Below are 128,954 nucleotides of genomic sequence, written 5' to 3' on the forward strand. Positions count from 1 at the left end.
ACCTTTCAGCCATCGTTCAGCTTCAAGGATTTTCATCATGTAGCCCGGCTGCACCCCTCCGCCGGTGGTCACCCAAGACGGTGACCTCCAGTTCGATGGCGGGGGAAAGCAAGTCGGGCTGCGGCCGCTGCCCCTCCCTCAGCCTCAAGGATTTTCATCATTAGTGCTGGGGAGGGGAGTGTGCCGAGTTGGGGTCGGCCCCTGCGTGGGCGGTGGCCCACTCCTTCCCTCAGTGATAAGGGGGAAGGGTGTTCGCCGTTCGTGGCGCTGGCAGCTGCCGCGTGCCTGGCTCTCGGACCCGAGTGGCTTCGGAGCCGCTCCCGGCGCCGCCTTCCGCCACGGCAGCTGGGAGAGGTTCTTCCGCCGACGAGATAGCCGGGGCCGCCCACGGACCGACCTCCAACTCTACAGCCTTCTGCCCGTCCTTGCCTCACGAGTTTGGGCACGGGCGAGGGCCTCATGGCAGCAGCATCCGCCCTGAGGTCATCGCTGCTGCTGTTCGCCCCCCCGGAGCAGAAGTCGTCATCGTCGTCGCTGCTGGAGCGGGCGACGGCGAGCCGTTCGTCGGTCTTCCATTGCTCCACAAGCCCCCCAATCGTGTGGGGTTGTTCGTACCTGCGGAGGTGGAACCGAAGTTCCGTTTGTAATGGCACCTTGAGTGCCAGTGTTTTTGTTCATTGTGGCTGTCGAGGCCTGAACATGTATGTATTTTTGGCACGGAGCCGTGTTTTTTCCTCATTTTCGAGCACTAAGACTCGCCTTTTGGTTGTCTGAACTGCTTCACCAAGCGTGAGTCGCCCCGTGCAAAGGTGACAAGTGAGGTATCCGTATCCTGGAGGCGTAGGAGTCCCTCGGCTCGGTCGGCCTTGCTATCCGAGGCTTCTCTTGCTTAGTTAAAGGAACCCCTCGGCCGCTCTTCGATGAGCCGAAGCCAGGGGTAGCGGTGTCAGCACGGACAGAGGCAGAGTTGGCTCGAAAAGAAGACTTGGTCGGCCGGAGCCTGGCCGGGTCGTCTGTTAGCGGGACCAACACCGGAGTTGATCTGCCGAGGCCTCGAGCCGGGATGATGTCTTTGGGGGACAGCTGGCCGAGGCCTCGGGGTGACCGGCCGAGCCGCCTGCTCGAGCCGGATTCTTGGAGAAGACCCTGGCGGCGATGGCCCGGGCGTGATGATGACGTCGTCCTTCATAGTGGAGATCCTCGGACCGCGTCGCCGTCCGAGGCTAGGTCGGACCTCGCCGAAGGTGTAGTTGACGCCGAGGGTGCTGCTGCTCCCTTCAACCGTCAAGATCCGAGCCTGCAGGATCAGATTATCTTGTAGCGTGTGTTTTCTGCGGCCGCTGAGGCCCAAACACACCCTCGCCGTGCTGTAAAGCTGCGCTTCTTTTCCTCTTGTTTCGAGTATCTGGACTTTTTCGTCGGTAACAGAACTGTCTGTGCGGGCGAGAGTTGCTTTTCACGGAAGGTGATGAGTGAGGTATCCGTATCCCAGAGGCGTAGGAATCCCTCGGCTCGGTCGGCCTTGCCGCTTACGCGCACCCTTGCCCGTCCATAGGGTTCTGCCACCGACGCAGTCGAGAAGGCCCGAAGAATCGCTTCGGCAGAGGAGCTTTCGAGCGTGAAGACTTGTTCGGTCCGCGGAATCACCTATCCGAACGCGAGTTACTTATCGCAGAAGGTGATGAGTGAGGTATCTGTATCCCGGAGGCGTAGGAGTCCCTCGACTCGGTCAGCCTTGGCTTCTTACATGTACTCCGTCGTTTTCAGGATCCACTTTCAAAGTAGTCGAAAAGCACGAAAGACATTCTGACAGAAAGGATCTTTTTTCGAGGAAAATTTTGACGCAGAGGGGGTTCTCCCCTTTTAGCCCCCGAGGGAGGGTCGGGCTTTGCCGAGGCAAGGCTGACCCTTCCTTGATGACTAAACTTTGTGTGGGAGCGAGGTATATGAACAACTTGAAAGCATCTTAAGGGTAGAAGCGACGTAGCTGTTGGATGTTCCAAGCGTTGCTGTAGACCTCGCCTTGACTGTTGGCCAGCTTGTACGTTTCGGGCTTCAGAACTTTGGCGATGATGAACGGCCCTTCCCAGGGAGGCGTGAGCTTGTGCCGCCCTCGGGCGTCCTGTCGCAGCCGAAGCACCAGGTCGCCCACCTGGAGGTCTCGGGACCGGACCCCTCGGGCATGGTAGCGTCGCAGGGACTGCTGGTACCGCGCCGAGTGTAGTAAGGCCATGTCTCGAGCCTCTTTCAGCTGGTCCAGCGAGTCTTCTCGACTAGCTTGGTTGCTTTGGTCGGCGTAGGCCCTCGTCCTCGGGGAACCGTATTCTAAGTCTGTGGGCAAGATGGCCTCGGCCCCATAGACTAGAAAGAATGGCGTGAAGCCCGTGGCTCGACTCGGCGTTGTCCTCAGACTCCAGACCACCGAGGGGAGTTCCTTCATCCATCGCTTGCCGAACTTGTTGAGGTCGTTGTAGATCCGAGGCTTGAGTCCTTGTAGGATCATGTCGTTGGCACGCTCCACTTGCCCATTCGTCATGGGGTGAGCCACGGCGGCCCAGTCCACCCGGATGTAGTGATCCTTTAGAAGTCCAGGAACTTTCTGCCGGTGAACTGGGTGCCGTTGTCGGTGATGATGGAGTTCGGGACCCCAAAGCGATGGATGATGTTGGTGAAGAACGCCACCGCCTGTTCGGACCTGATGTTGTTTAGGGGTCGGACCTCGATCCACTTGGAGAATTTGTCGATGGCGACCAACAGGTGCGTGTAGCCCCCGGGTGCCTTCTGCAAGGGGCCGACGAGGTCCAGACCCCACACAACAAAAGGCCAGGTGAGAGGTATCGTCTGTAGAGCCTGAGCGGGCAGGTGGGTCTGCCTCACGTAGAACTGACACCCTTCACAGGTGCGGACAATTCTAGTGGCGTCGGCCACCGCCGTTGGCCAGTAGAAACCTTGTCGAAAGGCGTTTCCGACAAGGGCTCGAGGTGCTGCGTGATGGCCGCAAGCCCCCGAGTGTATCTCTCGTAGGAGTTCCTGACCTTCGGCGATGGAAATGCATCGCTGGAGGATGCCTGAGGGGCTGCGGTGGTAGAGCTCCTTCCCATCTCCCAGCAAGACGAATGACTTGGCGCGCCGCGCCAATCGCCGAGCTTCGGCTCGGTCGAGGGGTAGCTCTCCTCGGTGGAGATATTGCAGGTACGGGGTCTGCCAGTTTCGATTAGGCGTGACCCCGCTTCGCTCCTCCTCGACGCGCAGTGCCTCACCCTCGGGAGCCGAGGGTACCTCGGACTGAACCGAGGGTGCCTCGGGCCGAGCTGAGGGTGCCTCGGACTGAGCCGAGGGTACCTCGGACTGGGCCGAGGGTGCCTCGGGCTCGGCCGAGGGTGCCTTGGGCTCGGGCGTGTCGTCGATCTTGACGGAGGGTTGATGCAGGTCTCGGGAGAAGACGTCCGGGGGAACCGTTGTTTGCCCCGAGGCTATTTTAGCCAGCTCGTCCGCAGTTTCGTTGTAGCGTCGGGCGATGTGGTTGAGCTCGAGCCCGTAGAACTTGTCTTCCAGGCGCCGAACCTCGTCGCAGTAGGCCTCCATCTTCGGGTCGCGGCAGTGAGAGTTCTTCATGACTTGGTCGATGACGAGCTGCGAGTCACCGCGAGCGTCGAGGCGTCGGACCCCTAGCTCAATGGTGATGCGCAACCCATTGACCAGAGCCTCGTACTCAGCCACATTGTTGGACGCCTGGAAGTGGAGGCGTAGCACATAGCGTAGGTGCTTTCCGAGGGGCAAGATGAAGAGCAGGCCTGCGCCCGCTCCTGTCTTCATCAGCGACCCGTCGAAGAACATGGTCCAGAGTTCCGACTGGATCGGAACTGTTGGGAGCTGGGTGTCGACCCATTCAGCCACGAAGTCCGCCAAGACCTGGGACTTAATGGCCTTTCGAGGGGCGAACGAGATTGTTTCGCCCATGATTTCCACTGTCCACTTCGTGATTCTACCCGAGGCCTCTCGGCACTGGATGATCTCCCCCAGGGGGAAGGATGACACCACAGTTACCGGATGAGACTCGAAGTAGTGTCGCAGCTTCCGCCGCGTCAGGATCACCGCGTACAACAACTTCTGAACTTGTGGGTAGCGGATTTTGGTCTCGGACAGTACCTCGCTGATGAAGTAGACTGGCCTCTGGACGGGCAATGTATGCCCCTCTTCTCGCCTCTCAACCACAATCGCGACGCTAACCACCCGAGTGGTCGCGGCGACGTAGATCAAGAGGGCTTCTCCGGCAGCGGGGGGCACCAAGATGGGCGCATTCGTGAGGAGCGCCTTTAGGTTCCCAAGGGCTTCCTCGGCCTCGGGGGTCCAAGTGAAGCACTCGGCTTTCCTTAAGAGGCGGTACAGAGGCAAGCCTCTTTCGCCGAGGCGCGAGATGAAGCGGCTCAGAGCCGCAAGACATCCCATGACTCTCTGTATGCCTTTCAGGTCCTTGATGGGCCCCATGCTGGTGATGGCTGCGAGCTTCTCCGGGTTGGCTTCGATGCCCCACTCGAAGACGATGAACCCCAAGAGCATGCCTCGGGGAACCCCAAAGACACACTTCTCGGGATTAAGCTTCACTCCTTTCGCCTTGAGACATCGGAATGTCACTTCAAGGTCGAAAAGGAGGTCAGAGGCTTTCCTCGTCTTGACTACGATGTCATCGACATAGGCCTCGACCGTCCGGCCAATGTGTTCGCCGAACACATGGTTCATGCACCGCTGGTACGTCGCACCCGCATTCCTCAAGCCGAACGACATGGTGACATAGCAGTACATGCCGAAGGGCGTGATGAAAGAAGTCGCGAGCTGGTCGGACTCCTTCATCCTGATTTGGTGATACCCTGAGTAGGCATCGAGGAAAGACAGAGTTTCGCACCCAGCAGTGGAATCCACGATTTGATCGATGCGAGGCAGAGGGTAGGGAACCTTCGGACATGCTTTGTTTAGACCAGTGTAGTCTACACACATCCGCCATTTCCCTCCTTTCTTTCTCACAAGCATAGGGTTGGCAAGCCATTCGGGATGGAATACCTCTTTGATGAACCCTGCCGCCATTAGCTTGTGGATCTCCTCGCCTATGGCTCTGCGCTTTTCCTCGTCGAATCGGCGCAGAGGCTGCTTCACGGGTCGGGCTCCAGCTCGGATATCCAGCGAGTGCTCGACGACATCCCTCGGTATGTCGGGCATGTCCGAGGGACTCCACGCGAAAACGTCGGCGTTTGCGCGGAGAAAGTCGACGAGCACTGCTTCCTATTTGGGACCGAGCTTGGAGCCGATCCGGATCTGCTTGGAGGCGTCGCCGCTAGGGTCGAGGGGGACGGACTTGACCGTCTCCGCTGGCTCGAAGTTGCCGGCGTGTCGCTTCGCGTCTGGCACCTCCTTCGAGAGGTTCTCCAGGTCGGCGATGAGGGCCTCGAATTTGGCGAGGGCCTCGGCGTACTCCACGCACTCGACGTCGCATTCGAACGCGTGTCGGTACGTGGGGCCGACGGTGATGACCCCGTTGGGGCCCGGCATCTTGAGCTTGAGGTAGGTGTAGTTGGGGACGACCATGAACTTCGCGTAGCATGGCCTCCCCAACACTGCGTGGTAGGTTCCTCGGAACCCGACCACCTCGAATGTGAGGGTCTCCCTTCGGAAGTTGGAGGGTGCCCCGAAGCAGACGGGAAGGTCGAGTTGTCCGAGGGGCTGGATGCGCTTCCCAGGGATGATCCCGTGGAAAGGCGCAGCGCCTGCCCGGACCGAGGACAGATCAACACGCAGGAGCCCGAGGGTCTCGACGTAGATGATGTTGAGGCTGCTGCCTCCGTCCATGAGGACCTTGGTGAGCCTGACGTTGTCGATGACGGGGTCGACAACAAGCGGGTATTTCCCCGGGCTCGGCACGTGGTCGGGGTGGTCGGCTTGGTCGAAGGTGATGGGCTTGTCGGACCAGTCTAGGTAGACTGGCGCCGCCACCTTCACCGAACAGACCTCCCGACGCTCTTGCTTGCGGTGCCGAGCCGAGGCGTTTGCCGCTTGCCCACCGTAGATCATGAAGCAGTCGCGGACCTCGGGGAACTCTCCTGCCTGGTGATCCTCCTTCTTGTCGTCGTCGCGAGCCTTGCCACCCTCCGCGGGTGGCCCGGCCCTGTGGAAGTGGCGTCGAAGCATAGCGCACTCCTCAAGGGTGTGCTTGACGGGCCCCTGATGATAGGGGCACGACTCCTTGAGCATCTTGTCGAAGAGGTTGGCACCTCCGGGGGGTTTCCGAGGGTTCTTGTACTCGGCGGCGGCGTCACGTTTCGCTTGCGCCTTCTTCTTGCCCTTTTTCCTGGCGTCGCGCTGAGTTGACGCCTCGGGGGCATCCTCCGGTGGGCGGCCCTGGGGCTGCTTGTCCTTCTAGAAGATAGCCTCAACCGCCTCCTGGCCAGAGGCGAACTTGGTGGCATTGTCCATCAGCTCGCTCGCCCTGGTGGGGGTCTTGCGACCCAGCTTGCTCACCAGGTCGCGGCAGGTGGTGCCAGCGAGGAACGCGCCGATGACATCCGAATCGGTGATGTTGGGCAGCTCGGTGCGCTGCTTCGAGAATCGCCGGATGAAGTCCCGGAGAGACTCTCCCGGCTGTTGTCGGCAGCTTCAGAGGTCCCAGGAATTTCCAGGGCGCACGTATGTGCCCTGGAAATTGCCGGCGAAGGCTTGGACCAGGTCGTCCCAGTTGGAGATCTACCCCGGAGGCAGGTGCTCCAACCAGGCGCGAGCGGTGTCGGAGAGGAACAGGGGAAGGTTGCAGATGATGAGGTTGTCATCGTCCGTTCCACTCAGTTGGCAGGCCAGCCGGTAGTCCGCAAGCCACAGTTCCGGTCTCGTCTCCCCCGAGTACTTTGTGATAGTAGTCGGGGGTCGGAACCGGGTCAGGAACGGCGCCCGTCGTATGGCGCGGCTGAAAGCCTGCGGACCGGGTGGTTCGGGCGAGGGACTCCGATCCTCCCCGCTGTCGTAGCGTCCCCCACGCCTGGGGTGGTAACCTCGGCGCACCCTCTCGTCGAGGTGGGCCTGACGGTCGCGATGATGGTGCTCGTTGCCGAGGCGACCCGGGGCCGCAGGCGCTGTGTTGCGCGTGCGCCCGGTGTGGACCGAGGCTTCCCGCATGAATCGGGAAGTCGTGGCGCGATGTTCTAAGGGGTACCCCTGCCTTCGGGAGGCGGAGCTTTCGGCCCGTCGGACCGCGGCGCCCTCCAGGAGATTCTTGAGCTCTCCCTGGATTCGCCGCCCCTCGGTGGTTGATGGCTCTGGCATCGCACGGAGAAGCATTGCTGCTGCTGCCAGGTTCTGGCCGACTCCACTGGAAGCGGGTGGCGGCCTCACCCTGACATCGTCGGCGATGCGGTGCTGGATACCCTCGGGTAGATGGCGCACTTCTCCGGCCGGAGGTTGGCTCGCCCATTCCTGCCCGACGTCCCGGCGGATCGGCTCAAGTGCTCCTGCTCTCTCGTCGAGCCTGGCCGGCACCCCGCGGATTTGCTCGAGCTGTGGGTCATGACCCCCCGCCGGAACGGGGACCACAACTAGCTCCCGTAGGATGTCAACGCGAGGCACAGGCCTAGGGAGATCACCGTTCTCCGGCATACCGAGATGGTTGCCTTCGGAGGGACCCCCTAGATCAACGTGGAAACATTCACAACTTGGGCCGCAGTCCTCGTCGCCGAGGCTGCGGCTACCGTCGGAACAGTCGGAAAGGCAGTAGTCGCACGCGGTCATGAAGTTCCGCATGGCACTGGGGTTACCAAGTCCGGAGAAGTCCCAACAGAGGTCGGGCTCGTCATCTTCCTCGGACCCCGAGGGCCCGTAGGTCGAGACGTCCGTCAGCCGGTCCCAGGGTGACCGCATACGATACCCCAGAGGGTTCGGACTCGCCTCTATGAGAGCGTCCGCCAAAGCGAAGCCGCTTGGCGGGTCGAGGCTAAATCTAAGGGGCGTGAGATGGGAATCGGTGGGTACCTCTTGGTCGACGGGCGGTGACAAAGTCACGTCAGGGACTGACTGCACCGTCGTCTCAGGTATGAGGGTGACGCCCAGCAAGCCTTTCGCGAGCGTGCTGGCGTCGTCCGTTTGCTTGGAATTGGCGTGTTGCGGGGAGACAGCGCTCGTCTTCGTCTCAAACGCGAGGTCGATGCCCGACGCGCCCCCCGTTGGGGCGCCGGCGCCGTCGACTCGCTCGACAGCCGATGAGGTACCGCCTCCTGCTTGGCCTTGGTTGCCCCGCCTCCTCCTCCGTCGGCGGGGGAGAGGGCGGGGTGAGCTCGAATGTTGTTCTTCCACCACGCGGGGAAGACGTCGCCGATTCCGCCGCCGGCGGGCGGGCTGTCGGCCGCCATTGTCGCTGTCGCACGGCGGGGGAAGGAGTACCATGTCGTAGCTGCCGTCGAGGGACATGAACTCAAGACTCCCGAAACGGAGCACCGTCCCGGGCTGGAAAGGTTGCTGGAGACTGCCCATTTGGAGCTTGACGGGAAGCTGTTCGTCAACACGCAGCAGGCCCCTACCTGGCGCGCCAACTGTCGGCGTTTCGAGACCGCGGGGTCCCTGGGCCGACGAGTGAAATGTCACCGCGTGCCCCAGCCCAGATGGGTCGGCGCGAGACGGAGCGCGAAGGGGGGAAGAAAGGCAGCCGGAGCGAGAGAGAGAGAGAGAGGTGGAAATCCCGCGACCTTCGTGTTTGTCCCGCACCCAGGTCGGGTGCGCTTGCAGTAGGGGGTTACAAGCGTCCACGCGGGAGGGGGAGCGAGCGGCCTCACGCGAGCGCCTGTCCCGTCCTCTTCCCTGTGTGGCCAACCCTCTCTAAGAGGGCCCTGGTCCTTCCTTTTATAGGCGTAAGGAGAGGATCCAGGTGTACAATGGGGGTGTAGCAGAGTGCTAATGTGTCTAGCGGAGGAGAGCTTGCGCCCTATGTACATGCCATCGTGGCAGCCGGAGAGGTTTTGGCACCCGGTTCGTGTGGTGTCGTGGCCGTCGGAGGAGCGCTGGAGCTTGGCGGAAGGACAGCTGTCAGAGCTGTCGAGTCCTTGTTGACGTCCTCTTGCTTCCGTAAGGGGGCTGAGAGCCGCCGTCGTCATAGAGCGCGCGGGGCTCCATCATTGCTTGTCTGGCGGAGCGAGCCAGATGGGACGCCGGTCTTGTTTCCTGTAGCCTGAGTCAGCTTGGGGTAGGGTAATGATGGTGCCTCCTGTTGACGTGGTCGGTCCGTGCCCTAGGTTGGGCGATGTGGAGGCTCCTCCGAGGTCGAGGTCGAGTCTGTCTTCCGAGGCCGAGGTCGAGTCCGAGCCCCTGGGTCGGGCGAGGCGGAGTCCGTCGTCTTCCGGGGCTGAGCCCGAGTCCGAGCCCTGGGGTCGGGCGGATCGGAGTTCGCCGTCTTTCGGGGCTGAGCCCAAGTCCGAGCCCTGGGTCGGGCGGAGCGGAGTTCGTCGTCTTCTGGGGCTGAGCCCAAGTCCGAGCCCTGGGTCGGGCGGAGCGGAGTTCGCCGTCTTCCGGGGCTGAGCCCGAGTCCGAGCCCTGGGTCGGGCGGAGCGGAGTTCGCCGTCTTCCGGGCTGAGCCCGAGTCCGAGCCCTGGGTCGGGCGGAGCGGAGTTTCCTATGTTGCCTGAGGCCGGGCCTGACTGCCTGTCAGTCTCACTCTGTCGAACGACACAGCAGTCGGAGCGGCGCAGGCGGCGCTGTCCTTCTGTCAGGCCGGTCAGTGGAGCGGCGAAGTGATTGCGGTCACTTCGACTCTGTCGACTGGGGGACGCGCGTCAGGATAAAGGTGTCAGGCCACCTTTGCATTAAATGCCCCTGCGATTTGGTCGGTTGGCGTGGCGATTTGGCCAGGGTTGCTTCTTGGCGAAGGCTGGGCCTCGGGCGAGCCGGAAGTATGTTCGTCGCTGGAGGGGGGCCTCGGGCGAGACGGAGATCCTCCGGGGTCGGCTGCCCTTGCCCGAGGCTAGGCTCGGGCGAGGCGTGATCGAGTCCCTCGAATGGACCGATCCCTGACTTAGTCGCACCCATCAGGCCTTTGCAGCTTTGTGCTGATGGGGGTTACGAGCTGAGAATTAGGAGTCTTGAGGGTACCCCTAATTATGGTCCCCGACACTATCGATGATCCAACTTGAGCCCCCGGATGCATAAACCTACAAAACAAGTTTAGGCCTTGTTCTTAGGTACCCAAACGGTCTTGGGTCCTTTCACATTAGAAACAAGCACCTTGGGTACCCAAACAAAAGTCTTTGACCCCTTGTGTTTGCCCCCAACATATTTGGCAACTACTTTGCCTGATTTGTTAGTGAGCACATAAGAAGCATCAAAAGTTTTAAATGAAATATTAGGTTCATTTGATGTTATAGGAGATTTCTTTTTAGGCAATTTAGCATGGGTGGATTGCCTAGAACTAGATGCCTCACTCTTATACATAAAAGCATGATGAGAGCCAGAGTGAGACTTCCTAGAATGAATTCTCCTAATTCTGTGCTCGAGATAACCGGCAGGGTATAAAATGTAACCCTCGTTATCCTGAGTCATGGGAGCCTTGCCCTTAACAAAGTTAGACAATCTTTTAGGGGCATTAAGCTTGACATTGTCTCCCTGTTGGAAGCCAATGCCATCCTTAATGCCTGGGCGTCTCCCACTATAGAGCATGCTTCTAGCAAATTTAAATTTTTCATTTTCTAAGTCATGCTCATTAATTTTGGCACTAAGTTGAGTTATGTGATCATTTTGTTGTTTAATTAAGGCTAGGTGATCATGAATAGCATCAACATTAATATCTCTATATCTAGTACAAATAGTAACATGCTCAACGGTAGATGTAGAGGGTTTGCATGCATTTAATTCATCAATCTTAACATGTAAAATAGCATTTTCATTCTTAAGATTGGAAATAGAAACATTGCAAACATTTAGATCTTTAGGCTTAGCAATTAATTTTTCATTTTCAATTTTAAGGCTAGAGAGTGATGCATTCAACTTGTCAATCTTAGCAATCAAATTAGCATTATCATTTCTAAGATTAACAATTGAATCATCACAACTATCTAACTTCTCAACCTTAGCATAAATTTAGCGTTCTCATTTCTAAGGTTGGAAATGATATCATGGCAAGTGCTTAGCTCACTAGTTAATTTTTCACACTTTTCTACTTCCTGAGCATAAGCATTTTCAACCTTAACATGTTTTTTATTTTCTTTAATTAGGAAGTCCTCTTGTTTATCCAAGAGTTCATCCTTTTCATGAATGGCTCCAATTAATTCATTTAATTTCTTCTTTTGTTGCATGTTGAGGTTGGCAAAAAGAGCTAGCAAATTATCCTCATTATCACTAGATGACACATATTTAGTGGAGGCTCTAAATTTTACCTTCTTTTTGCCGTCCCTTGCCATGAGGCACTTGTGGCCGACGTTGGGGAAGAGGAGACCCTTGTTGACAGTGATGTTTGCGGCGTCCTCGTCGGAGGAGGAGTCGGTGGAGGTCTCATCGGAGTCCCACTTCTGGCAAACATGGGCATCGCCGCCCTTCTTGTAATACTTCTTCTTCTCCTTCTTCTTCCCCCTCTTGTCGTCGCCCCTGTCACTAGAAATAGGACATTTTGCTATAAAGTGACCGGGCTTACCACACTTGTAGCAAACCTTCTTGGAACGGGGCTTGTAATCCTTCCCCTTCCGTTGCTTGAGGATTTGGCGAAAACTTTTGATGATTAAAGCTATCTCCTCATTGTCAAGCTTGGAGGCGTCGATAGGGAGCCTACTTGATGTAGACTCTTCTTTCTTCTCCTCAGTTGCTTTGAAGGCAACGGATTGCACCTTGGGTGTGGAGGTGGCGCCTCGCTCGATGATTTGTTTGGAGCCTTTGATCATTAACTCAAAGCTCACAAACTTCCCTATAACTTCCTCGGGAGACATTAGCGTGTATCTAGGATCACCACGAATTAATTGAACTTGCGTAGGGTTAAGAAAAACGAGTGATCTAAGAATAACCTTGACCATTTCATGGTCATCCCATTTGGTGCTCCCGAGGTTGCGCACTTGGTTCACCAAGGTTTTGAGCCGGTTGTAAATGGTTTGTGGCTCCTCCCCTTGGTGAAGCATGAATCGACCGAGCTCCCCCTCGATCGTCTTTCTCTTGGTGATTCTTGTCACCTCATCTCCTTCGTGCGCAGTCTTGAGCACGTCCCAAATATCTTTGGCGGACTCTAACCCATGCACTTTGTTATACTCCTCTCGGCTTAAAGAGGCGAGGAGTATAGTTGTTGCTTGGGAGTTAAAGTGCCATATTTGGTCGGCCTCATCCGAGTCATAGTCTTTATCCCCCACTTGTGGTACCTGCGCTCCATACTCAACAACATCCCATATGCTTTTGTGGAGTGAGGTTAGATGACCTTTCATTCTAGCACTCCACATAGAATAATCTTCACCCTCAAAGACGGGTGGTTTGCCTAATGGAACGGAGAGTAAAGGAGTATGTTTAGGAATGCTAGGATAGTGTAGGGGAATCTTACTAAACTTCTTGCGCTCATGGCGCTTAGAAGTGACGGATGGCGCGTCGGAGACGGATGTAGAAGGTGATGAAGAATCGATCTCGTAGTAGACCACCTTCTTCATTTTCTTTTTCTTCTCGCCGCTTCGATGCGACTTGGTGTGTGAAGGGGATCCCTTCACCTTGTTGCCGGACTCTCGATGGAGCCTTTCTGTGGCTTGTGGCGGGCTTCTTGCCGGTCACCATCTGCTTCTTAGCGTGATCTCCCGACATTACTTCGAGCGGTTAGGCTCTAATGAAGTAACCGACTCTGATACCAATTGATAGTCGCCTAGAGGGGGGTGAATTGGCAAATCTGAAATTTATAAACTTTAAGCACAACTACAAGTCAGGGTTAGCGTTAAAAATAAAGTCGAGTCCAAAAGAGAGGGCGAAAACAAATCACAAGCAAATTAAGAGTGTGACACGGTGATTTGTTTTACCGAGGTTCGGTTCTTGCAAACCTACTCCCCATTGAGGTGGTCACAAAGACCAGGTCTCTTTCAACCCTTTCCCTCTCTCAAACGGTCACTTAGACCGAGTGAGCTTTCTCCTTAATCAACGGGTCACTTAGACCCCTCACAAGGACCACCACACACTTGGTGTCTCTTGCTTTGATTACAAGTCACTTGAGAATAAGAATGGGAAAAGAAGAAAGCACGATTGCAAACACCAAGCGACAAGAGCGACAAATAACACATGGATCACTCTCTCTCTCTCTCAAGTCACTAATCACTAATGATCACTTGTCTTAATTGTGGAACTTGGAGAGATTTGAAGCTTTGATTGTGTCTTTGAATGGATGGCTAGCTCTTGTATTGAATGTAGAGGATTGGAATGCTTAGGTGAAATGAATGGAGGTGGTTGGGGTTGTATTTATAGCCACCAACCACTTCCTAGCCGTTGCTTCAATTCTGGCGACCGCGGACGGTCCGCGCCCCTGGTCCGGACGGTCCGCCCTTGTACATCAACGGCTGAAATCACAACGGTCAGCAGTAACGGCTATATCAATGACTATAATGCATTAAATGCGTCATCAGATGTCAGATAAAGACAGTCGCGGACGGTCCGGTCGTGCACCCCGGACGGTCCGCGAGGACGCTATAATTCATTTTACCGAACCCGTCACCTTCGAGTTTTTTTGGTTGTTCACCTACCGGACGGTCCGCGCCAGAGGACGGACGGTCCGCACGTGGTCTCAGACGGTCCTTGCTTTCCCTCCGGACGGTCTGTAGTGTAGACATGGGTTTTTGCATTGGTTCTGTCCGAGGGTCATCCTGGTGTCGCGGACGGTCCGTCGCAAGGGCCCGGACGGTCCGTGCTTAGTCTGTTTTTCCAAAAAGCTTCTCCTGTCAGGAATAATCTACGGTATTTCGGACAGTCGATTTAGAATAGTTGTAGATGAAACTTTGGCACCTGTAGAACATATAATCTAGAGCAAACTAGTTAGTCCAATTATTTGTGGTGGGCAATTCAACCACCAAAATCATTTAGGAAAAGGTGTGAGCTTATTTCCCTTTCACCATGTTTGATGAGTACAAGACTTCGGACCGGTTTTGGGCGGAAGCAATCAACACTACTTGCTATGCCATCAACCGTCTCTACCTTCACCGAATCCTCAAGAAGACATCATATGAACTCCTAACCGGTAAAAAGCCCAATGTTTTATATTTTAGAGTCTTTGGTAGCAAATGTTTTATTCTTGTTAAAAGAGGTAGAAAATCTAAATTTGCTCCTAAGGTTGTAGAAGGCTTTTTACTAGGATATGACTCAAACACAAGGGCATATAGAGTCTTCAACAAATCCACTGGATTAGTTGAGGTTTCTTGTGATATTGTGTTTGATGAGACTAATGGCTCTCAAGTAGAGCAAATTGATATTGATGAGCTAGATGATGAAGAGGCTCCATGCGTCGCGCTAAGAAACATGTCCATTGGGGATGTGTGTCCCAAGGAATCTGAAGAGCCTCCACATGAACAAGATCAACCTTCATCTTCCATGCAAGCATCTCCACCAACTCAAGATGAGGATCAAGCTCAAGATGATGAGAATGAGGATCAAGAAGACGAGCAACCTCAAGAGGAGGGCAATGATCAAGGGGGAGATGACAATAATCAAGACAAAGAAGATGAACAGGGTCCAAGACCGCCTCACCCAAGAGTCCACCAAGCGATACAACGGGATCACCCCGTGAACACCATCCTCGGCGATATTCATAAGGGGGTAACCACTTGATCTCGAGTCGCTCATTTTTGTGAACATTACTCTTTTGTCTCCTCTATTGAGCCATACAGGGTAGAGGATGCACTAAAAGATTCGGATTGGGTGCTGGCAATGCAAGAGGAACTCAACAACTTCACGAGGAATGAGGTATGGCATTTAGTTCCACGTCCTAACCAAAATGTTGTAGGAACCAAGTGGGTTTTCCGCAACAAGCAAAATGAGCATGGTGTGGTGACAAGGAACAAAGCCCGACTTGTGGCCAAGGGATATTCACAAGTCAAAGGTTTGGATTTCAGTGAAACCTATGCACCCGTAGCTAGACTTGAGTCAATTCACATATTACTTGCCTATGCTACTTACCATGGCTTTAAGCTTTACCAAATGGATGTGAAAAGTGCCTTCCTCAATGGACCAATCAAGGAGGAGGTCTATGTTGAGCAACCTCTTGGCTTTGAAGATAGTGAGTACCCTAACCATGTGTATAAACTCTCTAAGGCGCTTTATGGGCTCAAGCAAGCCCCAAGAGCATGGTATGAATGCCTAAGAGATTTTCTTATCACTAATGGCTTCAAAGTTGGCAAAGCCGATCCTACTCTCTTTACTAAAACTATTGCAAATGATCTGTTTGTGTGCCAAATTTATGTTGATGATATCATATTTGGGTCTACTAACAAATCTACTTGTGAAGAGTTTAGTAGGATTATGATTCAAAAATTCGAGATGTCAATGATGGGGGAGTTGAAGTATTTCTTAGGATTTCAAGTGAAGCAACTCCAAGAGGGCACCTTCATCAGCCAAACCAAGTACACTCAAGATATACTTACCAAGTTTGGAATGAAGGATGCCAAGCCCATCAAGACACCCATGGGAATCAATGGGCATCTCGACCTCGACATGGGAGGTAAATCCGTAGATCAAAAGGTATACCAGTCGATGATAGGATCTTTACTCTATTTATGTGCATATCGACCGGATATTATGCTTTTTGTATGCATGTGTGCAAGATTCCAAGCCGATCCTAAGGAAGTTCACCTTAGGGCCGTGAAAAGGATCTTGAGATATTTAGTTCATACACCTAAGTTTGGTCTTTGGTACCCCAAGGGATCCACTTTTGATTTAATATGTTATTTAGATGTTGATTGGGTAGGGTGTAAAATTGATAGAAAGAGCACATCAGGGACTTGTTAGTTCTTAGGAAGATCCCTGGTGTCTTGGGCTTCAAAGAAACAAAATTCAGTGGCTCTTTCTACCACCGAAGCCGAGTACATTGCCGCATGCCATTGTTGCGTGCAATTGCTTTGGATGAGGCAAACCCTTAGAGACTATGGCTACAAAATAACCAAAGTCCCTCTCCTATGTGATAATGAGAGTGCAATCCGCATGGCGGATAATCCCGTTGAGCACAGCCGCACTAAGCACATAGCCATTCAGTATCACTTTTTGAGGGATCACCAACAAAGGGGGGATATCGAGATTGCTTATGTTAGCACCAAAGAACAATTAGCCGATATCTTTACCAAACCACTAGATGAGAAAACTTTTACCAAACTTAGGAATGAGCTAAACATTCTTGATTCTCGGAATTTTGATTGACACTTTGCACACTTAGCTCATTTATGTACCTTTGATCATATCTCTTTCATGTGCTATGACTAATGTGTTTTCAAGTCATCTCTTATGCTAAGTCATATATTGAAAGGGAAATGGAGTCTTCGGCGAAGACAAGGCTTCCACTCCACTCTATCGGTATTATTTACCCTTCGCCGTCACTCCGCACCGCTCTCCACTTTGGTATAATCTTCACTCATATTCATTTGTACCATTGGGGAGAAAGTAAAGAAAAATGGCTCTAAAGACTCCGTTTTTGGTGATTAATGCCAAAGGGGGAGAGAGTATTAGCCCAAAGCAAAAGGACCGCACCACCACACCAATTTCAAAAATTTTTGAAACAAAGTTGTTTAAGTTGTTTTCAATTTGTATCTTTGAAATTAGTATTCCTTTAAGAAGTTCTATCTCAATTGGTATTTATATTTTAAGGAGGAGTTTTTCAAAAATTAGTATCTAAAATATTCGATTTTCTTTCAATTTGTAAAACCCTCTTGAACACTAAGAGGAGAATTTCACTAAGGGGGAGTTTTGTTTAGTCAAAGGAAAAGCACTTGAAACAGGGGGAGAAAACTTCAAGTCTTAAAAATGCTTCTCGAAATCTTATTCATATACCTTTGAATATTTGCAAAAAGACTTTGAAAAGAATTTCCAAAAGAACTTGCAAAAACAAAACAAGTGGTGCAAATGTGGTCCAAAATGTTAAAATTATCGTATCAAACTTATCTGCTTAGAGATGTTTTCACTTCAAAATAACTTATGCACATCTGTCAAAATGCAAACTAGTTACATTTCTACACTTTGTATTTGCTTTGGTTTGTGTTGGCATCAATCACCAAAAAGGGGGAGATTGAAAGGGAAATAGTCTCAACATTTCCTATAATAGATTTTGGTGTTTGACGACCATCACAAACCTTGTGGACTAACTAGTTTGCCTAGTTGATCATTTCACAGGTGCATAAGTTCATCTACAACTACTCTAAGTCAATTGTCCGGAATACCGTAGATTTTTCCAGACAGGAGAAGCTTTTTGGAAAAATAGACTAAGCGCGGACCGTCCAGGCCTTTGCGGCGGACCGTCCGCGACACCAGAATGACCCTCGGACAGAACCGATGCAAAAATCCAAGTCTACACTACGGACCGTCCAGAGGAGAAGCAAGCACCGTCCGAGACCACGCGCGGACCGTCCGGCCTCAAGCGCGGACCGTCCGGTTGGTGAAAAACCGAAAAACTCGAAGGTAACGGGTTCGGTAAAATGAATTATAGGCTTATAGCGTCCTCGCGGACCGTTCGGGGTGCACGACCGGCGTCCGTGACTACCTTTATCTGACATCTGACGACACATTAAATGCAAAATAGCTGTTGATATAGCCGTTACTGCTGACCGTTGCGTTTTCAGTCGTTGATGTGCAGGGGCAGACCGACCGGACCAGGGACGCGGACCGTCCGCGGTTGGCAGAATTGGAGCAACGACTAGGAAGTGGTTGGTGGCTATAAATACAACCCCAACCAGCTCAATTCATCTCACCCAAGCATTCCAACCTTTCACATTCAATACAAGAGCTAGCAATTTATTTCAAGGCACAATCAAAGCTTCCAATCTCTCCAAGTTCCTCAATTGAGACAAGTGATCATTAGTGATTAGCGACTTGAGAGAGAGTGATCCGTGTGTTATTTGTCGCTCTTGTTGCTTGGCTTTTGCAATTGTGCTTTCTTCTATTCCCATTCTTATTCCTAAGTGACTTGTAATCAAAGCAAGATACACCAAGTTGTGGTGGTCCTTGTGAGGGGTCTAAGTGCCCCGTTTGATTAAGGAGAAAGCTCACTCGGTCTAGGTGACCGTTTAAGAGAGGGAAATGGTTGAAAGAGACCCGGTCTTTGTGACCACCTCAACGAGGAGTAGGTTTGCAAGAACCGAACCTCGGTAAAACAAATCACCGTGTCATCCGCTCTATTTCTTTGGTTGATTTGTTTTCACCCTCTCTTTTGGACTCAACTTTATTTCTAACGCTAACCTCGGCTTGTAGTCGTGCTTAAAGTTTATAAATTTCAGATTTGCCTATTCACCCCCTCTAGGCGACTTTCAATTGTAACCCGAGTAGCTCGGATGATGAACCACAAGAGGTGTATGCCGCTGAGTTGATGTGGCCAAAACAGGCTAAATCCTCAGCTTGTTTCTCTTTGCACCCGATTCAAAAGAAACATCGAGAAGAGGATAAATTTACATTTAATGTTGGCAAGTGTGATAAACTATTCGATGAATTACTAAAAAAAACGACAACATTAAAATAATCATAATATTCATATGCCAATGAACTTAAACAACATTCTTATTGTAAATGGCATAATTTCTTTCTCTCATGCCATTAATGATTGTAATGTGTTTCGACGACAGATCCAATCAGCCATTAGCGAGGGACGATTGAAATTTCAGGAAATGTAGGTGGACATAGAACCCTTCCCAATAAATAAAAAAGTCCTAGTTCGACCTAACGTGACTGATAAGGGCAAGGGTAAGGAGGTCATCATCGGCAATACACGAGAGGTCAATTAAAACGTAAAAGTTTCCTACAGGAAAGTGAAAGGGAAATGACCTCAACATTTCCTATAATCGATTTTGGTGTTTGACGACCATCACAAACCTTATGCACTAACTAGTTTGCCCAGTTGATCATTTATCAGGTGGATAAGTTCATCTACAACTATTCTAAGACGATTGTCCGGAATACCGTAGATTATTCCGGGCAGGAGAAGATTTTTGGAAAAACACCTATGCACGGACCGTCCGGGCCCTTGCGGCGGACCGTCCACGACACCAGGGTGTGCCTCGGACAGGAACACTGCAAAAACACAAGTTAACACTATGGACCGTCCGATGGAAAAGCGAGCACCGTCCGAGACCAAGTGTGAACCGTCCGAGACCAAGGCGCGAATCGTCTGGTCGGTGAAAAACCAGAAAAACCCGAAGGTGACGGGTTCGGTAAAATACATTTTTTAGCGTCCTCGCGGGTCGTCCGGGGTGCACGGCCGGAACGTCCACGACTGCTTTATCTGACATCTGACGACACATTAAATGCTCTATAGCTGTTACTTGACCGTTGCGATTTCAGTCGTTGATGTGCAGGGGCGGACCGTCCGGACCAGCAGCGCGGATCGTCTGTGGTCAGCATAATTGGAGCAATGGCTAGGAAGTGGTTGGAGGCTATAAATACAACCCAACCACCTGCATTCAGATCATCCAAGCATTCTACTCATACACATTCAATACAAGAGCTAGCAATCCATTCCAAGACACATTCAAAGTTTCCAATCTCTCCAAGTTCCACAATTGAGACAAGTGATCATTAGTGATTAGTGACTTGAGAGAGTGTGATTCGTGTTTCATTTGTTGCTCTTGCTGCTTGGCTTTCTTAATCGTGCTTTCCTCATCTCTCTCTAAACTCTCTAAGTGTTTTGTAAAGCTTGCAAGAGACACCTAATTGTGTGGTGATCCTTGCGGTGTCTTAGTGACCCGTGAGATTGAGAAAAAAGCACTCGATCGGTCTGAGTGACCGATTAAGAGAGGGAAAGGGTTGGAATAGACCCGGCCTTTGTGGCCTCCTCAACGGGGACTATGTTCTTTGAAACCGAACCTCAGTAAACAAATTACCGTGTTCACTTGTTGAACTTCACTTTATTTGTTCTCCCTCTTTCCTCTCTCTCTAAAAGTTCCCTTGCTCATATAGATTTGAGTTTGCTCCCAGACGTTATCCGCATTGATTGAGCAACTCATAGCAAGGAGAACTATCTTTCATACTCTGATTTAATTCCAACACCAACCTCGGCCTTAGTGCGTGTTTAAAGTTTATAAATTTTAGGTTTCGCCTATTCACCCCCCTCTAGGCGACTTTCAAAAAGTGATGGTGGAAAAGATCCCAGATGCAGGGGAAACACTAAAGATCACCATCACGACCTCCAATGCTAGGGGGCAGGCACGAGAAGGCGACCAGGCATGGGCCCCTTTTCTGCGCACCATGGACGGTCCGACGTGCAAACGCGGACAGATCGGGACACCGCCGGACAGTCCGGATGGATCAGACGGATAGTCCAACAGCGCCCAGGGACAACGACGACCACGTACCTTCAAACCTCGACGACCAGAAATAGGTACGTGGAAGAGGAATAATTTTTAAATGTTCGGTCGCCTGGTCAAAGCTGGCCCGACATTTGATCAGTTATTATCTAAACATGTGAAAAATATGGTTGGTCTAAGAATCAACCAACAGAGAAACTTCACTCACCTGCCCGTGAGCGAAGACAGGTCAGGCCGATTAGGTCTTCTCACCAATCGGAAGAGGTAGCTTGTAATGATATTCATCTAAGACCCAATGTACATACACAGACACCGCCACCGCCACCCTATACCCACCTGTGCCATATCAGTATGCATACCTTCCAACACTTTATGTACCCAATCAAACGTGGGGCGAGTCACCGTACCCCATATGGGATGCCACAATACCCCTCTTAGGGGCACCCCAAACTTCTGTATTTGACAAGTTGGCACTACAAGTGCAAGACCGAATGGGTTCACAGAAGAACCCAACAAAGTAGTTAACCAGGAATACTCCATGCCCCAGTGATGTCCATCGGGCCTAACACGGTCTCAAAAGCGTAAATTGCAACGCTCGAGAATGAAGGAGAGCAGAGAAAAAGTGACAAAGAAAATGTTGAATAATACACATCCCAGTACCTACCACCGCAAAAGAGGTGGAGACCAAAAGTCGTCGTAGCAACTCAAGCGGACACGAAGATAGAAGACGAAACAAAAGCTAGAAAGCTCTCTGCATATAAGGTGGACCGTCTGAGCACAGAGCGGACCACCCGACCGCTGAGACAGGACCATCTGCACCTCACTAGAAAACCTCCAAGACATGCCAACACCTATGGGCGAAGGTAACATCAAGGAGGACGACCTACTGGGAGAAGTTCTGGTCAACTACGGAGCCTCGCCCGAGCATGCAGAAAATTAGGTAAGCAGGATGACAAGCTTGTTGGGGTCTCCTTCTCTGTTGAAGGTCCTCTAGATGAACGAGGCCGTTTTGATTCATCTTAACGGATATGTCGAAGGACCAAATGTCGAAGCTAGAGCAGCGGAGCAAGGGATGCAAGTAATATAACAAAGCTTCGGCAAGAGTTAGAGCTTCGACTTGAGGTGGTCCCGAAGGTCACACAAGAAACCAAATCAACAGTGAAAAGACCCATTTTCCTTAGTATCTGTAATAGGACAAATGTATAGGTATCAGGGTCATAATTATACTTTTGTTTGGGCTACGTCCCATGCCTATAAATATATGAATAGTACCATCGTACTGTTCACACTTTTATTGGAAGTCATTCTCACATTCTCTCCTTCTAGCAAGCCGAATGTATAAATGCTTGTAATGCTTTATTGGTGTATAATTCAGATTATAACATTATTTAAACATGCTAATGAAATAAATGAAGACTTAATATTATATTACATTGTAATATTGTCTTTATAAGAGATGAAGACCCGTTCTTCATCACCTTGGTCTTCGAACCATTATCTTTGAAAGAGGATAATGCTTCGAAAGACGAAGATCCTTAATGTCTAATATTTGTGTTGCCTTGTTTTTGATTCACATCGATTGAAAACAAGTAACCAACATAGCTAACCAGGACTAATATGACGCTTAGCGACATCAGGGGCTATAGTCCGATCAAGGCTCTTAGAGGATCACACAGTGATATCATCCTAGTATGTAGCAAAACACATAGGAAAGCCGATATTGTCACATCGAGTTAATTTCAGCATGGACCAGTGCTTTTGGTTCACTCAGCTTCCGCAAAAGACAGAGGCATGTGTTGAGCACCATTTGTGGCACTGGTCATGGCCAGCCGATCTGTCATTGAGGTCCGGACAGTCCGGCTATAGGCACAGACGGTACGCGATAGGATTAGATCAGACCATCAAACTTCTATCTCCTCGCGTGTTTGTCCCTCTAATCTCGCGGGAGCTGTTGGAGGATGTCCAGGAACGGGTATAGCCCCCCGGTGATATTTAAAGGGGTACGACCGATTGAAGAACCAACAATCGATCATTCAGTTTATCTTCCGTCCTTTACTTTTCGCATTAGGAGTAGACAATAATATATTCTTTTTTTTTCTAATCTTCACTTCTCTCCGGCTGTACGTCATTTAAAGGCGTATTGGGTGTTCTGCCGATCCCAAGAAAAATCCTAGGATCTCTCCTCCCCGACGGCTCTGGCTCATAACCCAAATAGCAACAGATATCTCACTTCTCACTATACGAATTCGTCGTCTGATGCTATATAAGCATATTTACTTCTATATTTATTAGTGGATCGTCACTTTTTTTGGTTTCTTTTAAGTACCAGCTGGCTGCTTGAAAAACAGCTGTGCTAGTTGGCTATTCGTGACTGCCCGCCAACACCTCGCCTAACCCTAGACTAACCTGATTCCGCCTAGCAACAAATCCGTATCCCGACTCCGGCGAAGGCACTACCCGAGTTCACTTCACACTCGTGCACCCATCCGGGTCACTGGCTCACTGACACCGCGCCCCAATCACGCGCGCGCCACCCGCGATGATGGCGGCGGCGGCGATCTCCGGCTCCAGCGGCCACCTCGTCGTCTCCTCCCCCCGCTTCAGGCAGCCGCTCACGCTCCCTTCTCGCAGCGGTCGCCCAATCGCCGCCGCCGCCTCGGCCGTGGCCCGCGGCGGGGTCGCGGTCGCCGCCGTGTCCAGCCCCGCTGTGTCGGCCGTCGCGGGGAAGGATGGTTAGTTATTCTAACGCCGCATTGAAGCACTCTGTTTCGTTGCTGGGTTGGGGCTTGCTGGTATCGAGGGTTCTGCTGAAAAGTATGGGTATGGCTGTTGGTCTGTGCTCTCGGGGTTTGGTTTGGGGATTCAATTATGACTTAGAAGTAACAATGCTGTGAGATGCGACAAACTATAAGCTGTGCTGCGATGGTTGGTTGATTTCGTTGATTGGGGACAGTCAAATGTGGTCAAGTCCTTTTGTTTGTAGCAAATTTTGGGTACTCATCAGGGTGTATTTTTCTCTTTGAACTAGAAAAGTTGCCTATGCCAAGTTTCGGCCTTGTTTCTGTAGTTCTGTTATGGTGTAGCCACTAGACCAACTCGGAACGCTTATTTTGAGTGGAGATATACATATATCATATTTCATATGTGAATTACTAAACCTTTTGTTTTTCTTGAATCTCAAATTTATCAGCACTTATAAATTCTACATTGTATAATATGATTTTTTTAGCATCACCATTGAGCTAGTCCTGCTGTTTGATGTGTTGAACATCAAATGCACTCAATTCTGACTTTTAAATCTGAACGTGATTGTCTCTGCTTCTCGTACCAATATATGCGCTCAAATGTTTTAGGCATCGATGTGAGCTTTCATTCTATAGGAAGTATTATGTCATGCTTAGCAAACTTTGTTTCTGATTGTAGCAATTTCTTGCAGCCAAACAGGCTCCTAAGGATTTCCTTCATATCAATGATTTTGACAAGGATACAATAATGAATATCCTTAATCGAGCGATCGAGGTTAAGGCAGCGATAAAGTCTGGAGACAGGAGCTTCCAACCATTCAATGGGAAATCAATGGCGATGATTTTTGCCAAGCCATCAATGAGGACCCGTGTTTCATTTGAGGCGGGATTCTTCTTACTTGGTGGGCATGCTATTTATTTGGGTCCAGATGATATCCAGATGGGCAAGCGTGAGGAGACTCGTGATGTTGCTCGAGTACTTTCTGGCTATAATGATATCATTATGGCCAGGGTCTTTGCTCATCAGGTTTGGTCATGAGTTGTATGATTAAGATTTCTTTTTTGTGTTTTTTTACCAACATAACCAACAAGGACATATAATCTGGATCGTTTCTTTTTACATATTTGATCTGTCTTCTCCATGCTGCTTAAGCACAACAATTTGATATCTACCTCAAAACAACAAGCACTATAGTCATCAGTTAAAAGTAAGATTTTGCCAATCAGAATTATATTAATATGAAATACCAACTTCGATTTAGTATAGATTTAACTAAAACAGTAAGTTTGTTTAATTCTGAAATATAAGAGCCAACATGGGTCCTGGTATGTATATGGATGCATGCGGTTTCAGAACCGACCTCGCTGTTTTTTTTTCTTCTGTGGTATCATTATCTTGGCAGTTTTTTTTTCTGTGGTTTCTTTGTCTGTTTGTGTCCTTCGATACTATATCAAACTTGTTCTGTCTGGATGTAAGCAAATAATTGATGTTTTGGATTGATCTCTTGCTTCGAGTTCATCTTTGTTTAGTTGTCTTTGTTACTGAGATACTTTGTCTTCATAATCTATCATTATCGTTTGTCCTTGTTTTGATCTTGCGTAGTTCCGCTCGGTGTTGATCCTTTTTTGTTTCCATCCAAGCACTATCTCCTAACTTCTCATATGGTTTTGACAGGATATTCTGGACTTGGCAAAATATGCAGCTGTACCTGTCATAAATGGTCTCACCGACTATAACCATCCATGCCAGATAATGGCTGATGCACTTACTATGCTTGAGCACGTTGGTCGCATTGAGAACACTAAGGTAGATCATCGTATCACTGAAGTAACTGCATGTGCTCTATGCGTCTAATTTCGAGATGGGTTCTGACCAACTGCCTTCTTCAATTGTGTAGGTTGTCTATGTTGGAGATGGGAACAACATTGTGCACTCGTGGCTTCTATTGGCTGCTGTACTTCCTTTTCACTTTGTATGTGCTTGTCCCAAGGGATTTGAGCCCGATGCAAAGACAGTGGAGATCGCCAGGAGTGCTGGAATCAGTAAGATTGAAATAACAAACGATCCCAGGGAAGCAGTTAAGGGAGCAGATGTTGTGTATACAGATGTTTGGGCCAGCATGGGCCAAAAGGAAGAAGCTGATTATAGAAAACAGAAGTTCCAGGGATTCACGGTTTGTCTGTTTTCACACTTTCTAGAATTTCCGTGTCTTGCTGGACACCAACTACATATACTTTGATTAAGCCCGTGAGGCGACTGAGTTAAAACTAGAGAAATAATCATTTGTGTTCCGACCTTCATATGGTTCAAGATATTAGGGTCTTTATCTCAATCATAATTCTGGTGTTCAAGTGAGAGTGAAACTGTACAAGCAACTGTGCTGCAATGTCTTGTTTCAGTGTTTCTCAGTTATTGGCCTCCATAGCAACTGTTGCAATGTCTTGTTTTGACCTTCATAGCTTACGTTGTTGGCCTTCAGCTAACACTTCTGTTTTTTACCCTATACTATATTGCAGGTGGATGAAGCCCTGATGGAGATTGCTGGCCCACAGGCCTACCTTATGCACTGTTTGCCCGCAGAGAGAGGAGTGGAGGTGACCGACGGTGCCATCGAGGCTCCAAATTCAATCGTGTTCCCCCAGGCTGAGAACAGAATGCACGCTCAGAACGCCATCATGCTTCACGTTCTCGGTGCTTAACCCTCCTATTGCACACCAGTGTTTAACTTTTCTTGAATTTGCTTAGGGATTGAGGCAGTTTTGGCTTTAGGGCATATGTGAGAGCTTAATTCAGCGAACTGTTCAGTAACGTGGTAACTGTTCTTCAGGGTGGGAGTTTGTTGTACTGGAAAAGTTTGGCAACCTGAATAAAAAATAATCTTTTGTGCTGGTTTTACTGAGCAGCAGGGATTACATTTTCGTTTTGTATTTTTGAATACTGTTTTGTTGACCAAAGGTCAACTCTTATATTTTAAAATTCTAAACCCAAATACACTACAAACCGGACCGGTTTTCGTTTCCCGGTCAGAGAGAGAGAGAGAGAGAGAGAGAGAGAGAGAGAGAGAGAGAGAGAGAGAGAGAGAGAGAGAGAGAGAGAGAGAGAGAGAGAGAGAGGGGAGAGGGGGGGGAGGGGGGGAGGGGGGGGGAGGGGGGAGGGGGAGCGGGAGCGGGAGCGAGAGAGAGATTTAATGGTACATAGCCATAGCCATTTTTTTTCCTTCAAAAAACTATACTACATGATACTTCAAGGTGACCACATCTAGTTACGCAGGCGAACAAACAACACCCCTGTCTAGTATGGCTCTGCAGAGAAATTGAAACTAACACATCTGTGGTTAGTAGGCAGAAGCCACGACTGAACTGAATCAGTTTCTCGCAAACTAGTCAACTAGTACTAGTTATAGTTATGCATCGGATGAGAACTGGGCATCTCACCAAAAGATAAGAGCAAGAAATGAAGTTCAGTAATGGTCATTTATGTAACAGTAATCCAGGCATCCAGCAATCCTTGTTCTGTCAAAGTGCTGGTTTAACTTGACCACAAAGATTTCAGGGCCAAGTTGCCTTGATTCGACATGGCATATAATGGAAAGAAAGGCACTGCTGATTGTTTCAACATGAGCAGAAGGTAATAGCATCCCTTGGTCACGATTACAGTTCGTTCGTGTTAAGTCTGTACTACGGTACTCTGGATGAGCTGTTGAGAAAATGGTGTAGCATCCACAACCACAATCAAGCAGCTGGAGATCACTTCCTCAGGCTTTCGATGACGTATGAGCCATACAGGTCCCTGCAGTACAACATCCAAACTGGTTTAGTGAGCTCTGTTCTGATAACACAAATTATTGCCCTGTATAGAATAGCATCAAAGCAACGCTAGTATAGAGTAGTAGTAACATATATGCCAGAGTCTGTGGAAGAAAACTCACATCGAGTACTTGATTGCGTTGATGGCATCTTTCGCTGGCAGGAACTCATTCACTGCGACCTCTTTGTTTTCATTCTTTTTATCTGTCAACACGGCAGAAACATAACGATTGGACTCTAGTTACTGCATTTTATGATCTGGATTGTAACACTGGGGACAAGCTGTGGATACAGTTTAAGAACATACAATCTTCAAAAAAGCGGCGGATCTCTTGAAGGCGATGCGGTGGGAGGTCCGTGATGTCCGTGTAGTGACGGAATTCAGGGTCATCAGCACAGACTGCTATAATCTTATCATCTTTCTCGCCCTAGTGATGTTGAACAACGATTAAATAAGATGCAAGAATTCAGCCTTGGGACAGAACTAGTTTACAAGAACTATATTATATTATATTCTATAGAAAGGTCTTATGGTGGCTTGGTCAGAAGTCAAAACTAACATGTCAAGTGGTCTCAAAATTACACGGAAAAAAAATATGGTCTAAGGTAAACATAGCAAACACTATGCGATCAGGTGACGGAGACACTAGACCTGATCGATCATAGGCATGAGCCCAATAGCACGAGCTCGCAGGAAACACCCAGGGACAACTTGTTCCTTCCAGAAAAAGAGCACACAATGTTAGAATAAAGCTGATAATAAAAGGCTACCGAAACGCTGCATACATTAAAATACCTGCATCAGTATGAGGACATCCAGGGGGTCGTTATCCTCACAGAGTGTGCGTGGAATGAAGCCATAGTTATGTGGGTAAACAACAGAGGAATAAAGAACACGGTCCACCTGTAACAAGTAATATCCGATTACCTACTGTCAAAGTGAAAAGACAAGATGTAGCAAGCAAGCCCACCTTAACCCTAGGTGTTAGTGTTACTAACATTCACAGAAAATATTGTTAATAACACATTATTAAGACATGTTACATGTCATTTTTATTCCTGTGAAATAAAAATTGCATTTTGCATGGAGCTTTGTCAATTGCCTCTTGGCTTGGGTAAACACATCGACTAGATGTCGGCAATGCTGTTCCCTATCCAATAGGGAGTATACGGTGCATATAATTACTAAGTGACTCCAAATCAAGAAACACCGAAGCAAAATTAATGTGCTGAGCATGAAATTGGATCTCACCTTGATCAGACCAGATGCCTTGTCCAACTCGTACTTAACCTTGCTGCCTCTAGGAATCTCAACCACCTGACAATTGAAACAAAATGTGCATGATAGGTTTGAGATATGCTTTATTTCAGCAGCACAGCTAAAGACAGGTAAATACAGGAGTCCAGGCTGCAAGAAATAATATCAAGTATCTACTAGCCGACTAGTATGTGTATAGCTGGTTTAATACAAAAGCATTTATTGGTGAGTACTATACCTCAATAACGCACCTTGAAACATCATGTTACAGCATGTTTGTACCACTAGATCAAATATTCATACCACAGCCAAAATGATGTGCAAATTCAAAAATCATGAGAATATTGTCCCACAAGTTTCAATATACCTAATACATGTAGGGACGTTATAAAATGTGGAGGCCACAACTGCTAACCAGGCCAAGCTTAATGTAAGTATGAAGCTAAAAGCTTTTAATTGATATCCATCGGTAATATCAGAATTCAGAACACCAACCATATTTGTAAATTTACTAGTAAATGGTAAACTTACACAATTGAAGAATTCAGGAGCCCCTGGTCCTGCATTTGAAAGTGTACACGGTAAGGGAAATACAAAACAGCAAATCGCTTATAGAGCAGAGCACTAGTGCAATTTGATATTCTTACGCCATGAGGGAATCAGGGAATGCAAAGGTGACAATATCATAGTCTATGAAACAAAGGATAGCAAAATGAGGGGAGCATGTCCTTGATGAGGGAAGAAGTGTTTAGTACCTATCTCCAAATCATGCCATGGGTGAGCAGCAACATGTTTCTGGGACATGGAAGAAAGGATACGCTCATTGAGAACAGCAGGTCCAGCCATGGCTACGATTTAAAACAGTTCCGTTAATTCAACAATTCTATAATTCAAGGACCATAAGAGGCAAGTTAAATAGTTTACGCCACTTTGTAGAGTATGTTCTCAAACAATAGGTAATCAAATCAAATGAAATGAAATATTAAAGTGAACTGGAACCGTCAAAGCTGCAACAGCAGCCGAAAGTAGCAGTTCTGATCACGCCAAACCCATTTGAACAATTCGGTCTAGCTCACTGTCCCTGATCTCACCATACCTGTACCCACTACCCACGATGACACAATTCCCTTATTTCCAGAACAAGGATCGCTTTTGATCTGTATTGCCTGCTTAAGATCAACATGCGATGCCTAAGTAGACTTTTGCAACCAACTTACACAATTCTACACTAAAAAAAAATACTAGCCGCATATTCATGGCCTCACGGCCAAGTGGCTAATAACTGAACAAAGAAGTTCTTGGTTTCTCGCTCTGTCGAGGGAGGAAACGATTCTAATCAGAAACTGGATAACTTTTGCAGCCATAGACAGTCAACAAATTGGGAACGCGGAAAAGTTCTTTCTCCTGAGTAACTTCAAAGCCATATACCGAAGCAGATAAAGGCAACCGGAAAGTGGCCTTCTACGCTACTGCAAACAGAAGAAAGAAAGAGGCCAATAAACAATGCCAAGTGGAATAAATGTATGTATGGGTTGGGATTGCCCAAGGGCGCGGTTGGATTAGTATTTAGTACATGCAGCGTTTCTGTATGCAAGCTACCAGCAGCCGTCAGAAGAATCGAAACTAGCATGGTCTTAGTCAAGACATATAGGAAGAGATGGCATCAGTATTCTAAACAACTCCGCACGAGACAAGATGAACAACCTAGCCCTGAACAGTTCCAGCACCACATTTTACAAAGAAAGAAACCATACACGATTGTAGTGCAGTAGTGGTAGTACAAAGAAACAAATATATGTTCGCAAGTACTGAATAATCGCAGCAGCACCTTTTACAAACATGGAGTAGAACCAGGTGGGGAAAGCAAAGCAACTGTTGCCACGAACAGAGGATGGAGAGAGAGCCAACGACAACGAGGCTGCGGTGCTGCTACATGTTTATAGCAAACTCGGCATGCACAACAAGAAAGGGACGCTCGAAAAGGGAATGGAAGGAACGCCACACAACGGGGAAATGATGATCCTATCCAGTCCATATCGAAGCAGATCCAGAATAACATAACTCGATCGGCAGACGTTTCCCCCCCTAGTGCGGGTAAAGTGGGGGGAAGAAAACGATGATGCCGTCCTTGTAATAGAGTAGCACTTAAGAACACCAAAGCGTAGCCAGAAGAGAATTGGTAGAAAAAGAACACCTCCGGGAAAAGGAGGAGAACACAAACGAAACCAAACCACCAGCATCTGATCACTGAATGCATGGCCAACAGATGAAGCACAGGAAAGCGCACCAAAGAAGCGCCAGCACCAAGCAAAGATGCAACGGGCGCGTGCGCATCGGCAGGACCCAAATAAAAAGCACACAAACGCGCTCAGGCCTCAGGGCAGGCAGGAGGCGAAGAAAATGCTATCGTACAGCACGACGCCCGCAAGAAAGCAACGTCACCGGAAGGTCAGAAGCACGAGCAAAGCAAGCGACGGACACGGACCAGAGGGAAGCGGGAGCCGGGAGGGGCCCTTCGCCACTCACCGGAGCGCTGCCCCGGTGGCGAAAGCGAGAAGAGGCGACAGGCGAGTGCGGGGTGGCGGAGCGGCCTCGAGCTCGATGCTGCTGCTGCTGTCCAGCGCTCCAGGCCGGATCAGTGTGATATTTCCGAATTCCGAGCACAGCAAGCATAGGCCTTCGCTTTTTGGTGACGGCCTGACGGGTGGGGCGCCGGGCGTCCCCTCGACTCCCTGTTCCTTAAGCCGTCCGATGGCCGCGCGACGGGTACGTGGGCGGTGCCGATCGCGCGCCACGCGAGGGATAACGCGCGAGTGGAAGCTGAGGTGGGGAGGGGAGGCGCGCGCACAGGCACCCGCATCTGATCCCCGTCCAACGCAAGTACTCCACGCTGGGCAAGGAGAAGGAAATGTACATTGGGAATCGGGCCCCGCCGTGGGTACACCTCGTCCACCGCGGGCGTGGACCCGTCCGTACAGTCCCGGTGTTCGGGTTCACTCCGGGTACTCGAGCCTTCAAGCGGGGCGCTGCCTCCAAATGGTCCCACCCTACATAGACTGGCACGCCATAGGCCATGTCATTTTAGGCTCCGTTTGGTATACCAGCTTCAGTTCTAGCTCTTGTAAGGAAACAACTACTCCCTCCGTTTCTTTTTATTAGTCGCTGGATAGTGCAAAATTACACTATCTAGCGACTAATAAAAAGAAACGGAGGGAGTATCTACTTATTTCTATGAAGAGCTCTAAAAAACACTCTGTTTATTAACAATATAGCTCCTGCTACAACTTTTTCTACGATGTAGTGTAGAGGAAGAGGAAAACATGGGAGAGAAGCCGATAGATGTTCTTTTTTCTAACTCACGACTCCTGCTGGTTTCTTGAATGAATTTCTCCTTTTCTAGGAAGAGCTATCAAAGAGTCTCTCTTTAGTACATTTTTTTCCAAAAATCTATTGAAGAAGCCCTAACAAAAGAGGACTTAGTGGCCGCCTCACCACTCGGATAAACCCATAATCAGCTTGCTATCAAGAAGCATCCCATCAAAAAGCGTGGCGTGCAGTGCGGGAGTTGTCGATTGGCCCGTAGAAGTGACAAAAAAATTAAGAATAGGGTTCGGTTAGAGTCGAGCTATATTTCTATTTATTTTTGACCTAAAATTTATATAAAGCTCTATGAATTTGTGAAAAAATATTTAAATCGTGATCCATTAACACCCCTAGCGGCCCATTCATGTACTTCTGCTACTTGTTGATGCCCAGATTTCAGTCAAACGTCTGCTTCCATACTTTTGCAATATGGTATTTGTTGAATAATTAGACAAATTCCAGATTAACGAAATCAGCAGGGTCGACGAGGCAGAAGACCACAAAGGCGGCTCAGCTATGAAGAGAGGCGAAAGCGAAACTGGAATAATGTGGAGGCTGACTGCCGGGCTCCTTATATAGGGTCGAGTCCGCGACCCCCGATCTTTTCCGCCCAAAAAATCAGTAGCCGCGCCCCCGCAAGGCGAGGGGCCGGATCTCGGCGGACCATTCACGCGCATGTCGTGCGCCCGCGCCCTTCGTCCCGCCCGGGCGAGGCGAGCGAGCGCGCGTGTGGCTCTCTACACTCTCTCCTCTCATCCATGACTTGATGAGTGAGTGTGGCTTCCATATTTAAGCTAGCTCTACTCCACTAGAACTAGCAATATGGTGCTATTGGTTCCACCTATTCCCTAGCCATCCACTTATACGGGCTTTTATGATTTTTCTGGAATTTATTTGAATTTCTCAATTGGACCTAGCCCATAAATCCTAACAGTATTGCCAACACGTAAGGTATAGCCGTATAGGCATTTTATTCGGCTGGACATATCGTACCCAGTAGCAGCATAGTATGTACCATATAGAACGAGGGAAAAAAAATGAGCCATGACAGTTGGCACAAGTTGAATACGGAGTATAACTGAGTAAACCACCACCATGAACAGGATTTCGACACGGACGAACCCGCACTAGGACATGCTCTTCCAATTCTCACGGCGTCATCTCAGGAATCTTGGGCTAATGTGACAGGCTTTTCCGGTGGATGCTCATGAACCTGGCAACAAGGGAAAAAGATACTTGATGAAATTCCAGTGAATGACAAAACCAATGGAAGACGGCACATAAATGCACTGACAATATGCCTTTTCTGATAGCAACTCAAATGAAAGATTGACTCAAAAAGCGAGTCTAATCACTTGCCCCCCCCCCCCCCCCCCCCCCCCCCCAACCGATACCCCGTGAGTCCGTGACAGGGTGACCAAAATACAAAAGCAACTTTCTAGTATCAGTGCACTACGAGCATTAGTTATTGGAACGCAGGAAAAGAAATTATCTTCCAGTTTAAGCAGAGCACTTGTCCCAACATGCAACCTCTTTTCCTGAAATTCATTGTTCTTTTATACTACCCTTCGTCCATCTCAAAATAGTATTTTTTTTCAATTAAACATATATTCATTAGTAAATTTTAAATATGATTGATATGTACATTTGAATATGGAGAAAAAAGGACAGCTAAAAAATATATTTTAGGACCGAGAAAGTATTTCTATATATTAAGCGAGGACGCAAAGGCAGCTCCACGTGCAGCCACGTCAGGAACAATAAGCTGAGTCGTCAGATCTTGCTTCAACGGCCATCGGCCATCGCCATCTCCCAACCAAGCGACTGTTCCCGTGCCTCAAATATATCCGGACTCCGGTAGCTTCTAGATTCCGCTCGACAAACCGCGTGTCGCTGCTGCCTCAAACGTTGGCTATTTGGGCCGGCCGACCGGGTGCTCCCGGTTCGCTACGATGCACGGCGGCCGGGAGGAGCTTCCTTCTCCTCTCCCCCTCCTCAGAGTCTCAGACGCAGCTGCGGTGGTAATGGGTCGGGTCATCGCGGCGTCCCTGCACGCCGCCATCTTGTCGCGCGGGCGGCCTCGTTGTGTGTTCGCAGTCCGGTTGTGGGCATTATCAACACTAACCCGGTGGTGCACGAGCGGCCGGAGTGTGCCACGCGTCCCCATGCCGCCAACGCGCTCGACCCGCTCTGTCTTTGGTAGAGTACTTCAGATCTCTCCTTGCGATTCCATCTTACTCGGTTCTTTCTCTTCTGCTTTTTCTTAGCTGGTGGATGGATGCACTTTCGTGGTGCGGTGGGTCATATACGGTGCAAGACATCAAGGACCTGGAGCACCCATACTCCCTGGAGCGGAGCAGCTCAGCGTACTGTCAGAGGAGTCCGTCTCCGCTGACGAGACGCGCTCGAACGCATCCCGTGTGTATGATGTATACTATCTTCAAATCCTCCACTTCATTATTTCATTTATTCTTGCTAGGTAATGAGCACGGGTGTGACTAGGGTATGGGGTCACATTAGTCTTTAGGGGGTTATATCCTGTGTGCTGATTGGGGGTCGAGCACAATAAGGTTATGTCATATATTCACAATTTACTTTAGATTTCTATGAATTTTCAGAATCCTTCTGAATCTCTGGTTGGATTGTGGAAAACGTGCACAATCTTAGCTTGATGGAACTGGAGAATGGTTGTGTTAAACCCCCAAAAGGACAAGAAATATGTGATTTATAATATTCACATATTATGTTCATAAATCTACTTCCCATCAGGACCCCAAATCTGTTCTTTTGAGCTTCAATGTTTTGGAAAATTGTTTACTTAACAACAAACACTATTCATTTTGATTTAATTTAGGATAACGATATGCAAGAATTTTCATGGTTACTTTTCTTAAGTACTTTGTTAGGGTTTAGGATTTAGCAAAACTATTGTGGCCTCAAGACTCTCCATCCACGGCTATAGAAAATTTATTCGCTAAAACTCCTACCTTTTTTATAATAACTCTCATTCAAAAACAATACCATGATCTATTACATGTACATCACGTTACTAATTGGAATTTGGAGCTGGTATAATATGTATGCTATTTTTGCAGGTCTCAATAAAGTTTATGTATCCACCACTTACACAAAAGTCGGTACTAACAAATACAATAACAATCATTTATCTTACCGGTTCTATGTTCGTAGATCAAACAAACATGATACTACCAGCCTAGAAAAGGATGATACCGACGAACACATATACATGCATGAATTTTTTGGGCCTGATGGTAGACTGCTTGGTGATTGCATAAAATCTAAACAGAATGTGTTTCCACTATTATCATCACTAGACATTTATTTAGAAGGCATAGTCCATTTCTAACTCATTCATGTATATATTTCCTGTCATGTAACAATTATCATCCATAAGGCATACTTACTTTCTGTCGGCGTTTCGAGACCGGGGGGTCCCTGGACCGACGAGTGAGTGTCGCCGCGTGCCCCAGCCCAGATGGGTCGAGCGCGAGGGCGAGCGCGAAGGGGGGAGAGCGAGGCGGCCGGAGACCGGCGTGAGAGAGGTGGGAATCCCGCGGCCTTCGTGTTCGTCCCGCGCCCAGGTCGGGTGCGCTTGCAGTAGGGGGTTACAAGCGTCCACGCGGGAGAGGGAAGCGAGCGGCTCCAAGCGAGCGCCTGTCTCGTCCTCGTCCCCGCGCGGCCAACCCTCTCTAAGAGGGCCCTGGTCCTTCCTTTAATAGGCGTAAGGAGAGGATCCAGGTGTACAATGGGGGGTGTAGCAGAGTGCTACGTGTCTAGCGGAGGGGAGCTAGTGCCCTAAGTACATGCCGTTGTGGCAACCAGAGAGATTTTGGCACCCAGCTGGTGTGATGTCGTGGCCGTCGGAGGAGCGATGGAGCCTGGCAGAGGGACAGCTGTTGGAGCGGTTGGGTCCTTGCTGACGTCCTCTTGCTTCCGTAAGGGGGCTGAGAGCCGCCGTCGTCACAGAGTATGCGGGGCGCTATCATTGCCTATCTGGCGGAGCTAGCCAGATGGGACGCCGGTCTTGTTCCCTGCGGCCCGAGTCAGCTCGGGGTAGGGTGATGATGGCGCCTCCTGTTGACGTGGCTGGCTTGCGCCCTAGGTTGGGCGATGTGGAGGCTCCTCCGAAGCCGAGGTCGAGTCTGTCTCCCGTGGCCGAGGCCGAGTCCAAGCCCCTGGGTCGGGCGAGGCGGAGGTCGTCGGCTGAAGCCAGGGCGGAGTCCGAGCCCTGGGGTCGGGCGGAGCGGAGTTCGTCGTCTTCTGGGACTTAGCCCGAGTCCGAGCCCTGGGTCGGGCGGAGCGGAGTTCGCCGTCTTCCGGGACTTGGCCCGAGTCCGAGCCCTGGGTCGGGCGGAGCGGAGTTCGTCGTCTTCTGGGACTTAGCCCGAGTCCGAGCCCTGGGTCGGGCGGAGCGGAGTTCGCCGTCTTCCGGGACTTGGCCCGAGTCTGAGCCCTGGGTCGGGCGGAGCGGAGTTCGCCGTCTTCCGGGACTTAGCCCGAGTTCGAGCCCTAGGTCGGGCGGAGCGGAGTTCGCCGTCTTCCGGGACTTAGCCCGAGTCCGAGCCCTGGGTCGGGCGAAGCGGAGCTTCCTATGGTGCCTTCAGCAGGGCCTGACTGTCTGTCAGCCTCACTCTGTCAAGTGGCACCGCAGTCGGTGTGGCGCAGGCGGCGCTGTCCTTCTGTCAGGCCGGTCAGTGGAGCGTCGAAGTGACGGCGGTCACTTCGGCTCTGCCGGGGGCGCGCGTCAGGATAAAGGTGTCAGGCCACCTTTGCATTAAATGCTCCTGCGATTTGGTCGGTCGGTGCGGCGATTTAGTCAGGGTTGCTTCTTAGCGAAGGCAGGGCCTCGGGCGAGCCGGAGATATGTTCGCCGTCGGAGGGGGGCCTCGGGCGAGACGGAAATCCTCCGGGGTCGGCTGCCCTTGTCCGAGGCTAGGCTCGGGCGAGGCGTGATCGAGTCGCTCGAACGGACTGATCCCTGACTTAATCGCACCCATCAGGCCTTAGCAGCTTTATGCTGATGGGGGTTACCAGCTGAGAATTAGGAGTCTTGAGGGTACCCCTAATTATGGTCCCCGACAGTAGCCCCCGAGCCTTGAAGGGAGTGTTAGCACTCGCTTGGAGGCTTTCGTCGCACTTTTTTGCAAGGGGACCAGCCTTTCTCGGTTGCATTTTGTTCCGGTGGGTGCGCGCGAGCGCACCCGCCGGGTGTAGCCCCCGAGGCCTCGGAGGAGTGGTTTCACTCCTTCGAGGTCTTAATGCCTCGCGTAATGCTTCAGCTGGTCTGGTTGTTCCCTCATGCGAGCTGGCCGTAGCCCGGGTGTACGGTCGGGTCTCAAGTTCTCGGGCTGGTATGTTGACGCTGTCAACGGTTCGGCTAGAGCCGGGTTTGCGAGAGCAGCCCCCGAGCCTCTGCACAGGGCGAGAGGGTGATCAGGGACAGACTCGGCTTTTTTACATATGCCCCTGCGTCGCCTTTCCGCAAGGAGGAGGGGGGAAAGCGCCATGTTGCCCTCGATGGGCGCCGAACATGGTGTCTCCGGTGAGCTGCAAGCGGGTAATCCGAGTGGATGTCCATGCCCCGTTCGTTAGGGGTCGGCTAGGGGCCCAGAGGCACGCCCAAAAGTACCTGCGGGTGATCTGCCGGACCCGGTCCCCTGGCGACGGGGTCCGAGGGCTCGATGCCTCCCTCTAATGGGATTCCGTTACAAGATCGTTCCCGCTGGTCTCGGAAATGTCCTAGGGTACCTCGGGAGCGCAGCCCGAGCCTTGGTTATGTATCGAACGTACCCATGGTCATCCCTCGCTCGGCGTCTGAGGCGGCTGTGAACCCTTCGGGGGCCAGCCTTCGAACCCCTGATCAGTAATGGGCGCGGAGCCCGAGTAGCCTGAGGCGGCCGTGGAACCCTTCCGAGGGGCCGACCTTCGAACCTCTGACCAGTAGTGGGTGTAGGGCCCACGCGATCTGAGGCGCCTGTCGAACCCTTCAGGGGGGCCAGCCTTCGAACCTCTGATCAGTAGGGAGGCTCGGAGCCTGGTTCCTTCACGGGGAAGGATCCTTTTCGGGGTATCCCCCTTTCCCGGTCCCTGTTGCAAGAGAGAGAAAGAGGAAAAAAGGAAAAGGATACGAAATCGAACGACACGGCGTACCTTTACTGACGCGGTCATTATGGCGAAGGCGAAGCGTCGCCCACTTCTCCTGCCAGAGGCGCCGCCTGTCCCGCCGCGGAGTTAATGCGACGGGGCGAGTGGTTGGCGGGGCGGCCGTTGCGCGTGCGCGAGCCGTTCGAGGAACGGATCACGGGCGCGTTGTTTTTCACGCCGTGAGAGGGGGTTCTCGCGCTGCCCCCGGATGGGACGTGAGCTTGGCTGACGACGTGACCGCTGCTCCCGCCCGCCTGCCACCGTCATTACTGCCGGCCCATTTTTGGCCGCACTGACCGCCGCGCCAGGCTGGCGCTGCTGGGTCGTGCGCTGGGTCGCCTCGAGTCGCGGTATTGGTTCCGCAATCGAGGAGGCGCGGTGGTGGCGCGAGTGGCGGTGCAGTTGTATGCACGAAGCATTCGGCGCGCCGGTTGCCTGACGCGTGGGCCTGGGCCTCCAGGCTGGGCGTGTTGGGAATCGGAGAAGGGCGTCCACTTGGCGCGGTTGCATGCCGCCTGCATGGCTGCCCGCCCCTTTCGCCCGCTGGTCTGGGCAAAAGTGGAGGGTCACTTGTAACCGCTGGGCGGTCGTGCGCACCACGCGCGGCGGTTTGGCTTCTTCTGCTCTGAGCCGGTTTGCATGACGTGTGGGACCCAGCCCCCGCGCCGCAGGGGGGGACCTTGGAGTGTGTTGGAGAAGACTCAGCCCGCGACGGTTGGGGACGCAACTAGGGAGAGTCGCCTTTAAAAGGAGGGTGACCCCCTTCGGAAGGCGACCATGTCTTCGCGCTCCCTTATGCATCGCGTCTTTCCATCTTCCAAGCCCCCGGATGGGGGATACCTGCCGTCTTTCTGCCTCATCGTCGGAGGAACGCAACTCCGTTGGAGTTGGTACCTTTCAGCCATCGTTCGGCTTCAAGGATTTTCATCAGCCAGCTCGGCTGCACCCCTTCGCCCGCGGTCACCCGAGACGACGACCACCAGCCCCTGGGTGGGGAGAAGCAAGCCGGGCTGCGATCTTGGTCCCACCCTCAGCTTCAAGGATGTTCATCATCCTCGCTGGGGTGGAGGCCGGGCTGAGCCGGAGCTCTACCTCCCGCGCGGGTTCGCGGGTCACCCTCCCCTGCGGCGTTCGAGGGAGAGGGCGCTCGCTGGCCCTGCAGGCGGGTCGGACTTCGACAACGCGGGGCTGGTCGACGGCGGGCGTCGTCAGCCCCAGCGCGTCGAGCTCGTCGGCTTGGCTCCCGGTGGCCCCTCCTGCCGGAAGGCGGCTGCCGCGCCGTGTGCACGGGAGGACCGCCCAAGATGTCGCGCGCTGCTAGGGCGGCGTTCGTGTTCTGGGGTGGTCCTGCCTTTGCACCGGTATGGCGCCTCCGCGCGGAGGTCGGTGCCCCACTCGTCCGGGAGGATTTGAGTGGGGATCTGCCGGAGGGCTGATGGCCCCTGTCGTCGGTGCCGAGGCGGAGGCGGCTCAAGAAGTCCCCGTCGCCGACAGGATCACCGCCACCATCCGCGCTTCGGGCCTCCGGCTCTTTGTACTTGTCATCGCCCCTCGAGCGTCGGCGTGGGCGAGGGCAAGATTGCAGCAGCGCCCACCCTGAGGCCTGCGCTGCTGCAGTTCGGCCACCCGGAGCGGGGGTCGTTGTTGTCGCTGTCAGAGCGGGCGGCGGCGAGCCGCCCGTCAGCCTTCTGTTGCTCCGCAGGCCTTCCACCATCGAGTGGGGTTGTTCGTACCTGCAGAGGTGGAACCGGAGTTCCGTTTGTAATGGCACTTTGAATGCCAGTGTTTTTGTTCATTGTGGCTGTCGGGGCCTGAACATGTATGTAATTTTGGCACGGAGCCGTGTTTTTTTTCCTCATTTTTGAGCACTAAGACTCGCCTGTTGGTTGTCTGAACCGCTTCACCGAGCGTGAGTCGCCCCGTGTTAAGGTGACGAGTGAGGTATCCGTATCCCGGAGGCGTAGGAGTCCCTCAGCTCGGTCGGCCTTGTTGTCCGAGGCTCCTCTAGCTTAGTTAAAGGGACCCCTCGGCCGCTCTTGGATGAGCCGAGGCCAGGGGTAGCGATATCAGCATGAACAGGGGCAGAGTCGGCTCAAAAATGAAACCTGGTTGGCCGGAGCCTAGCCGGGTCGTCCGTTGGCGGGACCGACGCTGGAGTTGACCAGCCGACGCCTCGGGTCGGGCTGGTGCCCTTGGTAGAATGCTGGCCGAGGCCCTGGGGCGACCGGCCGAGCCGCCCACTCGGGCCGGGTTCCCGGAGGGGACCCTGGCAGCGATTGCCCGGGCGTGGCGATGACGTCGTCCTTCAGAGTGGAGATCCTCGGACCGCGTCGCCGTCCGAGGCTAGGTCGGACCTCACCGAAGGTGTCGTCGATGCCGAGGGTGCTGCTGCCCCCTTCCAGCGTCGAGACCCGAGCCTGCAGGATCAGATTGTCTTGTAGCGTGTGTCTCCTGCGGCCGCTAAGGCCAGAACACACCCTCGCTGTGTTGTAAAGCTGCGTCTCTTTTCCTCTTGTTTCGAGTAACTGGCCTTTTTTGTCGGTAACAGGGATGTTTGTGCGAGCGAGAGTTGCTTCTCGCGGAAGGTGACGAGTGAGGTATCCGTATCCCGGAGGCGTAGGAGTCCCTCGCCTCGGTCGGCCTTACCGCTTACGCGCACTTTTACCCGTCCATGAGGCTCTGTCACCGACTCAGTCGAGAAGGCTCGAAGGACCGCTTCGGCAGAAGAGCTTCCGAACGTGAAGACTTGTTCGGTCCGCAGAATCACATATCCGAGCGTGAGTTACTTATCGCAGAAGGTGATGAGTGAGGTATCCGTATCCCGGAGGCGTAGGAGTCCCTCGGCTCGGTCAGCCTTGGCTGCTTACGTGTACTCCGTCGTTTTCAGGATCCACTTTTCGAAGTAGTCAAAAAGCACGAAAGACATTCTGGCAGAAGAGATCTTTTTTCGAGGAAAATTTCAACGCAGAGGGGGTCCCCCCCCTTTTAGCCCCCGAGGGAGGGTCGGGCTTTGCCGAGGCGAGGCCGACCCTTCCTTGATGACTAAACTTTGCGTGGGTGCGAGGTATATGAACAACTTGAAAACATCTTAAGGGTAGAAGCGACGTAGTTGTTGGATGTTCCAAGCGTTGTCGTAGACCTCGCCTTGGCTGTTGGCCAGCTTGTACGTTCCGGGCTTCAGAACCTTGGCGATGACGAACGGTCCCTCCCAGGGGGGCATGAGCTTGTGCCTCCCTCGGGGGTCTTGTCGCAGCCGAAGCACCAGGTCGCCCACCTTGAGGTCTCGGGACCGGACCCCTCGGGCGTGGTAGCGTCGCAGGGACTGCTGGTACCGCGCCGAGTGTAGTAAGGCCTTGTCCCGAGCCTCTTCCAACTGGTCCAGCGAGTCTTCTCGGCTAGCTTGGTTGCTTGGATCGCTGTAGGCCCTCGTCCTCGGGGAGCCGTATTCCAGGTCTGTGGGCAAGATGGCCTCGGCCCCGTAGACTAGGAAGAACGGCGTGAAACCCGTGGCTCGGCTCGGCGTTGTCCTCAGACTCCAGACCACCGAGGGGAGTTCCTTCATCCATCGCTTGCCGAACTTGTTGAGGTCGTTGTAGATCCGAGGCTTGAGCCCTTGTAGAATGATGCCGTTGGCACGCTCTACTTGCCCATTTGACATGGGATGAGCCACGGCGGCCCAGTCCACCCGGATGTGGTGATCCTCGCAGAAGTCCAAGAACTTTCTGCCGGTGAACTGGGTGCCGTTGTCGGTGATGATGGAGTTTGGGACCCCGAAGCGATGGATGATGTTGGTGAAGAACGCCACCGCCTGCTCGGACCTGATGCTGTTCAGAGGTCGGACCTCGATCCACTTGGAGAATTTGTCGATGGCGACCAGCAGGTGCGTGTAGCCCCCGGGTGCCTTCTGCAAGGGGCCGACGAGGTCCAGACCCCACACAGCAAAGGGCCAGGTGATGGGTATCGTCTGTAGAGCCTGAGCGGGCAGGTGGGTCTACTTCGCATAGAAATGACACCCTTCGCAGGTGCGGAAAATTCTAGTGGCGTCGGCCACCGCCGTCGGCCAGTAGAAGCCCTGTCGGAAGGCGTTCCCGACAAGGGCTCGGTCGAGGGGTAGCTCTCCTTGGTGGAGAAATTGCAGGTACGGGGTCTGCCAGTCTCGATCAGGCGTGGCCCCGCTTCGCTCCTCCTCGACGCGCAGTGCCTCACCTTCGGGGGCCGAGGGTACCTCGGGCTGGACCGAGGGTACCTCGGACTGGGCCGAGGGCGCCTCAGGCTCCAGCGTGTCGTCGATCTTGACGGAGGGTTGATGCAGATCCCGGGAGAAGACGTCCGGGGAACCGTTGTTCGCCCCGAGGCTATTTTAGCCAGCTCGTCCACAGTCTCGTTGTAGCGCCGAGCGACGTGGTTGAGCTCGAGCCCGTAGAACTTGTCTTCCAGGCGCCGAACCTCATCGCAGTAGGCCTCCATCTTCGGGTCGCGACAGTGGGAGTTCTTCATGACTTGGTCGATGACGAGCTGCGAGTCACCGCGGGCGTCGAGGCGCCGGACCCCTAGCTCGATGGCGATCCGCAACTCGTTGACCAGAGCCTCATACTCAGCCACATTGTTGGACGCCGGGAAATGGAGGCGTAGCACATAGCGTAGGTGTTTCCCGAGGGGCGAGATGAAGAGTAGGCCCGCGCCGGCTCCCGTCTTCATCAGTGACCCGTCGAAAAACATGGTCCAGAGCTCCGGTTGGATCGGAGCCGTCGGTAGCTGGGTGTCGACCCATTCGGCCACGAAGTCCGCCAAAACCTGGGACTTGATGGCCTTCCGAGGGGCGAACGAGATTGTCTCGCCCATGATTTCCACCGCCCACTTTGCAATCCTACCCGAGGCCTCTCGGCACTGGATGATCTCCCCCAGGGGGAAGGATGACACCACAATTTCCGGATGAGACTCGAAGTAGTGTCGCAACTTCCGCCGCGTCAGGATCACTGCATACAGCAGCTTCTGAACTTGTGGGTAGCGGATCTTGGTTTCGGACAGTACCTCGCTGACGAAGTAAACTGGTCTCTGAACGGGCAATGCATGCCCCTCTTCTTGCCTCTCGACCACAATCGTGGCGCTAACCACCTGAGTGGTCGTGGCGACGTAGACCAAGAGGGCTTCTCCGTCAGCTGGAGGCACCAAGATAGGCGCCTTTGTGAGGAGCGCCTTCAAGTTCCCGAGAGCTTCCTCGGCCTCAGGGGTCCAAGTGAAGCACTCGGCCTTCCTTAAAAGGCGGTACAGAGGCAGACCTCTTTCGCCGAGGCGTGAGATGAAGCGGCTCAGAGCCGCGAGACATCCCATGACCCTCTGTACGCCTTTCAAGTCCTTGATGGGCCCCATGCTGGTGATGGCTGCGATCTTCTCCGGGTTGGCTTTGATGCCCCGCTCGGAGACGATGAACCCCAAGAGCATGCCTCGGGGCACCCCGAAGACACACTTCTCGGGATTGAGCTTGACGCCTTTCGCCTTGAGACATCGGAATGTCACTTCAAGGTCGGAAAGGAGGTCGGAAGCTTTCCTCGTCTTGACTACGATGTCATCGACGTAGGCCTCGACCGTGCGGCCAATGTGTTCGCCAAACACATGGTTCATGCACCGCTGGTACGTCGCGCCCGCATTCCTCAAGCCGAACGGCATGGTGACATAGCAGTACATGCCGAAGGGCGTGATGAAAGAAGTCGCGAGCTGGTCGGACTCTTTCATCCTGATTTGATGATACCCTGAGTAGGCATCGAGGAAAGACAGGGTTTCGCACCCAGCAGTGGAATCCACGATTTGATCGATGCGAGGCAGAGGGTAGGGAACCTTCGGACATGCTTTGTTGAGACCAGTGTAGTCTATACACATCCGCCATTCCCCCCTTTCTTTCTCACAAGCACGGGGTTGGCAAGCCATTCGAGATGGAATACCTTTTTGATGAACCCTGCTGCCATTAGCTTGTGGATCTCCTCGCCTATCGCTCTGCGCTTCTCCTCGTCGAATCGGCGCAGAGGCTGCTTGACGGGTCGAGCTCCGGCTCGAATGTCCAGCGAGTGCTCGGCGACATCCCTCGGTATGCCGGGCATGTCCGAGGGACTCCACGCGAAGACGTTGGCGTTCGTGCAGAGGAAGTCGACGAGCACTGTTTCCTATTTGGGGTCGAGCTCGTAGCCGATCCGGATCTGCTTGGAGGTGTCGCCGCTGGGGTCGAGGGGGACGGCCTTAACCGTCCCCACTGGTTCGAAGTTGCCGGCGTGACGCTTCACGTCTGGCACCTCCTTAGAGAGGCTTTCCAGGTCGGCGATGAGGGCCTCGGACTCGGCGAGGGCCTCAGCGTACTCCACGCACTCCACGTCGCATTCGAACGCGTGTTTGTACGTGGGGCCGATGGTGATGACCCCATTGGGGCCCGGCATCTTGAGCTTCAGGTAGGTGTAGTTGGGGACGACCATGAACTTCACGTAGCATGGCCTTCCCAGTACCGCGTGGTAGGTTCCTCGGAACCCGACCACCTCGAACGTCAGTGTCTCCCTTCGGAAGTTGGAGGGCGTCCCGAAGCAGACGGGAAGGTCGAGTTGTCCGAGGGGCTGGACGCGCTTCCCGGGAATGATCCCATGGAAGGGCGCAGCGCCTGCTCGGACGGAGGACAGATCAACACACAGGAGCCTGAGAGTCTCGGCGTAGATGATGTTGAGGCTGCTGCCTCCGTCCATAAGGACCTTGGTGAGCCTGACGTCGCCGATGACGGGGTCGACGATGAGCGGGTATTTCCCCGGGCTCGGCACGTGGTCGGGGTGGTCGGCTTGGTCGAAGGTGATGGGCTTGTCGGACCAGTCTAGGTAGACTGGCGCCGCCACCTTCACCGAGCAGACCTCCTGGCGCTCTTGCTTGCGGTGCCGAGCCGAGGCATTCGCCGCTTGCCCACCGTAGATCATGAAGCAGTCGCGGACCTCGGGGAACTCTCCTGCTTGGTGATCTTCCTTCTTGTCGTCGTCGCGGGCCCTGCCACCCTCCGCGGGTGGCCCGGCCCTGTGGAAGTGGCGCCGAAGCATGACGCACTCCTCAAGGGTGTGCTTGACGGGCCCCTGATGATAGGGGCACGGCTCCTTGAGCATCTTGTCGAAGAGGTTGGCACCTCCGGGGGGTTTCTGAGGGTTCTTGTACTCGGCGGCGGCGACAAGGTCCGCGTCGGCGGCGTCGCGTTTTGCTTGCGACTTCTTCTTGCCTTTCTTCTTGGCGCCGCGCTGAGTCGACGCCTCGGGAGCATCTTCCGACGGGCGGCCCTGGGGCTGCTTGTCCTTTCGGAAGATAGCCTCGACCGCCTCCTGGCCGGAGGCGAACTTGGTGGCGATGTCCATCAACTCGCTCGCTCTGGTGGGGGTCTTGCGACCCAACTTGCTCACCAGGTCGCGGCAGGTGGTGCCGGCGAGGAACGCGCCGATGACATCCGAGTCGGTGATGTTGGGCAGCTCGGTGCGCTGCTTCAAGAATCGCCGGATGTAGTCCCGGAGAGACTCTCCCGGCTGCTGCCGGCAGCTCCGGAGGTCCCAGGAATTCCCGGGGCGCACGTACGTGCCCTGGAAATTGCCGGCGAAAGCTTGGACTAGGTCGTCCCAGTTGGAGATCTGCCCTGGAGGCAGGTGCTCCAACCAGGCGCGAGCGGTGTCGGAGAGGAACAGGGGGAGGTTGCGGATGATGAGGTTGTCATCGTCCGTTCCACCCAGTTGGCAGGCCAGGCGGTAGTCCACAAGCCACAGTTCCGGTCTCGTCTCCCCCGAGTACTTTGTGATAGTAGTCGGGGGTCGGAACCGGGTCGGGAACGGTGCCCGTCGGATGGCCCGGCTGAAGGCCTGCGGACCGGGCGGTTCGGGCGAGGGACTCCGATCCTCCCCACTGTCGTAGCGTCCCCCACGCCTGGGGTGGTAGCCTCGGCGCACCCTCTCATCGAGGTGGGCCCGACGGTCGCGGTGATGGTGCTCGTTGCCGAGGCGGCCCGGGGCCGCAGGCGCGGTGTTGCGCGTGCGCCCGGTGTAGACCGAGGCTTCCTGCATGAATCGGGAAGTCGCGGCATGAGGTTCCGAGGGGTACCCCTGCCTTCGGGAGGCAGAGCTCTCGGCCCGTCGGACCGCGGCGCCTTCCAGGAGATTCTTGAGCTCCCCCTGGATTCGCCGACCCTCGGTGGTTGATGGCTCCGGCATCGCGCGGAGAAGCATCGCTGCTGCAGCCAGGTTCTGGCCGACCCCACTAGATGCGGGTGGTGGCCTGACCCTGACGTCGTCTGCGACGCGGTGCTGGAAACCCTGGGGCAGATGACGTATTTCTCCGGCCGGGGGTTGGCCCGCCCATGCCTGCCCGACGTCCCGACGGATCGGCTCAAGCGCTCCTGCTCCCTCGTCGAGCCTGGCCTGCACCCCGCGGATTTGCTCGAGCTGTGGGTCATGGCCCCCCGCCTGAACGGGGACCACAGCTAGCTCCCGTGGGATGTCAATGCGGGGCACCGGCCTAGGGAGATCACCGTCCTCCGGCATGCCAAGATGATTGCCTTCGGAGGGACCCCCTAGATCGACGTGGAAACATTCGCGGCATGGGCCGCAGTCCTCGTCGTCGAGGCTGCGGCTACCGTCGGAACAGTCAGAGAGGCAGTAGTCACATGCGGTTATGAAGTCCCGCAAGGCACTAGGGTTGCCAAGTCCAGAGAAATCCCAACAGATGTTGGGGTCGTCGTCTTCCTCGGACCCAGAGGGCCCGTAGGTCGAGACGTCCGTCAACCGGTCCCAAGGTGACAGCATGCAAAACCCTAGAGGGTTTGGACTCGCCTCTACGAGAGCGCCCGCCAAAGCGAGGTCGCTAGGCGGGTTGAGGCTGAATCCAAATGATGTGGGATGGGAATCGATCGGTACCTCTTGGTCGACGAGCGGCGATAAAGTCACATCGGGGACTGACTGCACCGTCGTCTCAGGTACGAGGGCGACGCCCAGCAAGCTTTTCGCGAGCACGCTGGCGTCGTCCGCTTGCTCGGGATTGGCGTGTCGCGGGGAGACAGCGCTCGTCTTCGTCTCAAGCGCGAAGTCGATACCCGGTGCGCCCCCCGTTGGGGTGCCGGCGTCGTCGACTTGCTCGACAGCCGACGAGGCGCTGCCTCCTGCTTGGCCTTGGTTGCCCTGCCTTCCCCTCCGTCGGTGGGGAAGAAGGCGGGACGAGGTCGAAGGTTGTTCTTCCACCACGCGGGGAAGACGTCGTCGATTCCACCGCCGGCGGGCGGGCTATCGGTCGCCATTGTCGTCGTCGTGCGGCAGGGGAAGGAGTATCATGCCGTAGCTGCCGTCGAAGGACACGAACTCAAGACTCCCGAAACGGAGCACCGTCCCGGGTTGGAGAGGTTGCTGGAGACTGCCCATCTGGAGCTTGACGGGAAGCTGTTCGTCAACACGCAGCAGGCCCCTACCTGGCGCGCCAACTGTCGGCGTTTCGAGACCGGGGGGTCCCTGGGCCGACGAGTGAGTGTCGTCGCGTGCCCCAGCCCAGATGGGTCGAGCGCGAGGGCAAGCGCGAAGGGGGGAGAGCGAGGCGGCCGGAGACCGGCGTGAGAGAGGTGGGAATCCCGCGGCCTTCGTGTTCGTCCCGCGCCCAGGTCGGGTGCGCTTGCAGTAGGGGGTTACAAGCGTCCACGCGGGAGAGGGAAGCGAGCGGCTCCAAGCGAGCGCCTGTCTCGTCCTCGTCCCCGCGCGGCCAACCCTCTCTAAGAGGGCCCTGGTCCTTCCTTTTATAGGCGTAAGGAGAGGATCCAGGTGTACAATGGGGGGTGTAGCAGAGTGCTACGTGTCTAGCGGAGGGGAGCTAGTGCCCTAAGTACATGCCGTTGTGGCAGCCGGAGAGATTTTGGCACCCAGCTGGTGTGATGTCGTGGCCGTCGGAGGAGCGATGGAGCCTGGCGGAGGGACAGCTGTTGGAGCGGTTGGGTCCTTGCTGACATCCTCTTGCTTTCGTAAGGGGGCTGAGAGTCGCCGTCGTCACAGAGTATGCGGGGCGCCATCATTGCCTATCTGGCGGAGCTAGCCAGATGGGACGCCGGTCTTGTTCCCTGCGGCCCGAGTCAGCTCGGGGTAGGGTGATGATGGCGCCTGAAAGGGAATTAGGCTTACACCTAGTCCCTAATTAATTTTGGTGGTTGAGTTGCCCAACACAAATAATTGGACTAACTAGTTTGCCCAAGTGTATAGATTATACAGGTGTAAAATGTTCACACTCAGCCAATAAAAAGATCAAGTTTTGGATTCAACAAAGGAGCAAAGAGGCAACCGAAGGCACCTCTGGTCTGGAGGCACCGGACTGTCCGGTGTACACCGGACAGTGTCCGGTGCGCCACCGGACAGTGTCCGGTGCACCAGAGGACTCCAACTCGAACTCGCCACCTTCGGGAATTTCTCAGGCCGGCGCGCTATAATTCACCGGACTGTCCGGTGTACACCGGACAGTGTTCGGTGCTCCAAGGAAGCGTGGCCTCCGGAACTCGCCAGCCTCGGGATTTCACTTCAGCCGCTCCTCTAAAATTCACCGGACTGTCCGGTGTGCACCTGACTGTCCGGTGTACCAGCCGAGCAATGGCTATTCCGGCGCCAACGGCTACCTGCGGCGCATTTAATGCGCGCTCTGCGCGCGCAGAAGGCAGGCGTGCCCATACTGGCGCACCGGACAATGAACAGGAGTTGTCCGGTGTGCACCGGACACCCGGGCGGGCCCAGAAGTCAGAAGCTCCAACGGTCAGAATCCAACGGCATTGATGACGTGGCGGGGGCACCGGACATGTCCGGTGTGCACCGGACTGTCCGGTGCGCCATCGAACAGACAGCCTCCACCAACCGTCAAGTTTGGTGGTTGGGGCTATAAATACCCCAACCACCCCCACATTCATGACATCCAAGTTTCCCACTTCTCAACCACTTACAAGAGCTAGGCATTCAATTCTAGACACACCAAAAGAGATCAAATCCTCTCCAATTCCACTCAAGCCTTTAGTGACTAGCGAGAGAGATTTGCCGTGTTCTTCTGAGCTCTTGCGCTTGGATCGCTTTCTTTCTTTCTCACTCGTTCTTGTGATCAAAACTCAATTGTAACCAAGGCAAGAGGCACCAATTGTGTGGTGGCCCTTGCGGGGAAGTTTTGTTCCCGTTTGATTGAGAAGAAGAAAAGCTCACTCGGTCCGAGGGACCGTTTGAGAGAGGGAAGGGTTGAAAGAGACCCGGCCTTTGTGGCCTCCTCAACGGGGAGTAGGTTTGCAAGAACCGAACCTCGGTAAAACAAATCCACGTGTCACACTCTTTATTTGCTTGCGATTTGTTTTGCGCCCTCTCTCGCGGACTCGTTTCTTTATTTCTAACGCTAACCCGGCTTGTAGTTGTGTTTATATTTGTAGATTTCAGTTTCGCCCTATTCACCCCCCCTCTAGGCGACTATCAATTGGTATCAGAGCCCGGTTCTTCATTAGAGCCTAACCGCTCGAAGTGATGTCGGGAGATCACGCCAAGAGGGAAATGGAGACCGGCGACAAGCCCACTACAAGCCAAGGGAGCACTTCTTCGGAAGAGTCCCACACCAAGAGGAAGGAGAAGAAGAAGGACTCCTCCAAACGAAAGGAGAAAAGATCTTCTTCCTCACACCACAAAGAGAAGAAGGAAAAATCTTCTTCCCACAAGTCGCATCGGAAAGGCGACAAGCACAAGAGGATGAGGAAGGTGGTCTACTACGAGACCGACACTTCATCAACATCGACCTCCGACTCCGATGCGCCCTCCGTAACTTCTAAACGCCAAGAGCGTAAGAAGTTTAGTAAGATCCCCTTACACTATCCTCATACATCTAGACATACTCCATTACTTTCCGTTCCATTAGGCAAACCGCCAACTTTTGATGGTGAAGATTACGCTAGGTGGAGTGATTTAATGCGATTTCATCTAACCTCGCTCCACAAAAGTATATGGGATGTTGTTGAGTTTGGTGCACAGGTACCGTCCGTAGGGGATGAAGACTATGATGAGGATGAGGTGGCCCAAATCGAGCACTTCAACTCTCAAGCAACAACAATACTCCTCGCCTCTTTAAGTAGAGAGGAGTATAACAAAGTTCAAGGGTTGAAGAGCGCCAAGGAGGTTTGGGATGTGCTCAAAACCGCGCAAGAGGGAGATGAGCTCACAAAGATCACCAAGCAGGAAACGATCGAGGGGGAGCTCGGTCGGTTCCGGCTTCGCAAAGGGGAGGAGCCACAAAACATGTACAACCGGCTCAAGACTTTGGTGAATCAAGTGCGCAACCTCGGGAGCAAAAAGTGGGATGACCACGAGGTGGTTAAGGTTATTCTAAGATCTCTTATTTTCCTTAACCCTACTCAAGTTCAATTAATCCGTGGCAACCCAAGATATACACAAATGACCCCCGAGGAAGTAATCGGGAATTTTGTAAGTTTTGAGTGCATGATCGAAGGCTCGAGGAAGATCAACGAGCTTGATGATCCCTCCACATCCGAAGCTCAACCCGTTGCATTCAAGGCGACGGAGGAAAAGAAGGAGGAGTCTACACCAAGTCGACAACCAATAGACGCCTCCAAGCTTGACAATGAGGAAATGGCACTCGTCATCAAGAGCTTCCGCCAAATCCTTAAGCAAAGGAGGGGGAAAGACTACAAGTCCCGCTCCAAGAAAGTTTGCTACAAGTGTGGTAAGCCCGGTCACTTTATAGCTAAATGTCCATTATCAAGTGACAGTGACAGGGGCGACGACAAGAAAGGGAGAAGAAAGGAGAAGAAGAGATACTACAAGAAGAAGGGCAGCGATGCACATGTTTGTCGGGAGTGGGACTCCGATGAAAGCTCTAGCGACTCCTCCGACGACGAGGACGCCGCCAACATCGCCGTCACCAAGGGACTCCTCTTCCCCAACGTCGGCCACAAGTGCCTCATGGCAAAGGACGGCAAAAAGAAGGTTAAATCTAAATCCTCCACTAAATATGAATCCTCTAGTGATGATAATGCTAGTGATGAGGAAGACAATTTGCGTACCCTTTTTGCCAACCTTAACATGGAACAAAAAGAAAAATTAAATGAATTGATTAGTACTATTCATGAAAAGGATGACCTTTTGGATTCTCAAGAGGACTTCCTAATTAAGGAAAATAAGAAACATGTTAAGGTTAAAAATGCTTATGCTCTAGAAGTAGAAAAATGTCAAAAATTATCTAGTGAGCTAAGCACTTGCCATGACACTATTGCCAACCTTAGAAATGAAAATGCTAGTTTAAATGCTAAGGTTGATTCTCATGTTTGTGATATTTCAATCCCCAATCTTAGAAACAATAATGATGATTTACTTGCTAAGATTGAAGAATTGAATGTATCTCTTGCTAGCCTTAGATTAGAAAATGAAAACTTGCTTGCTAAGGCTAAAGATTTTGATGTTTGCAATGCTACCATTTCCGACCTTAGAACTAAGAATGATATATTGCATGCTAAGGTTGTGGAATTAAAATCTTGCAAACCCTCTACATCTATTGTTGAGCATGTATCTATTTGTACTAGATGTAGAGATGTTGATATCAATGCTATTCATGATCATATTACTTTAATTAAACAACAAAATGATCATATAGCAAAATTAGATGCTAAAATTGCCGAGCATAACTTAGAAAATGAAAAAATTAAATTTGCTCGTAGCATGCTTTATAATGGGAGACGCCCTAGCATCAAGGATGGCATTGGCTTCCAAAGGGGAGACAATGTTAAACTTAATGCCCCTCCTAAAAAATTGTCTAACTTTGTTAAGGGCAAGGCTCCCATGCCTCAGGATAACGAGGGTTACATTTTATACCCTGCCGGTTATCCCGAGGACAAAATTAGGAGAATTCATTCTAGGAAGTCTCACTCTGGCCCTAACCATGCTTTTATGTATAAGGGTGAGACATCTAGCTCTAGGCAACCAACCCGTGCTAAGTTGCCTAAGAAGAAAACTCCTAGTGCATCAAATGAACATAGCATTTCATTTAAGACTTTTGATGCATCTTATGTGTTGACTAACAAATCCGGCAAAGTAGTTGCCAAATTTGCTGGGGGCAAACACAAGGGCTCCAAGACTTGTGTTTGGGTACCCAAAGTTCTTGTTTCTAATGCCAAAGGACCCAAAACCGTTTGGGTACCTAAAGTCAAGAACTAAACTTGTTTTGTAGGTTTATGCATCCAGGGGCTCAAGTTGGATACTCGACAGCGGGTGCACAAACCACATGACAGGGAAGAAAAGGATGTTCTCCTCCTACGAGAAAAACCAAGATCCCCAACGAGCTATCACATTCGGGGATGGAAACCAAGGTTTGGTCAAAGGATTGGGTAAAATAGCTATATCTCCTGACCATTCTATTTCCAATGTTTTTCTTGTAGATTCCTTAGATTACAATTTGCTTTCCGTTTCACAATTATGTCAAATGGGCTACAACTGTCTATTTACTGATGTAGGTGTCACTGTCTTTAGAAGAAGTGATGATTCAATAGCATTTAAGGGTGTGTTAGAGGGTCAGCTATACTTAGTAGATTTTGATAGAGCTGAACTCGACACATGCTTAATTGCTAAGACTAACATGGGTTGGCTCTGGCACCGCCGACTAGCCCATGTTGGGATGAAGAATCTTCACAAGCTTCTAAAGGGAGAACACATTTTAGGATTAATAAATGTTCATTTTGAGAAAGACAGGATTTGTAGCGCATGTCAGGCAGGGAAGCAAGTTGGCACTCATCATCCGCATAAAAACATAATGACGACCGACAGGCCACTAGAGCTCCTACACATGGATCTATTCGGCCCGATTGCTTACATAAGCATCGGCGGGAGTAAGTACTGTCTAGTTATTGTGGATGATTATTCTCGCTTCACTTGGGTATTCTTTTTACAGGAAAAATCTCAAACCCAAGAGACCTTAAAGGGATTCTTAAGACGGGCTCAAAATGAGTTCGGCTTAAGGATCAAGAAAATTAGAAGCGACAACGGGACGGAGTTCAAAAACTCTCAAATCGAAGGCTTTCTTAAGGAGGAGGGCATCAAGCATGAGTTCTCTTCTCCCTACACCCCACAACAAAATGGTGTAGTGGAGAGGAAGAATCGAACTCTATTGGACGTGGCAAGGACCATGCTTGATGAGTACAAGACTTCGGATCGGTTTTGGGCGGAGGCAGTCAACACCGCTTGCTACGCCATCAACCGGTTGTATCTACACCGAATCCTCAAGAAGACATCATACGAACTCCTAACCGGTAAAAAGCCCAATATTTCATATTTTAGAGTCTTTGGTAGCAAATGTTTTATTCTTGTTAAGAGAGGTAGAAAATCTAAATTTGCTCCTAAGACTGTAGAAGGCTTTTTACTTGGTTATGACTCAAACACAAGGGCATATAGGGTCTTTAACAAGTCTACTGGACTAGTTGAAGTCTCATGTGACGTTGTGTTTGATGAAACTAACGGCTCTCAAGTAGAGCAAGTTGATCTTGATGAGATAGGTAATGAAGAGGCTCCATGCATCGCGCTAAGAAACATGTCCATTGGGGATGTGTGTCCTAAGGAATCCGAAGAGCCTCCAAATACACAAGATCAACCATCCTCCTCCACGCAAGCATCTCCACCAACTCAAAATGAGGATGAGGCTCAAGTTGATAAAGGGCAAGATCAAGAAAATGAGCCACCTCAAGATGATGGCAATGATCAAGGGGGAGATGCAAATAATCAAGAAGAGGAGGATGAGCAAGAACCAAGGCCGCCACACCCAAGAGTCCACCAAGCAATCCAACGAGATCACCCCGTCGACACCATCCTCGGCGACATTCATAAGGGGGTAACTACTAGATCTCGTGTTGCACATTTTTGTGAGCATTACTCGTTTGTTTCCTCTATTGAGCCACACAAGGTAGAGGAAGCACTTCAAGATTCGGATTGGGTGGTGGCGATGCAAGAGGAGCTCAACAACTTCACTAGGAATGAGGTATGGCATTTAGTTCCACGTCCTAATCAAAATGTTGTAGGAACCAAATGGGTCTTCTGCAACAAGCAAGATGAGCATGGTGTGGTGACAAGGAACAAAGCTCGACTTGTGGCCAAGGGATACTCCCAAGTCGAAGGTTTGGATTTCGGTGAAACCTATGCACCCGTAGCTAGGCTTGAGTCAATTCGTATATTATTAGCCTATGCTACTTACCATGGCTTTAAGCTTTATCAAATGGACGTGAAAAGTGCCTTCCTCAATGGACCAATCAAGGAAGAGGTCTATGTTGAGCAACCTCTCGGCTTTGAAGACAGTGAGTACCCTAATCATGTCTATAAGCTCTCTAAGGCGCTTTATGGGCTCAAGCAAGCCCCAAGAGCATGGTATGAATGTCTTAGAGATTTCCTTATTACTAATGGCTTCAAAGTCGGAAAGGCCGATCCTACTCTATTCACTAAAACTCTTGAAAATGACTTGTTTGTATGCCAAATTTATGTTGATGATATTATATTTGGGTCTACTAACGAGTCTACATGTGAAGAATTTAGTAGGATCATGACACAAAAGTTCGAGATGTCTATGATGGGGGAGTTGAAGTATTTTCTAGGATTCCAAGTCAAGCAACTCCAAGAGGGCACCTTCCTAAGCCAAACGAAGTACACTCAAGATATTCTAAACAAGTTTGGGATGAAGGATGCCAAACCCATCAAGACACCCATGGGAACTAATGGGCATCTCGACCTCGACACGGGAGGTAAGTCCGTGGATCAAAAGGTATACCGGTCGATGATTGGTTCATTACTCTATCTATGTGCATCTCGACCGGATATTATGCTTTCCGTATGCATGTGTGCAAGATTCCAAGCCGACCCTAAGGAAGCTCACCTTACGGCCGTAAAACGAATCTTGAGATATTTGGCTTATACTCCTAAGTTTGGGCTTTGGTATCCTAGGGGATCCACTTTTGATTTGATTGGTTATTCGGATGCCGATTGGGCGGGGTGCAAAATCAATAGGAAGAGCACATCGGGGACTTGCCAGTTCTTGGGAAGATCCTTGGTGTCTTGGGCTTCAAAGAAGCAAAATTCGGTCGCTCTTTCTACCGCCGAAGCCGAGTACATTGCCGCAGGCCATTGTTGCGCGCAATTGCTTTGGATGAGGCAAACCCTGCGGGACTACGGTTACAAATTGACCAAAGTCCCTTTGCTATGTGATAATGAGAGTGCAATCAAGATGGCGGATAATCCCGTCGAGCATAGCCGCACTAAACACATAGCCATTCGGTATCATTTTCTTAGGGTTCACCAACAAAAGGGAGATATCGAGATTTCATACATTAATACTAAAGATCAATTAGCCGATATCTTTACCAAGCCTCTTGATGAACAATCTTTTAACAAACTTAGGCATGAGCTCAATATTCTTGATTCGCGCAATTTCTTTTGCTAGATTGCACACATAGCTCATTTATATACCTTTGATCATGTCTACTTCATATGCTATGACTAATGTGTTTTCAAGTGAATTTCAAACAAGTCATAGGAATATTGAAAGGGAATTGGAGTCTTCGACGAAGACAAAAGGCTTCCACTTCGTAACTCATTCTTCGCCGTCACTCCGAGCCGCTCTCTACCCTTGGGGGAGAGAGCAAAACAAAAGGACTCCTACTTTGGTATAATCTTCACTCTTTTAGTTATGACCAAAGGAGGAGAAAGTAATTTAAAGGGCTCTAATGATTCCGTTTTTGGCGATTCATGCCAAAGGGGGAGAAAATATGAGCCCAAAGCAAAAGGACCGCACCACCACCAATTTCAAAAATTTTGTGTTTCCAAGAATATTATAAATTGGTATCCTATTGTGTTCAAAATGGGGAGAAAGTAGTATTTCAAAAATAATATATCGAAACCCTCTTGAACACTAAGAGGAGGATCTCATTTAGGGGGAGTTTTGTCTAGTCAAAGGAAAAGCATTTGAAACAGGGGGAGAAAATTTCAAATCTTAAGAATGCTTTGCAAAATCTTATTCATTTACTTTTGACTATTTGCAAAAGAACTTTGAAAAGGATTTACAAAAGAATTTGCAAAAATAAAACATGTGGTGCAAGCGTGGTCCAAAATGTTATAAGTAAGAAACAATCCATGCATATCTTGTGAGTAGTTATATTGGCCCAATTCCAAGCAATCTTTGCACTTACATTATGCAAACTAGTTCAATTATGCACTTCTATATTTGCTTTGGTTTGTGTTGGCATCAATCACCAAAAAGGGGGAGATTGAAAGGGAATTAGGCTTACACCTAGTCCCTAATTAATTTTGGTGGTTGAGTTGCCCAACACAAATAATTGGACTAACTAGTTTGCCCAAGTGTATAGATTATACAGGTGTAAAAGGTTCACACTCAGCCAATAAAAAGATCAAGTTTTGGATTCAACAAAGGAGCAAAGAGGCAACCGAAGGCACCTCTGGTCTGGAGGCACCGGACAGTGTCCGGTGCACCAGAGGACTCCAACTCGAACTCGCCACCTTCGGGAATTTCTCAGGCTGGCGCGCTATAATTCACCGGACTGTCCGGTGTACACCGGACAGTGTCCGGTGCTCCAAGGAAGCGCGGCCTCCGGAACTCGCCAGCCTCGGGATTTCACTTCAGCCGCTCCGCTATAATTCACCGGACTATCCGGTGTGCACCGGACTGTCCGGTGTACCAGCGGAGCAACGGCTATTCCGGCGCCAACGGCTACCTGCGGCGCATTTAATGCGCGCTCTGCGCGCGCAGAAGGCAGGCGTGCCCATACTGGCGCACCGGACACCCGGGCGGGCCCAGAAGTCAGAAGCTCCAACGGTCAGAATCCAACGGCATTGATGACGTGGCGGGGGCACCGGACATGTCCGGTGCGCCATCGAACAGACAACCTCCACCAACCGTCAAGTTTGGTGGTTGGGGCTATAAATACCCCAACCACCCCCACATTCATGACATCCAAGTTTCCCACTTCTCAACCACTTACAAGAGCTAGGCATTCAATTCTAGACACACCAAAAGAGATCAAATCCTCTCCAATTCCACTCAAGCCTTTAGTGACTAGCGAGAGAGATTTGCCGTGTTCTTCTGAGCTCTTGCGCTTGGATCGCTTTCTTTCTTTCTCACTCGTTCTTGTGATCAAAACTCAATTGTAACCAAGGCAAGAGGCACCAATTGTGTGGTGGCCCTTGCGGGGAAGTTTTGTTCCCGTTTGATTGAGAAGAAGAAAAGCTCACTCGGTCCGAGGGACCGTTTGAGAGAGGGAAGGGTTGAAAGAGACCCGGCCTTTGTGGCCTCCTCAACGGGGAGTAGGTTTGCAAGAACCGAACCTCGGTAAAACAAATCCACGTGTCACACTCTTTATTTGCTTGCGATTTGTTTTGCGCCCTCTCTCGCGGACTCGTTTCTTTATTTCTAACGCTAACCCGGCTTGTAGTTGTGTTTATATTTGTAGATTTCAGTTTCGCCCTATTCACCCCCCCTTTAGGCGACTATCAGCGCCTCCTGTTGACGTGGCTGGCCTGCGCCCTAGGTTGGGCGATGTGGAGGCTCCTCCGAAGTCGAGGTCGAGTCTGTCTCCCGTGGCCGAGGCCGAGTCCAAGCCCCTGGGTCGGGCGAGGCGGAGGTCGTCGGCTGAAGCCAGGGCGGAGTCCGAGCCCTGGGGTCGGGCGAAGCGGAGTTCGTCGTCTTCTGGGACTTAGCCCGAGTCCGAGCCCTGGGTCGGGCGGAGCGGAGTTCGCCGTCTTCCGGGACTTGGCCCGAGTCCGAGCCCTGGGTCGGGCGGAGCGGAGTTCGTCGTCTTCTGGGACTTAGCCCGAGTCCGAGCCCTGGGTCGGGCGGAGCGGAGTTCGCCGTCTTCCAGGACTTGGTCCGAGTCCGAGCCCTGGGTCGGGCGGAGCGGAGTTCGCCGTCTTTCGGGACTTAGCCCGAGTCCGAGCCCTGGGTCGGGCGGAGCGGAGTTCGCCGTCTTCCGGGACTTAGCCCGAGTCCGAGCCCTGGGTCGGGCGAAGCGGAGCTTCCTATGGTGCCTTCGGCAGGGCCTGACTGCCTGTCAGCCTCACTCTGTCAAGTGGCACCGCAGTCGGTGTGGCGCAGGCGGCGCTGTCCTTCTGTCAGGCCGGTCAGTGGAGCGGCGAAGTGACGGCGGTCACTTCGGCTCTGCCGGGGCGCGCGCGTCAGGATAAAGGTGTCAGGCCACCTTTGCATTAAATGCTCCTGCGATTTGGTCGGTCGGTGCGGCGATTTAGTCAGGGTTGCTTCTTAGCGAAGGCAGGGCCTCGGGCGAGCCGGAGATATGTTCGCCGTCGGAGGGGGGCCTCGGGCGAGACGGAAATCCTCCGGGGTCGGCTGCCCTTGTCCGAGGCTAGGCTCGGGCGAGGCGTGATCGAGTCGCTCGAACGGACTGATCCCTGACTTAATCGCACCCATCAGGCCTTAGCAGCTTTATGCTGATGGGGGTTACCAGCTGAGAATTAGGAGTCTTGAGGGTACCCCTAATTATGGTCCCCGACACTTTCGTTGTTGCCTTTCATGTTATATGAAGTGATATTCTAATTTTCTGTTTGTGGCTGTAGCACTTCATGACTTAGGGTATGTCAAATGTCCTTTGGCGCTTATTATCTGTGTGTTTGACCACATCTATCCGATATGAGCTTACCTTCACATGAAAAGACAGGGTGTACTTAAAAAAATCAAATTAATGAGAACACAAATAAAGCTAATGTTATTAAAAAGATGTTTCCTGTCTTATTCTTACATGCATTTGAGTTTCATGGTTTTTCGGTCTTCTTATTTCTTTCTCACTTTTTAATTGTTTTTAGTGAAGTATTATGTTCAAAATTGATAAAAGGAATAGATCATACACACTTGATAGGACGGTATCTTCTTTTTTATCAGTATATATTTTTTAATTCATTCTAGCGTTGTCACTTTCCAAATCCTATTGCTGCTTAAATTATAAAACCTATTATTGCTTAAATTATAAAACTTGCACGTCAACATAGCTACTAGTTTGATAAGAAAGCTCACCAGGGAAGTGCGAGCTAAACAGGGTGTACGAAAACGAAACTGGCAAACTCACATAGTGCCTGTTTGGTCAGGCTAGCCACAGCCTAGCTGGAGCCCTGGAGGGAGCCCCGAAGGTTTTTTTGGTTAATTGGTTGTACCAGTACCAGGCAGGCTAGAGGCGGTGCACGGTTCTAGCTGCTGTTTAGTTTACCTGGCTACGAGGTTGGCTTAAATGACATGAGAATTCACTAGTGTATTATACGCGCGACGAGCCACGATATAAAAACTTTTTATGAGCATGTCTGTTGGAGACTTGTTCTCAAATGCTATGAGTTAAGAACAAGGCAACATAGAAAATGTTAATCGTTAGAGTCCTTCGTCCTTCGAAGCATTATTTTCCTTAGGATATAATGGTTTCCGGACGAAGGTTATGAAGGACGTACTTCCATAAATTCATTATACAGTGACGAAGGATGAAATGTAAGGAATATAAAAGACAACATAAACAATTATTTATTATTATCAGGCATAAACAGAAATGTCGTTGAATTACAAGTGTACCTTCAACTGAAAGGAGATGATAGTACAAGCGTGACGCAAAAAGCGAATGCCAAGTCCGCGTGAACAGTACGGGGGTACTGTTCACCTATTTATAGGCACGGGACACAATCCATACAAAATTACATTCATGCCCTTTACACTTGATAATAATTCTATAGTAATCTGTCGAGGTCTAAATAGTCTTTTCATCTTTAAGTCGGTTTCACTTTTCGCTGTCACGCTGAAGCTTTCTTGCTCACACCTTCGGCGCTGTACCAACCTTCGTATTATTCTGGTCTACTGTGATGCCGACTTGAGTCCGAAGATACCTGCTCACACATCATACTCCAGAAATATTGTTAAATTCTGTTTTTGAGGACCTTCGGAAGCCGAAGGTCCCCAACAGTAGCCCCTCGCAATATTAATTTGTTTAAAATAATAAATTTAGATTGCGACATGGACGAAGGCTTTACGCCGAAGGTCCGAAAAAACACCTTCCCTTTGCTAGAATAGCAACATTCACTGACAAGCGGGGTCTTTCAATTTTCAACGCATTTGGCGTATAAATACGGTCATACCGCAAACTCATTTGACACGCTCTCTGGCCAACTGCTCCCGCTCACTCAATTTTTAGCTCTTGTGCACTAAGATTTGCTAAGCTTTTAGTTTTGAAGCTTCGGCTTTTGAAAATAGTTTTTTAGTGTCTCCGAAGATGTCTGAAGATAAGAAGACTGCTGCTGAGATGAAGCTGAGCCTCGACGAAGAGAAAAACTTGGGGTTTCTTATAGCGATGTCAAAGACCAATACAGAAAAAATCACCAAGGAGATTCTGGAAGGTTTGTCTGAAGATACTGGTGACAGTGACAGCTATGATGTGGACAGTGGTGGTGAAGACTCCGAAGATCGTCCCTGGCGACCAAGCCATTCAGTTTATGGTAAATCAACTATCAAAGAGAATCATCTTGTCAACATGAGAGGAAGGTATTTCCGGGATTTATCCATTGTGAGGGCCGACGAAGGGGAAAAAACTTGCCCACACCCTGAAGAGAATGAAGTCGTAGTGTACCGAAGCTTTTTGAAAGCTGGACTGCGATTTCCCTTGAGCAGCTTCGTCGTGGAGGTGTTGAAAATCTTAGAAGTCTATCTTCACCAACTTACCCCCGAAGCAATCATAAGACTGAATATCTTCGTGTGGGCTGTGAGAAGCCAAGGTCTGAAACCTGATGCAAAAAGCTTCTGCAATATACACGAATTATCATACGAAACAAAACCTTGGGGTAAGGAACAGTATCACAATAATTTTGGCTGCTACAGTTTCGTTTCTCGGTCCGGGTCAAGCTGCCCCGTGCCAACCTTTCGGAAGAGATGGCCCGGCGACTGGATGACAGAATGGTTTTATGTGAAGAATGATCTGACAGTACGAGAAGATATCAAAGGTATAATTATGCGCCCTATTTGGCAAAGCTTCGGCCTTCGGAGGCCGAAGGTTGAAATGAATGAAGCTGCCGAAGAATGCCAGAGGGCCTTCGGCGTTATCTGTTCTTTTATTGGAACGAGAGACTTAGTACAAGAGCATATTGCCTTCAGGGTATGGCCGCTCGCGGAGAAATGGGAAATGCCACAAGAAACCATAAAAGAGGCCGACGAAGGTGGACTTATCAGGTTAAAGTACACTTTTAAATTTGGGGATAAATTCGTTGAGCCAGATGATGACTGGTTAAAAAGCATTGAAAATTTAAGTGATGAACTGTTTGGGGCTTATTCGAAGGCCGAAGACACTGCAATGTCAGCAGCCTTCGGAGGCCGAAAAAAGAAGAGGCTGAATCGGGTATTTGATGCAATCGGGTTTGTCTACCCTGACTATTGCTATCCCATTCGAAGGCAGAAGAGAAAAAACACAACCTCTGCAAAAGAAGAAGCTGCAACTGCTCCTAGCGAGCCAGAACCGAAAAGAAAGAAGATAAAGGTCCTTACACATCGGCCGCGCTATATTGAACCAGCTTCGGTGCCTGAGTTTACCGGAGAAACCTCTTCGGCCACCGAAGCTGAAAAACCAACCGAGCCAACCTTGCTACCAGAAGTCGCAGAAACGGCCGAAGTGCCAACAAAGATAGAATTGGAACCATCAAAGGTTTTGTTATCAGAAACGAAAGAGAAGGCCGAAGCGCCGTCCACAGAAAAAATGGAAGAAGTAAAAGAAGCAACTGAGGGATCAAAAACATCAGAAGTTTTGAGTCCTGCAGCAAATATTGAGACAGTAAAAAACCAAAAAGTGCCAGCAGTGACTCCGAAAAGGAAGAGAATGGTCAATGTGCTAGATGTTCTGGAGACAATTAAATCTTCAAGCACACCTCCGAAGGAGACTGTTGTCATCTCCGAAGAAAAAACTGAAGTTTCTGATACTAAAGCTCCAGAGCAAGAAACTGAAGCCGAAGCTGGATCCTCAGAACCCACGAAAACAAAATCCCTAGAATTCGAGGAAGAAAAAATTACAGAGCCAACTTTTGTTGAAGAAATCAGTGCTGCTGCCCCCGAAGCATCCCCCAAAGTCCTTGATTATATTATTCGCCATGCTTCGGGGAAACAACTATCAGAAAAAGAAAAACAAGAGGCCCAACTTTACGCCCAAAAACTGAAGTATTCAAAGGGGGCATTAATATTCAATGGCAGTGGAGAAGAAGACTTTTTGTATTGTCTCCCTGACAGCAAAGAGATTTCTGTCTGTCGGGAGATGAGCAAGAGCTTCGGATTCCCAACACTGGAAGACGGGCTCTCAGTGCTATCGAAAAATGATTTGGCCGACAGCCTGGCATATAATAGCTTGAAGGTGCAACAAATGGAATCTTTGCATTTTTTGTTGAGACCAAAAATTTTCGTTTGTTTAAACCTATTGACACACACATATTTCTCTTTGCAGGGCCTAATACTTAGCAATGCCCTCAGGGCACAGAAAGATGCTGAAGACGAAGGGTGTACTATAGCCCTAAGCAACCTTGGTTCCGAAGTAATTGAACTGAGGAACGAAGGTCTCGAGAAAGATAAAATATTACACTTATTGATAAATAAAATGAAGGAAGACGAAGCTGCTTTTAAAGGTCAAGCTGAAGCTCATAAACGCGAACTTGAAGATCTTCGGAAACAACTGGCCAGAGCCAAGGAAGTACGTATACTTGAAGAAACAAAGCGAGAACTCAGCGATCAGTGGGCAGATCACTTAGAAGGAACTGTTGAAGAGCTTCGGTCGTCCAAGAAGAGATGCTATAACAAATCTATAGAGTGTGTTAAGAAGTTAAAGGCTAGCTTCGCCAGAGTCGGCGCATTCTCAAGCGAGGAAAACTTTACGAGAGGCAATCCCGAAGGTCCCATCGAATGGATCGACCACGAAGCTGAAGCCTTCGAAGAAATTTTAAATAGTCGTGGAGACATATGTGCTTTCTCGGGTGCCAGAGGAATTGCCACTATTCTAGAGAAAAAAGGCTGCGAACATGTAAAAATTTTAGCGCAATCCGAAGGTGCTTTGTCCTTTGAAGATGCAAGGGATCCATCGACCGAAGCTAGCATGGTTGGTGGAAAATTTTTCACCGATATCTGGGATAATGGTGGCCGAGAAATGGCCCGAGAGATTATTCAAAGAAGCGAAAAGGGCATTCACGATGCTAGAAAAGTAGCTGAGGCTGCTGAGAAGAGCGCAGAGCCCGAAGGTCAATTAGGTATTATCTAATAGTTTTTATTGTGTTGTAATTTTAGGTTTTAAGATTCGTTTGCAATTTGTCATAGCAATGTGGCCGTATCCTGTTCTACTTCAGATTCTGCTAAAGCCCCTTCGGACCCTCAGCCGAAAGGAGACGACGAAATAAAAAAGATGGCTGAAGCTATTATGGACGAAGTCGTCAATCGGCTCCTAAACGAGGCTGCAGAAGTCGTTTTGAGAGAGGATTAAGTATTATTGTAAAAACTTCTGAAATGTAATATATTGTAACATTTTGTAACCGTGAATGTAATATACCTGTTTTTTCTTGCTTAATTCTTTACGATGCATGAAACTTTACACGTACCGCTTTTGAGTCTTTGACGAAAAAACACCTTCCCTTCTTTTCATGCTTCGTGAAGAAAAATTTTTCAACAATATCCAGTGTTCTGATGAATAATATCCAGGCTTCGTGAAAATATTTTCCGAAGCTACACCTCCGAAGATCAATAATGTATCTCCTTGTGACATTATGATTTTTCCCTTTTTTTCAAAACGTTCTTCTGTAGATTAATATTGTGTCCACCTCTTGTGCCATATGCAACATGATGTATGATGCTTATGCTATGCGAAATGATGCGATGATGTTATGTTATGTGAGGCGATGCTTATTCCGAAGATGCACACGCATCCCTGCAATAAAACACATAATCTTTTACAAGCCTCCCTTAGGAGCTTCTTCGCCTTTTACTTCAGCGGAATCAGCGTTTATTTTTCGCTGTAAGCCTCCCTTAGGAGCTTCTTCGCCTTTTACTTTCGGCGGTATTCGCGTTGACTTTTCGCGCTTCGCCTTTTACTTAGGCGGTATCAGCGTTGACTTTTTGCTGTATGCTCTGCATTCCCTTTGGAACGACTTTGGAGCAGAAAACTTACACTGCGCTCCCTCTGGAGCGGCTTTTTGTGACTTCGGGAAACTTACTCTGTGTTCCTTAGAACGACTTTTTGTTACTTCGAAGAATTTTCGATAGTTCGAAGGTCCTCTTTGTTGTCACACATCTTTCAACAATTTAAGCCTGTGAAGAAAATATATTTTCCTTGTGGGAATCAACGAAACTATTTACATGAAACCTGAACAATGTCCTTTATTACAGAAAATAAAACTGAATGAAAAAGATTGCTATTAAGGTAGGATATTTGTCAATAGATATGCTTTGACTCTGGCACAGTGCTGTTGACTGTGCGAGCTTCGGACTGCTCTCTGAAGTCCCTTTGATGTGGAGCATATTGGCTCCCTTCTGGCTGCTGGCCTTGTTGTAGCGGTGGTGGAGGCGGAGGTTGTTGCCAGGAAGCCTGAGGTTGACTCGCCGAAGCAACAGAAACTGCAGGGTGATTGCCTACATACTCTGGGATGTAAGGCGAATGATACGAAGCAGTGTGCATGACCTGCTTCGGCTGAGCCTGTTGTGCTGCCGCTTCGGCTATTTCTTTTTGCTTCTGGATGGTGACATGGCACATCCTGGTGGTATGACCTTTGTTCTCACCACAGAATAAGCAGAAGATTCTTCTCGGTTGATCGCCAAATCTTCCTCCGAAGCCCCTAGCGCCTCTGCCTCTTGGAGCTGGTGGTCGGAAGGAGCCTTGCTGTTGTCCCGAAGCCTGTGAGGAACATTGTGGCCTTTGCTGTTGGCTCCCTCTATCATCATTTTGTGTAGAGTTATGAATTGATCTAACATGCCTCGGGTAGAACCTCCCTCCGAAGCCCCTGGTCATTTCAGAAAACCTGAAATCCTCCTCCCTTCTTTGGCGAAAATCATTATCGGCCCGAATGTACTCGTCCATCTTCTGGAGCAGCTTCTCCAAAGTTTGAGGGGGCTTCCTAGCGAAGTACTGAGCTGACGGTCCTAGCCGAAGCCCCTTGATCATGGCCTCAATGACAATTTCGTTGGGCACCGTTGGTGCTTGTGCCCTTAAACGCAAGAACCTTCGGACATACGCCTGAAGGTATTCTTCGTGATCCTGGGTGCACTGGAACAGAGCTTGAGCAGTGACCGGCTTCGTCTGAAACCCTTGGAAGCTAGTTAACAACAAGTCCTTCAGCTTCTGCCATGAAGTGATCGTTCCTGGTCGAAGAGAGGAATACCAGGTTTGAGCAACACTCCTGACAGCCATAACGAAAGATTTGGCCATGACTGCAGCATTGCCACCATACGAAGATACTGTTGCTTCGTAGCTCATCAAAAACTGTTTCGGGTCTGAGTGGCCATCAAATACGGGAAGCTGAGGCGGCTTGTAGGACGGAGGCCAAGGTGTAGCCTGCAGCTCAGCGGACAGAGGAGAAGCATCATCAAAAACAAAATTCCCATGATGGAAATTGTCATACCAGTCATCTTCGTTGGGAAAACCCTCCTGATGAAGGTCTTGGTGCTGAGGCCTTCGGTGTTGCTCATCCTGAGCAAAATGACGAACTTCTTCAGAGGCTTCGTCTATCTGCCTCTGCAGTTCAACTAGTCTGGCCATCTTTTCTTTCTTCCTCTGTACTTGTTGATGAAGCATTTCCATATCCCTGATTTCTTGATCTATCTCGTCCTCTGGTGGTGTCGGGCTGACAGCCTTCCTTTTCTGGCTTCGGGCCTCCCGAAGGGAGACTGTCTCCTGATTGTGGTCCAGTGGTTGCAGAGCTGCAGCCCCAATCGCTGAAGCTTTCTTCGGCGCCATAACGAAGGTTTATGATCGCCGAAGATGTTCAAAAAACTCGAAGAGTGGAAGTGAGTTCACCGGAGGTGGGCGCCAATGTTGGAGACTTGTTCTCAAATGCTATGAGTTAAGAACAAGGTAACATAGAAAATGTTAATTGTTAGAGTCCTTCGTCCTTCGAAGCATTATTTCCCTTAGGATATAATGGTTTCCGGACGAAGGTTATGAAGGACGTACTTCCATAAATTCATTATACAATGACGAAGGATGAAATGTAAGGAATATAAAAGACAACATAAACAATTATTTATTATTACCAGGCATAAACAGAAATGTCGTTGAATTACAAGTGTACCTTCAACTGAAAGGAGATGATAGTACAAGTGTGACGCAAAAAGCGAATGCCAAGTCCGCGTGAACAGTACGGGGGTACTGTTCACCTATTTATAGGCACGGGACACAATCCATACAAAATTACATTCATGCCCTTTACACTTGATAATAATTCTATAGTAATCTGTCGAGGTCTAAATAGCCTTTTCATCTTTAAGTCGGTTTCACTTTTCGCTGCCACGCCGAAGCTTTCTTGCTCACACCTTCGGCGCTGTACCAACCTTCGTATTATTCTGGTCTACTGTGATGCCGACTTGAGTCCGAAGATACCTGTTCACACATCATACTCCAGAAATATTGTTAAATTCTGTTTTTGAGGACCTTCGGAAGCCGAAGGTCCCCAACAATGTCTAATTAGATATTGTGTCGCGATCATATATACATTGGAAGTGATCATATATACATTAAGAGCAGTTATTATGGAGCACATAAATACATAAGTGCAAGACCCAACTTACTGTATTTCAGCAGCTATCGACTAAATTGAGACGATAATTCAAGCGCTTACACCAGTTGTAAACTGAGATTACAATGCATATTAAGTAGCATTAAAGTAGCGTATGTCAAGAGTTAATTAGAGGGGTCGCATGAACATATACAGAGGTAGAAAGGCATCAGCAGTTGGGTTATATGTATACAAAAGCATTCTTGATTCAAAAGTGACGATGTCCTTCATAGGTATGCAAAAACAGCTACCTGTACACAAATAAAAAGAGAAGATCCGTTGCACTTAAAGTGTGTGTCAGTTATTTTATTGTTGTGTAATGGGTACAATGGAGGGCGAAGGACAATGTGCAAACTATATTGTAAATAAGCTCTGTGCGATTAAGGAGCATAGATGGTGTCATACCTTCATGCAATTCATGACGATCTAACCGTTGTTCTTTTTGGGATATGCGGGTAGGAGTTTGTGAAGTTGGCTAGGTTTGATCATGTATATATCATGTATGTGCTTTGTTGCATCATTATGAAGTATAAGTTATAGCTATAAAATATCAAGCTATTTGCTATTTGTATTTTTCCCAAATAATCTCCTATGTAATATGTACTTCGTCCTGTTTAAGCTGACTTGTATATTGCTCATCACCCTGTGATTAAGTGGATAAGAGCTGTCAAATCATTTTTGCTGGTTTAAAGTAGAAGTTTAGTAGTTCTCTCATTTTTCCTTTACAAAAAGATGTATATGGGGGAATAGATTATAATATATGCTATTATTACAAAAGTTAAATACACTATTATACCAAATTTACCTTTGTACTCTGATGCGCACCGGAATCAGGCTCTACACATGTAGTTTCAGACGCTACTAAAAAGGAATTTCTTACAACATTTTTTAATTGGTAGAAGTGGATAGTCTAGCAAACGATGTCGGTGGAGAGTCCTGTGTGGTTGTAAGGCCAAATATGTCGTCTTGGGTCAGCAATTCTAGTTGGGGATAATTAAGCATGGTAGATGGTACTGATCTTTGTCTTCCATGATTTGTTAACACAGAGAGAACTTAAAAGACTATTTGTGACAGAGAATTCTGACATGTTAATGATAAATGCAAAGGTAAACTTAAGCAATACAATGGCGGCCAGGTCGACTAGAGGACCCTGAGAGGCTTTCGTTATTCTAACAAGGGTTTCATAAGGCTTTCATAGTATTCGTTTGTCTATATTATCGAAACAAAAGAATTATGCTTTGGATGTTCCATCATTACCAATGAAGTCAAGTTTGTATCTGTGAATTGGAAATGTTAGTGCTTTATAGCAGTGATTAGGTATGTAGGAAATAAAAAAATATTTTTTCTCCAAACGAAGCATGATAAACCAAGTGTTTGTGTGGAGAGCTACCTAAATTTAATGTCTGCCCAGTCGCATGGTGTGTAGCGGTATCCAGTGGAGGTCTGAGCTAAAGACTTGTTGCACTTGGTGCAAGATGGAAACCACCATCCACTATCTTGTACGAGGAGTGAGATAGTGATAGTGCATATGTAACCTTGTGGCTGTATAGTGGAAGAAAAAAAGGATATTGCAAATAGAATAAACTTATTGTTGATGTATGAAATTAGTCGAACACAAGAGAATTTCATAGTGGTTATAGGGAATATGTCTGGATCTATATCAAGTAGTTCTTCAACAGTCTTGTCTTTGAAGCTAGGCGATTGACAAACTTGAATTTCCTCATCAACTGTTGTGGGTTGCATCAGCCGGAGTTTGATGTTTTGTAACCTATAGATAACGTGACAACTATAATGAGATGGTACCAAGTCTCAGTGCAATTATGTAAGCCTTTTGGAAATCACAACTGTTTTTCCTCTGCAATAGTTGTGAAAAAATGATGTTCATGTAATGTTATTAGTTGGAGCAGTAGTGGTTGCTTAATTGTCCATGGAAAAGAGAACTGTGAACTTTTAATATTTTATGGGAGGTCTGCAAGAAGTAATGGTGATGAAATTCTATAATTCTAGCTTTATTTGAAAAATGATATTATTGGAGTATTAGATGAGCTAGGTAACTATCAACACAATATCAGAGAAGAGCAGGTCTTGGGAGCAAAAAAAAGGAACGCAAGGAAAAATACATGCCACAGGTAACATGACTCAAGGACCTTACATACGGCTTAGTGATTACCTTAAAATATTTACACATTGTTAAGCAAGATAATATACGTATAATGATGAAAAGTCTCATTAAATGAGTAACTAGGTTGGTTCAGATTCCTTTTCAGTCTCTATGTCAAAATTCTAAGAGTACATATCGAGTATAACTGAAATATGCAGCATCAAAGCAAATTAAGAAGAATAATGTGGTTACTGTACCTGCATAAGATTGTTCATTGTTATTGTTCCAGCTGTAAAATTGAATTGAATAAGACTGACAAATACTGTGTGATTCGTACGTAGAAGCTGGCATAATGATTTTGTTCGAATTGTGAATAATTGGGTCATATAGCAAAGAAAACCATAATTCTCCAACAACAACATCTCCTACTCTAGCCATTCCAGCCATCTGCAGTACCAGCACATTATGTTAAAAGGAAAATTCCATCAATAAATCCACTGCTACTTGAACACTATAAGACTTGCATGTTCTCCATATGAATATTATGTTGCAATTAAACCAGTGAAGAAAAAGAAGGGGGAGAAATCTTGCATGACCTGTCACACTCGTCGATGCAAAACATCATGAAGAGGCACTTGGAGACACCGATACTGAGATAATGAATCATAGCCGAAATCGGAACCGGAAGGGACACGGTGCCAGATCGCGAGGATGTGGTGGAGACGGTGGAGCGAGCGGAGGAGCCTACAACCGTCGGCAAGGCAGGGCGTTGGCGAGCAGCGAGCGAGACGACAATGGTGGCAGGCTAAGGCGGAGCGTGAGAAGGAGCACCAGAGAAGACGCAACGACGACAAGACGGCTGGGGACACGTGGAGCGCGAGGATGCACTGCAGCATTTCATCGGGTCGAGCATCTGTGCATGTGGATTGGCGAGGACGAAGGCGCTGGAAGTTTGCTTCGTGGAGCTCATCGAAGTCTCCAGAAGTCCAACGATTCTAGTGGTTAGCCTTTGCCGTCGATGTGTCGATGTAGCATCCAATGGACAACAAATTAAAAGCTAACGTGGATACAGTCTGGGAAGCCGTTTCTAACCGCGTTTAATATATAAAAAAATAAATTCGTCCAAATAGCAGTACAATTCATTCATCAAAATATCAGTACACCTTAATTCTAATTTATCATTTCTGAGATCACGCTAAACACAGAGCTTGTTCATAAAGAGCATAGATGTACACTAGATATGGACCCATTACTGATTTGTATGCGACCTAAGATCACATTGCGTATGCACAGGATAAAAAAATTTGTCAGATCATCACCACATTCGCTTGTCAGAACAAACATGGATAGGTGTCCATCAGTCCCCTTCTTTTAATGCTCCATTCGAAACAAAAAAAAAACATTATTTTTGACTTATTACAAGGAAGATATAAACCGAACAAATATCCTAAACTAGAGTATCCAAGTACTCGTTCACTGTTGTATAATTTACATGGGGATACAGTTGAGTTCCTTCCATTGACAAGTCAATTTCAAAATACGTGTGGTCACCCTTAACAAACGCTGAATATATAAAGATTAAATCCATCTTCAAGGGAAATGGAGCATCTGCAATGAGGAGAAAGGAAGAATGAGAGTAGATGATTTATGCATGAAACAGAAGTCTTTCAGAAAATGACTTGCAGTTTGCAACTAGGAAAGAGAGGTTTCACACTTTCTTCATGTTTTTTCAACTCTTTTTCGTAGACATAACAACAAACTTCTGCTCCATGATCAAATATACTTGCAGCTATTTAGGTGAACGTATGAAAAACTGAAATGGGTTGACTAAATTATGAAGTATCAGTAAATCGCAAATCAGAAAACTGCATCGGTAACTTCATCAATCTTGAACTACATTATATCTGACGACAGTAGCTTAAAGCTTAAATTGAAAAAGGAACTGATTGAACTTCAAGAAAATGCAATGGACACCAGAGCTATAACAAAAGCAACCCAAATATAACTACCACTTAACCTTTAGCAGTTTCAATTTACCATGGATTTCTTTAAGAAGTTGCTCTTCTGTTACATATAACCTTTTCAGGGATTTCTTGAGTTTTGACTCCCAGAGGTCAGCCAATTCATTCATTGAGAAGACATTTCCTGGAGGTCTCAGATACAACGTCTTGTTCAATGTTCTGGGATCCTCTATGGTGCATATTGTAAATTTAGCAACATCATTCTCTTTAACAAAAACACCTGCAAAGAAATGTTCTTCCTTGAGGTAAGAAAATATACATGTAGAATTTTATTTTATACTTTCGAATAAATTCATATATAATACTAAAAGAATGGAGAAGTATTACTATCAACCTTTAGTATTTCCTTCACCAAATATTTTGATTTCATCTCTAGGAGGAGCATCTAGCCCAGGTTGCACCAGTGAAGGAAGCAAATAGCGCATAAAGAAGTTGCAGCATATGTAAGTATGAGGAATGCCTTCACTCTCTATTGAATGACGGATTTCAATTTTCTTCTCATAGAAGCCATAATCCATGCCACAAATTTGAACCTTTGTTGGATCTGCTCCAAATTCTGCCGGAATAAATCTCTGCATGAAATCATTGTAAAGTCAGAGGCAATGCCTCATGTTGCCTAAGACAGCAATGGGCATCATAAAGTTTCCTGGTGGATAAAGTCAGAAAAGGTTATGAAAATCCAAAATGGCCGCCCTCAAACATATCATCAGAACATACTTCCTCCTTTTCAAAACACACTCCCTTCATTTCAAAATGTAGGGTATAGTAAGATTCAAAATAACAAAGGCTGTAAAGTTGGACCATGAATTACTCAAAACATATGCATTCTTAGTGCACAAAAGATACATCAATGTATTCTTATTTCATTTCTCCTTATTAAGACATTGGTTTTGTAGTAACCAATAACATATTATAAGAAAAACTAATGGTCAAAGTATATCCTAAAAGACTTCTTCAAATCTTAACACACATTATAACAAGAAACAGGGGAGTAGGTTGTTGAGTTTTGTTCTAAGTCAAACTTCTCTAATTTTGACCAGGTTTACAAAAAAATGTATTATACAAAAAAAAGGTTTGTAGAGAAACACATCAACACTTACAGCATCAAATTAATTTCATTAAATTCGCCATGAAATCTGAAATATGTCTTAATAGTGCATTTGTTTGATATTGCAGACATTAATATATTTTTCTATAAAACTAAAGTTAGAGAAGTTCGGCTTAGAACAAAATTAAAATGACCTACATTTTAAAACAGAGAGACAACGGAGTAACAAAACAAGCAATATGACCATTGACCACATAGACCCATAAATCAACAACACTTTGAGAGAATGAGAGTGTAAGTATTGTAGGTAACATGCCTAGAGGCTAGAGCTAGCCATGGATAAGGTGAATTGATGAGGCAAGCAAACGAGGGGCAACCTTTTTCCCCATTTTAACTCTTTATCTTAGATTCTCTGTACAATGCAAGAGTAAGGCTTGTGTCGGTTATTTTTTTTTCCTAGACTCCAGTTTGTTCCTTTTTTTTATCCTAGTTTCTCTTCCACCTCACGATAACCCATATGTTCCGGATTATTTGTCTACATCATTTGATCAGACGGCCATAGAGCCAAAATCAACTTCTTGCTTTCATTAAAACTCGTGCCATCTACTTGGTTGAATGTTCATTTCGAAATCATTTGCTTTCAACTCTGAACCTTCTGATATGTCATGAAGGTAGACTCATAGAAAAAGTAGTAAGTTAACCAAGCTAAGTGGAATTGTGGGAATGTATTGTGGGCTCACCTTCACGCATCCAGCTTCCTTTATAGCCCGAATCAGAGGCTTCTGCTCGAGCACCTGCTTCGTGGACACCGCGCAGATGACAACGTCCACCTGACACACCGCCTCGAGCAGGCTCGAGTAATCTTCCAGTGACCCCTAAGCCACAGCGAACCGAAGCCCTTTAGGCCTTGGCTAATCGAACCACGCTCTAGTGGAGCTGGAGATTAGGATTAGGGGTGCCGCGTACTTACCTGGAGCAGAGTGGCGCCGGCGGCTACGAGCGGCCCAAGCACGGGGGAATCGGGGCGTGCGAAGTGGTGGGGCCGAACGAGCGCGAAGGTGGGGTGACCCGCGGCGAGGCTGGCCCGAGCGATGCTTCCACCGAGGCGGCCGGTGGCGCCAACCACCAGGACCCGGCTCCTCGTCCTCGCCGCCTCCCTTGACATCGCCGTCGTCGCCTCGATGAGATCCCACGGCGCGATCGCCGGCTGGCAACGGGGGTTCCGAAGAATTTAGCTGACAGCCTTTTCGGATGACTAGAAATAAAACCTTTTTCAAGAAATAAATTCAAAGAAATAAATTATATAGAATTCAATCGACTAGAATTATTTTTATTTGGTTGTACAATCAATTGAATTCTAGATATTGTTTGGATACTTTGCACACGGAATTAGAATACAAACAAGGATCTCTTGACTTTGCATATGTTTAAAAATGAGCATGAACAATTTATAACTATCAGAAACTATTAAATTAACAAATAACAGTTTCACAAAGTCACCAAGTTCACACATAAAAGTTCCACAAAGACATCAAATTCGCACATAACGGTTTCACATAGCCATCAAGTTCTAACGGTGGATGAGGGCGACGGTCCTGGGTGGAGATGGTGTGGGCATCGAAGCCTTTCTAGCCTTTTTCTGATGGTGGAGGATCTGAATTGAGAGGAGGCCACATTTGCAGGGATTGGAATTAGGTTGAAATGGATGAGGGCGACCGTCCTGAGTGGAGATGGTGTGGGCAGCGAAGCCTTTCTAGCCTTTTCTGACGGTGGAGAATCTGAATTGAGAGGAGACCACATTTGCAGGGATTGAAATTAGGTTGAAACGATCAATTTAATTCCACGGACAGCCAAACAGACCAATTCTTAGAAAATGATTCAATTCAGACCAATTTTTAGAAAATGATTTAATTCAGACCAATTTTTGGGAGCCAAACAGCCTGTGATTGAATTTCCTGTTCTCGTACGCATGGACGGAGGATACTACCTGCGCATTGGCTGGGCAGATTCTAGATTCTACGTGCAGTCATGTGGTCCCGATGCAAGTATGCAACGCGTGCCAGGTGCCAGCGTGCATGGTGTGGTGCATCCCGCTATCTGACCCTGACATTAACGAGTGAACTGATAGTAGAGTACTCCGTCTGTTATAATTTATAATTGGTTCTCTTAACTCAGCTTATCTTATTTAAAAAAATCATAATTATTACTCTCCCTCTCTGTCCCAAAAATATATTCCATTTTAGACTAATCATGTATTTATTAAATAATATATGAACCATCTGAATAAATATGGACAAAAAATGCGCTAGCAAAAAATATACTCTCTCTGTTTCAATTTAAATGTTGTTTTAACATTTTATTAGATTCAAACAATAATTAATATTTTATTAGATTCAAACAATAATTAATGTATGTGTTTTATATATGTGTCTAGGTTTATCATTATCTATTTTAATATAAATATAAAATCTAAGTGCTAAAACAAATTGTATTGTGGAACAGGGTAGTATTTTAGAACGGAGAGAGTATTAAAGTTATGGGGCTGTCTTTATTGTGTATGCTGATGCAAGATACAACTTCATTTTACTCTATGCGGTTCCTGTGATATAGTTTAGCATAGTGTGACTTTAATTTTTAAATTTTTTAATAAGATAACCCGATCAAACTTGATAACAAAATCCAAATAGATTGTAAATTGAGAGTTTGTTTTAAATTTGACATTTCATCACTTTATAAAGTTCAAATATAAGCCTATACGGGAGAATTGATTTTATATACCTCTATGTTATATTTCTACTTTCGAGTAAAATGTTCTTCCTCTCGCTTCTTGTCGGTAACTAGGAACTGGGTGTTCGAAGAAAGCCCAAAAGGCCTCTCAAAAGACGATCCACTAAATAACCAACACGCCCGCTGAGCAACCCGGCGAGGCGTGACTGTCGACCAACTCGTCCGTTAAGAAACCCGGTGAGACGGGATTGTCGACCAACCCGCTCGTCGAGCAACACTGCCGAGCAACTCAGCAAGGCAGGGCTGCCGATCAACCTGACTGCCGAGCAACACAGTAAGACGACAACCGACCTTCTCGCGAGCACATCTATAGGAGGGAAGAGCCAACCTAGTATTATTAAGCCACGTCGACACGATGAGACAAATCATTACCAAGCCATGTCTAAAATATGGGAGCAATACCGAAGGACCTTTGTCAAGCACGACGTCGAATACGTTATGGGGAGTATCTCCGCTGACCGGTGAGACCAGTTAAACCCAGTCGCGGGGACCTCAGTATCGAGGTCTCTACGGTGACCCACACACCAGAAGGGTTGGGGCAATACGTCGTACCATGCGTATATCTACGCATGCTGGAAAGTGACGCAGAGGGGATGACGAAAGATGAAGTTGTACTAAAGACGTCCCTAAACCTCACCGTAGGTCGACTCTGCGGGACCCACCAGGCACCACTACGTTTGCAACAGAATAGCTACATGAACTCGTATGGCGAACGAACAAGACGCATCGCCATACTAGGTGTACGACGGCGCATGACCCAGCAGATGACATCGTAGGAGCAACACCGCCCATAAGCAGGAGGTCGACCCTAATTGTAAAATCTACCCTTGAGCTATAAAAGGGCAAGACAACCCCATCTTCTACACACAAGCACTCAACTGTAAGATGCATCAAGCAATACTACGATCATTCGATCAATACTATACTGGACTAGGGCGTAAGTCTGAACCAGTATAACCCCTATCTCAGATCCACCTTCGAGCCCCCCGTGGCTCACCATTCAGAGTGAGTCCGCGTTAGCACCCCTGTCGAACACAAATCTTATTGTCCCCCGGTTTTCGAAACCACGACACTTCACTATTGTAAAAATGTAGCACTTATATATCTCCCACATATAGCCATATAGGTAACAACAATATGCAAATATATCACACACTATCATATTAGCTTATTTTTTTGATAGGGTACAACGACGCCACGGACACTCGCCACACCACAACCATACATATTAGCGAGGGTCCAATACACACATTAGAAAGAGATTGGGAGGCCTAAACTCCTAGTGCATGGAAAACATGTAGAACCACTAAACGTGCACGTGTGTGTAAACACTATCGGGAAAAAAACCCAAAGTAAGGCATGGGGTGTCGATCATGGGATCAAATCTGGTCGCTCGCACACCTGGTGAACTAACCAATTAGACTGCGGTCCAGTCCTAATGGGGCTCCAATAGTCCACTGACCCTCCCTTTGTCGGCTCCGGGGTGGAGCTGTGCTCCCCGGCCGACCGGCTTCAACGACGCCCCCTCGGGAGCCCTCCGCGGGTGGAGAGAGAAGATCTTCCCTTTGTTGATGGGGAGCTCTAATCTCCACATCCGTTAATTATTATGTTTAGTTACAAAATGAACCAGTTTACATATTAACAATTTGATAATAATATATATTACGGTACTACAAATATGGTAATATTTTTAAAACTTTGAAAATTAATATATAAAAGACAAATATTTCAGTTAAAGAGTAAAGATGAAACTGAATAGGGGAAATGGTTGCAGAGAAGGAGAAATAAGTAGAAAAATAGTTGAGGATGTATTTAAATATGAATAGAAATTACGAATAGTTGGAGTTGGGAGGAAAATGGTTGGAAATAGCTTTATATTAGTTTAATGGAGTTGGGAGGAAAATGGTTGGAAATAGCTTTATATTAAATTTAATTGATATGTACTAAAATTACAATTAATCGATTGGAATTCAATTCAATAGGTGGGAATCAGACATCTGTATCCAGGCGCACCGAGCAGTGTACGTCGTTTCTGAGCCTACAGCCTATGAAACAATTTTGCGAAGACTATTTTTATTTTTTGTAATGGCAAAAATTAAAATCTCTCGTACCAAAAAAAAAAAAAATCGTGCTCGGCACACGCAGGCGGCTCTCAGCGACGGAGGGGCAGACGCCAGACGGGCAGTCCCAGGTTCGGCGTCGTCGTCAGCGGCTCCCCCTCCTGCCAGTCGCCTCGCGCCTTCGCCTCCGGTCCTCCGCACACCTGCTGGCTGCCGGCGACTCTGCGTGCGCGCCTCCCGCTTCCCTTCCGCCTCCGCTGGACCGTCGACTGCGCCCTGCGCCAGCGGCCGCTGCTCCACCAAGGCGGTCGCGCCGCTTTGGGAACGCTTATGCCCCAAACTGAAGCGTTACCCGCTTAGCGCTGAAGCGTGCGCTTAGTGCAGCCTTTTGGAACCCTGGATCTGCCAGTACCTGTACTGGGTCCGCTCTTGCGCGAACCCTACTGTTTGGCTATTCGTATCCAGAATTCCAGATCTGATATAATTACTACGGTAATGTATACATTTGTATTTTTGGCAAATGTATACATGTGTTTTTACTACGGGACTGATTTGGTGGACAGGGTGATCCATGGGGAGTAATCCCCTTGCTATTTGCTATACACCAAATCAGCCCTAACTTCGTTTTTTTTTCTTCCAAACTTTATTGGCTATACATTTGTACACCCATGAACTAACTTTACTTAATCCGCCTGTGAACACGCAATGCTCCTCGTCAAGCTCGCTACATCAACATGAGGCTCAATAAGGTGGAAGTGAACCTTATAAGGCTGTTGGAGGCTGCTCCACGGCAGCAAAATCAGGCTAAACTTGTCTATGTATGTAAGAGTAGCTAATATTAATATCTTAGATAGTTTGGTTTTCATCCTGTGTAATTGATTTGAAGGAAAAGGAGGAAGTAGTGCAGCCTCATTCTGTTTCTTATTAGAGATTGAGAACAATCTCAGACTGTTCTGTTTTAGTATTAACATATGATGTCTATTCAAGTGCAGTATGTAACCACAGCGCGGGAGCTGTTGGAGCAGCTAGGAGCTGAGACAACACCAGAAGGGATATCAAGGTGCATCCTCAGCAATGGCATAGCATCCGAGTTTTTTTGGGGGATACTGATATACAGATTAGTCATGTGGTGGTTATTTGTGCTCCACCAAATGTTTCTTAAGGTTCCCTTGTTTGAACGAAAAAGGAAAATAATCTTCTATACGGCAGCGGCAAACAAAAACAGGAAACTATTATACATAAATCTTGAAACTGATCTTGATCATGAATCAGTATCACTATCCAATTTTTGGCAAACAAAAACAGGACACTATTAATACATAATCCACTTTTATGCATTTTGCATCAATGTAAAATCCTGAAACCTGTGCAGGGAGTATTAGTTGCCAGTTAAGAGTACATTCTGATAAGCCTTTTGCATTTTGCTGCTATTTCGATTTGTCTGATACTGGCATTGGGTTTTAATATTTTGTTAGGTCTTTATGACTTAACATTCTGAAGAGTGACAAAATGCTCCCAAAATGATAAGAATGAGGATCTAGGGCTTTAAGTGCTCCACGAACCTATCCTCCAGAAAAATCATTCTTCTGCCATGAAAGGTGCCATGGCCCATGGGTCTACACTTGATAAATGCGTGATTTCTCTTTCAGGTTCACTAAAATTCTGTTCCTGAAGTCAGGGTACTCTTTCTGTACTGCATCTCAAACCCTTATATAAAAAAATTGTACTTATAAGTTCCTGCAATCTTTTCTTTGATGGCCTCCATTCTGATAATATTTGTTTCTGGGCTATTGTTTGGCCGCTTGGCCTTGTTTTATGAACAATCCTATACCTAGTCCAGTGGTCTTAGTAATTGGTGTAGCAAAGCAATCATTTATCTCAGTTAAAGTTTCGAACTGCTGCTTATTACATTTTTTTGCATGATCAGAAGAGCATGCTTCTGATGAATTTGTTACCTTTTCAGCATTTCAAAAGCTAAGCTTTCTGAGTATTCAGAAAAGATTGAAGCACTTGCTTCCAGGCTTGCTGCTTCAGTGGTATGTTTCTATTGTATCGACTCATTTGCTTGAATTATTTCCATTATCATGCTTAGTTCATGTGCTTACTCTTCATATAATTTAAAGCAATCACATAATATGGTGTTACTTTTTTTTAATCTGAACCTTTACCTCTTATACCTTTTAGATTGGATAGACTATCAGTTAATACTATATTCTTGTTGCAGCCTGAAAATGAAAAGCCGATTATTGAAAGCAAAGATGAAATCTCTTATGAAGAAGCAAAGCCAGAAAGTCCAATATCTTTATCATCAGGACTGCGAAGGAGATCAACGTAAGTTAAATCTGGTCCATTTTGCCTGTTTTCCTTTCTTATGGTTACATCTACGGAACTAACAGATGAAATTAAATAGAGCCCATGCTGTGGTTGGAACAAGCCATCAGGAAAATAAAGAAGATATCGGAGCACCGATAAAATTGGATGCAGAAGCTCAGGCTCACATTGAGAAGCATAGGTATGCCATTTTTGTCTTAATCTGTGAGTGGATACTTCAGTCTCCAGTTGAATGCCCACGTCATTCTTATCCACAGTTTCTTCGTTGCACACGAGCAACCTATTTACTGGGTCCATTTGTTGTTCGGTGTCATTACTCACCAACATTTGTTGTGTTGGAAACTATAATTTGTAAACTGTTGTGTTGGAAGCTATAATTTGTGCATTGCCTATTAGCTTCCGTTTTTTTTCTTATGGTTTGAAGATACGTGCATCAATTTTTTTTTTGTGCCATCAAATGAAGCTTGTTCTCTTTCTGTCACTTGATGTTCTTACCACACAGGAAGCTCCAAGAAGATTTGACTGATGAAATGGTCGAGTTAGCACGTCAACTGAAGGAAAGTAGCCTAATGATGAACCAATCCGTGCAGGAGACAGAGAAGGTATTTTTATTCCATTTAGTGCTCAGGTTTCTGTTCTGTTGACACAGCCGTTTATGTGGATAAAGTTGTATTGATATTGCAATGATGCACTCCTTCAGTTGTGTGCTTGTTGAGAATGTTCCCTTATCTGCCGATGCAGATCCTTGATTCTACCGAGAGGGCCGTGGAGCACAGCCTGGCAAGCACAGGCCACGCAACCTCGCGAGCTGCGGAGGTCTACTCGCTGGCTTCCAAGACTACGTGCTTCCAGTGGCTGCTAATGTTTGTGATGACCTGCATGTTTGTAATGGTGGTTCTGCTGATAAGGATCACTTGAATGATGAGGCTGTAGCAGGCACTCAAATCGTAGTCACCCTTGTCTTTGTTTCATGGGAATTCTTTGTGGTCAGGTCATGGTATTTTTCCGAGCAAGTGTCCCCAACCAAACAAGCCTGCTGTATGAGAGAGAAACTGGAACAGCTGCCTGTACAGAGGCTTGGTGGTCGCTGTTTTATTGGTCAGGCCTGAGAGACTCCCGTCGGAGACAGAAACCGGCGGTCGGCGTTGCCTCAGCGTGGTTTTCACGCAGGGTGATTACACTGTGGGCCGAAACCAAACACCCCGTAGGCCGTAGTGCTGCCGTGCAGGCTCTGCCACGCACTGTACAGGTGGGGCCGTTGAGGAGCTTACATTGTGGGCCGAAATTTATCCCGTTCGTCGCCGCAGCCCACGGGATTCTTACGCCACAGGACCTCGCCGATTTTTTTAACAGGGCGGGTTGATTCTGAATATACTAGGAAGCATGGCGTGCCGTTGGCACGCGCTCTTAGGTCGTTCGCTAGCTACGGGCCAGAGCCAATTAAGGCATAGCTCTCAATTTATATGGATTGAGTGGGATTAGATGTGTTTAAATCCCAAACAAATCAAACTTATTCTTAATTTTTCTCAATCTCATCCAATCCATATGTATTGAAAATAACCGAACATGTATTGCGAATAACCGAACAAGATCTAAGTTTTTGTTACATGCCAATTAAGTTTTTGTTATGTCTGTACTTTATCATCGTGGATTGGATAAGGCACATGTTAGCAGAGTGATCAAGTGGATGGTAGTGCTTGATGCAGGAGCAACTAGGACTGATAATGATTGGCAAATGCTAATGTATCGAGCATTAATGAACAATTGAAACTCTTGAAACAATGTGTAGCTACGCAGAAGATTTTAACAAATATTATGTAGCGCTTTATGGCTTGTGAACTAACAAAAAGAAAGAATACAAGATACATGAACATGTACATGTACATGTACAATGCACGTCTTGGTAGCTACAAAATATTTTCGAAAAGTTGGACCGTAACAGCATAAGTTCTGCATGAGGTGTCACCCAAGGATAATAGCTGACCCAATTCAGCATAGGCTCTAAGGTTCAAATTAATTGATTGACACAAAAATTAAGTGAAGAATCGAGTAAGGGCTGTTCCAAAAAAAAAGAGTTCACTCACCTCCTCAAGCCACTAGTTTAGGTCGTCTTATCTGCTATGGCAATGCGATACAAGTGGTCATTATTTGCGACAAATCATCTGCATACAGGGACAACATACCAAGCAAGTACACCCCCAAATGCTCGCCGGCATAGGTTGATGTCACCTTTCTCAAGGTCGGCTTTCCCTCATATGTCTGCTCCACCGCCCTCGATCTATCCACAAGTGTCCTCTCCTGCCTAGAGATGTGTCGGTGTTTTGGGTCCGACCGCACACCCGGGGTTGCCCCTCAAGGTGTTTCTAGGAGTAGGACAGTGTCGACGACTGTAGCAAAATGGTTTGTGCCGATCGCACGAGGGACAGTGGACAAGATTTTCAGGTTCGGGCCGCTTAGAGATGCGTAACACCCTACGTCCTGGTGAGTATGCTTGGTGAGCGTGGTTACAAGAGGGCTCTCTGGATTGAAGACACAGAGAGTTGATGTGGGTGGCTAAGTAAGATAGGGTCGATCGATCTGAAGGGGTGCCCCCTAGGCCTTATATACTCGACCGTGGGGCAGTACACGTGGATATGATAACAACAAGTAGCTAAAAAGTAGTGAACCTCTTGAGTTTATCCCTACGTAACCCTCGCCGACTTATCCTCGCATGGCTTCGTTGCATGGGGGCTTCAGCGCGGGAAAGTCGGGTCTCTGTTGCGATTTACTCGCTCGACGTTGTGGGCCGTCCGGGTTTGCACCAATCCGGTCTCACGTCGCTCTGCTTTGTTAGTTGTTTCTCCCCAGACCCACGAAAGAATGACCTTACGATTTATTGGGCCCTTGGGCCTTTCGTGAGGTCTTTTACTCCTTTAGTGGACCCGGGGGATATCTATCCCCCACAAGCCCCCGATCTTTGGGTTAATTTAGAGGTAATCAGCCCAAAGATCCCAGGTCCAACTTGCGGGTGTTTTGAAGAAAAATGACTTCCTGCTGTCTTCTCTTGCTCCGATCACTCATTTGACCGAAGCTTAATTTCATGCTTGTGCCTTAGAGGTCGGCATTTCAATTTGTAGGATTCTGAACTTCATTGGGTGCACCGGAGGTGCACCCAATGGGTGTAGCCCCCGAGCTTTGAGTAGATTTTAGAAAATAATCTACTCGAAGGTCTTCCCCAGAAATTATCTCCATTTGTGCTCCTGCATCTTGGTTGAGGGTTGGTATTTTAATCTTGTCCCACGCCTTAGAAGTCGGCACTATCTCGGCTTGGAATGATAATCCATGGGGTGCACCGGAGGTGCACCCAATGGATGTAGCCCCCGACCTTCAAATGGATTTTTTAAGGATAATCCATTCGAAGGTCTTCCTTTCGTGCCTCTTTGCTGAAAATTATCCCTTTCGTTTGTAAAAATTGGCATGAAGCTATTTGCATTATGCTTTGGAGGTCAGCATTATGTCATCAATATTTTGCTGCAGAGGTCAGCATATATTTTGTCTTTAGCAGCCGAGTTTGCAATCCATCCATATCTTGCTAGGTAGTGCAATTTATTTGCTTCTGCGACTGATTGGACGTTTGATGGACGTTCTCTGTCTAGTCTTCACGTCGCTTCTGTCGGCCATATCTTGTACTTCGCTGGCTATATTTGGCTTTCCTCTGATCCTTACCGATATCTCATTTTTGTTTTGAGGTATTCACTGCGTGCCCTGCACAGATGTGACCGTTTTGAAAAATATATTGATAATTCCTGGGCGTCCCCCCCCCAATGGGTGTGGGCAAGGGACGGCTTGGTACGCTGAGTGTTTTAGCCGGCTGCTTCTGAGTAGTAATGTGATGGGACGGCGAGTGTAATCATATCCTTTGCGTTGTTGACTGAAGTCCCAATGGGTGTAGTGTTGCATGAAACGGCGTCAGCCGCCTGACGTGTCTCCAGACGGGTGGAAGTGCTTATTGAATGCTTTGCGACTGTTCAGTGACCATGGTTGGAGGTGAGCGGTTGCCTTTCCCTTCTATAAATAACGTCGTTGCCCCTCTGGTTTTTTCGCATCTCTTCGCTGTTCTTTACTGCATCCTTCTCTTCTCTCCCGTCTGCTTCCGCCATGGGCAATAGTAACAAACGCAAGCGCGAGCCGACTCCTCCGTTGGAGGATTTCGGTGACTCGGAATACTCGGAGAAGGAGTTCTCCTCCGAGTCCGAGGGGTCTCCGGCTCCCGTCTCTCCCCCGGCGTCGTCTGATGATTCAGACGACTCCCAGGGGATTGCCGCGGAAGTCTGGACGTACATCCGGGTCGTCGAGCATTCCGGGCTCGAGGGCTCGGATGAGTCGGAGTACTCCTCGGATGAGGAGGACTCGGACGGCGGCGAGGACGAGGACGACGACGACGACGATGGCGACGACGACGACGGTGGCGACGGCGACGGTGACGGCAGCGGCTGCGGCAGTGGCAGCGGCGGCGGCGACGAGAGCAAGGGCAGCACCAGAGGCGGCAGCAGCAAGGGCAGCACCAGGGTCGGCGGCGGTGGCAGCAGCAGCAAGGGCAGCACCAGGGTCGGCGGCGGTGGCAGCAGCAGCAAGGCCAGTGGCTAAACGCCACTGGTCTTTAGATATTAGTATAGTGTAGTTAGAATAATGTAGTAGTAATGTAGAGTAGTATAGCGTAGTATAGTAGTAGTAGTAATGTAATGTAATAATAGTAGGGAAGCATTAACTCGCAAAGAGTTGATTTGTAAGCTTATTGTCTTCCCTTAATGAAAGAATGACGTTGGCTTCTTCTTGATGACTCGCTTTGCTTGATTATAAAACTGATTCTTTTGAGACAGTAGATGAATAACTTGGACATCACACTGACGCTTCCAGAAGTAGCTGCCGAGTAATCTTGTAGTCTGTGTCGACGTTTTAGAAGTAATGTCGAGCGACTGAACGCTATATCAGCGTCTTAGAGGCAATGCCGAGTGATTGAAGGTCGGCGTCGGTATTTTAGAAGTAGTGTCGAGCGATTGAAGGTCGACGTCGGCATTTTAGAAGTAATGCCGAGCGATTGAACACGAGATCAGCGTTTTAGAGGCAACGCCGAGTGATTGAAGGTCGCCGTCGGCATTTTAGAAGTAATGCCGAGCGATTGAACACGAGATCAGCGTTTTAGAGGCAACGCCGAGTGACTGGAGGGTGATGTCGGCATTTTAGAGGTGATGCCGAGCGACCGAATACGAAAACAACGTTTTAGAGGCAACGCCGAGTGACTGGAGGTCGGCATCGGCTTTTTAGAGGTAATGCCGAGCGACTGAATATGAAATCAGCATTTTAGAGTCAACGTCGAGTGACTAGATGGTGACGTCGGCATTTTAGAGGTAATGCCGAGCGACTGAATATGAAATCAGCGTTTTAGAGTCAACGCCGAGTGATAGCAGACCGCATGAGCTATTTTGAGGATGATAACCGAGTGATGAGGTGGCGCATCGGCTTTTTAGAAATAACTTCCGGATGACCACGTGGCATGCTGGGGTTTTGGAAATAACCGTCGGGTGATGACTGGGCACTTTTTGAAACGGTATCTAGCTCGAGAATATCCCATAAGAGCTGCGCTTTTAGCCGCCTTTGCTTTCTGTGCCCTAGTTCTTGCATTCCCGCTTCCGAATCCTCTCTGCCATTCGCCTCCTACTCTGTTCGCTGGTGAAATCGAGATGGCGCCCAAGAGGAAGACTGCGAGCTCGTCTGCTGCGGTGATCCCTCCAATCGACCCCAACAGCCAGTTGCCTTTCGCAGGTAACCATATGTCCATCATTTCCGAAGCTGAACTTCTCCACCTCGTATCCATCGGGGTTCTTCCTCCGCGGGAACTCTGTTCTTGGCGGATTTGCCACGGGACTACTGTCCCGACAGAGGATACCCACGAGTCTGTAGTTTACGCTCCTTTTCTTCTCCGCGACCTCGGCCTTCCCATCTCTCCCTTTTTCCGTGGCCTCCTTGATTTCTACCACATTAACTTGACCCATTTGAACCCTTATTCCATTCTGCAAATCTCCATTTTCGTTCACCTATGCGAAGCCTTTCTTGGCGTGCTGCCGCATTTCGGTTTATGGAAGTATTTGTATCATTGTCGCCCTGGGATGGCCGGGGGACAACATCAGTTGGTCGGAGGTGCCAGTTTGGAGATGCGTCGCGGGCGGAAAACTGAGTATCTTGAGATTCCCCTCAAGGATAGTATTAAGGGGTGGCGTCTAGAGTGGTTCATAGTTGATAATTATGGAAATTCTCTCCCCTCCCGGTCGGGAAGACAGCCAGACGTTCGCACTCCGAGCTGGACCGAGTCTCCCACAGATCACGAAGTGGCTGAGGCAGGTGTGTTGCTAACTGAAGTTGGACTACTGAAAGAGAGAGGTCTAACTGCTGAAGCTGTGGTTGCTGACTTTGTTTTCAAGAACATTCAGCCACTGAAAGACAGGGCCTATCCAGCATATCTGTATCGAGGGCTAGCCGACTCAACTCGGGTTACCAATAGGAGAATTCCTTCTGTAGACTTGGTAAGCCGACTTGAAATGATCCTCAGGGGTAAGGTGTCAAATGTTGGTGCTCCAGTGTCATACTCAGCCTGGAACCTGCCTCCTCCCAAAGCCTTCACCCTTTTTGTGTCAAATCCGCCTGTGACTGATGGCAATTTGGGCCTTAGAGTGCGACCCTCTGCTAAAGAAGTCAGTACTTTGGTTGCTTCGCTTGGGGAGATTCCTGATGACGAACGGCAGGTCCATTTTGAGGTGCCCCTGAACCCTAGTGATGCGGATATAAATGCCATGCTTGATCTGCTAGCTGAGGATTCCTCCGACGCTGCTCCTACTGGTACGTTGGCAGTGGTGCCCCTTCCAGAGGTTGATACAACTTTGGATGTCCAGAAACCTGTCAGTACTCGCCCGAGGCGCCCTAGCCGAACCAGTCAGCCTGAGCCTTCTGCTGATGAGCAAAAGAAGAAAAGAAGACGCCTCCGGCGAGTATCCAGTTTTGATGAGGACGTTGGTACCTCAGTTCCTGCTACTGAAGAAGTGCCTGCGACTGGACTTACTGACGCTGACCCCAATGGGTGTACCCAAACTGCTACTGATCCCAATGTGGGTGCTCCATCTGTTGCTGATCCCAATGGGGGTGCTGCTTGTGTTGTCACTGTGGAAGATGAGGAGGAAGAAAATGAGGCTCCTTTAACTCGGAAAAACAGTCGGCAGTTCATCGCCAGCGGTGAAAGTAGTGGAGTTCCTTCTCCTGCTTTGTCTGCCCTCATTGGTCTGCAAGAACTGTCCCTGGCCAACTTTGATCAAACTCTTGAGGATATGGTCCCAGAGGACTTGTTATCAGAGCCAGTGGATGATGATGCAACGGAGGCTTGCGCTGCCGTGCCTGATGCTGGGTTGAGGTCATCCCGTGCCTCGTCGACCTTAGAGCGCAATCTCGAGGGTCGGGATGCTGACTTGGATTGTCCTGGTCCCATGGAAGTGGCTGAAGGCCCGTCAACCTTAGAGGTGGTTACTGCGGAGAGTCTGGACCTCAAGAATGGTGCTGACACATGCCCAGCCCCCGAGGATGTCGCCGGAGATGACTTAGCTCGGGTGAAGAGTGTAAGCCACTGCCCAGCCCCTGAGGGTGCTGCCGGGGATGATCCGGCTCAAGTGGGCAGTGCCAACTATGACCCAGCCCCCGAGGGTGCCCAAGCAGGGTCTCCTTCCTGCACTTCCATGGACGTTCACGCGGGATCACCTCCACACTCTGGCTGCATGGTGGTAGCCCAAACTTTGGACCAGGGAGTCGCTTTAGAGGGCAGCGTCCCCGCTGATCGGGCGTTTGGCTTTGTTGAAGGCACTGAGCTGATTCCTACTGGTCCGTTGCAAGCTGCTTCGGGTGGTGGCCTTGCGCCTGGTTATCAGCTGATTTCTCCTGATTTGGGGATCCCTTCGTTCTTTTCCAACCTCCAGGTACTGTGCTGTATTTTAGCTTGATCTTTACATTGCATGAACTTTTGTCATTATGTTCATCTGTTCTTCTCATCAGGTTTTGGTGGATGGGATGGCCAGCCAGCTGAGATTGCAGGGTGCTTCCGTCCCAGAAGTGGCTTCGTCTCTTGCGTGTTGGAATCCAGTGTCACTTCATCGTCGTGTATCCGAGTTGGAGGCAACTAACGCTGGTTAGTGCCCTTTTTCTTCTCTTCGCCTTTGTTGTGGACTATTTTACCTTCTGACCTCGTTTTGTTTGATTACCTCTTGCTAGGAATGACTCGGCAGATTGCAATTCTTGAGGAAAAACATTCCCGAGATCAGGCTGAAATGGTTCAACGGTGCGCTGACTTCGAGGAGAAGTACTCTCAGAGCCAAACTGAACTAAATCAGGTCTCCGCTGCCTTGGATGACGCCAATGCCCTGAGTTCTTCTCTTCATGCTCGGCTTGACTCTGAAAAGGTAACTTACAAAACTGTGCCTTGCCTTGCTATGTTCCTATTACTTGCTTGGTTTCTGAAGGAGTTGATTTTTGTTTCCAGGAAGAAAAGTGTATCCTTGCTGCTTCTCGTGACAATCTTGACAGATTGTATCGTGATTCTAGCAACTCGCTGTCAATCTTGGAGAGGAGTCACCGTTTTACAATGGAGGAACTGGACAATCAACGTTGTAAGCTGCAGGAATCTGCGAGCGAAGTGACCCGCCTTAAGCAATTGATATCAGCAAAGGATGCCACCATCAAAGAACTCCGAGCTTCCAAGAAATCCATTGCCCATGAGTTAGAGGCTGCTCGGCTGGCTGCTAAAGTTGCCGAAGAAACTGCTGCTACTCTCAAAGCCCAGCGCGATAAAGCCATGGACAAGGCTATTCGGGCGGGACGAATCTTAATGAGGAGACCCGGCGTGGTTGTTCCTGAAGACATAAAGGCTGACGTGAATGCTGCCCCTGATTCCTCGAGTCGCCCTTCTTCGTCGGTCGCTCCTGAGAAAGACATTGCGAAATATAAACATTTTGCGTGCTCTAAGCGCGCGGTTAGCATGATCGAGTATTTGTTAGAGGACATCAGTTTATCATTCGAATGACATAATTACTCTCTTATTGTATCAGAATTTATTGGTTCGTAAATTTGCGGTAATGAAATGACGCATGATGATTATGAAATTTGTTTGCGGGATATGGAAGTCATCCTCTGAATTACATAGGCGCGAGTATGTTGCACCGGCTTAAGTCGCCACTGACTTTAGCCGGTTGCTCCGTTAGTAGGGTATAGTGGTCACCCCGAGTTAAGTAAGCGTGAGCATGTTGCACCGCCTTAAGTCGTTGCCGACTTAAGTCGATTGCTCCGTTTGTAGGGCATAGTGGTCACCCCGAGTTAAGTAAGCGTGAGCATGTTGCACCGCCTTAAGTCGTTGCCGACTTAAGTCGATTGCTCCGTTTGTAGGGCATAGTGGTCACCCCGAGTTAAGTAAGCGTGAGCATGTTGCACCGCCTTAAGTCGTTGCCGACTTAAGTCGATTGCTCCGTTTGTAGGGCATAGTGGTCACCCCGAGTTAAGTAAGCGTGAGCATGTTGCACCGCCTTAAGTCGTTGCCGACTTAAGTCGATTGCTCCGTTTGTAGGGCATAGTGGTCACCCCGAGTTAAGTAAGCGTGAGCATGTTGCACCGCCTTAAGTCGTTGCCGACTTAAGTCGATTGCTCCGTTTGTAGGGCATAGTGGTCACCCCGAGTTAAGTAAGCGTGAGCATGTTGCACCGCCTTAAGTCGTTGCCGACTTAAGTCGATTGCTCCGTTTGTAGGGCATAGTGGTCACCCCGAGTTAAGTAAGCGTGAGCATGTTGCACCGCCTTAAGTCGTTGCCGACTTAAGTCGATTGCTCTGTTTGTAGGGCATAGTGGTCACCCCGAGTTAAGTAAGAATGCAAGTCAATCGTAAACGAGCTGAGTATCTTTGAAATCTCTCTTTATTGATGACATATTTCCACTTTACAGAATACATTGTCGCCCCAGCAGTTTTGAAATACAGCTAGGGATAAAACTTTCTGAGGTGCTCTATGTTCCAGGAGTTCCCAACTTCTGTGCCATCCATCTGAGTGAGGCGATACGATCCGGGCCGAGTGACTTCTGCTACTATGAAGGGTCCTTCCCATAAGGGTGATAACTTGTGCCGTCCCTCCCCCGTTAGAATTCGGCGGAGGACGAGGTCTCCTACTGAAAAGAACCGTTGCCGCACAGCCTTGTCGTGATAGCGCCTTAGAGTCTGCTGGTACCGTGCTGATTGGATTACCGCATTCAGCCGTTCTTCCTCAAGTACATCAATGTCCTCCAGCCTGGTGGCCTCAGCTTCTGCTATGCTTTCGAAGATCAACCTTGGCGCCCCAAACTTGAGATCAGCAGGTAGCACTGCCTCCGACCCATAGACCATGAAGAAAGGAGTGTTTCCATGTAGGGCTCGGCTAGGTTGGGTTCTTAGGCTCCAAACAACATAAGGCAATTCTCTTATCCACTTTCCTGCGAATTTTTCATTCTTATCGAAGACCTTTTTCCTGAGTGCCTCCAATATCATTCCGTTGGCTCGCTCAACCTGCCCGTTGGCTCTTGGATGTGCTACAGATGCGTACTTGATCTGAATGCTCTTTTGCTCGCAGAAGTCGAAGAATTATGAACTGGTGAAGTTGGATCCTAAGTCAGTGATGATGCTGTTTGGTATCTCGAATCTGAATATTATGTCTTGTATGAATTCCACGGCCTTAGCAGAGGTTAAAGAAGCAATGGGCTTGAACTCTATCCATTTAGTTAATTTGTCAATCGCCACCAATACATGAGTATATCCCACTTGAGCTTTCTTGAAAGGTCCAATCATATCCAGTCCCCAGCATGCGAAAGGCCAGGTTACTGGTATGGTCTGTAGTTGCTGTGCTGGCATGTGCTGTTGCTTTGACAAGTATTGGCAGGCTTCGCACCTCTGAACTAACTCGGCTGCATCGTTCTTCGCTGTCGGCCAATAGAATCCTGACCTGAAAACCTTCCCGACTAGAGTTCTGGATGCTGCATGTATTCCACATTTCCCTGCATGGACCTCCTCCAGAAGTTGCTTCCCAGTGGACGGGAGAACGCACTTCATGAGGATGCCTGATGCGCCCCTTCTGTACAATATCTCCCCAATGAGTGTATAGTGAGTCGACTGCCTGGCAATGCGCTCTGCCGAGTTCTTGTCGTCTGGTTCTTCTTCATTCTTTATATACTTAATAATCAGCCTTCTCCAGTCATCAGAGTCTGACTCGGGTTGATCTATGATGTTGCACTCTTCTGTTTGATCCATTGAGATACTCGGCTGCAGAATTTCTTGCACGAAGACTCCGGGTGGGACTTGAGTTCGACTGGATCCGAGCTTGGACAGTACATCGGCTGCTGTGTTCTGATCTCTTTCTATATGATGAAATTCCAGACCCTCGAATTTATCTTCCAGCTTTTGGACGGCAGCGCAGTTTTTTCCCATTGAATCGCTTGAACAATCCCATTCCTTGTTTATCTGGCTGATGACTACCAGAGAATCTCCGTATACCATCAATCTCTTGACGCCCAGTGATATGGCGATGTTCAATCCGTGTATTAAAGCTTCATACTCGGCTGCATTGTTAGAGGCCGGGAATAGCAACTGGAGGGCGTACTTGAGGTGTTCGCCTCCAGGTGCGGTGAAGAGAATCCCTGCTCCTGCTCCCTGCAGCTTCAGCGAGCCATCAAAATACATTCGCCATACTTCTGCAGTTTCTGGATTATCCGGTACTTGCTGTTCTGTCCACTCTGATACGAAATCAACCAGTGCTTGAGTTTTGATGGCAGTGCGAGGTCGGAACTCGATGTCGTGGGATCCCAGCTCGCAAGCCCACTTGGCTATTCGGCCAATGGCTTCCTTGTTGTAAAGAATATCCCCTATTGGAAAACCAGTGACTACTATGACTTTGTGGTCGTCAAAGTAGTGACGCAGCTTGCGGGCAGTTAGAAGTACTGCGTATAATAGCTTCTAAACCTGAGGATACTTTTTCTTCGAGGGGCCTAGAACTTCACTGATGAAGTAAACAGGATGTTGTACTGGATAGACATGTCCTTCTTCTACTCGCTCGACTACCAACGCGGTGCTTACCACGTGAGTCGTGCAAGAGATATACAGTAGCAAATCTTCAGCCGGTTGAGTCGACGTAGCTCGCCGGGGTGGTTTCAGTACTGGTGGTGTTGTCAAGAATTTCTTCAGTGCATCTAGAGCTTCTTGTGCTTCTAAAGTCCATTGAAACTTATCCACCTTCTTGAGCAGCTTGTAAAATGGCAAACCTTTTTCTCCCAGCCTGGATATAAATCTGCTCAGAGCTGCCATACATCCAGTAAGTCGCTGAACCTTCTTTTGTGACCGAGGAGCTTCCATCTTCATGATAGCTTCAATCTTATCTGGATTAGCCTCAATTCCCCGGTGGCTGACGATAAACCTGAGCAACTTTCCTGCTGGTACCCCGAAAACACATTTTTTCGGGATTGAGCTTCCATCTATATCTTCTCAGGCTGTTGAAAACCAGCTGTAAGTCTTCGATGAAGTTTTCCGAATCCTCTGTTTTGATTACCACATCATCTACGTAAGCCTCCACACGCTTGCCCCAGTGATCGGCTAGGCATGTTTGAATGGCTCTCTGATTAGTCGCTCCAGCGTTTTTGAGGCCGAACGACATGGAGGTATAACAGAAAGCACCAAACGGAGTGATGAACGTCGTTTTTTCCTCGTCTTCTTTTGCCAAACTAATCTGATGATACCCGGAATAGCAATCTAAGAAAGACAGCACAGAACATCCGGCGGTAGAGTCCACCACCTGATCTATCCTCGGGAGCCCGAAAGGATCCTTCGGACAGTGTTTGTTGAGATCAGTATAGTCGACGCACATGCGCCAATCCACTTTATTCTTTTTGAGTACAAGAACAGGGTTGGCTAACCACTCGGGGTGTAATACTTCTCTAATAAATCCAGCCGCAACCAAGCGAGCTAACTCGGCGCGAATGGCCTCTCTCTTGTCGGGCGTGAAACGACGTAGCTTTTGCCGGATCGGCCTCGCCTGGGGATAAACCTTCAACTTGTGCTCGACCAGTTCTCTTGGGACTCCCGGCATATCCGCAGGTTGCCATGCGAATACATCTCGGTTATCTTGCAGGAACTGGACGAGCACGCTTTCCTATTTGTCGTCCAAGCTGGAGCTGATGATGGCTGTCTTGCGCTCATCAGCGAACCCTAGGTTGATTCGCTTGGTTTCTTCAGTCGGCCGCATAGAGGTCGCGGCCTGAGCTTCATTTGCCGGTACGGCGAGGTCCTCCTCAGGCTTAGAGTTCGCTAGTGTAGAAGGGACCGTTGACGGCTTGGTGGTGAGGGCTGCTTGGATGGCCACTCGGAAACATTCTGCGGCGCCTTGGAAGTCGGCGCGCACAGTTATGATCCCTTGCGGTCCTGGCATCTTCAGTATCATGTATGTATAGTGCGGAATGACCATGAATTTGGCCAATCCCGGCCTTCCGATGATGGCGTTGTACCCGCAGTCGAAGTTCGCCACTTCAAACCTCAGGAACTCGGTTCTGTAGTTCTCTGGAGTTCCGAAGGTGACCGACATGTAGATGTGGCCTAGCGGGTATTCCCCCTCCGTCGGCACGATGCCGAAGAAAGGAGTGTCCGACTTGTGGAGCTCTTTGAGGTGAGCCCCCAAACCTTGGAGTGTACGGGGGAAGGTGACGTTGATGTTGCTCCCCCCGTCCACTAGCACCTTCTTCACCCGGCTCTCTCGGATCACCGGATCGACGAGGAGCGGGTATTTGCCCGGATGGTCGAAGTTGAGCCATTGATCCTCCCGAGTGAAGGTGATCGGGTGTTCTGACCACCGGTATGGGGCGGGAGGACCGGTGGTCGCCACCAGTATCTGGCGGTCGTTGAGCTTTTGTTGTCTCTTGTTCTCCTGCGACCCATGTCCGCCGAAGATGACGTTGACCTCCCTGTCGACGCGTGGGAAAGCTCCTCCTCCTCCCTCCTCCGGCTGATGAGGTTGTCGTGGTTCATCCAGTCCTCCCCTCGGCGGAGGAGGAGGTAGAGGTTGGAAGGGTCGGCCATGCCCAACGGAGTGCTTGAAGTCCCGGCAGTTGCGAAGAGTGTGGCGCATGTCCTTGTGGTATGGGCACTGGGCGTCGAGGATGTCGTCCAGCGTGCGCTCGCCTCCGCGAGGTCCTCCTCGGGCGCGAGAGGCAGGTGGTCCGGCGGCGTGTACTTCTTCGCGAGGCCTCTTCTACCAGCGTTTGTCGGGTGGCTGGTTCGCGTCGCGTCGTGGTGCTTCCGGTGCAGGCTTTGCTCCTCCGATGAGGTCCTGAGCTCGCTCGTCGGCGGTGATGTAGAGGTCGGCTTCCCGGAACAGCTCCTCGGAAGTAGTCGGCGCCTTCTGTAGTATGGCTCGGACAAAAGCCGAGTCGTTGGATCCTCTGTAGAAGTCCTCGATCACGGCCGCCTCCGTGACCTCGGGGATGCGATTTCTCATGGTCTGGAACCTTTTGAGGTACGACCGGAGAGTCTCATCCCCCCGGCGCTTGATGGATTTGAGGTCACACGGTTGCGCTGGCTTGTCGGAGAGGGACTGGAAGTTGGCGGTGAAACGTCGACTGAAGTCTCCCCAGTCGTCGATGCAGTGTCAGGGTAGATGTCGTAGCCACTGTAGCGCATCTTTCCCAAGGACGATGGGCAAATACGCGGTCATAACGTCCTCAGATGCCCCGACAGCTCGAGCAGCGGTGGTGTAGACGGCTAGCCAACCCCCTGGATCCTGCTTAGGTTCATATTTGTCGACATTGGATACCTTGAAGTTGGGAGGCCATTGGATGGCCCTAAGGCGCGGAGTAAGAGCGGACACTCCGCACGTGTCCTCCTGTCGTCGGGGACGATGTCTGTCCCGGGGAGGGGAGTTGTGATTGTGGTTCCTCGACCGTCCCCGGGTGGTACCGCCAGTTGAGGCCGTTGCCGACTCAGTCCTGGTGGCCTGGCTCTGAGTCGGGATGCCATGATCCCGGTCGTATTCCTCCCGACGGCGAATCTCGTTCTCATGCCGCCGTTCGCGCGAAGCATTGATGGAGCTTCGCGCGTCTCGGCGACTGTTGATGGCGTGTCGTAGATCGTTCGGCGGGTGAGCGGTAGATCGTTCGGCGGGTGAGCGAGCGGTAGAAGATGGTTGGCTGCCTGGGTGAACAAGCGTCGGTATCCCTCGGCGTCGGGAGTCCGAGGAAGTCCATCAGCTATCCGAGCTAGTACCCCTCCGACTTCGCTTGGCGTGTTCATAGCTCGGGCGAAGTCGGGATTCAGGTTGCGCCCGAAGAGCGGATTCTCCCGGCGTTGTCTTGCGTCTTGCTCAGCTTGTTCCTGAGCCCGTCGGCGATCACGTCGTCGGGAGTTCCTTCGTTCTCTGAAGACGCGTTCTTCCAGAGTTTCTCCTATCTCTGAGACCTCGTCTCGCGAGACAGGCTGCTCCGGATCCCGTTCTCCGGCCGCGTGATGTCGTCGAACGTTCCTGCGCCGATTCCTCCGTCGGCGGGATTCTCGTTGAGGCGGTTCTTCTTCGGGTGCGGTCAGCTCGTCGTCGGAGACGGTAGGCGATTCCACTCTCCCGATGAAGAGGACGTCGGGGTAGAATGGTGCTGCTGTCGTGGCGACTTTCTTTCCGTTCTCCTTTGAGGCCGGAGGAACGGAAAGAACGACTTGCTTTTCCCTGGTCTCCTTCCTCGCGATCCGTGTCCATTCTTTTGTCGGGGAAGTAGACAGCGGAGTCTTCCGGGTCAGCGAGCCCTTGGCCCCCGACTTTCCGGAGACGATCTTTTTCCGAAGAGCTGGAGGTTGCGCCTCTCCGGCATTTTCGGAGTTCGTTGGAGGAGATTTCTTTTCCGGCGGATCCGCGATACGGTGTAGAATTCCCTCTTCATCCGCTACAGATGAGATTGTCCCGAAGCAGAATACGGATCCGGGACGCATGGTGATCTTGCTGTAGAAGGTGACGACCATTGAGCTAGCTTGGATCGTCGACACCCCCCCTACCTGGCGCGCCAGCTGTCGGTGTTTTGGGTCCGACCGCACACCCGGGGTTGCCCCTCAAGGTGTTTCTAGGAGTAGGACGATGTCGACGACTGTAGCAAAATGGTTCGTGCCGATCGCACGAGGGACATTGGACAAGATTTTCAGGTTCGGGCCGCTTAGAGATGCGTAACACCCTACATCCTGGTGAGTATGCTTGGTGAGCGTGGTTACAAGAGGGCTCTCTGGATTGAAGACACAGAGAGTTGATGTGGGTCGCTAAGTAAGATAGGGTCGATCGATTTGAAGGGGTGCCCCCTAGGCCTTATATACTCGACCGTGGGGCAGTACACGTGGATATGATAACAACAAGTAGCTAAAAAGTAGTGAACCTCTTGAGTTTATCCCTACGTAACCCTCGCCGACTTATCCTCGCATGGCTCCGTTGCATGGGGGCTTCTGCGCGGGAAAGTCGGGTCTCTGTTGCGATTTACTCGCTCGACGTTGTGGGCCGTCCGGGTTTGCACCAATCCGGTCTCACGTCGCTCTGCTTTGTTGGTTGTTTCTCCCCAGGCCCACGAAAGAATGACCTTACGATTTATTGGGCCCTTGGGCCTTTCGTGAGGTCTTTTACTCCTTTAGTGGATCCGGGGGATATCTATCCCCCACAAGATGGTAATGGATTGTGATCTAAATGTTTCTTCACAAATTGCTAGAACCCTAAAAAAATTTTAGTTTAAAAATAATAGAAATAAGGTTCGATCATAAACCGATCCAATCCTTGCATGTGTAAAATTTAGAGCCATTGTCACCTCTAGTCCGGCCTCATCTCAAATTGTTTTGCTATATTCGATTAGATGAGGCTTTCTTCTTTCTATTATACTTATAAGGCCTTTTCTGCTGAAATTATTTTAATAGGTTCTAATACTTTTGTTTCATGTATCTGTAAATACTTGTTGAGTGTAACTAAATTTTAGGTAGCAATTAGGGTGTTCGAAACTTATTTATAAGATAATTACAAATTTTAACATTTATACTTTCATAGGTAAGAAGCTTATAATACTAAACTAACCCTAGTGATAACAAAATTGATGAACAATTGTAGTGACAAAAAACAAGTACTCCCTCCATTTTTTATTTGTCGTGTTTTAGTTAAAATGAAATAGCGGACGACAAATATTCGAGAATAGAACAAATATTCAAGAATATAGTAGTATTGTTTTCTAATATAATATACTCGGTAGCTGTATAATATAAAAAATAATGTAAGGGTTGTTTCTAATATAAAAATTAGGTCAAATTTAATATTTAATTATAGATTTTTACAAAAAAATATATATTCTAGATGATATAACTAAAATATACAAAACTGGTGTCACTTAAATCAATGTAAAGTCGACAAAATCGCCATAAAAGTGGTAAGAGGTTATTTATCTTGTTTTGTAAAGCAGAGAGGTTAAACAACCAATTTTGAAAGTGAGGGTTTAAAGTAGACTATTTTTAGGGATTATGTATACTTTTTCCTTTTAGAAAATGTGAACACCTACTTTTTGCGGACTGTTGCACTAAAAAAAGAACTAATTAGATAAAGACAAGCTACTCTATTAACAACAACTTTTTATTATGCTTAAGTTGTGACCTTTAACTAAATACATATAGAGTATTATATTATTAGACGATACCATATGTATCCAAACCTAAATGATGTCGTGTCAAGTGATTTGGTCGTACTATTCACACATTAGAGTTACAGGCAATACTTAATAGAGGTGGAGAATGAGTGTTATTGAAGAGCTAAAATTGTATGTCTACTTTTGTTACCTAACTCCTGTAACTACCGAGCATTGTACTGTTCTTTTGTTTTGTTTGTTTTTAGTTTTCAAAACACTTACAAGGAAGTGAATCGACTGTGCCCTTTGAGACATGCCTGGCCGACAGCCAAGGCGTCTAGAATTGTGGTGAATCTTGGCGGTCCGTGTTATAGTTTTTTATCCTTTTTCCGATTTCACAAATTAAACCGAAAACGTATTTAAAGTCGCTAGTTACCATGCCCACCGGAGACCAAGTTACTCCTGCATGATTAGCGCTACGAAGACACGAGGTGGCGAGCCCTGCATCATTGCACCTCTGGGTCCACCACGTGTCGCATGGGACTGGCTCGGCTGTTGTTTGCGTCTCTATTTCTTGCCTGCCGTAGAAATCCGATCCCATGTATCCTCAGAGATGTTCTTACTGCTTGGCCAAATCCTACGGATGACATTGTATTGGAGTGCAAATCGACGGTACCCAGAGGTCATGGTGACGTGGATGGCTTTCCTAGACGCAAATGTGCGCTGATTTCGTTTTAACAGATTTCTTTTCACCTACTCTATAATTAAGGACCGAGAGCGAGGCGCTTGAAACATAGAGATACGACATCCCATTTGAAACAATAAAATCGGGTGCTACTGCTCACCTTTTCAAAACATATAATATTTTTCAGGGGCGGTAGAAAAATGGTAGCTTAGTTAGAGTATGCTGACAACACAACTTTACTACAATCTCAGCCTCCAGCGATGTTGAGAAAAAATCCGAGAAAACTCATTCGAATTTATTGCCATTAGGGCTGGAAAGAGTCGAGCAAGTTTGGCTTGGCTTGGGCTCGTCCAGCCTCGTGAGCCGGCTCAAGTTCGGCTCGGCTCGGTCGCATTACGAGCTCGAAAATATGTCTCGGTTCGAGCTCGTTAAGGCTTGCAAGCTGTCACACTAAGTCTCATTTAGGGTATAAATTATATATAATAAAAAAATATATAAAAAAAACTAGCGACATATTTTAAACTATATCTATCATGAGTCTATAAAATATAAGAAAATAAATCAATAACATAATGATGTAATAGGGAACGACATAACACCATGTCATTAGCCGGCTCACGGGCTTGCTTAGGCTCGGCTCGCAACGTGAGCGAGCCACAAAAGTAGACTCAGCTCGGGATCGTTCAGGCTTACGAGCCTCTCTGAGCCGAGCCCGAACCGGCTCGCAAGCCTCGAGCTTTTTTCCAGCCCTTATTGCCACCCATGAGCAAAGGTATGATTCAGCGGTGTGTTAATTTAGGCCCCCTTCGGTAGAGCTCCTTCATGGGTTCCTCCAACACCTCCTTAAAAAAATCTACCAAAGAGGAAACTCTCTAAAATGTACTTTTTCTAGAAAAGAGGGAGGAGCTCCTCCAAAAATCAACAAGTGCCAGGAGACAGAAAAAATGAGCTTTTACTAGCTGCTCTTCCATGTTTTTCTGTCATCGGTGCTAAAACCAAACAAGATGATGTTTCTAAATTCTTCCTTAAAATAAGGAGAGAGTTGTTTTATTAGAGGAGCCAGAACTAGAGCCGAAGGTGGCAGAGGAAGAGTCCTCTCAAATGGGTCGTAAACAGAGACTACAATTGAAAGGTGTGTTGGAGCGTTGAAAATAGTAAGATGAAAAGGTGTACTTGAAGCGAAAGAAAACAATAATAATCTACGCAAGACGCGCCGCCGCATAAAAGCAGCTACGGCTGCACCGGGCAAGAGCCGACCAGAACACGCGGGCCCAAATCTGCAGCCCGCCAAAACGCTCACTACGAACCGCCGATCAAAGCCCACCACTCCACATGCTGACGGCATCCGAATTTTGAACGAAGGCATGCGCCGAAATAACAAATGGTCAATTTACTCTAGTAGAATATCATTTTTCTAGCCACAGTACAATCCTAGATTTAAGTTGAAACTGTTCTGAAATGAATCCGATGCTGCAGCAGAACTATTCGGTACTGCACCACTCCTGCACATGTGGGGGCTTTCACTGCAAACACGCACGATTCAGCTCTGAGAACAGTAACTACGGCACCGCCGCTACTGTTCCTCCTCTCATGGCCGTTGAGACGCCGACCGAGCTCGTGAACGGCACCAGCCGAGACTCGCTTCAAAAGAGGGGACTCGGCGCGAACCGCGACGCACTAGTTTAGTGCATCACTGAAAATTACAGTTCCAACTGCTCTCTCTCTCTCACTCTCTCTCTCTCGTTTAAAACTACACAATATCTTAATATCTGTAGATACATAGTATATCTAGTATGATTTATATCTAAGTACGTAATTATAGTTATAAAATGGTGTAAAACTATAATTTCCCTTCGAGAAAAGAAAACGTCGACGCATAAATAGATAAAGTATACAAAATACTCTGAGACCACTTTGTGACTCTAAATTCCACCGTACCAAGAAAAAACAATCTGCTTTTCTTAAAAAACTGCCATACAAAAAAATTTAAAATAAGTTTAAAAAAACTGCTTCAACGGATCCTATGTCTCAATACTTTTCATGTACCTTTTTTGCCCCTCAATTGCTTGAAAACTCTCCTCGGCCGCCAAAAGACACGGGAGCAGGAGACTTTTTTTTAAATTTTTAGGGCTAGTTTGAGAACACCGTCTTCCGCAGGATTTCAATTTTCCAAGGTGTTGACATCTTTTTGGAGGTGTCAATCACTTCAAAAGAACCGGCGGCGGTGCTCTCTGGTCAGGCGCGGACGGTCTGCGGCACAGGGCCGGACGGTCCGCGACCTGACATGAGGCGAAGGTGCTCTCTGGTCAGGCGCGAACGGTCCGCGGCACAGGGCCGGACGGTCCACGACCTGGTACAAGAGCCCGGGTTCCCTGCCTGACAGTCGGACGGTCCGCGCCCTGGGGCCGGACGGTCCGCGCCCTGGGGCCGGACGGTCCGCGCGTGTGCAGGGGCGGCGGAGGATCGCCGGCGGCGCCTGGATCTCGCTCCCGGGAGGGACCCCGTCGGGGAGGAGAGATCGTATGAGTTGTCTAGGCTCGGGCAGGCCGACCTAGACTCCTCTAATCGACGTAGAGTCGAGGAGAGGCGGAGAATTTGGGGATTGAAATACTAAACTAGGGCTAAACTAGAACTAGACTAGAACTACTCCTAATGCATAAGGTAAAAACGAGTAATAAATTGGATTTGATCGATTGTTGGGGGTTCAATCGGCCGTAGCCCTTCATCTATATAAATTGGATCCGTTTCCAACTGTTTTCCGAGTTAATCCCGCGGTTTTAGGTAACAAATCCCGCGAGAAACTAGGAACCCTAACTGACTCTGCGCACGCGCGGACCGTCCGCGCCGCCACCGCGGACAGTCCGGACCGCGGACTGTCCGGCCTCGGGGCCGGACCGTCCGCACTGCTCTTTTTAGAGCTCAACATATGCCCCCTGCCTTTTGGTGAAGGTTGACGAACCAAAAGCATATGGACTAAACATGATGTAGGTCATCGGCTTTTCGATATGGAGTTTATTCAATAAAACACCAATATAAAGGATGTTTCGGATTGTATCTTTCTCGGCCATGACCATTTGATCAATGGATCAAAAGGAATAGAATGGAGGTGCCCCCAGTCTGGATAGACGAAGGGACTATACATGTACCACGGATTCATCATCATGCCATTCCATGTTTGAACAGGATAATATACCGACGATGAGTAAATAGATGGAAAGTACCATGGTCTCATAGAATGAATAGGCGATGCTTGTTGTGTCGCCTTTCGGGTCGTTTTGTTTGACCGTTTTGTTTTAGCAGGTGACCGGGGTTTCTTTGTTGACCGATCACGTGGAACAGTCTTTTTGCTAGTATTTTTGGAGAGCAACTGATCAAAAGTAGGACCGGCTTTAATCAGCCGATTATATGTGCTTTGACCTTGCGTCCTTTTCCTTGCTTTGTGTAGAGGTTGACGCCTTTGGTCATAGGTGGACTGTCCAGCTGAGTTAGCCGGACCGTTTGTCTGAGCACCGGATTGTCCGCACGTAGGTGCCGGACCATCTATGATGCTGGGGCTAGGCTGATGTGTTTGGTTCATTAACTGTGTCTGCCCCTCGGCGTCTTCGGACCTTTTAGCCTTCTCGTCCGAAGCCTTTCGAGCAATCTCCTTTTGTGATATATCTGACATGCGAGGATTGCTGATGACGATGCCCTTGCCTTTGCCTTTATCGGCCATTTCGGGCCGAACCAAGACCTTTTTGCGTGTGAGTTCTATTGTATTAACAGGAAAGGGTTGTGTGTCTACTTGCATCTCCTAAAAAGCCAATCGACCCTCATTTATGGCCGATTGTATCTGTCGACGAAAAACATTACAATCATTGGTGGCATGAGAAAAGGAATTATGCCACTTACAATAAGCACGCCTCTTTAATTCATCAGGAGGAGGAATAGTATGAGTTAATTTAATGTTGCCATTTTTCAGTAACTCATCAAATATTTTATCGCATTTGGCAACATTAAAGGTAAACTTAACTTCTTCTTGTCGATTCTTTCGAATCGACAGTAAAGCAGAACACGTTGAAGGTTTAACCTGTCCTGGCCAAACCAGTTCGGCGGTGTATACATCCGTGGATTCATCGTCCGAATTATCGTATCCCACTAGATGCATCTTATGGCTAGCCGATTTTGATGTTTCCTTACTTCGGCTTTCACAGGTCATAGCCCGCTGGTGTAAGTGCACTAGCGAAAAGAATTAGGTGCCATCTAATTTTTCTTTTAAGTAGGGTCGCAACCCATTGAAAGCTAGCCCTGTCAGTTGTTTTTCTGCGACATGAATCTGAAAGCATCGGTTTCTAGTGTCCCGGAATCTCCGGATATAGTCATTAACCGATTCTTCAGGCCCCTGTCGGACTGAAGCTAAGTCAGCCAATTCTAACTCACGTTCTCCTGAGAAGAAGTGTTCATGAAATTTATGCTCTAATTCTTCCCAAGAGTTAATAGAGTTTGGTGGCAAAGCTGCGTACCATGCAAATGTAGTATCAGTAAGGGACAACGAGAATAAACGAACGCGGTAGGCTTCCCCATCAGCCAATTCTCCCAAGTGTGCTATGAATTGGCTTATACGTTCATGTGTGCTTTTCCCACCTTCACCAGAAAACTTAGAGAAGTCTGGTATTCTAGTTCCCTGTGGATATGGCACGGTGTTGAATCGGTGGCTATAAGGCTTCCGATACGATTGCCCTGTACCTGACACACTAACACCGAGTTTGTCCCTGAACATCCCGGCTACCTCATCTCTGATCCTCTCCGCCATATCTGGCGACCATCCATTGAGTTTGTGGGTGGAAATCTCAGGTTGCCTGACATCACTCTGTCGGCTTTCCTCTCAGGGATGTTTGAGGTGTGTGCTAGGTGTCCTATTAATGTCACCAGCTCCTGCCCTATACCTCTCAGGCTCTCTTATGGTCGAATAGTATTCAACCCTATGTCCATGAGGTGGTATGGCATGATTATAATATATTGCCGGTGGGGCACCATAATGTTGCTGCGATGAATGTGGGAACTGTGCGTATTGCGCAGCTCTCGGCTCTGCGTGTGCATATCCGGACGGTCCGGCATAAGAAGCCGGATGGTCCGTGACCTGGCCAAATGGTCCGAAGGTATATCCAGATTGTCCAGTCGTATATGGTGCTACGTGGGTGAGAGCACCTAGAGGGGGGGTGAATAGGTGATCCTGCGAAACTTAAACTTATAGCCACAAAAACTTGTTAAGTGTTAGCACAATAATCGCCAAGTGGCTAGAGAGGAGTCTCAACAAAACACAATACCACAAGAGATCAATCACAGAGATGACACAGTGGTTTATCCCGTGGTTCGGCCAAGACCAACGCTTGCCTACTCCACGTTGTGGCGTCCCAACGGACGAGGGTTGCAATCAACCCCTCTCAAGCGGTCCAAAGACCAACTTGAATACCACGGTGTTTTGCTTTGCCTTTCAATATCCCGTTTGCGAGGAATCTCCACAACTTGGAGCCTCTCGCCCTTACACTTGAGATTCACAAAGAAATACAGAGTAAGGGAGGAACTAGCAACGCACATAAGACTCAAAATCAGAGCAACAACACGCACACAAGTCGCAACAAGAGCTCGCAACACAACTCAATGAGTTCACAACTCAACAAGAGCTCTAGATGCTATCACAATGAACCAAATGCTCGGAATCGATGTCTTGGTGCTTAGGAATGTTGTAGGAATGCTTGGTATCCTCCTCCATGCGCCTAGGGGTCCCTTTTATAGCCCCAAGGCAGCTAGGAGCCGTTGAGAGCAAATCTGGAAGGCTGATCTTGCCTTCTGTCGACTGGTGCACCGGACAGTCCGGTGCACACCGGACACTGTCCGGTGCCCGATTTCTTTCCTTAAACGGCGCAGCCGACCGTTGGCCGCCAGAGAGCCGTTGGCGCACCGGACATGTCCGGTGCACACCGGACAGTCCGGTGCCCCCTTCTAGCTGTTGGCTCGGCCACGTGTCCCGCGCAGATCGCGCGGCCGACCGTTGGCCCGGCCGACCGTTAGCTCACCGGACAGTCTGGTGCACACCGGACAGTCCGGTGAATTATAGCTGTACGTCGCCGGTAAATTCCCGAGAGCGGCCAGTTCGCCCGAGTCAGTCTGGCGCACCGGACACTGTCCGGTGCACCACCGGACAGTCCGGTGCACCACCGGACAGTCCGGTGCTCCAGACCGAACAGCCTTTTGGCTGTACACAGCCAACTTTTCTCTGACTCGATTTCTCCTGTTTCAAGCACTGAGACACAATACATTAGTCTTAAAAACAATGTACTAAGGCTTAGAAACATACCTTTACTCTTGATTTGCACTTTGTCCATCCATGGGTATAGATTCACATTTAAGCACTTGTGTTGGCACTCAATCACCAAAATACTTAGAAATGGCCCAAGGGCACATTTCCCTTTCAGTGGGTAGTCTCATACCCAGACTGTCTGTCATAAAGAACTGGACGGTCCGTGATCGGGCCGAATGGTCCAGGGCTGTACCTGGACGGATCAGCCATATATGGCGCGACTTGGGCAGTCCGTGCATGGACTCGTGTGGAGTCGGATGGTCCAGCGTAATACGTTGGTCGGTTCATGCCATATCCGGACGGTCCGGCGTGATGCACCGGACGGTCCGTGATGGGGCCGAAGTGTTCAGGGTTGTACCCTGATGGTCCGGCCATGTATGGTGCGACCTGAGTGTTTTTGTGTGCGGGCCTGCATCTGGTCGGACGGTCCGGCGAAATACGCCGGACGGTCCGCGGTATAACCGGACTGTCTAAGATGATGCTCGGACGGTCCGGTCGCGTCCAGTACCTGCCGCGTGCCTAGTGGTTGCGGCTGTGATGGTGACACGAAAGCGTGCATCGGCATACCATATGATGGCTGGGTCAAGGGTGACCCGTTTATAGCCGATGTGTTTGACATGGGTGGCACTGTATTAGACTCTCGCGATGGAAAGTTAGGAGCAGCTGATTTCTCGTATGCACGTAAATGTATTTTAATAAATTCATCTACATATTGCTTTAACTGATCTCCTCGTTGATCCATGAAAGTCGTAAGAGATAGGTCTGAAGTACTTACAGCGGGACCCTGAAGTGGAGGTAGGAGAGATTCCATATCGATCTCCCCTTGACGGACGATCTTCTTGTTGCGATCTACCGTGAAGTGTGACAAGTACTTGTCCGTCGCCTCCTTGCGCCGTTCGGAGAGTTTATGCAGCAGTTCCGCCTCTTCCTTGTCGCGTTGTTCGTTCCATTGCCGCATCACCTCCTTCTCATCGCGCATTACAAGGTCTTCAAAGGGCCTTTGGTCATCAGCCGGAAGCGCCTCCATGGCCGGCTTGATGATGTTGGTAGTGGAGATCTTGGTGTGATCCTTAGAACCGACCATTTATGGGCCGATTTTTAGCAGATCTAGACACCTAGTCCCCAGCGGAGTCGCCAAGAAGTATGTTGACACCTTTTTGGAGGTGCCAATCACGTCAAAAGAACCGGCGGCAGTGCTCTCTGGTCAGGCGCGGACGGTCCGCGGCACAGGGCCGGACGGTCCGCGACCTGGCATGAGGCGAAGGTGCTCTCTGGTCAGGCGCGGACGGTCCACGGCACAGGGTCGGATGGTCCGCGACCTGGTACAGGAGCCCGGGTTCCCTGCCTGACGGCCGGACGGTCCGTGCGTGCGCAGGGGCGGCGGAGGATCACCGGCGGCGCCTGGATCTCGCTCCCGGGAGGGACCCCGTCGGGGAGGAGAGATCGTAGGAGTTGTCTAGGCTCGGGCAAGCCGACCTAGACTTCTCTAATCGACGTAGAGTCGAGGAGAGGCGAAGAATTTGAGGATTGGAATACTAAACTAGGGCTAAACTAGAACTAGACTAGAACTACTCCTAATGCATAAGGTAAAAACGAGTAATAAATTGGATTTGATCGATTGTTGGGGGTTCAATCGGCCGTAGCCCTTCATCTATATAAAGGGGAGGTCTGGATCCGTTTCCAACTGTTTTCCGAGTTAATCCCGCGGTTTTAGGTAACAAATCCCGCGAGAAACTAGGAACCCTAACTGACTCTGCGCACGCGCGGACCGTCCGCGCCGCCACCGCGGACAGTCCGGACCGCGGACCGTCCGGCCTCGGGGCCGGACCGTCCGCACTGCTCTTTATAGAGCTCAACATAAGGGAATCCATTGAAAAAATGGTGTTTCCAAACTAGCCCTTAAAGCTGGTTTGGTCATAGGGAATTGGAGAGCAAATATCTTGCTATTCAATTTTGAGACTGAATATCCTCATTTTGGTGAAGATGCTCTTATGGGACCCATTTGAGCCTGTATAGTCCGTACAAGAGAGGCATCGATCGAAGTGTGAGTGAGATTATAGTATGGCCTACTTGGCTGTCAGCGTCGGCCGAAAGAGGGACCGAAGCTGGTCATCGTGGAGATGAAACGCCCGCAGGGGACCAACGGTCCTCACTCGACGAGGTCCACTGCCCGAATACTCTGAATTCTGAAATCATTCTGATCAGCATCCCTAGCTAGATTAGGTGAGCCATCCCGCGCGTCTGGCATCTGCGCTGCTGACTGGGCCACCGCATCACGAGCAAGGATAAGGTGAGGTGGCGCGTCTACTCAGCGGGCGCATGCCCATTGGCGGCCGGGTTGCAAACTTGCAATGCAGGTGCAAAGCTTCATGGAAGAAGACTGAAGAGGCAGTGCTTACAAGGAGTCAAGGAGAGCCTACCTTTTATTCCAAGCGAGATGGGCCCGCCACTGTGTACGGATTCTAAAGCGCAAAATACTTGAGTTCGAGCAGCGCCAGCTCCTTCCTTGGCAACGCTGCTGGGTCAAAAAGGGCAGGAAGAAAAGATGGTCCAACGTACCGTGTGGAGTGCCACACCCATGATTAGGAGGATTTTAGGGGTCTCGTCTCACGACGTGCAACAATAGCCCAATAATATTTCCAGATCATGGACCAGCCCATCATGTGCTTCCGCCGAAAATTGGCCATAAACCTGGACCCTCCCTTTTTTTTGGGGCAAAAAAATCGCACTGTCATTTCATCATTTGTCGCTGTCCGGCGGCCGGTGATCAGGATCGCCGAGTCACTGACGCCGTATATGTACAGAGTAGTAATGCTCTGTATGCATGGCAGACACTACACGTCTACACCTCCGTATCATTGTTTTGGCAAAACCTATAGCTTCTTCTTGCTTGAGCCTACGTGCCGTGCCGGGCGAGGGGATCAACGACAGCATGCATGCATATATATTCGGGGATTCCCTTTAATTTGTTGGAACCCGAGCTTGTATTTACGGGGCAAGCAAAAGTAACAAAGCTTTAGTATACGAACGTGCTGAGAGTTTTGCGATTCAAAAGGAACCTAGCTTTACATAAAATAGCTTGTGTGTTTATGGTTGGATCAACTAATCGACACGATTTCTCTCGGGATAACTCTATTAGTTATAGACATAGTAGCTCTGCTGCTTTTAGGGCACAGGTGCTGAGGCAGGGCAGCCATCAAACGAGCACTCGTGTGGTGTGGCCGTGTGGGTGGGGCTCATCGTGGAGATGGAGTGAAACTGCAGGGAAGTTTCTCGTAAGATTAGGACGTAATTTACTAGAGCGCCGTGCACGGGATGATGCACTTTAGGTTTAGGACCACACATGGCCTTTTTTTCCCTACCCCCCACAAGTTCATCACGAACGGCGCCTTTCTGTCAGGCGTAGGCACACGCAAACGTATGTATGGCGTCAAAACTTGACACGCATAGTAATATGTTAGATGCATGTGTGGTCACCACGCAACGCAATTCTGGTATTTTTCATCACTTTGGCAGTCACAAGAACCTTTTTTTTCCCTAGCTAGTGGACGGGTATGCACCGATACACGTATATTCAACATGAATTTGGCGGACGGAGGTGAAATTTTCTCCAAGCCGTCGGTCGTACTCGTACCCGTACCCTTCTCACAGTCTCGCATTTGTACATTTTGGCGTCCCGTTCTCCGAGAAGAAGACTTCCAACACCAAAAGGAGAAAAGTAGTAGCTTTACCATGGAGTAAACTTGTCATAGTACTAAGTACTGCCTCACCGGCGCTGTTCATCTGCAAACCAGAACAGCAGCAGCCGGTACCGGTAGAGTGGAGCCGTGGACGAGGACGAGTAGCTGTGGACAGAGCGAGCTACTGGAGTTAACAGTGCCGCATAGGATTCTTTGTTGGGCAGGTGCGAGTTTTGGGAGTCGATGAGTTGCAAGTACCACACACAGGGAAGATAAACACCTCGAAGAGTGAAAGCTCAGGGAAAGAGAACAAAAGTGCCCCACCCCACACCGTGCTTAAAAAATTTATATAAATCGCCCAAACTTTTCTCGGACCCTTTTATCCTTCGCCCTAACACAGACCAGGAGGACACAGGCCCACAGAATTCACAAGAGGGGAAGTATAGAGAGAGGGAGGAGCGGCACCGGAGCCTGGAGGGGAGATTTCGTTTGGCGCACTAGGGAGTGGAGAGCGATAGAGTTGGAAGGTGGAATCAGAAATCCACGGCGAATACAGGGAGTAGGGGGGATCTGGAGCTCCTGAGGAGTAGTAGTAGGTAGGAGCTGTAATTGTAACGGTTGGCATAGGGGGATCCTCTCGATCTGTTCTTGAGCTGGAAGACTCCCATCTTTTGAGCCGCGGAGCTGGAGAAACTTGGATCTCGAGGCCCTCCAAGAGAAACCGTTTCTCGCTGCTACCCTCCTGCATTGCTGCCTCTCCCCCCTCACACCCGACCTGCCACAAGGAGAAGGGTGGAATCTCTGCTCGCCTTCTCCACTAATCGGCTCAGAATCTGGGTTCCTTGACCTGTTCTTGGGAGCGCCGTGCCTCAAATCTTTAGGGGGGAAAAAGGTCGATTTTTTTTTTGTGTGTGTGTTGGGTAGATGCGGGAGTGATGTCGACTACTTTATGAGCTGCCCCCTCCCCTGCTACTTTGGGGGTTTAGATTCGCTATAGTTATGGCGGATCTCGCCATGGACCATTAGGAGTTCCATTTCGTCGAAGGCGAAAGGAGCTTGCCCGTAAGCTGCAATGTCTCTCAAGAGCATCGTTCGGGAGCTGAAGGAGATGAGGGACGGCATCGGGAGCATGTCGAGACGCGGCGGCAGCGGCTCCGACGGCCGCGCCGCCGGCCACGCCCGCTCGGGGTCGCGGCATTCCTGGCCTAGCCTGTGGGCGGAGCAGCAACAGCCGCAGCGGCAGGGCCAGGGCCAGGGCCTGGGTCAGGAGGGGCCGCGGCATCAGCACCAGGGGCGGTGGGCGGACCTGCCTCCGGAACTGCTGCTGGATGTGATACAGAGGGTGGAGTCCAGCGAGGCGACGTGGCCGGCGCGGCGCCAGGTCGTGGCGTGCGCCGCTGTTTGCCGGTCGTGGCGCGAGGTCACCAAGGATGTGGTGAAGACGCTCGAGGAGTGCGGCAGAATCACCTTCCCCATATCCCTTAAGCAGGTATCTGCCTTGCTCTCTGATATCATGATTCGTATGAAGTTTTGCTGGTTAAGGTGTAGCGAGAATCTGAATGTCTTGATGCTAACTTGTTTTTGCGCAGCCCGGGCCTCGCGAACTGCCGGTACAGTGTTTTGTGAGGAGGGAGAGGGCGACATCCACATATCTACTCTACCTAGGGCTCAGCCCATGTAAGTTATCATGTTCGTCTGTCCAAGGATAGAGTTCTTGTTCAGTTGTTCTTATCTCTTTTGTAGCCATTTGTCTGCATCGAGATGAACTGTGTTAGTATGGCTACATTGTCCAACTGCCAAGTTGTAAGAACAAAATCTTGAATAAACGTGTCCTTTGCAATGATCATCTACTATGTCAACTTAATTTAGTTGCTTAGGTGTCATAGGATTTGCATCAAAAAAATTAGGTTTCAGTATGGCCAACAACAAAATGGTTCTGTTATTTTACATGTCAAAAGGTTTCCTAGCTCATGGAGGAGAAAATGCTAGGTTCAAGTCAGGTGAACAACAAAATGGTTCGGTTCTTTGATACGTGTCAAAATATTTTCTACTTCATGCAAGAGCAGTCTCATACTAGCTATTTTACCATGCCTATTTGAGCATACTATACAAAAATTCATCTTAGAAGTTTACAATCCAAAACAATCGAATAAATATCTCTTTCCTCTGCAAGGGATGTGTTGGCTGCTAGTCTGGTTCGTGAAAGAAGCACAACTGTAACCAGTAAACTGTGTGAGCGTCCGGTACAGACTGAGCATACCTTTCTGACCACATCGAAGATACTTTCCTTGCATCCGTAACAAACATAGCAGGGCCCGAAGATGAGCTCAACTGTTGGAAGAACGGTGCATTATGTTTTACTCGAATAGGCAACAAGTCATTATTGTGGACTATCCATGATTTGCATACATCTCTGCACATTCCTATTTGTGCTAGATGTGCACATATATCTACTCCCTTGGCCCCCCTATTAATGTGGATGTGGTCCTGTCCACAAAAGACTCTTGTGTCACATCGAGGAGGAGGATGCATTCGGGATTGTTAAACACCCCCACGTCCTGCTTAGGATATAAGTCTTGATCATAGCACTTTTACAATAATTTTAGACAGAACACTTACGCCGAAGCTTATATGCGCTCGCTTAACGTGATGACACATCATTTACTGATGACTTTGCATGTTATGCAGCTATGAATGTGGAAAACGACAAGCTATTGCTTGCAGCTCGTAAGGTCAGGCGTGCCACTCGGACTTCTTTCGTGATCTCACTGGTCTCTGATGATTTCTCTCGCTCCAGTAGCACCTACGTCGGCAAGCTGAAGTAAGCTTCTTACTATGTCAACTTATGTGGCAGGCATGCTTTGTTCTTCTTTGTCCTAGTGACCTTCTACTAACCATTGTCATTGTTTCTCACGAATCAGGCCGAACTTCCTCGGCACAAAGTTCACGATATTCGACAGCCAGCCGCCTCCCGACGCTGTTGCGCTACCAAACAACAGACCGAGCAAAAGGCAGTCGAAGCAAGTGTCACCGAGACTGCCACTAGGCAACTACAACGTCGCCACGGTCACGTATGAGCTCACCGTCCTGCGCAACAGGGGGCCAAGGAGAATGCAGTGCACCATGCACTCGATACCAGCCGAGTGCATCCAGGAGGGCGGGAAGGCCCCAACCCCTACCGGCACCGTCCAGTCGCTTGACGAGCCAGTGCCCACCTTACCTAGTACCACCAAGGGGAAGGAAGTGGCTGTACAATTTTCTTCGACGAGCCTCAGCGCCGATCTGTCTGGACCGGTTTCTGGGAACGAAGCGCCTCTAGTTCTGAAGAACAAAGCCCCGCGCTGGCACGAGCAGCTGCAGTGCTGGTGCCTCAACTTCCGGGGGCGTGTCACCGTCGCTTCGGTGAAGAACTTCCAGCTCGTCGCGTCAGTTGACCCTTCCCTAAACGTCCCCGCAGCGGAGCAGGAGAAGGTGATCCTCCAGTTCGGGAAGATCGGGAAGGATATATTCACCATGGACTACCGGTACCCACTCTCGGCGTTCCAGGCCTTCGCGATCTGCCTGACCAGCTTCGACACCAAGCCAGCGTGCGAATAACTGAAGGTAGCATAAAAGCTGGGGTGGGTATGTTCGTCCTGGGCGACGTGAATTTCTTGATCTTGCCACATCGGAGCCTGTGCCCAGGCGAAATGGTCGCTTGTGATGGGGGTGTGAAGATGAGCTATGGCATTTGTACCATAGGAACAGATTTGAACGACCTGGACTGTTATATGTATCGTTGTTGGGATGCCTGGCTGTGAAATATCACTGCCGCATCGTATCGATAATGGTCGTTGTGGCTATCTTGCTCGCTCGTTTCTGCGATCGTTTTGAACCGTGATGCTGAGCACCTGGCTGGGTATCATGCAGCTGTCTGTGTGTCTGGTGCGTGCACCGTGCTGGATGTGCATCTGGTGCGCACAGAAGAAGCTGCGTACACTGAACTGCCATGCCGGCCCCCAATCACCAGGACAGAGCACCACCACCCCACTAGCAGTAGCAGCGGGCGCCTATCATTTGCTGCCACACACAAAAACAAAAGTAGCGTATGAATATGAAGCGGTTACTCGTGGCTCGTGCTCGCGGATCAAGCGATGCGTATCTGCTTTCATGCCTTCCGTATCCTCTGGCGATGATGTCATGAACCCTGGTTGTTCGTTCCATCACGACGGACATGTGCCGCTCCATGGATGCGAGCGCCCCGTCTGGGCTGACTGAGCTCGTGACGGTGGGCTGAGCATGCGCGAGCGCCCTCGGCTTCATCGGGAAGGCCTGAGAGCAGTCCTAGACCCAAATACTTATAGTTTTTATTTATAGATCATCTAGAAACTACCGTGTGTTTAATATAAATATCAATATTACTTAATTGAATTTAATATTCATCTTCTCTCATTACTAGGTGGGTGCCCGTGCGATGCCACGGAACATAAATTGCGAGCTTCTAACGGACTTAGAGCCCTGACAGAGCTCTAGGTACGTGATCGTGCGTTGCCACGAGAGAAGAAAAATGCCCGTGCATCGTGATATAATACCCGTGTATTGTGACGACGACATAATTACTCACTTCAAGTGGCATAGAGGAGCATCTAGGGCTAATGGATCCAAACAAGTTGTTATCCAAGCAAACATTATGCAAACATAGGCAGCCATTCCCCAAACTCACGCCAGGCAGAGAATCAACTAACATGCTCACATAATTTTTACAGTCACCAAAAACAAAATCATTTCAAAAAAATGCATTCAACATGAACCCAACAAAATCGCAAAATCATTGCCACGAGAGTTAAAAATTAGTATAAACCATAGATACGGAACGACAAATATCACTATGATATACAAAATCCGTGTGATAAAATATTACTGTACCACTAATATCACTATGATATATAAAATCCGTGTGATACGGAACGACATCTTTAATTTTACGCTCTCAAATTTCAAATTATTTTTTCGAAAGGACGTCAAGAGGATTGCTGAATATATTAATAGAAGGCGAAAAACCAAATACAGGGACTACTGGCCAGCAAGGGACCAACTACAGCCTATTCAAGAAAAAATTAGATATATGATCTCCTCAAACATCGGGGAGGTCGCGTCCATATTCCTGACATCGGCTTTGGGTATTCCAGAAGGTCTCATCCCAGTGCAACTCCTATGGGTCAATCTAGTTACAGATGGCCCTCCAGCGACTGCTTTGGGGTTCAACCCGCCAGATAAAGATATCATGAAGAAACCTCCTCGAAGAAGTGATGACTCGTTGATCACTCCTTGGATCTTGTTTCGCTATATGGTTATTGGCCTTTATGTTGGGGTTGCAACAGTGGGAATCTTCATCATCTGGTACACGCATGACAGCTTCATGGGAATTGACCTGGCTAGTGATGGTCATACACTTGTGTCGTACTCCCAGCTCTCAAACTGGGACCAGTGCTCCTCGTGGGAGGGCTTCAAGGTGTCGCCATTCACCGCAGGAGCGAGGACATTCAGCTTCGATGCAAATCCATGCGATTACTTCCAGGGTGGCAAGATTAAAGCAACGACCCTCTCTCTGTCAGTCTTGGTGGCCATTGAGATGTTCAAGTTCCAAATTATCAAAGTGCACTTTCTTCAAAGCAACAATCTTCAAGATCACGGGCTCTGTAAACATTACTATATGTACCCTGACCAATATGAATAAACCAAAGAATAATTCTTGAAAACAATTTCCAAGGCAATAAAATTTACATGTGGCAATCCTCACAGTGAGTTATTTCCATCGGAAGTACCCCTCAGGCCCTCACAACACTCGTGAACACATCTGAGCACATAATCTCAATAATTCAGTCCAAACCAAATTCTAGAAATGGTTTGAAGTATATCAGCCAAATAACAGTTCTCGTCTTTCACAGTTCAATGTCTAGACTTTAAGTATGAATCCAGAACAGAGCAAACAGAACAATACTATTTGTTATATTGTCGCCTTATTTCCAGAAATTCAGCAAAATCGAGCCGTCTTTGCCACTCTTAGCAGAAAGGAATCCTTTTGTATCTCGAACTTCAAGTGCTTCCAGTACTGAATTACTCTAGAATGCCAAATCTCCTGGAAACAATATTTCAAGGTCAAATAGATCGCCACCAGGAAGTTATGTTTGCCCATATTGCAAAACGCTGATGTTTCATACTAAATTACTAACTCACATTGTCCTCTGAAAAATTGTTCGAACTGATTCCAAGCTGAACCCTGTGTCTGAAGCTGATATTAAATCTATTGTTGACATTTCACCACATGAGAAAACAGAAGACGTCGAATACTACATTACATTTGAGGATTAGGACAACGCCGGTGCAGAGTTATTAGCTACAGTTAGGATCAAAACAAGAGAAACGGCTGCTACGACAGATCTTGCACCGAGTGATTCCAGAGCTTTTTCCTCATGATCAAGACTCTTTCGTCACCTGTCGTGAGCGCATCTTTCTTAGGCCTCATCTCAAACGTCCAGTCGTCCCACCTTAGCGCTGGTAAAAGTTTCTTGATGTAGGTAACGACATCAACTTTGTCTCTGATGATGGCGTAACCATAAGTCCTTAGGATGCGGTCCATCTCGATCAGAAGATCCTCCAGGCTACATCCCTGCTTCTCTATCTCAGAAAACAGGAGCCAGGCGTGAAGGAGGTCGTAGGTGCCCGGGTATGTCGAGAATGATTCACACCTTCAGTTAAACATGTCATAAATAAGAAAAATTAGCATCAGCCAGCCCTGTGTAACGGGAAGTAAGGCAGACACAGACACACAAGACAATGCACAAGAAATTTCTTCAGTAGTGAAGAGGTTAGAAATGAAAAGAATGGTCTTAAAAACTGGAAAGAAGCAACAGAATGGGGGCACCTATATCAGATATGTTGACAAGACTCATTTTTTTTGCGAGGACCCATGTTTCTCGGTTTTGTTTAATTATAATAACAATAACAACACAGTTAATCTTATAATGGGCAGAAGTATTGGCCTCAAGGCTCAAACACTACATCCATATTCCAAAATATGACAGCCAAACTACATCAATTTCTGAAAACCATGTTTACACGCGGTTGCATCTTAGAAATCAAACAAGATAATATCACCCCCTTCCACACGAGTTAAGAATTTTATATGGACAACCATGAGAAAACAATTTGTGAATTTATTTATGGATAATTAATTGCAGACTATAGTCACAATGAAACTCTTATCTGTATAGCACAAGACAAAACAAATGTAATAGTTCTAATTTCTAGGGATGCAAATTCCACCTTGAAACAGTAAAAAAAATAGATGGGAAGTATGTCAAAAAAAACCTTACCAGTCATGGGTAGTCCCCATTAAACCACGATCATATATAATTTTTAGCTTTCCAGATTCCGTGAAAGGAACTACATTCATAACCCAGACATTCTTTTTCTTCAGAGATGCTGCAAATCCACCAAGGCTAGCACTCATATCCATAACGTATCGAAAGGAATCCTTTTGTATCTCGAACTTCAAGTGCTTCCAGTACTGAATTACTCTAGAATGCCAAATCTCCTGCAAACAATATTTCAAGGTCAAATATATCGCCACCAGGAAGTTATGTTTACCCATATTGCAAAACGCTGATGTTTCATACTAAATTACTAACTCACATTGTCCTCTGAAAAATTGTTCGAACTGATTCCAAGCTCTTCCAGGCGCGTATGAATCCAGAACAGAGCAAACAGAACAATACTATTTGTTACATTGTCGCCTTATTTCCAGAAATTCAGCAAAATCGAGCGGTCTTTGCCGCTCTTAGCAGAAATTATTTACTATTTGTAATTAAACAACATTTGCAGGGAAAAGACAAAAGTAATACGAAAAGTAGTGGTCTAGAGTTTAATTTCATTTCTTGTAAAAGACCAAACTTATATCAGTACTCGACCACATGAAACCACAACGTAGACCATCACAAGAACATGGAACAGTGAAAAAAACCTGACCATCAGAGCGGAACCTGGTACACTACAAATGTAGGATCTTAATACCATAGATGTGGTGCTTCTACCTCTCAAATGGAAATGCATGTGTGTTAGTGGATTTGAACATATATGCACTGAATAGTTTAGATATGGCCAGTAGGCACATCATAAAACATGTTGATCTTGCTTGCCTAGTAGAAGAGCAAGGAAAAACACTTCACAATAACAATGTATACTACCTCCATTTTTATTTATTTGACGCCACTTTATTCAATTTTGTACTAACCGGCAACAAATAACAATGAATGGTGGGAGTACCTATATAAGCAATTATATCATGTTTAATGATAGACCCAACAATTGCATTTGACATTACTCTTACCCATAACCTGTACAAATACACACCTTTTCTTCTCTGTCGTCAAACCTTTGTGTAAGCCTTGAAACGCTTCATTCTTTAGCAGAGAATATTTCAAATGATAAATTTTCCCTGTTACAAGATCAAGTCATCTTCCAGCCACCCTTTCAACAAGGAGTTAATCTGGAACCTATAACAATAAAGAATGGATTAAATGCACAAATTCTACATTCATGAAATCTAGAAAAGGTGAATAAATTGTTATTCACAGTGATGCTCTTTACTGATTCTTGGCAGACAGATAGGGCATCACTGTGAATAATTGTTCAGATTCATTTATTCAGAAAAAAACTAAAAAAGAATATATGCAAGTCATATGCCATACAAGTTACTAAGATATGTGATTGTCCCAACCACTACACCCTGAATGGCTGAATCAAACCAGCACAAGTATGAACTATTAACATTTAGGTGCATAAAAACAAATTGGTAATTTTTTAGCATCACAAAGGTATTCGGATGAATCTTTCCATTAGGACGGCAACAAACCAGCAGACGAATTAGCTGGTCATGGAGTGCCGGCATTGGCTCCAATCACCTGGTGCTTTGCTAGAGACCAGAGGCTTCGCTGGTTGGACCACTTCCACTCACACTCACATCTGAGTTGGTTGCAATAGGAGCACCTGCTATGGTTGGGGCCCTCCATTCTGTCGGACCCGCTTCAGAAGGAAGGCCACAACTAACATGAAGGTTGAGTCAGATAAGAAATCTCTACTGTGGGACTGGTTACCGGTGGCATGATGGAATCCTATGGCTCTTTGTCATCCCTGTGCTCCCGGAAGACCTTTCATGGTGGCGTGGGAGGTGAGGTACCTGAATGGAGAGGGCAGCCACGACAACACGATGGAGGTGGCTATGGAGCTGGCGCTCCTCGAACACGTTCCGCGCGGCGCGGCGCGACGCGTGTGATCTCCCTCGCGCTGGACCCCCACAGGGACACCTGTAGAAGCGGAAAAACAATAGAAAGATAGAGAGCGAGGGAGGGAGCTACGGAGGGCGAGATGAAGGAGCCGGGGACTGTCACACACACAAAAAGATTCTCACCCAACATGCAGAGCTTCACACGAGTGGCCTTATCTGCGACACCCCATGTCTCGAGGGCCCCATCCCCGACGATCCGCTCGGCTGCCGCCTCGAGCAGCAACAGCCCAATCGTGCCCCACTCATTGACGATGCCCCCATACCCGTACAAATCGTCCTCTTCGCAAGAGGCGTCGTGGCGCTGGTGACTGGGAGGCCACATAGGGGGCGATGAATGTTGCATGGAAGAAGTCGCATGGAGTAATCGGGGAGTCAGAGGCAAGCATCAGAGGAGGAGCCGCGGCGGTGGGTGCATGTGACGATAGATAACCGCAGTGTGCCCGCTGCACGAAATCACAAAATCGTGAGGTTGTTACTTTGTTAGAGGGGTAGGGTGAGACTCTAGTCCAGGACGGGATCGAGGCGGCGGCGGCGGCGAGGAGGAGGAAGAGGAGCTGGATGGATACCTGCGGGGGGCGGGACGGTCGCCCCCGAAGTCGGAGGAGTCGGCCCTCACCCAGTGCATCTGCTTCGGTTGCAGCTGCTGCATCCTTTCCCTCGTCTCCTTGTCCTCGCTCCAACTCCCCAGTCTACGCGCCTCTCTTCGTGAAGGAACTGGACACGGCTGCGACCGGGAGGATGAGCCCTGTACCGACGGCTGGATGGCGGCCGGGGGCGGCGAGCGGTGGACGGCGGGGAGTCTGGCAGGTGGGGGAGAGGGGATCGGATGAAGCAGAGAAGTCAGAGCAGGAGGATGGAAACAGTAGCGCCCCCACGGTCGGCCCAAACGAAACGACCACGACCGGAGACACACGCGCGACCTCGCCCACCCTGCCTCCCACGATGGGCGCCATCAGCGGCGAGATGGATGGGAGCGCGGGGTCGCCGCGGGATGCAGGGAAGGAAGTCGGCGCGGTTGAGGGCGGGATGCAGGGAAGACGGCGCGGGCGGGGGCGGGATTGCAGGAAGGAAGACAGCGTGGGCGGGGGCCGGAGCGGGGGCACGGTCAGGTTGGTGGACGCCCTCGCTCCAGCCTTAATGTGTAGTAGAGATATTTTGCCTATCATGCTGAAACCAGATCTTATGTAAGATCCAATTTCTTACTTTTTTTAATTGTTTGGTACATTATCTTTTAGCCTACGTAAATTAATAAGTATTATATAAACTATATGACGTGAAAGGTCGGGTACGCGGCTGTCCTCTTGCGTGGTGAGATCGTGTCACACGGGAAGTCGGGAAGCCACATGCCTCTCGTCCTTGTTTGCGTCGTTTGGACAACGGCAACGAGTACGGCGAGGCCAGCCGTAGGTTGGCGAAGGCTACGCCCGTGGTTTCCTCTCACGCGCGCGATGACGTGAAAGTCCTGACTTGTTGTGAACTACCTCTTTCTGACCCAAATCAGGCAGTGTCGGGCAGCAGTAGACAGCAGTAGATCACGGACGACTCTAGTCCTATTTAGAGCATCTTCAAAAGTGATCTAAATAGATATCTCAAATTAAAATATAGTGCTTAATCTTAAGAAAAATAATTCAACAATGCTCTATTTTAAGAAAATTTGTCAAATAAATATAGGTCACAGGTTCAAGTGCTACAAATATATTGCACCTTTTTAGCCTGTCTCAGTTTCTAACCAACTGAATATTCACGGAGCCGTCACATGTAAAGGCTGGAACCCAGCCCACCATTCTTGTCCACCCAGGTCTCGCGCCGGTACCGGAAGCTGTCCCGCCCTAAGCTGTCCTCACTGGCCATGGGCCGCTGCTCCTCACCTTCCACAGCGTAACACATTGAATTCTGTTTTTGGATCTTCTATCATATTTTGTTTTTGGTACTTGAATCATATTTATTTCTGATACTTTTCATCATATTTGTTTCTCACGCCTATGTGATGATTTCCTGTGCTTGGCGCAGCCGCGTTTGTGAAAAAGATTTGGAGGGGGGGTGGGGGCGAGAAAATTAGGCACATGTTACGATGATGGCGGGAGAAAATCACCCGGTTTTATTTATCTCGTTTCAGCCTTTACGATTGAAGTTCAACGTCTTTATGGTAACTTAAATTATTTTAAACATTATTATTTTTAAAATTTATAGGACATTTTTATAGTTCACCTTGTTGGAGATGTTTTTATTATGGATTGTCCATCCTTACTATATATATAAAAAGTTAAGAAGCAATTGTGATTATACTCTTCTCTGGTCTTGTAATTGTGATTTTACCCCTCATTTTTTAACTTTGTGATTTTGCCCCTCGGTTTTGAAAACGAAGCCGCCATTTGCTCCTCCTCCTTAATACCGATAGTAAAAACCAGAATTACTAATTAAAAAAATAAAAACGAGGAATAAAATCACAATTGCAAGGTGATCGAAGGTATAATCATAATTAACTTTGAAAATTAATTGTGATTATACTCTTTCTCTTACCTTACAATTGTGATTTTACCCCTTGTTTTTTATTTTTTAATCACTGACTTTGATTTTCACTAATGATGTTAAGGGTGATAGTCGCCTAGAGGGGGGGGTGAATAGGGCGAAACTGAAATTCTCAAAAATAATCACAACTGCAAGCCGGGTTAGCGTTAGAAATATAATCGAGTCCACGAGAGAGGGCGGAAAACAAATCGCAAGCGAATAATGAAGTGAGACACGCGGATTTGTTTTACCGAGGTTCGGTTCTCTCAAACCTACTCCCCGTTGAGGAGGCCACAAAGGCCGGGTCTCTTTCAACCCTTCCCTCTCTCAAACGGTCCCTTGGACCGAGTGAGCTTCCTTTCTCAAATCACTTGGGAATCAAACTTCCCGCAAGGGCCACCACACGATTGGTGCCTCTTACCTCAATTACAAGTGAATGTTTGATCACAAGAAAGAATGCGAAAGAAAAGAAGCGATCCAAGCGCAAGAGCTCAAATGAACACTACAAATCACTCTCTCTAATCGCTAGTGTTTTGTGTGGGATTGGGAGAGGATTTGATCTCTTTTGGTGTGCTTTGCAATGAATGCTAGCTCTTGTATAGTGGTTGGAAGCTGGAAAACTTGGATGCAATGAATGGTGGGGTGGTTGGGGTATTTATAGCCCCAACCACCAACTTGACCGTTGGTGGAGGCCGTCTGTTCGATGGCGCACTGGACAGTCCGGTGCACACCGGACATGTCCGGTGCCCCCGTCACGTCATCAGTGCCGTTGGAAATTGACCGTTGGAGTTCTGACTTCTGGGCCCGCCTTGATGTCCGGTGGCGCACCGGACATGCACTGTAGAGTGTCCGGTGCGCCAGTATGGGCGTGCCTGACCTCTGCGCGCGCTGGCGCGCAATAAATGCGCTGCAGGTAGCCGTTGGCGCCTGAAGTAGCCGTTGCTCCGCAGATGCACCGGACAGTCCGGTGCACACCGGACAGTCCGGTGAATTATAGCGGAGCGGCTGGAATGAAAAACCGAGGCTTGCGAGTTCCTGGGGCCGCCCTTCCTTGGAGCGCCGGACATGTCCGGTGCACACCGGACAGTCCGGTGAATTATAGCGAAGTGGCCTCTGGAAATTCCCGAAGGTGACGAGTTTGAAACCTGAGTCCTCTGGTGCACCGGACATGTCAGAGTAGCCTTCGGTTGCTCCTTTGCATTTTTGTTGAACCCAACACTTGGTCTTTTTATTGGCTAAGTGTGAACCTTTGACACCTGTATAACTTATACACTAGAGCAAACTAGTTAGTCCAAAGATTTGTGTTGGGCAATTCAACCACCAAAATTATTTAGGAACTAGGTGTAAGCCTAATTCCCTTTCAATCTCCCCCTTTTTGGTGATTGATGCCAACACAAACCAAAGCAAATATAGAAGTGCATAATTGAACTAGTTTGCATAATGTAAGTGTAAAGGTTGCTTGGAATTGAGCCAATATAACTACTTACAAGATATGCATGGATTGTTTCTTTCTTATTTAACATTTTGGACCACGCTTGCACCACATGTTTTGTTTTTGCAAACTCTTTTGTAAATCCTTTTCAAAGTTCTTTTGCAAATGGTCAAAGGTAAATGAATAGGATTTTGCAAAGCATTTTCAAGATTTGAAATTATCTCTCCCTGTTTCAAATGCTTTTCCTTTGACTAAACAAAACTCCCCCTAAAGGAGATCCTCCTCTTAGTGTTCAAGAGGGTTTTGATATATCATTTTTGAAATACTACTTTCTCCCTCTTTTGAACACAATAGGATACCAATTGATAAATACTCTTGGAAAACACTAAGTTTTTGAAATTGGTGGTGGTGTGGTCCTTTTGCTTTGGGCTCATACTCTCTCCCCCTTTGGCATGAATCGCCAAAAACGGAATTATTAGAGCCCTCGAAGTAATGTCTTCCTCTTTGGTCATAAACAAATGAGTTAAGATTATACCAAAGATGAAGTCCTTTTGTTCTCTCCCCCAAAGATGGAGAGTGGCTTGGAGCGACGGCGAAGGATGGGTTGCGGAGTGGAAGCCTTTGTCTTCGCCTAAAACTCCAATTCCCTTTCAATATACCTATGACTTGATTTGAAATAGACTTGGAAACACATTAGTCATAGCATATAAAAGAGGTATGATCAAAAGTATATAAATGAGCTATGTGTGCAATCTAACAAAAGAAGTTGCGGGAATCAAGAATATTGAGCTCATGCCTAAGTTTGGTTAAAGTTTGTTCATCAAGAGGCTTGGTAAAGATATCGGCTAATTGATCTTTAGTGTTAATGTAAGAAATCTCGATATCCCCCTTTTGTTGGTGATCCCTAAGAAAATGATACCGAATGACTATGTGCTTAGTGCGGCTATGCTCGACGGGATTGTCGGCCATTTTGATTGCACTCTCATTATCACATAGCAAAGGAACTTTGGTTAATTTGTAACCGTAGTCCCGCAGGGTTTGCCTCATCCAAAGTAATTGCGCGCAACAATGACCTGCGGCAATGTACTCGGCTTCGGCGGTTGAAAGAGCGACCGAATTTTGCTTCTTTGAAGCCCAAGACACCAAGGATCTCCCCAAGAACTGGCAAGTCCCTGATGTGCTCTTCCTGTTAATCTTACACCCCGCCCAATCGGCATCCGAATAACCAATCAAATCAAATGTGGATCCCCGAGGGTACCAAAGCCCAAACTTAGGAGTATAAGCCAAATATCTCAAGATTCGTTTTACGGTCGTAAGGTGGGATTCCTTAGGGTCGGATTGGAATCTTGCACACATGCAAACGGAAAGCATAATGTCCGGTCGAGAAGCACATAAATAGAGTAAGAAACCTATCATCGACTGGTATACCTTTTGATCCACGGACTTACCTCCTGTGTCGAGGTCGAGATGCCCATTGGTTCCCATGGGTGTCTTGATGGGCTTGGCATCCTTCATCCCAAACTTGCTTAGAATATCTTGAGTATACTTCGTTTGGCTAAGGAAGGTGCCCTCTTGGAGTTGCTTCACTTGAAATCCTAAGAAGTACTTCAACTCCCCCATCATAGACATCTCGAATTTCTGTGTCATGATCCTACTAAATTCCTCACAAGTAGATTCGTTAGTAGACCCAAATATGATATCATCAACATAAATTTGGCATACAAACAAATCATTGTCAAGAGTTTTAGTGAATAGAGTAGGATCGGCCTTGCCGACTTTGAAGCCATTTGCAATAAGGAAATCTCTAAGGCATTCATACCATGCTCTTGGGGCTTGCTTTAGCCCGTAAAGCGCCTTAGAGAGCTTATAGACATGGTTAGGATACTCACTGTCTTCAAAGCCGGGAGGTTGCTCAACATAGACCTCTTCCTTGATTGGTCCGTTGAGGAAGGCACTCTTCACGTCCATTTGATAAAGCTTGAAGCCATGGTAAGTAGCATAGGCTAATAATATGCGAATTGATTCAAGCCTAGCTACGGGTGCATAGGTTTCACCGAAATCCAAACCTTCGACTTGGGAGTATCCTTTGGCCACAAGTCGAGCTTTGTTCCTTGTCACCACACCATGCTCATCTTGCTTGTTGCGGAAGACCCATTTGGTTCCTACAACATTTTGGTTAGGACGTGGAACTAAGCGCCATACCTCGTTCCTTGTGAAATTGTTGAGCTCCTCTTGCATCGCCATCACCCAATCCGCATCTTGGAGTGCTTCCTCTACCCTTTGTGGCTCAATAGAGGAAACAAAAGAGTAATGCTCACAAAAATGTGCAACACGAGATCGAGTGGTTACCCCCTTATGAATGTCGCCGAGAATGGTGTCGACGGGGTGATCTCGTTGGATTGCTTGGTGGACTCTTGGGTGTGGCGGCCTTGGTTGTTCGTCCTCCTTGTCTTCATCATCTGCATCTCCCCCTTGATCGTTGCCGTCATCTTGAGGTGGCTCATCCTTTTGATCCTCTCCTTCATCAACTTGAGCCTCGTCCTCATCATGGGTTGGTGGAGATGCTTGCGTGGAGGAGGATGGTTGATCTTGTGTATTTGGAGGCTCTTCGAATTCCTTAGGGCACACATCCCCAACGGACATGTTCCTTAGCGCGATGCACGGAGCCTGTTCTTCACCTATCTCATCAAGATCAACTTGCTCTACTTGAGAGCCGTTAGTTTCATCAAACACAACGTCACAAGAAACTTCAACAAGTCCTGAAGACTTGTTAAAGACTCTATATGCCCTTGTGTTTGAGTCATATCCTAGTAAAAAGCCTTCTACAGTTTTAGGAGCAAATTTAGATTTTCTACCTCTTTTAACAAGAATAAAGCATTTGCTACCAAAAACTCTAAAATAGGAAATGTTGGGCTTTTTACCGGTTAGGAGTTCATAGGATGTCTTCTTGAGGATTCAGTGTAGATATAACCGGTTGATGGCGTAGCAAGCGGTGTTGACCGCCTCGGCCCAAAACCGATCCGGTGTCTTGTACTCATCAAGCATGGTTCTAGCCATGTCCAAAAGAGTTCGATTCTTCCTCTCCACTACACCATTTTGTTGTGGCGTGTAGGGAGAAGAGAACTCATGCTTGATGCCCTCCTCCTCAAGGAAACCTTCTATTTGTGAGTTCTTGAACTCCGTCCCATTGTCGCTTCTAATTTTCTTGATCCTTAAGCCGAACTCATTTTGAGCCCGTCTCAAGAATCCCTTTAAGGTCTCTTGGGTATGAGATTTGTCCTGCAAAAAGAATACCCAAGTGAAGCGAGAATAATCATCCACAATAACTAGACAGTACTTACTCCCGCCGATGCTTATGTAAGCAATCGGGCCGAATAGGTCCATGTGTAGGAGCTCCAGTGGCCTGTTGAAAGGGAAATAGGGTCAAACCTTTTCCTAAATGATTTTGGTAGTTGAATTGCCCAACACAAATAATTGGACTAACTAGTTTGCTCTAGATTATATGCTCTACAGGTGCCAAAGGTTCATCTACAACTATACTAAATCGACTGTCCGGAATACCGTAGATTATTCCGGACAGGAGAAGCTTTTTGGAAAATCAGGCCAAGCGCGGACCGTCCGGGTCTTTGCGGCAGACCGTCCGCGACACCGAGTTGACTTCGACCAGGAACTACAAATCAGGGACAGTCCGACTAAACCGCGGACCGTCCAGCTACAACGTGCGGACCGTCCGGCTATAATTCGCGGACAGTCCGCATGTGAAGACCTGGTTCAGCCCGAAGGTGACAAGTTGAGCAAAAGGAATTATAGAGCTGGCGCGGACCGTCCGGGACCAAGGGCGGACCGTCCGCGTGGTGTCACCGAGGCAGATAGCCGTTGATCTAGCCGTTGATCTGACAGAAGTATCCGTTGAAGATGTCAGAATCGACCGTTGGAGGGTCGCGGACCGTCCGGGCCCTAGCCGCGGACCGTCCGCCAGTACAATTCCTGGCAGATGCGCCCCAACGGCTATATGGATGGTTGGGGGCTATAAATATCACCCCAACCGGCCACTTCAAGGGGTGGGAGCCCAAGCAACATTCCAAGTCATCTAGTTGACATACTCAAGCCCTCCCATCCACATATATTCATTGATCAATCCTATACACAAGATTTAGTCCGCTACAACCAACACAAGTGCCACAAAAGAGAGAGCAAGCAATTGAGAGCTACTCAATTGAGTTTAGCCCTAGCGCCTTGTGAGATTCATAGAGAGATAGTGTGTGCTACATCTTTGTGTACATTTGCGCGTGGAGTTTTGACTCCCATTCGATCTTCCTCCAAAGTTTTGGAGGCTTGTAAAAGCTAGCAAGAGACACCAAAGAGTGTGGTGGTCCTTGTGGGATCGAGAGTGATCCTTGAGAAGAAGAAGAGCTCGCCGATCCTTGTGTGATCGGGAGAGAGGGAAAGGGTTGAAAAAGACCCGTCCTTAAGTGGACTCCTCAACGGGGACTAGGCCTTCGAGGGCCGAACCTCGGTAAAACAAATCACCCGTGTTCATTGTGCTTTTGCTTGTGATTTGTTTGCTTTCCCTTACTCTAAGTTCTCTTGCACTATTCTTTGCTCATATCATTTGGTGTTGCTTCAAGTTAAACTCTCATTTAAGTGAAGCAACACTCCGCAAGAAAGAACTTGAGTTAGTGCTCTTTTCATCTAAGCTTTCTTGCTTTATTATCATAGACTTATTAGTTGTATTGGTTTATCACTTCCGCATTATTTGAAAGCTATACTCTTTACTAGCAAGAACTTAGTTTTTATACTCCGATAATTGTTCATCTTGTTCTAACCACTAATCAAAGGATCTAGTTGGGGGATAAAGTTTTAATTTTCAGGTTTCGCCTATCCACCCCCCCCCTCTAGGCGACTTTCAATTGGTATCAGAGCTAGGCACTTCATCTTGAGTCTAACAACTCGAAGTGATGGCTCGTAAAAGATCCCAAAAGAACAAGAAGACATCTTCCAAGGAAAACACGGAGGTAACTCTTGAAATATTACTTTCCGATTGTTCTAATTATGATTCATGGTCTACTAGAGTTATAAATGCCTTTAGAACCGTAGATCCACAATTAGAACAAATTTTAGACAAGAGTATTATCCCTCCTAACTATGCTAGGGAAGATGTTTCCGATGAAGACCAAAGATGTATTCGCTTAAACTATCTAGCTTTTGACATCTTGGTTAATTCTCTTAGCAAGGAAGATTATCATGCCCTCATAATGAATCATTATGAACATATTCCCGATGCGCATGATATTTGGACTAGAATTAAAAGCAAGTCTAATAAGTCCAAAAATGATAGTTCATTTTGTGCTTCTACTTCCTTTGGTATTTGTGATACTAACCCTTGCAAGGGAGAAGAAGAAAATGAACGATGGAGACCAAACGATGAATCCACCTCTCCAAAAGGTTTGTCTTCCCATTTCGATTCCCACATGTGTTGTGTAGCTAATGAAAATGATAGCGGAAGCACAAACGAGGATGAGGAGGAAGAAAGAAGCTTTGTGCATCTCTACGCTCGCCTAAGCCAAGAAGATAAGGCGGTCATGCTCAAACTTCTAGAAAGAGCGAGAGAACAAAGCGAAGCTCGTCAAAGGCTAGAAGATATTCTCTCCATAAAGATGCAACACTTTGACGAGTTGACTAAAGAACATGAGGAGCTAAAGTGCTCTCATGTTGATTTGGTCCAAAGGTATGAAACTATTTCAATTGAGCAAGATAACGCTTTACATTGTATCGCTCAATTAGTAAATAGGAATACCTTGCTTAAGGACCAAATAGAAAAGCTAAAAGTTGAAAATCTAGCTTTTCAAAATAAATATGATATGCTTCTATGTTCTCATGAAAATCTTATAGATGATCATATCATATTAAACATTGCTCATGAGGTTGTGATAGAAAATTTAAAATCCCAACAACCTCACTCATGCACATGTATTCAAATTGATACTATATTACCATGTGCTAATGCTTGTTGTTCGTCGACAAGCAAATCTTCTTTTGAGCTAGAATCTACAGGAACAAATGATGATTCATATCAAAAGCTCAAAGAAGAAAATGAGAGACTAAAGAAGAGCTTGACACAACTTAAAGGGAAATGCATTGCCCAACCTTCTCAAAATAACCGTGATCACATGGTGAAGAAGCTTGAGACGGGAACAACCGTGGCATGCACTACATCCCTTGAAGAAAATGTCAAGGATTTGAGGATTGCCAAGAGGAATAAACAAAAGAAGAAATTCAACACCTCCTCCAAAAGCCTCAACCACGCCTCCACAAAAGGTAACATCCAAGGTAATGATCAAGCCACACTTCACATTAAGAGGTGTAGTGAATGCTTTAAAGAGAGGCACTTGATTAGGTCATGTCCCTACATTAAAAATGGCTTGATTATTAACAAGGATGATAGACTTTGTTTTAAATGCTCCAAGAAGGGACACTTGCTTAGATCTTGTCCCCATTTAAAACAAAAAGGCATAGGGTTAGAAAAGAAGGTTTTTACTAACCATGTAGCAGGCAACAAACAAGGAAAGAAGAAATCTTCAAAATTTGGAAAACGCCTATGCTACACATGCCGAAAGAAGGGACATCAATGCAAAGATTGTCCCATTGGTAAAAATCTCACTCCTAACTTGTCATTTGATTCATATATAACTAGGCAACCCAAGATTGCAACTTGTGCTAGAAAGGTAACAAGTTTACCAAGCGCTAGCACAAAGGACACTTGGGTTCCTAGATCTTTGTTTACTAACCTTAACGGACCCATCAAGCGATGGGTACCAAAATGTGCTTGACAAGATTTGTAGGAGAAGGAGATGGTGTGAACCTTTGGGGTGCTTGAGGGAGTTAATTCAATTCTTATCAACTCAAGCTATCAATCTTCAAATGATCTACATATTCAAGATTGACCCAAGGTTACTTCAGTTTATTGTATTCAAAACTCATATCATCTCGGCAAGATATTAATGTTGTAGGAAATAAAAAATCATCATGTGCGGAATATCAAAGCCTACAACATGGAGGAAAGTCAAGGGATGGTAACATTTATATTCTTAAGTGCAATTATCTTAATTTGTCATATGTCTTGTGTAGTCACATAGAAATAGAAAGCACTTAAGGATGTTTTAAAAATTATGTCATCATTCTTTGAAGAAAATTCCTCTCATATGGTAGATTGTGTATTCATCAAATTCTATATTATGACAATCTACATGTTTTTAAATTGTTGCAAGTTCACATGGCATGTTTCTACATTAATTATTCTATTATTGCCATGTTCTAGATATAGAGAGATACTTCATGTTCTTAAAAGAATAAGGTGTCATGCAAAGAATTCAAATCCTAAAGACACTTATAAAAGGGAATCTTTCTTTATGTCTAGAATAGTGAGTCTAATGCTTTTATCTAAGTAACTCATGTAGTCTCACTAGTAGAGAATATGTTTCTAGTTGGAGATGCGTAATTTATCATGACAAGGAAAATCAATCCAATAATGTATGTTGTATGTTTTATTGCTTAAATTGGATATGATTCTTCTACATTTATCGCTCTCCATGTTATGAATTAGATTTATTCCCTTAAGTCTCAAGAATTTAACCATGCTTGTTTTATGAGTTAAAACTAGGCATACTTCATGGAATAATCTAGTTCATATTATAAAGTTTCCATGCCAATAGTAATTCACTTTTCATTCTTTGTCAAAATGATTACTAAATGGAAACTAGTGCTTGTGTTACTAACGTATCTCTTGAGCTTGCTTATAAATATGCATAGAAGGGAAAGTACACAAGCCTCATGGGTTGATCTTCACCCAAAAGAAGAAAGGTAAAAGCAAAGGTATGGGAACTCATCTCTTTAATATAGTTCCCTTCAATGGTTATTCACTCTAAATTATCATTCTTGAAGAATAGATTCTTTGGAGGACTAAATTTATCTTGATGTGCACTCAATCACATTCTCATAAATGCACTTATCCATTAGAATCTAATTCATGCCTTTGCTATATTTTTTTTTATATTGATATGCTTCCAAGTCATGATGTTAAAATTCAATATGAAGAAGTAAAATTTCCTAAGATTGTTCAAAATGTTTAGAAGGTGCATATCCCTCCTTTTATGGTGTGCACTAATATTAAGGATTTTTCTTCACATCTATGTGACTTGTGGATGATGAATTATGCATGTCAGTTATCTAAAGAAATCATCCCTCGCCATATACTCCCTTGCGTCATTAACATCTCTCTTGAGTATTTTCAATGAGTTTGGAAGGAAAAAGAGACGACTACAAAGGGAGGACACTCAAATGAAAAAGGAAGAACATCAAGG

At 48.4% G+C, this 128,954-nt stretch overlaps 6 protein-coding genes and 1 pseudogene across 15 annotated transcripts; 4 read left to right on the forward strand and 3 right to left on the reverse strand.

The window, feature by feature from the left end:
• Positions 1-22,886: 22,886 nt before the first annotated feature.
• On the forward strand, positions 22,887-26,096 carry LOC100280306 (uncharacterized). The gene is given in 5 exon segments (NM_001153232.1): positions 22,887-23,182; positions 23,887-24,221; positions 24,870-25,001; positions 25,093-25,368; positions 25,712-26,096. Coding segments are annotated over 5 exon segments (1,119 nt in total). The 5' UTR covers positions 22,887-22,989; the 3' UTR covers positions 25,895-26,096.
• Positions 26,097-26,638: 542 nt separating this feature from the next.
• On the reverse strand, positions 26,639-31,132 carry LOC100383920 (Soluble inorganic pyrophosphatase 2). 7 transcript variants are annotated; one of them, XM_008645901.4, is made up of 9 exons: positions 30,786-31,132; positions 29,015-29,107; positions 28,791-28,819; positions 28,254-28,319; positions 27,798-27,905; positions 27,654-27,719; positions 27,309-27,429; positions 27,124-27,205; positions 26,639-26,984 (listed from the first exon to the last, which is right to left on the reverse strand). In XM_008645901.4, exons 2-9 carry the CDS (start codon positions 29,103-29,105, stop codon positions 26,942-26,944), a joined length of 606 nt encoding a protein of 201 aa, XP_008644123.1. In that variant the 5' UTR covers positions 29,106-29,107; positions 30,786-31,132; the 3' UTR covers positions 26,639-26,941. The 7 variants fall into 7 exon arrangements, with proteins under 7 accessions (XP_008644123.1, XP_008644124.1, XP_008644125.1 ...); XM_008645902.3 differs by having other exon boundaries at positions 30,745-31,127; XM_008645903.3 differs by lacking the exon at positions 30,786-31,132 and adding an exon at positions 30,547-30,683.
• A 38,748-nt stretch (positions 31,133-69,880) lies between these two features.
• LOC100280127 (uncharacterized) lies at positions 69,881-73,029 on the reverse strand. 3 transcript variants are annotated; one of them, XM_008645284.3, is made up of 5 exons: positions 72,730-73,029; positions 72,500-72,634; positions 71,046-71,283; positions 70,728-70,931; positions 69,881-70,298 (listed from the first exon to the last, which is right to left on the reverse strand). In XM_008645284.3, exons 1-5 carry the CDS (start codon positions 72,922-72,924, stop codon positions 70,138-70,140), a joined length of 933 nt encoding a protein of 310 aa, XP_008643506.1. In that variant the 5' UTR covers positions 72,925-73,029; the 3' UTR covers positions 69,881-70,137. The 3 variants fall into 3 exon arrangements, with proteins under 3 accessions (XP_008643506.1, XP_020408879.1, NP_001146533.1); XM_020553290.3 differs by having other exon boundaries at positions 69,986-70,298; positions 70,708-70,931; NM_001153061.2 differs by having other exon boundaries at positions 70,082-70,931; positions 72,730-72,975.
• A 3,614-nt stretch (positions 73,030-76,643) lies between these two features.
• Positions 76,644-80,023, forward strand: LOC100282041 (cation cation antiporter). Of its 2 annotated transcripts, none has more exons than XM_008645423.3 (8): positions 76,644-76,832; positions 77,327-77,424; positions 77,599-77,666; positions 78,570-78,642; positions 78,831-78,937; positions 79,017-79,118; positions 79,440-79,539; positions 79,679-80,023. In XM_008645423.3, exons 2-8 carry the CDS (start codon positions 77,341-77,343, stop codon positions 79,853-79,855), a joined length of 711 nt encoding a protein of 236 aa, XP_008643645.1. In that variant the 5' UTR covers positions 76,644-76,832; positions 77,327-77,340; the 3' UTR covers positions 79,856-80,023.
• Positions 80,024-107,726: 27,703 nt separating this feature from the next.
• Positions 107,727-111,170, forward strand: LOC100273859 (uncharacterized). The gene is made up of 4 exons (NM_001148256.2): positions 107,727-108,818; positions 108,919-109,006; positions 110,018-110,150; positions 110,251-111,170. The coding sequence occupies exons 1-4, from the start codon at positions 108,402-108,404 to the stop codon at positions 110,924-110,926; spliced, it is 1,314 nt and encodes a 437-aa protein (NP_001141728.2). The 5' UTR covers positions 107,727-108,401; the 3' UTR covers positions 110,927-111,170.
• A 1,236-nt stretch (positions 111,171-112,406) lies between these two features.
• LOC103627612 (calcium-transporting ATPase 4, endoplasmic reticulum-type) lies at positions 112,407-113,101 on the forward strand. The gene has a single exon (XM_008647907.3). It carries the CDS (start codon positions 112,434-112,436, stop codon positions 113,043-113,045), a length of 612 nt encoding a protein of 203 aa, XP_008646129.1. The 5' UTR covers positions 112,407-112,433; the 3' UTR covers positions 113,046-113,101.
• A 2,895-nt stretch (positions 113,102-115,996) lies between these two features.
• On the reverse strand, positions 115,997-117,507 carry LOC103627614 (uncharacterized; annotated as a pseudogene).
• Between the last annotated feature and the right edge of the window lie 11,447 nt (positions 117,508-128,954).

Source organism: Zea mays, chromosome 5, assembly GCF_902167145.1.
Source record: "Zea mays cultivar B73 chromosome 5, Zm-B73-REFERENCE-NAM-5.0, whole genome shotgun sequence".
NCBI classification, from domain to species: Eukaryota; Viridiplantae; Streptophyta; class Magnoliopsida; order Poales; family Poaceae; genus Zea; species Zea mays.

Excerpts from the sequence above, each read along its gene's own strand:
- LOC103627612 (XM_008647907.3), top strand. The coding sequence starts at position 112,434 with ATGATCTCCTCAAACATCGGGGAGGTCGCGTCCATATTCCTGACATCG.
- LOC100383920 (XM_035958759.1), bottom strand. The coding sequence starts at position 30,499 with ATGCTGGTGGTTTGGTTTCGTTTGTGTTCTCCTCCTTTTCCCGGAG. Across the intron at positions 29,108-30,453 it reads TTCTCCTCCTTTTCCCGGAG|CCATGGCTGGACCTGCTGTT; the intron begins GTGTTCTTTTTC and ends TTTAAATCGTAG. Across the intron at positions 27,720-27,797 it reads ATGTCCTCATACTGATGCAG|GAACAAGTTGTCCCTGGGTG; the intron begins GTATTTTAATGT and ends TTTTTCTGGAAG.
- LOC100280127 (XM_008645284.3), bottom strand. The coding sequence starts at position 72,924 with ATGTCAAGGGAGGCGGCGAGGACGAGGAGCCGGGTCCTGGTGGTTGGC. Across the intron at positions 72,635-72,729 it reads CCGGCGCCACTCTGCTCCAG|GGGTCACTGGAAGATTACTC; the intron begins GTAAGTACGCGG and ends GCTGTGGCTTAG. Across the intron at positions 70,932-71,045 it reads TGGTGAAGGAAATACTAAAG|GTGTTTTTGTTAAAGAGAAT; the intron begins GTTGATAGTAAT and ends ATTTCTTTGCAG.
- LOC100273859 (NM_001148256.2), top strand. The coding sequence starts at position 108,402 with ATGTCTCTCAAGAGCATCGTTCGGGAGCTGAAGGAGATGAGGGACGGC. Across the intron at positions 108,819-108,918 it reads TCCCCATATCCCTTAAGCAG|CCCGGGCCTCGCGAACTGCC; the intron begins GTATCTGCCTTG and ends GTTTTTGCGCAG. Across the intron at positions 109,007-110,017 it reads CTACCTAGGGCTCAGCCCAT|CTATGAATGTGGAAAACGAC; the intron begins GTAAGTTATCAT and ends CATGTTATGCAG.
- LOC100282041 (XM_008645423.3), top strand. The coding sequence starts at position 77,341 with ATGAGGCTCAATAAGGTGGAAGTGAACCTTATAAGGCTGTTGGAGGCT. Across the intron at positions 78,938-79,016 it reads GGACTGCGAAGGAGATCAAC|AGCCCATGCTGTGGTTGGAA; the intron begins GTAAGTTAAATC and ends GAAATTAAATAG. Across the intron at positions 79,540-79,678 it reads CCGTGCAGGAGACAGAGAAG|ATCCTTGATTCTACCGAGAG; the intron begins GTATTTTTATTC and ends CTGCCGATGCAG.